We start from the raw sequence: 144,179 nt of genomic DNA, 5'->3' as shown, positions 1-144,179 counted from the left end.
CATCACTTGTTTTGCATTCATAGTGAATGTTGGTTTGTTTAGTTAATTATACAGTTAGTATTAGGATGGGGTGGCTTGATAGGGGATTAGACCTATTAATTTAGCATCAGCATTAAGAACAAACCACAGAAGGTACAGTGAAAACTCAATGTCTTACGTTGTCTGAAAAACCATAGTAACTTCAATCAATTTGTAAAAACAACATTGTCTATCTATGTGTTTTAGGTTTATTCACATGATAAAACATGTTAAGTGTTACACAAATTATTATTCCTCTTGTTTTTTTTCTCTCTTTGCTCTTACTATTCTTCAGAGATGAAAATGACACAGGATGTGTAGCAATGAATGAACCAAAATCCTGATCCCGTCAGGTTTAACCACACCAGGGGTTTGACTATTATGACTCCCGGTACTGGGTGTGTCCCACCTGTCTGCCAGTCTACCTGGGAACAGAGGTGTTCAACTGCCTCCTGGGCCTGGTCACCAACACCTGGTACCTGTGGCTGGTGGAGGACGCTCCCTCGGTCCAGGTGAACCAGGAGCTCTTCACCATTAACCAGTCTGTCATTGAGCTTCTCTGCTGCCTCTACTCACCTCTATTGGTCACCAACGTCCTCTTCATCAAAAGTTTGACCCTTTATTCTGCCAGGGGGTACATTTTTTGCTTGGTATAGATAGAAAGGCCGCTGTTCCAATGCTGCATCTGTGTGGAGCGCTACCTGGCGCTGATCTACCCTGTGGTCTTTCTCAAGTACAGATCCCTTAGGTACAGGGAGGCATGTGTGACCGTAAAATGGTTGCCTACACTATGTCTCCTTGTGTTAATGGGTGCTACCAGAGGCAGAATCAAATTCAACGCTAGGATCTTCACTGCGGTTCTGTTCATGAACGTGTTTCCCAGTGTCTTCATACTGAGGGTGCTGAGAAGAGAGCATCCAGTACCATCCTGCTGACCTTATTGCTGAACTAGTCTCCTACGATCATCGGGGAACTCCTTCAGGATCATATTTCTTTGAGATCATTCAGGTGTATTCTGACCCCTATTACTTTCTCCTTCATTGTGGTGGGTAGCTTTACTCAGCCCCTCCTCTACCTCCTTAGGGCTGGAAACTGCCCTGCATCAGGGTTAACCCTCTAGAGTCCAATCCCTGTCTATGCCGGGGAGGGAGAAATGTTTTGAGATGGTCATACTAAGGATAATTTAGCTCTTTTGATTTAGAATTTTAAGATCCCTTATTATGGTATGAATCACTGAATTTGTCATTACTGTTATTAGCCAATAGAAACACAAATAACTGACTCAGGGAACAACAGATATTTTCAATTTTTTGGGGACTACGTTTTTTCTGAAGTGTCTGTCCGATATCTGATCTATATAAGAAAGATCAGGAAACTTAAAATATATATGTATATATATATATATATATACACACACACACACACCTTATTTTAGGCACCAAAGTATCTCCATATATACTTCCATCATTTTTAATAACGGGTACCGGGACCTTCAGATGAGTCTTGTGAGGCTTCTGGACATCCTAGAGCAAAACAAGATTCATTGTCTGATGAAACCAATATTGAACTCTTTGGCCTGAATGCCAAGTATCATGTCTAGAGGAAACCAGGCACAGCTCATCACCTGGCCAATATCATCCCTACGGTGAACCATGGTGGTGGCAGCATCATGCTGTGGGGAAGTTTTTCATGGGCAGGGACTGGGAGACTAGTCAGGATTGAGGCAAAGCTGAATGAAACAATGTACAGAGAGCTCCTTGATGAAAACCTTCTCCAGAGCGCTTAAGACATAAGACTGGGGCAAAGGTTCACCTTCCAACAGGACAATGACCCTAAGCACACAGCTGAGGCAGCGCAGGAGTGGCTTCGGGAACAAGTCTCTGGATGTCCTTGAGTGGCCCATCCAAAGCCCGGACTTGAATCTGAACGAACATCTCTGGAGAGACATGAAAATAGCTGTGCAGCAACACTCCCCATCCAACTTGACAGAGAAGAAAGGGAGAAACTCTCCAAATACAGTTGTGTCAAGCTTGTAGTGTCATACCCAAGAAGACTCAAGGCTTTAATCACTGCCAAAGGTGCTTCAACAAAGTACTGAGTAAAGGGTCTGAATACATATGTAAATGTAATTTGCAAACCTTAAAAAAAAAAGTTTTGCATTGTCATTATGGGGTATTGTCTGTAGATTGATGAGGAAAAATATTTACTTAATCAATTTTAGAATATGATTGTAATGAAACAAATTGTGGAAAAAGTTAAGGGGTCTGAATACTTTCCGACTGGACTGTATAAGGTTGAATCATCAGCATACATGATTTAGGGAATGATTTAGGTACCTGTCAGTGGCAGGTCATTGGAAAAAATATAAAATATTAGAGGTTCTAGAGAGCTACCTTGTGGTACAACACACTTGACGTGTTTGACATTTTCCATTGAAGATACCTCATGAGTTCTAGTTGATAGATAGATATGAATCTACGATACGACAGAGGTTCAAAAGCCATAACAAATACATTTTCTCAACAACAGGTTATGATCAATAATATCAAAGGCTGCACTGAAATCTAACAGTACTGCTCCCACAATCTTCCTATTATGAATTTATTTCAGCCAATCATCAGTCATTTGTGTCAGTGCAGTACCTGTTGAGTGCATTTCTCTATAAGCATGCTGAAAGTCTGCTGTTAATGTGTTTAAAGAGAAATAGCAATGTATTTTTTCCAACAGTTTGCTAAGAGCTATCAGCAAGCCAGAATCAGATTCCTATTTCGCAACAAAGCCTCCTTCACTCACACCGCCAAACATACCGTCGTAAAAATGACTATCCTACCGATTCTCCACTTCGGCGATGTCTTTTACAAAGTAGCTTCCAATACTCTACTCAGCAAACTGGATGCAGTCTATCACACTGCCATCCGTTTTGTTACCAAAGCCCCTTATACCACCCACCACTGCGACCTGTATGCTCTAGTCGGCTGGCCCTCGCTACATATTCGTCGCCAGACCCACTGGCTCCAAGTCATCTATAAGTCGATGCTAGGTAAAGCTCCGCCTTACCTCAGCTCAATGGTCACGATAACAACACCCACCCGTAGCCGCCTTTCCTTCCAGTTCTCTGCTGCCAATGACTGGAACGAATTGCAAAAATCGCTGAAGCTGGAGAATTATAATTCCCTCACTAACTTTAAACATCAGCTATCTGAGCAGCTAACTGATCGCTGCAGCTGTACATAGCCCATCTGTAAATAGCCCACCCAATCTACCTACATCATCCCCATATTGTTTTTATTTACTTTTCTGCTCTTTTGCACACCAGTATTTCTACTTGCACCTGCTCATCTATCACTCCAGTGTTAATTTGCTAAATTGTAATTACTTCGCTATTATGGCCTATTTATTGCCTTACCTCCTCACACCATTTGCACACACTGTATATAGACTTTCCTTTACTTTCTATTGTGTTATTGACTATACACTTGTTTATTCCATGTGTAACTCTGTGTTGTTGTTTGTGTCGTACTGCTTTGCTTTATCTTGGCCAGGTCGCAGTTGTAAATGAGAACTTGTTCTCAACTAGCTTACCTGGTTAAATAAAGGTGAAGTAAAATACATTTTTAAAAAGCTGATCAGTCTGCTGTTAGATCCAGTAAAGGCCGCTTTACCACACTTGGGTAGTGGAATTACTTTTGCTTCCCTCCAACCCTGAGGACAAACACTTTACTATAGGCTCAGATTAAAGATATGACAGATAGGAGTGGCTATAGAGTCAGCTACCATCCTCAGTAGCATCCTCAGTAGCTTTCCATCTAAGTGGTCAATACCAAGGGCTTTTAGTCTTTTTTTCAACCTTTTATCAAATATCCAATGACATTATTGAATGTTTTTGTTGATTTCACGTTGAATACACATTAGCTGACAACACCCAACTGTAAATCAAAACTAGACATTGGACTGACATCTGTGCACAGTGGGAATGCCTAATTCTGGAGTTGATTCTGATCTTTCATATTTGTGTGTTTCAACAATAAAAGTACACACAGACACTGACACACAAAGAAAATATATTTTACTCAACATGTTACTGTTTTTGGACACCCTTGGAACTCTAAAGCAAGTGGTTGTCAGAATTTCAAACCGTATGTCTCTCTATCTAATGGCAACTCCTTATGCATGTGTATAAACATATGAAAATTATTCAATATACATTACCATGCCTGAATGACAAGCTACTACTTACTAACCTACATAGTATTACTTTATTACTGAATTGTACCACAGTACCATACTATTAAAACTAACTAAACATTTCACACATTAACACTCTATATAGTATTATCACTGCAGTATTATTACTACTACAAATATTATTTCAGATCACGATAAATGAATGTAATAAAAAACATTTAGCTTGTTTGAAAAAAATGGTGTTTAAAAATAGAATGTATATTTTTTAAATGAACATATCACATATTGTTTACCTGAAAGGGAAAATCTATACTTTATCCAAACAACAGACTAATACTGTGTATGTCTGAAGCCCATATGATTTGATTATGTAAGGTGAAAGAGTCAGCCCTTGCTGGTGGCTGGGTTAACCTGTGGCTGGGACAGACAGGTGCTGAGTGATGCAAATCCCTGAGCATGTTGACATTTCATCTGTGTTTGTGTGTGTGTGTCTGCATGTGTCTGCATGTTTCTGCGTGTGTGTGCGTGTGTGTGCGTGTGTGTGTGTGTGTGTGTGTGTGTGTGTGTGTGTGTGTGTGCGTGTGTGTGTGTGTGTGTGTGTGTGTGTGTGTGTGTGTGTGTGTGTGTGTGTGCAAGTGCGAGTAACATATGCATTTAGTTAATCTGCGTTTTGTTCATGAATGACTTGCTGTAAACTAATCATACAATGGTGCTCAATGTATCAATGCCCACAGATGTGTTTATGTAAAGAATGCAACACGTGACCTGTTAGGAAGAACAAAGGACATTGGCTAAAATCACTCATACATGTAGGTGCAGTTTCATCGGGTTGGACACAGCCTTCTGAAGGAGAGAGAACCACAAATATTGTGAATCAGGGTCTGACTTACCAAAACAATTAGGGTAGGTAATTTTACATTTTAACATCTCTGAGTATGTTATCATAGGCTAATTGTTTTACATCTCCACTTCATGTTTTCGTTCAAACTTTCTGAGACAATGCTTTGACTGACATGACAAGAGACATCAAAGTATATTTTATGTATCTTTGCTACAGTATATTGCTTCAGTATTTTGCCAACAATATATTAAAACAAGTCATTCTGATCTTCAATATTTCTGTGTTTTGCAAATAATCTACACACAGACACAAATAAACTAGATTTTACTCAACATGTTAGTGTTTTGGGGATCATTGGAACCCTAAAGCATGTGGTAGTCAGAATTACAAATCTTATGCTTGTCTCTCTATTTACTGACAACTCCTTATGCATGTAAACTGAACAGAAACCACAACTGAATGACAAGTTATTACTTACTAGCCCACATAATATTACTTTATTACTGAATTATAACATAGTACCATACTATTGAAACTAACTACACATTTAATACATCAACACTCTATATAGTATTCTCACTCTAGTATTATTAGCTCTACAGATATGTAACTATATTGTAGATCATGATTAGTACATTTAATAAAAAAATATTTAACTTGTTTGAGAAATGGTGTTTAAACATAGAATGTATGATTTTAAATGAATATATCATATATGTTTTACCTGTAAGTACAAACCTATACTGTATTCACTGTGCAATTAGAGAGAGATCCAGAATCCAAACAACAGACTAGAACTGTGTATGTCTGAGGCCCATATGATTTGTTTATGTAAGGTGAAAGAGTCAGTCCTTGCAGGTGGCTGGATTAACCTGTGGCTGGGACAGACAGGTGCAGAGTGATGATGCTTAGGACAAAATGCACATCTCTGAGCAGGTTGAAATTCCTTGTGTGTCTATGTTTGTGTGCATGTACGTGCGTGTTGAGAGTGTTGGCTGAAACATGTATATGATGTTCTACCAGGTCGGACACAGCCTTCTGCAGGTGGGACACCCACGAAAATAATAAGGAAAGGTCTGATTTACCAAAACTGTCAAGGCTCACTAAGTGATGGGGGTGAAGTTAGGCGCAGGAGACCAAAGATGCGTAGCAGGGTGTTTTATTTCCCATGTCCAACAAATCCAATCAGGCTATGAACAAGGAAAAACAAACCAGACAAAAAAAATATATGTCCACCTAAACAGGGTCGGAACACAGTCCAGAAACAAAATAACGTTCTTCCACAAAATAAATCAGGGAATCAAAACAACCCCAAAACCCCACGACAGGCAACAACGAACAATCCCGCACAAAAACCTAAACCTAGACAGCAAGACTAAATACCCCACTAATACCTAACTCAAAACAGGTGTAACACAAAACCAGACAAAACCAAACGAAAAGGAAAAGGGGATCGGTGGCAGCTAGTAGTCCGGCGACGACGACCGCCGAGCGCCGCCCGAACAGGGAGAGGAGCCACCTTTGGTAGATTTCGTGACAAAAACAAGTCGGGTAAGTTGTTTTACAATTTAACATGTTATGTTCAGCTAACTATTTTACTTCTCCTCTTTATGTTTTCATTCAGACTTTCTGAGACAATGCACAATACTTTGACTGACATAACATTAGACCTACGTATATCTAAGTATATTATGTATGTTTACATCAGTATATTGCATCAGTATTTTCAATATATTAAAACCTAAAGTGATGAATATTGTAATCTCCCCTCTCTCATATCTCAGTGGGCTCGGATATTGTTCCACAAGGATGAATGACTCTTCAGGAAATCACACTGACCTTGACAGATGGGATGTTTGCGTTGACCAGGGCTATGTTGTGCCAAAGCTGTCCGGTGCTGCCCAGGTCCTGTGCTTCCTCCTGGGGATGCCAGCCCTGGTCTTGTGCCTCTGGCTCTATCTGAGTGGAAGTCTCTCTGGAGGTGTCAAACCCACCCAGGTTTTACCTATTAACCTGTTTGCAGTGGAGCTGGTGTTCTGTGTCGAGGGTCTCCTTGAAGTGATCAGCTACTTATTCATCCCGAAGGCTATAATGTTACGGCAGGCTGTATATTTCCTCTATAGCCTCTCCTGGGCCTGCAGGCCCCTGATACAGAGCTGCATCTGTGTGGAGCACTACCTGGCGGTGGCCGAACCTGTGGCTTTCCTCAAGTACAGACTCCGGAGGTACAGGGTGGCGTGTTCAACCGTGGTCTGGGTGCTGTCACTCGCTTATGCATGTTCTCCCATCTCTTTATTTGGTTATGAAGAAGCCGCAGGTTATGTGCTCAGTGGTGTCTATTGCCTTGGGGTGGCCATCATTTCTCTCTGCTGCTTCTTCATCCTGCGTGTGTTGAAGCAGCCTGGTCCAGGAGAGGTAGAGGGAGGCAGAGCGGGAGAGAAGAAACAGGGGACAACTGACCCACATAAGAAGAGAGCTTTTGGGATCATCTTAACCAATCTTGTGGTTATCTTGGCGAGCTCCATCCCAGTTGTCGTTGGTTACTCCACCCTGTCATCCAGTCTTGACTACAACTGCAATGTCATCCCCATGTTGCAGATTGTTAACATCTTCAGTGTCATGGTCTCACCCCTGATTCTCCTCTACAGAGAGGGAAGGCTGCCATGCCGAAGAGGGCCAGAGACATGTTAGACTTACAGTTGCGGGCACTAAAAGCACAGGTTTTTGTGACAAACTAATGCTAGGACACGACAGAGCATTGTGTTAAATATGCATTGAAATATAACATTTCTGTCAATACCACTGCTCAGCCTAACTTCTTAGTACCTGCAACCGTTGGTAAAAAAAAAAAAGTAGATGCGGCAAAGACGTAGAGTAATGTCTCTTATCTCTTATTTGATAAAGTTTTTATTGTTTTAACAGCACGTTCGCGTTAGAGTTGTTGTTAACTAAAGCTGCATCACTTGTTTAGCGTTTATAGTGAATATTGGTTTTGTTTTATTAATTATACAGTTGGTATTAGGACGGGGTGGCTTGATAGGGGATTAGACCTATTCATTTAACATCAGCATTAAGTAATGACTTGTGTTCATCTTAATGTTATGTTCTACTTTGAACTGAGGGTCCTAGTCTGTCACTAAGATTACATAATGATATTTAAATGTATGGGGACTGACTGTGCATGAGACTTGGCTGATGGTGTCATTGTGATTTAACATTCTAACCCAGATAGTGTACACTCCTAGAAAGCCATTTGGGCTCCATCTACACTGGAGATAAAAAAAAGTGTGGACCCCCCTGATGTAAACATTGGCTTTTTGAATGGCAGATGCATTTCAATTTAAATGTCAATACATTACTCAAATACAGTGTAGGCTAGTCTAGATTAGTGTAATCTTGTTATGAGAACTTCATAGCATACTGTAGATGCCAAATCATAACGCCTGGACAGAAGTATTGATGTCCATTCTTCACCGATAAGAACAAGTTGCAGCAGGTACAGCGAAAACTATTGTCTTGAAATGCCTCAGTAACTTCAGTCAATAATGTAATAATGACATTGCCTTCATTCCTGTGATGATAAAAGTGGTGTGTTACACCGCTTCAGATCCACTTATAATTTCTCCTCTTGTTTTCTCGCACTCCCACTTTATCTTAGAACACAGCTCTTCCTATTATTCAGAGACTAAAGTGTCTCCTGGTTCTGGGTGTGGTCCACCTGTCTTCCAGTCTACTTGGGAACAGAGGTGTTCAACTGCCTCCTGGGCCTGGTCACCAACACCTGGTACCTGTGGCTGGTGGCCCTTCGGTCTAGGTGAACAAGGAGATCTCCACCATCAACCAGTCTGTCATAGAGCTTCTCTACTTCCACTTCATCAAACGTTTTCCCCTTTATTCTGCCAGGAGGTACATTCTGCTTGGTCGAGGTAGAACAGCCCATGTTCCAGTGCTGCATCACTACATGGTGGTCTACCCTGTCATCTTTCTCAAGTACAGACCCCTGAGGTACAGAGAGGCATGTGTTACCATATAATGATTGCAGACATTCTGCCTCCTTGTGTCAATCAGTGCTACCAGAGGAGGCACCAAATTCAACACTGGTATATTCACTGCAGTTCTATTCATTGACCTGTTTTCATACTGAGGGTACTAAGAAGGTCCACAGGATGGAGGGAAGGAACCTGAGAGCCTCCTGTAGCGTCCAGAACATCCTGCAGACCTTGATGCTGAACTACTCTCCTACAATCATCAGGCAAATCCTTCATTTTTACATTTTAGTCATTTAGCAGACACTCTTATCCAGAGCGACTTACAGTAATGAATACATACATTTCATGCAATTCTTTTTTTTTTTGCACTGGCCCCCCATGGGAATCGAACCCACAACCCTGGCATTGCACACACAATGCTAGCGTTCCAAACACCATGCTCTACCAACTGAGCCACAGGGAAGACTGTAAACAGGATTATATTTCTTTGAGATCATTCAGGTGTATTCTGACTCCATTACTTTCCATTTACTATCACCTCATGCTCACAATTCCAACCGATTCCTAACTTTTTTGCTTGGTTTGACAAATTGTAACCCCAAAAATACATACTACTATTTGAATTTTGCTAAATCATCTTTTAACTTCTATTACAGCCTGTATAGCAGTTGCTTTTCTACTATTGAGTGGTGTTCTATATTGACATATATTGCTGTTTGTTTTATAAGAAGTGTGGAATAAAGGAAATCTGATTGATTCAACAGTTCAGGTCCCTGTCTGTCTGTCACATACGATTACAGCATCTCATCAAATATGTATCCCCCGTCAGTGATGAATGCACCTGTATTGGCTAATAGCATGATTTTAGCAAAACATGTGCTGAACAAAAATATAAACGCAACATGCAACAATTGCAAAGATTTTACTGAGTTACAGTTCATAATGGGCTCCCGAGTGGTGCAGCAGTCTAAGGCACTGCATCTCAGCGTTAGAGGAGTCATTACAGACCCTGGATCGATTCCAGGCTGTATCACAGCTGGCTGTGATTAGGAGTCCCATAGAGCGGCGCACAATTGGCCCAGCGTCATCTGGATTATGTTTTGGCCGGGGTAGGCCGTCATTCAACCGCTGGTGGACATTCCTGCAGTCAGCATGCCAATTGCACGATCCCTCAAAACATGAGACATCTGTGGCATTGTGTTGTGTGACAAAACTGCACATTTTAGAGTGGCCTTTTAATGTCCCCAGCACAAAGTCTGACTGTGTAATGGTCATGCTGTTTAATTAATCAGCTTCTTGATATGCCACACCTGTCAGGTGGATGAATTATCTTGATAAAGGAGAAATGCTCACTAACAGGGATGTAAACATATCTTTGCACAAAATTTGAGCTAAATAAGCTTTTAGTGCCTATGGAACATTTCTGTGATCATTTATTTCAGCTCGTGAAACATTGGACCAACACTTTACATGTTGCATTTATATTTTTGCTCAATGTACAAACCCAGACTGGCCCACTCGAATAATCCGTTAGCTTCCATAAACATTGGGGCCTGCCTAATTTCATTGGCTATTTGCATGATAGCCAGCGTAGTATTTTAGCTGTTGTAACTGCCTCTGTAGGACTAAGGCCTAATTCTGGAGTTGATTCTGATTTTCATTAGTGTTTTGTTTTAAAGGAAACTACACACAGACACATAAAGAAAATAGATTTCAATCAACATTTTGATGTTTTTTGGATCCTTGGAACTGTGATTTTCAGAATTGTTAAACGTATGCTTGTCTATCAATCTAAAGGTAACTCCTTATGCATGTCTACAAACCACAACTGAATGAAGCTACTACTTACTAACCTACTGCTTTATTATTGAATTATAAAATAGTAACATACTATTGAAACTGACTACACATTTCACAGGTATGTGTTTTTCCTCATTAGAGTCATATTACAAATGTTTAACTAAACTGCAGCCCCCTTTGCATAAGTTCTTGCATGTGCTCACAGGTGCATTCCATGGTGAGTTCCCTGTGTAAGGCTTTGGTCATTATGAAAAGTAGTGTTCGCATTTACTCAACATCTTCACAATCTCTACGAGAGCCACACTGGTCCTTACTCAAGGGTAGATGTGTTAAGGTACATTCATAGCTACGTTGGGTTTTGTAAGAGCACTATTATTGTTTGTTGTTAACTTTACTCACTGCTGATCATTGATACATAGTTATGTTTATATTAAGTGAATGAGCGTGTTGTGATCTTGTTACTGTACATTTTACATTATCCAGAGCTTTGCATTATGACCTCCTTCAGTCATTTGTGTTCTTGCTCTGGCCCGTGCCATGATATCAAAATATCTGTTGGTATTGGATGGGTGTATTTCAAGTTTCAATTAGAAGGGATATTTTAATCTGTCTTTCCTTGTTTGTGCACCCATCTTTTTCCACAGTCACAGTCTCGTCAAAGTTTGAGCATGGCTTTCAGAAACTCCACCTCCCTCCCTCTACCTGCGACAGAGAACCAAAACTTAACCATATGCAATCCATGCACCGACATCTCAGTGACCACCTACACTACAACATACCTGGTTAACTTCCTGATGGGTTTTCCAGCCAATGGCTGGATCCTCTGGCTGTTGGTGTCCGGGTCCGGTATCCTGACAGGGAAGACTGAGGTGTTTGAGCTCAGACTGGTTCTGAATGACCTGCTGTACTGCTTCATCTCTCTTGTGGTCATACTTGGCATTCCCCTCTTCAGACAACTTCTGAGTACATCTCAGTGTTCTTCTTAGGTCTCCTCTTCATCGGTCGGCCCCTGTTCCAGTGCTGCGTCTGCGTGGAGCGCTACCTGGCGGTGGTCCACCCGATCAAGTTCAGAAAGGACCATAGCAACTCTGGTGTGGCTGGTGGCCATCGAGAACTGTTTCTGTAGTTATGCATATCCACCTCCCCTGCCCTCAATGTTGTTTTCGGCTATCTGCAATTCGCTATGTTTACAGTCAACTCCCTCTGCTGCCTGTCCATTCTCAGGGTTCTGATGAGACCCGGCTCTGGGGATGGAGGAAGGGAGAGAGGAGAGGGAGAGGAGGAGAAGGAAGGGATGAACCCAACAAAGAAGAGAGCCTTCAACACCATTGTGGTGATGGGTAATCTTCCTATCGTAAAATTGCCTTTTCTGTATACATGTGTTTCTACCAATGTCTTCTGCATCACCTACTTATTTTGTGTTGTTGTCATTGTGATCGGTGGGTTTGTGCAGCCCCTCCTCTACCTCCGCAGGGCCGGGAAACTGCAGTGGATCAGGGGTGCCTGAAAGGAGAAAACATATAGAGGGTTGTTTTGCTAGTCAAGACCTGTCAATTTAATGAATCTATATACTGTCCCAACCATATCTATGTTATAAAGCTCCTTTAGGTCAGTTTAAAAAATTGCATTTGTACAGCATACGTGTTAAGGTTTGATGAGATGTGTTTTAGAGTTCCAATGTTTTCTGTGTTGTGAGTTAAGTAGCCTACACCATAATGCAAATGTTTCTATCAATCATGAAAGCCCTACTGTAATTCAGGGATAATATTGTTTGCTCTAATAATGAAGTTATTAATCAGGTAATGTTTAACATTGATATGGTAGCGTATGTAATGCTAGAGCAGTGTATTTGATTCCGTACAGTGTGTTCTGCCAGGTACACCCCACTTTCTTTAATGTCATTGTGTTCAGTGAATGTCTGCAGCCCCTTCTCTACCTCCACAGGGCTGGGAAACTGCCATGCATTAGGCGTCCCAGAGATGGGTAACTCCATGATGGGGGAAAGGGTGGTGAAGTACCCCTTGGTTCATCATACCTATTCAGTTTAACCAATGTTACTTTTTGTTTTTTAAGTCATCGTCAACTGTGTGCTTTGAAGTAAATTTGTACACCAAAAATGTATTGTGATGGGAACAATTTCATGTGTGATCTTTAATGAAATACTGTCAGCCATTTAACTATTTGCTCTCAGTAATGAAATAATAGTTATCCTATGGGGACAGCCGAAGAACACTGTTTGGTTCTGGATAGCACCATTTTTTCTAAGAGTGTACCTATTCAGTTTAACCAATGCTACTTTTCGGGTTTCAAGTCATAGGTTATCGTTAAGTGTGTGCTTTGAAGTAGATTTTACAAAATGTTTTATTGTAATGGGAAAATGGCCACTTGTGTGGCCTTTAAGGAAATACTGTCAGCTATTTAACTATTTACTCTCAGTCCTGTAAGAATGCGTTAAAAAATGTTCCTCATATATTAAAGTTAGATTCTGTTTCCAATGTATAGGCACTATGTGCATCGTCCTGGTTTCTGAGATATGGAGATCCTTAAAATAAAGATTCATAATTTTTGTGAACTTTTGACTTTTTTTCTAATACATTTTACTTCAAACTAACAACTAAACTCAACTGTATATAACAGTTAGCTACAAACTATAAAATAAACTATGAACTGTACCTACTCCACTCTCCTCTGACTTCCCTACCAACCACACTGGCTTCACCTGGCACGACATCCTCTATGCTTACAGCTCCTCACAAGCCACCAAACTTTCTGTTGGGGGTCCCCATCAATTTCCTGTTGGGTGTCATCATCAACTTCCTGTTGGGGGTCCCCATCAATGGCTGGGTGCTTCGGCTGATCGTAATTGGGGGAGGGTAGGCCTCTAAGTTCTTCTCCCTCAACCTGGCCATGTCTGAGACCCTCTGCTGCCTTAACACACCAGTCAGTCTGATAGGGCTCTACCTCGAAGACCGCCGCCTCCTTACCTTTGTCCAGTCTTCACAGGTTTTATCTGCACCGGTCAACCCCTGTTCCAGTGTTGTGTTTGTGTGGAGCTCTGACTGGCGGTGGTCCACCCTGTGGTCTTCCTGAAGTACTAGCCCCTGAGATACAGGGTGGCATGGTCGGCCATCGCTTGGCTGGTGGCGCTTGGCTCCGATGTGGCCTGTGTTCTGTTTCCTCCAGCCCCTTTTAATGCTTTTATAGGGTCATTCCTGCTGTTGCTGGCAGAGACGCTGTACTGTTGCCTCTCTGTGCTTTGGGTTTTGAAGCGTCCCAGGCCAGGAAATAGGGAGATGGAAAAGGAGTGGGAAAATGATGATGGCTTTCAAGGTCATCCTGGTCAATCTGTTGCTGAGCTACAGTACTTCTCAATGATCACTGTGTTTGACTGGTATTGTCATTTAAAATTCCAGTAAATTTCCCCAAATCCTGTTTGGAGGATTACGGAATTCCTGCTTATTCTCTCCTTATTCCGGGAATCTTCCAATTAAGAATTCAGGAAATCCAGTGAATTGGTGGAAAGTTATTTTGCAACTCTATGCATACAGAGCACTATATTTTCTCCACTTAATCAGCAATTTTGACATTTGCTATTTTCCACCCTGTATATCGAAGCATTTCTTGAGTATTTCTTGAGTATTTCTGATCTTATTATTCCTATTGTATTCACTCTTGTGTCATGTCCTTTTGACGGTTGTTATGTTGTTGTTGCTTATTATACTGAACAAAAATATATACACAACATGAGCTGAAATAAAAGATCCCAGAAATGTTCCTGTCACGGTCTGACCTAAGAGAGCTGTTTTTTCTCTGTTTAGTTAGGTCAGGGTGTGATATGGGTGGGCATTCTATGTTTTTTGTTTCTATGTTTAGTTCTTGTTTTTCTATTTCTATGTTTGAGTTTTGGGATGATCTCCAATTAGAGGCAGCTGGTTCTCGTTGTCTCTAATTGGAGATCATATTTAAGTTGGGGTTTTCCTATTGTGTTTTGTGGATAGTTGTTTTCCGTTTTGTTGTCTGTTGCCTGACGGAACTGTTTGCTGTCGTTTTGTTTCTTTGTAGTGTTTAGTTTTCATTAAAGATTAATCATGAGCACTCAACATGCCACGCCTTGGTCCCCTCTATACGACGCACGTTACAGTTCCATATGCACAAAAAGCTTATTTCTCTCAAATGTTGTGCACAACACATCCCTGGTAGTGAGCATTTCTTCTTTGCCAAGATAATCCTTACACCTGACAGATGTGGCATATCAAGAAGCTGTAATTTCTAAGCAATATGGATGAAATTGCCCTAAAATTATAGCTGACAGTCTGCACTTTAACCATATATTCATTGTATAATTTCAAATCCAAAATTCTGAAGTACAGAGCCAAAACAACAAACAATGTGTCAACATTCCAATACTTTTGGAGCTCACTGTATTATTGAACGTGGTTACTCTCACCAAACATGTAGCTTTTTTCATAGGATTATCTATGTCGGGCCAGACCCTGTTCTAGTGCTGTATCTGTGGGGGCCGCTACCTGGCAGTGGTCTACCCTGTGGTCTTCCTGAAGTACAAACCTCTGAGGTACAGGGTGGGGGGCACGTCTGTGGTCCGGCTGGGGGTGCTGTCTTTCTGAAAAAGGTTTATATATTGTCTACTACAATAATCTGTACTATTTTTGTTCACCCCAAAAAACTTTCGGGACTTTGAATATCACTGCTCTAGCGCGTAGAGGAAAACCAGCCCAATCGACCAAGCCGTTATTCACATGTCCGAAACAGGAACCTGAACTAATAATGTGGTTGGTTTTGTGTTGTTTTAGGTACCTGTTTGGGGTTTTTTCAGGTACTTTTGGGTTGTTTTGCGTACTTATTTGTGTTTGTTTGTGGTTGTTTTTGGTACTTTTAGGTTGTTTAGGCTTGTTTTGGGTGATTAGTAGAATCCACGAAGGGTTCAAATAACAAAGCGAAAGGAATTCAGAATCATTTTGGCTCTCATGCTGTCTATGGCAGTAAACTATATCCCATTACTATTGGTTTTCCTCCTGAAAGATAATTTGCCTTCTATGGACTACCTCAGACATCAGTATGTCTGTTAGTTAGCAACAACATAACTATGATCTGTGGGTTGGTGCAGCCCGTCACCTACCTCCACAGACCTGGGAAACTACCCGGCTGCCTAAGGGGTCAAAGAGCTGCTAACTGATATAGAACACCCCCTCTCTATCCTGCTCTCCATCTCCATTCCAGTTACTAAAATCACAAATCCACATATTATCACAGAGGGATGAACAAACACATACTGTACCCTGACCCACGTGTTCAGGCTGTTGAAGGATTTGCCTAATAGACATGTAATTCCTCTCCGTCAGAAAGATTTAAAGTAAATGTGACACACCTCACAGGAGAGACAGGTTTCCACAACTTAGGTATGACACATTTTGGTCTTGTTAATATCATGATATTAGGCTATAAGTTGTATTGTGAATAGTTTATTTGTTGTACACGACTTGTGATTTAGTACACCCTGTTGAAACTCCTCTTGCGAACGTAGACTGTTTTTTGTACAATATCTACATAAACTTACTGTATGATGCCACTTTTAGAATGTTACATTTTGTGCTGATAGCGATTATATATAATAGTTTTAATATTATTATATTACTATTTTTACAAACTGCTAAAGAAGAACTATTCTCATGTGTGGATTGTGTCTACTATATGTCTTTGCAACATACAAGTGTGCAAAACATATATATTAGGAATTTGTTCCTAATTTTTGGTATTCTCAGTGTATGTACATTTTGTTTGTAGTTGAAAAGTTCTGAAACCATTACGGAAAGGAGTTCTGCTAGCGGAACCCCTCGCCAACAGCCAATGGAATAGCACGGTGCGAAATACAAAACAACAAAAATACCATCATTTAATTTTCTCAAACAATCAACCGTTTTACACCATTTTAAAGATAAGACTCTCGTTACTCCAACCACATTGTCCGATTTCAAAAAGGTTTTACGGCAAAAGCAAAACATTAGATTATGTTAGGACATCAACTTGACAAGAAAACCACACAGCCATTTTCCAAGCATGGAGAGGCATCACAAAAACTAGAAATACAGCTAAAATGAATCACTAACCTTTGACGATCTTCATCAGATGACACTCCCAGGACTCAATGTTAAACAATACATGTATGTTTTGTTCGATAAAGTTCATATTTATATCCAAAAAACCCATTTTACATTGGCACGTGATGTTCAGAAAATATATTGCCTCCCAAAACTTCCGGTGAAAGAGCACATCAATTTACAAAAATACTCATCATAAACGTTGATACATTTTACAACAGTTATTGAAAGAATTATAGATACACTTCTCCTTAATGCAACCGCTGTGTCAGATTTCAAAATAGCTTTATGGCGAAAGCACATTTTTCAATATTCTGAGTCCAGAGCTCAGCCATCAAAGCAAGCTATACAGTTACCCACCAAGTTCTGGAGTCAACTAAATTCAGAAAATGTATTATAAATCTTCCCTTGCCTTTGCTGATCTTCGTCAGAATGCACTCCCAGGACTCCCACTTCCACAAGAAATGATTGTTTTGTTCGAAATACTCCATATTTATGTCCAAATACCTCCTTTTGTTCGTGCGTTCAGATCACTATCCAAAGGCAAAATGCGCGAGCGTAAAACCAGAGACAAAAAGTCAAAATGTTCCATTACCGTTCGTAGAAACATGTCAAACGATGTTTGCAATCAAGCCTTAGGGTCTTTTTAACAAAAAACTTCGATACTATTCCAACCGGACAATAGCGTATTCATTACAGAGGAAAAAGAAGGAGCGGCGCACTAGGGTGCTCGCGCAGTAAACAACTCACTGGTCCCAGGCAGTCCACTGATTGACTGAGTTCCTATTCTTTGCCCAGTAACAGTAAAAGCATGAAACAAGTTTCTAAAGGCTGTTGACAGCCAATGGAAGCCTTAGGAAGTGCAATATGACCCCACAGACACTGTAGTTTCGATAGGGATTAGAAAGAACAACTACAAGCCTCAGATTTCCCACTTCCTGGTTGGATTTTTCTCAGGTTTTTGCCTGCCATATGAGTTCTGTTATACTCACAGACATCATTCAAACAGTTTTAGAAACTTCAGTGTGTTTTCCATCCAAATCTACAAATAAAATGCAAATATTTGACTCTGGGCCCGAGTAGCAGGCAGTTTTCTCTGGGCACGCTTTTCATCCGAACGTGAAAATACTGCCCCCTATCCCGAACAGGTTGTAATTTTATCATAATGATGTACATTTTAGAACGATTACAGATAGAGAAAGGGTTGCTGTTGACTCTTAGCAATTTGAATCAGGGATACATGGGTCATCAGCCCAGAAAGAATGGATCTCAGTCATTGAGGACAGGCATTGGTCTACATATGGTTCATAAACGAGTACATGTGAGAAACCAGAATCCCTTTGTCAGTTGCAAGGATCCTATGTAAAAAAAATATATATATATATTATCCACTATAAAAAAGGTAAAGTCATTGGGGTCAGACATTAACAGGTTTTTCTCTTTCCTCAAAACAGCTACAAACAGAATAATAAGAAAATGAACTCCACAGAGATCAGTTCTGACCATCTCCAGCCAACCAACGGCACTCAACGGTTCAGCCTGTTGAATTGTCCCAGCTTTACAGGTAGCATTGTTGTCATGATGATAGACTTCACCTTCAGTGTGCCAGCCAATGGCTGGTCTGTCTGGGTCTTTTCCAGCAGCAGGTGGAGTCTCATCGAGTCTGAAATCTTCACTCTGAATCTTGTCTCCATGGAGATGGCCAGCACTCTCTTCTTGTTGTCGATACTCAACATTTTCAAACTGCTTAGCATGTCCTTTCAATTGGCTACTGATTTCCTGTATGGTATGATCATTGCAGCCCGACCCCTTTCCAGTGCTGTGTCTGTGTAGAGCGCTACCTGGCAGTGGTCTTCCTGAAGGACAAACCTCTGAGATACAGGGTTGGGTGTTGTGGTTCAGTCTGGTTCTTAGTTCTTGGGTTCGGGGCAATCTACTATATAGAATTATCCATATTTAATAACCTGGGCATATTCCTCCCTATACTGTCAGTGGACTTTTTCTGCAGTCTCCATAATCAGGGTTCTTAAGAAGCCTGGCCCGGGAGATGGAGGGAAGGAGAAAGAGGGGGGAAATCTGCAGAAGAAGAAAGCTTTCAGGATTGTCTCCATCATACTGGTGAAGCTGCTGGTCAACTATGTGCCAATGATCATCAGGCACCAATGGTGCATCTGTTTTCATTGAACGTATACATGTGTGATGTAATACCACCTCTTGTCTCCTTCTCACTTTTTGGCAGTCCTGTCCAGGCCCTCCTCTTCCTCTGCAGGGCTGTGAAGCTGCCATGTCTCTGGCCAGGCAGGGGTAGTGGAGAGAACAAGTAGGCGTTTATAAAACACGCTTTTTCAGTTCTGCCCATAATTTTGCTTTGGGATTGAGGTCAGGGCTTTGTGATGGCCACTCCAATACCTTGACTTTGTTGCCCTTAAGCCATTTTGCCTCAACTTTGGAAGTATTCTGGGGGTCATTGTCCATTTGGAAGACCCATTTGCGACCAAGCTTTAACTTCCTGACCGATGTCTTGAGATAAAAATATCCACATAATTTTCCTTCCTCATGATGCCATCAATTTTGTGAAGTGCACCAGTCCCTCCTGCAGCAAAGCACCCCCACAACATGATGCTGCCACCCCCGTGCTTCACGGTTGGGATGGTGTTCTTCAGCATGCAAGCCTTCCCTTTTTTCCTCCAAACATAACAATGGTCATTATGGCGAAACCGTTTTATATTTGTTTCATCAGACCAAAGGACATTTCTCCAAAACGTACGATCTTTGTCCCCATGTGCAGATGCAAACTGTAGTCTGGCTTTTTTATGGCGGTTTTGGAGCAGTGGCTTCTTCCTTGCTGAGCGGCCTTTCAGGTTATGTTGATATAGGACTCGTTTTACTGTGGATATAGATACGTTGTACCTGTTTCCTCCAGCATCTTCACAAGGTCCTTTGCTGTTGTTCTGGGATGATTTACACTTTTCACACGAAAGTACGTTCATCTCTAGGAGACAGAACGCATCTCCTTCCTGAGTGTTTTGACGACTGTGTGGTCACATGGTGTTTATACTTGCGTACTATTGTTTGTACAGATGACCATGGTAACTTCAGGCGTTTGGAAATTGCTCCCAAGGATGAACCACACTTGTGGAGGTCTACAATTTTTTTCTGATATCTTGGCTGATTTCTTTTAACTTTCCCATGATGTCAAGCAAAGAGGCACTGAGTTTGAAGGTAGGCCTTCAAACACATCCACAGGTACACCTCCAATTGACTCATATTATGTCTATTTGCTTATCAGAATATTCTAAAGCCATGACATTTTCTGGAATTTTCCAAGCTGTTTAAAGGCACAGTCAAGTTAGTGTATGTAAACTTCTGACCCACTGTAATTGTGATACACTGAATTATAAGTGAAATAATCTTTCTGTAAACAATTGTTGGAAAAATTACTTGTGTCATGCACAAAGTAGATGTCCTAACCGACTTGCCAAAACTATAGTTTGTTAACAAGAAATTTGTGGACTAGTTGAAAAATGACTCCAATTTAAGTGTATGTAAACTTTCGACTTCAACTGTATATTGAAACTTCCATCTTTTAGTTTTTGTTACATTATAGCACATCATTGATTGATAAGGAGACAGTGCAGTCAAAAACTAGATTTTTCTGTCTTTTAAAAAATATATTCACACTATGAGGTTAAACTAACAATCTGAAATATAGAAATGTATGATAATGGCATTTTAGTGGAAGTTCATTTGGAATTTCAGCCTGTTCAGCCTGTTTTTGGCCAACAGCATGACATCACAATCTGATCTGATTATTCTGACCAATGACCAGTTATCTTGTATCGTCCTACTTTGAAGGGGTAGCGGGTAGGCTCTAGAGCAGGGGCATTCAATTAAACAGCGGAGGTACTGCAGGGGGTCCTCAAATATATATATATATATATATATATATATATATATATATATATATATATATATATATATATATAAGTGGATTTTCTTTTCAATGTTTTTATGAATTTTGCTTAGCAACAACAGACACCCATAATAAAAATAGGATAATATTTTCTTTCTAAAATATCAACTTTATTTATAATTTCCTAATATTGAGCAAATTACACTCAATTGAGTGTCTGACATTGGTTTTGAATAAGCACCCGTGAATTAGCTACCAGTTTGGCAAGTGCTGCTAGCTGCTGGTAAGCTTTATTGACTTGAACATTTTTGCCAGCACATGGCTAAACTTTTTTTTAACCATCTAAACAGCTGCTCTCAGCGAACATGTATTTGGAGTTAACTTTCTAGCTAAAAGGCTATGTTAGAGTTGACACTTCCTCTTCCAGTTATAATGTGGGAGGTCCAAAAAACACAACGATCTACCAAATCTATTCATTTTAATATGTTGATTACTTCTCCTTGCCATTATCATTCACCTGATGATAAGATAAGACGTGTTTTTTTTTTTTACTAACTATTGATGGGGGTTCCTGGGTCACCAGTTTGCCTGGGAGGGCAGGAAAAGTTTGAAGACCCATGGTTTAGACTCTAGACGATCCTATCTGCCAATCAGGGCTGTGTATGTAAATCTATATTTTTTTTAATTTATCAAAACGCCCACACGATCAGACTGAGAATTTCAATTGCAAGAGGAGGTTCATGGAAATAAATTATAAAAAAAACACATTTGGAGGTATTTTCATGAAACAAACACATAGTGATTTATTAGACATTCAGTGATGATTAAAACATAACATAAAAAAGACTGCTTGGGGGCTTAAAATTGACTTGATTGTTTTCCTTGGGATCTTGTGATGTTTCCCTGTGATTTTCTTGTTATTTAATTTAGTCTTACCTTTTTTGCTTTTAGATGTCTATCAAAGCGTAGTAAGGAATGTTGATATGTGCATCTCTGAAAGTGTGTCAACATCATTATTTGCTTTGGTTTTCCCTACTATGCAATGTGTTGAACTATACCATTATTTAAACTTAGTGAAGTGACAATATAGTGGCGTCATATAAAAGCCTTAGCTCTGTTGTCCAGTGCTCATGTTTTATTGCATGACATTTATGACATGTTCACACCTAAGGTACTTTAAGACAGAGTATCATGTCAAAACATCTGAACCCTGGGCTTCCCGAGTGGTGCAGTGGTCTAAGGCGGTGCCACTACAGACCCAGGTTCAATCCAGGGAGGGGCAGCTAGTATCAAGCAAAGAAATACAGAACTACTGGAGTTGAACAACAAGATAGATTGAGCCAGACAAGTCACTCCTTTCAGGTTTGTCAATAGCATTTCTTCAAATATGACATTGTTTTTGGACCTCCTTTGATTAAATGCATTTGTTGGTAAATATTGTTGTGGGATACAACAGTTGAACTAAGCTCATGAGGCATATATAAGTTATATTCTTCAAGAATCAAGGGGTAAACATCATTCATTTAAAAGTTGAATTATTCAAGAATCAAGGGGTAAACATCATTAATTTAGTCCAAAAATAGTCCAAAAATAGATTAAGTAACTGCAGATTGCCCAATAACGGTCCTTCAGACACAATCACATTAGTTTTCCTTACTACTTCAGACTGCCCAATAACGGTCCTTCAGACACCATCACATTAGTTTTCATTACCACTTCAGAATGCCCAATAAGGGTCCTTCAGACACCATCACATTAGTTTTCATTACTACTTCAGACTTGTGTTTGGGGGCAGGCGGGGTTAACACACTTACTGTATCAATTTAAATCACATTTCAGAAACTATGCAGCACAGGAGGCTGCTGGCACCTTAATTGAGGAGGACGTGCTCGTGGTAATGGCTGGAGCGGAATAGGAGGAATGCTATCAAATACATCAAATGCATGGTTTGATGCCATACCAATCACTCAGTTCCAGACATTATTATGAGCCGTCCTCCCCTCAGCAGCCTCCACTGTTGTCAACATTGAATTCAAGCCCCAGACTAGAAACTCCTGGCCACCATTTTTATTTAATTTCCACAGATACTCCCAGGACAGCCCAGGCTACAACCAAAGAGGAAAACCACTGAGAATGAACACACTGCAATCTGTAAACTATCCTATAGCAACACAACTGGATTGGAATTTCCCTGAAACAAATTATATTTATATTTGTAACGGCTGTCTTCTGTAGAAATGGACCAAGGCGCAGCAGGTATGTGAATACTCATCTTTAATTAAAATAAAGAAGTAAAGCATCCACTTAACAATGCAAACAAAGTGACAACAGCTACAGTTCTGCAGGCTAGAAACGCAGTGCAAAAACAACCACCCACAACCCCAAAGAAAAACACACACACCTATATAGGACCTCCAATCAAAGGCAACTATACACACCTGCCTTCAATTGGAAGTCCCAATCATCCACCCAACATTTAACCAACACAAACATGCCACGTCCTGACCCAACTACACCCTCTACTGGTCAGGACGTGACAATATTGTTAACCATGATGCCAACTTCGTGGTTGGCTTCCCTGTTAATGGTTGGGTAGTGTGATTGATATTGACTGGGTCGGGGGGGTCGTGGTCTGGGTTGGCTGCAGAGATCTTCATCCTCAACCTGACCATGACTGGCTATGACTGAGATCCTCTACTATCTGAATATCCCTATGATTGTGAACTTTACGTCCCTGAGGTGCCACTTGGAGAGTTTCTGGTGTCCTTTTTGGTATTCCTCTGGATTGCCGGTCCAGTGTTCCAGTGCTATATCTCTGTGGAGATCTACCTGGCGGTGGTCCAACCTCTGGTCTTCAGATCCAGGGTGTGGTGTTGTGGTTTAGCCTGGCTTGTAGTTAGTAGGTGTTGCTTCCGTGGTTGGTGGGATCTCCCCTAAACTTCTGTAGTATTGTTGTTCGCTGCCTGTCAGTTCTCAGAGCTCTGAATTGGCCCGAGACGGGGGAAGGGGACAGGGAGAGGGAGGGGACATATAACACAAAGCGAAAGGCATTCCGAATCATTTAGTCTCTCTAATTTTTATGACGTCTACGGCAGTAAACAACATCCCGTAACTATTTGTTTTCATCCTGAAAGATAATTAGCATTCTATGGACTACTTCATTAGTCTGCCCCCCTCTCCATCTCCCTTCTAGTCACTAAAATCACAAATCCACATATCATCACAGAGGGATAAAGAAACACCCACACACAGGTGTTCAGGCTGTTGATGGATTTGCCTAATAGACATGTGATTCCTCTCCGTCAGAAAGATGTAAAGTAAATGTGACACACCTCACAGGAGAGACAGGTTTCCACAACACAGGTATGACACATTTTGGTCTTGTAAATGTCATGATATTAGGCATTATGTTGTAATATGAATAGTTTATTTGTTGTACATGACTTGTGATTTAGTACACCCTGTACTCGTCTTGCGTACGTAGACTGTTTTTTGTACATAAGCTTACTGTATGATGCTACGTTTATAATGTACCATTTTGTGCTGATAGCGGTTATATACAATACTTTTAATATTATTACATTACTATTTTTACAAACTGCTAAAGATGACCTATTCTTATGTGTGTATTGTGTCTAGTATACAAAACTGTATGTCTTTGCAACATATATACAGTTTGTTCATAGTTGAAAAGTTGTAAGAATATTAATTGAAAGGAGGTGTCAAACAAAGGCAATATTTTTATATTTTGTCATAATGTTGTACATTTCAGTTGAGGTCACAGAGAATGAGCAAGATCACAGATCGAGGGGTGCTGTTGGCTCTTAGCAATTTGAATCAGGGATACTTGGGTCATTAGCCCAGTGAGAATGTATCTCAGTAAATCATCTCTAGTATGAGAAGACAGTGTTTACATGTGAATAATGTACATTACAAGTATGTGGCAGTTGTGAAGATATCCTGCCCAGCTGAAAATAATAATAATAATCATATCATCCACTTCAAAAGAGTAAACAGTAATTTTCCCTCTTCCCTCAAAACAGCTACAAACAGAATGATAAGAAAATGAACTCCACCGAGATCAGTTCTGACCATCTCCAGCCCACCAACGGCACTCAACGGTTCAGCCTGTTGAATTGTCTGGGCTCCCCCAGCTTTACAGGTAGCATTGTTGTCATGATGATAGACTTCACCTTCGGTGTGCCAGCCAATGGCTGGTCTCTCTGGCTCATCTCTAGCGGCGGGCGGAGTCTCATCGAGTCCGAAGTCTTCACTCTGAATCTGGTCTCCATGGAGATGGCCAGCACTCTCTTCTTCATGTTGTCGGTACTCAACATTTTCACACTGCGTAACCTGTCCTTGGAATTGGCTTTTAATTTCATGTATGGTGTGGTCTTTGCAGCCAGGCCCCTGTTCCAGTGCTGTATCTGTGTAGAGCGCTACCTGGCTGTGGTCCACCCTGTTGTCTTCCTGAAGTACAAACCTCTGAGATACAGGGTGGTGTGTTGTAGTGTAGTCTGGCTCTTAGTTCTGGGGTTCGGTGTAATCAACTACATAATATTATCTGTATACAATAACCTGGGCATATTCCTCCCCATACTGTCAGTGGACTTGTTCTGCAGCCTCTCCATCCTCACGGTTCTTAAGAAGCCTGGCCCGGGAGATGGAGGGAAGGAGAAAGAGGGGGGAAACCTGCAGAAGAAGAGAGCTTTCAGGATCGTCTCCATCATACTGGTGATGCTGCTGGTCAACTATGTGCCAACGATCATCATGGCACCAATGGTGCATCTGTTTTCAGAGAAGGAAAACCTGTGTGAAATAGCGCCACCCCTTGTCTTCTTCTCCATTATGGGCAGTTCTGTCCAGGCCCTCCTCTTCCTCCACAGGGCTGGGAAGGTGCCATGTCTCTGTGCAGGCAGGGGTAGCGGGGAGAACAACTAGGATTGTATAAAGGTAGACTTAGCATATTTCGCCAAATTCCACAGAATGACCCAATCGAGAGGCTAATCTTCTCAGCACTTGTTGTCACGCAACTATCACATTGAGTGAAGCAAACGTGCATGCGTTCTGAGTGGGTACTCGGTGCTGCCTCTTACATCGTGCCAACTCTGTAATATCTATGGTTCCCCCTGCTGCTCATATCACTGAGTCTACTTAACGTAAACAGCAGGAAACAGATTTAACTTTAACAGTAGCATTTTTCTGGGGATAACTACAGGGGAATAACATGATTATATGTGAAGTTATGTAATTCATCATGAATGTAGAACATTATAATAATCACTTGGTTATATGTAGTGATATTGGTGTTTGATAAGATGGCTATACTTTATTAACTGGTTTTATTATCATTGTTTTATAATTTTATGTTAAATTGTTTGACAGTTTATGTATACAACCTAAATGAATAATTTCCTCACTACATAATGTCTTCTTTATATTGTGTAGTCTCATTATTCATGTCTGAACTACTCATGTCATTATGGTGTTTGGTGTATGTTTGATAATGATTAAATTCAATTGTGAGCTAGAGAAAGATCTAGAATCTGTCTCTTTTATATTCCCTTTTTGGAGCCTTTCTTCCTCAAGTTTCTTGTATGTTATTGTTGTAATAATGTCAAGCACAGTATAATATAATAATACTGTGTTAAATATCACTGCCCTTTAGGCTACAGTATATGATTACTAACAATACTGAATGATGACACAAGTATTTCAGGGCTAATATAGCATGAATTGTTAACTAATACGCTTATTTACACACTTGTTTAAGTACTTCACTTGAATCTATTGCATGAGGATACTGTATATTTACAAACAAACACACACACAGGAGTTTTTTTCTAGCAGTGATTTGCTTACTTGGCATCAATCTTTACTCAGTCAGAGATGCAAAATCTACACCTCTCACTCAGAGGAGATGGGAAAAGTTAGTTGGCGTGTGGCTTGATTGAACAATATTAAGTGTTAAACGTGAGGTTATCGGTTGAGATTCCGAGCCCTCTTTGTACTGCGGTGATTCATTTTATGGTTTCCATGTGTTTGATACCATTCCATTGGCTCCGTTCCAGCCATTATTATGAGCCGTCTTCCCCTCAGCATCCTCCTGTGACATCATTACTATATCTGTCTATACACAACGATTCTGAATGCTGATTGGTTAAAACCGTATATATGTATGCAACATGATGGTTTTATGAATGAATGTGTGAAGACAAAGATCAGCTTCAATATCTGTCTGTATCAGTCTGGATGAGCCCCAGAACTATTCCTGCTGTTATCCTTCTCTATTCAAAGTATTGTAGTAGTAGTACTAAGAATCCCAGGTAGATGGCGCCTCACATCACTCACCAAAACAGCAAGTTGTACCGCAACACTCAAAGTAAAAACAACTGAAAACTCCTTACTGTAGGCCTATATTGTCTAATTCCATTGGGTTTGGTACACGACAAGCCCTTTTCACAGATGCAGTCGGTGAGTGATGGCAGCCCTTTAGTCACCGCACATTAGACTAATAATATCAGACTGACAGGTTGGCAGAAGGGAAAAAAAATATTTGCATGGGATCGATTACACAGTGCTCTCTGCCGAGAAGGCCAAAATGCAGAGTGTGCTTTAGTCCTTTTGCCTAATGGGGTAGTTCGTCCCTTTGCCTAATGAGTCATTCCTCTCTTTTGTCTAATGAGTCAGTCCTCCCTTTGCCTAATGAGTCAGTCCTCTCTTTGCCTAATGAGTCAGTCCTCTCTTTGCCTAATGAGTCAGTCCTCTCTTTTGTCTAATGGGTCAGTCCTCCCTTTGCCTAATGAGTCAGTCTTCTCTTTTGTCTAATGAGTCAGTCCTCTCTTTTGCCTAATGAGTCAGTCCTCTCTTTTGTCTAATGAGTCAGTCCTCCCTTTGCCTAATGAGTCAGTTCTCTCTTTTGTCTAATGAGTCAGTCCTCCTTTAGCCTAATGAGTCAGTCCTCCCGGAAAGCCATGAACAAACACACACCATTCTCTAAATGACTTCACAATTTGTTATTAAGTTCGTACAGTTTTATACTCCCAAATGACATCATATACTTGTCAGAAAGTTCATGCAGTTCTATGTTCTAAAAAATGTTTAAAGTTGCATAATGTTTCCACTTACCTGTGCTCTTGTCGATCAACCCAAACGTTTTGTAAGTGCATCTTTGGGTTATTCAGGTCTAGTTAGATTCAGCCCCCTCTAGCTATTGTCAGATTACATTAGCAGCTTAAAAACAGGTGACAGTGTAAGAGAACACACCCATGGGACATGCTGTAGGCCTACCTGCTATGTCAACCAGGTTTCTTACGTAGACAATGTGTATGAATAAAACCCACACATGTTGCCGTATTCCACATTAAAACCAATCTAGCCTACTTTCAAATAACACATTTGAAATTGTCAGTCAATGTCAGTTGATCTGCTGCACCACATTCACACACAACTCACGTCACTCACGTCACTCACATCACTCACAGCTGCTGAGCTAACAATCCTCTCCTTCTAACTGTGTCTGTATGGTGTCTGTGTGGCTACTAGAATTCTTCAAAGACTTACAAATCATTAGCTCTTTATTTGCACTCAAGGAATAGTATACAGTTAGAGCACTTAGACTTTATGTTTAATAGCATAACCTTGAGGCGGATCTTGAAGGGGTCTTGAAAAGTAGAACCAGTAGGACGGGTGGTAAGATCTGTCTACCTACATGTACATATTACCTCAATTACCTTGGCTAACCTGTGCCCCCGCACATTGACTCTGTACTGATACCCCCTGTATATAGCCCCGCTATTGTTATTTACCGCTGCTCTTTAATCATTTGTTATTCTTATCTATTACTTTTTTGGGGGTATTTTCTTAAAACTGCATTGTTGGTTAAGGGTTTGTAAGTAAGCATTTCACTGTAAGGTCTACACCTGTTGTATTCGGCGCATGTAAAAAATACAATTTGATTTGATTCGATTTTTTAAGCTCTGTGTACTTTTCCTCCAAGACAGGACACCGTTGTAGTTGAATGTGCTCGGAACCACAAAAGCCTTACCTCTCATGATAACATTTAACAGGTGTAGCCTGTGTCTGGCGTGCCTAATGATATGTTATTAAGCCTACACCACCCGGCACTCTCTCACTCAAGGGTAAACACATGTAATATGGTTGTGTGCGTCAAAGGGCCTCCATCTCTGGGAAAATGCTACCTTAGTTATGGGAGTTTAGGCTAGAGAGTAAAGAGGGGTAATGCTTGAACAGTGCCATGAGTTAATCCTTACAAATCCTTTAAAGGATGTCAGACAGGTGTGGAAAAAGAGAGAGAGAGAGGCAGAGAGAGAGAGGCAGAGAGAGAGAGGCAGAGAGAGAGAGAGAGAGAGGCAGAGAGAGAGAGAGAGAGAGAGAGAGATAATTAAATGCATACCTGAACCTGGTTGGCACACCTGTCTGACTGGTTGGATAGGCTGAGGGAGGGAGGGAGGGAGGGAGGGAGGGAGGAGGGAGGGAGGGAGGGAGGGAGGGAGGGAGGGAGGGAGGGAGGGAGGGAGGGAGGGAGGGAGGAGGGAGGGAGGGAGGGAGGAACCAACTGTAAAGTCTGCAGTTACTCCATCATGATGACAAAAACCTCAGTCTAACTCTGGATACCTGTTGAGAGCAGTGAGGAAAAGACAGAAAGTGAGAAAAGGGACAAAGTGTGTAACAAGGAACAACTATAGAGAGATAGAGGAGGGGAAGACTGACAGAAGACAGGACACTGGACATTATCCACTTGGAAGTCTCAAGGACCACAGAACAGGTACTAGGTCCATCTCAAAATGATAAAGTCCTAGCTAATAAGCAAGCGTTTTGCATATATTTTAATGTGGGCCAGTGCATTGTGTGTGTGTGTTTTTCCAATACTAGCCTATTGTACACCTGTCACATTATGGATCACGAGTGGGTTTGCCAGTGGTGCTTAGTTTGCAGAATTGTTACACTTTATCAGACTTGGTATGATAATATTATATTGGAGTATTGGAGCTCATTTCCATTCTCTAAATATACACCAGGAGGAGCCATGTGAATATGTGAAGAAAGCCTAAGCATATGTAAATGTGTGGAAAGTCTCAGGTGGAGACCCAAAACTAAGTCCTGAAAAATGTAGAAGTACTGAGACTAGGAAGGCTTAGCTACTTTGCATGTGTCTCCTTCAATATCGAACTACATTAGGCCTCAACATAGATGTCACTTAAATATCTAGCTAACAATAGCTAGCAGTAGAGTGGACTCAAAAACACTGACTATTTCCCTAGTACTATTCCACAGTAGGCCTAGCTCCTTCTAGCCAGCTAGCTATTTCTCCCGCAGGTAGCTAACTGCAGTATATAGTCAGGGCTCCGAAATGATAAAATGTCTGGAATGTCTGGGAAGATTCAAATAGACTCTGAGACAGTTCTAGGAGGATAGATCCAAATTCATACAACTACTGTACATAAAAAACATATAATAATAATAATAATACTCTGTTAAAGCTGATGCAAGAGATTAGAACGTTTAGCTTAAACCGTTGATAAGACATTATTTCTGCACATTTTAAGCGCAGCAATGCGCACTCAGCAGTAGGCTATGTGCCAATGTTCCAAAATGCAATTCATGGGAACACACCGTTCTAAAGAGCTACATTCAGGCTACACAAAATAGATTTACATACGCTAGTATCCCAATGTTTTCTTTTTAAGAGGCCATTTTTTAATGTGAATTTCTGGCTCAGCCCCATTTATCTATTTCAGTAGTAGGCTACTCTTATCAGCGAATTAAATCACTGTGAATGACCTAGGTTCTCGGGTAGACCCATGTTGGCATATCAAAACGTAAATAAAAATGTGTAGGCTATTTTAATTTGGGATTGTTCATCTTCAATTTGGGGAGATTTAAATTGCACTTCTGGGATGGTGATAAAAACGGTTAGTCTCATTGGCCAGAAAGGTGAAGTCAACCGATTTACTCCATTACTGACTGTGTAATTATAATAGGCTAGTAGTGATTGATTACTAGTAGAATAAAACTGTCTTGATATACTGGACTCATGATGGATCTCCTCTCTCTCTTTACATTTCCATCTTACAGCCTGCAGCCACACATTAAAATATTTATTCTCCCGTTGAAAATACGATTATTTTAGAGCAATGTGACTTCTATTAACACCATGTCACAATAATGTTTTCTTAAAAAAAAACAACATCTGTCTTAACCATTGACTGTCAATCAGTTCTATAGTTCAGATTAAATCATTTGGTGTGATGAACCAATAACAAAGGGAGAAATGCAGAGAACAAGGTAAATACATTTTAGCAGTTGTAGCCTATTTAGATTGTCATTAAGGAGAGACGTCTATTGGATAAATGTGTCAACTCCACTCTTGCTGCGGAAAAAAAGAGCTTGTTTTCAGACATTGTACGCGGGTTTTGAATTGTCAACGAATTCCGACTTCAGTGCTTTCAAATGAGTTCCGACATTGAGCGCGGGCTCCTGTGGTCAGATAAAAACAAATAATAATAAATAAAAAAATAACATCATTGTTATTTTTTTAAATGTGCCTCTTGGCCCCCTATAGGCTCACAATTGATCAGTCACATTGTGACAGCTCATTTGAACGTTAATAATCAGTTACCCAATCAAGGCAGGGCCAGCCCCCTACCTCCTCTCCTCCCCCATCTGATGATTAGCAGAGCGGCAGCAGGAAGCAGCAGGCTATCTACACTCATTGAGAGCGGGCTCCTGAGTCTTCCTGTGGTTGGCGGTTGCAGTAAAAAAATACTAAATATATACTACATACTGTATATATAATATATAACCCTTAAACTCAACTCTGGATCTCAGCGCCAGTTCCACTGCATTTGTTCATTGTTCCCCACTAATCAGGGACTGATTTAGACCTGGGACACCAGGTAGGCGCAATTAATTATTCATTATGTAGAACAGAAAAACAGCAGGCTCCGGACCTCGTAGGGTAAGAGCTAAGTACCCCTGGTATGTAATATTAAGATATATAATAGAAACATAATATATTTCCTTTATTATTATTTTTTGTTTTAAAAAAAAGTATATAATTTATTTTGCTTTCTCTTGGGCCAACCACGGCCTGGGCCCACCACGGGCATGGGCCCTCCAGGGGCTTCTGCCCTGGTAATCTCCTGCATTAATCTGGCCCTGGTCCCTTGTGTGTTGGACTATATTGTAGTCTACCACATTTTGAGTTCTATCAACTTTAAGTGCTGTGTGACTGTTAGTCTTGTCCCACAAAATACGTGTCTTTGATAGCCTACCTCTGTACATTATCTGCATCCAATGATGGAAATGAAAGTATTATGTCATTGATTTCACATTGTCTTGTCACCTGATAGATGATGATAAGTAATAGAAGAACTCAAGGTACAGATGCATGATAAGAGAGATGGCAAGTACCTGTGGATTTTCCTGCAAGAAAACATTAGTATGAGATAACACAATGAAGGAAGTGAACAAGTGCATTGTATTTAAACCGGGTGGGTGACCAAAGCCAATCGTGTCATGCATGTCATGCATTTTATCAACAAATTCAAATACAACTAACTTGTAAAACAAAAAAGGCTGATTTGTCCCATATTTCAATGAAATATTCCGACCTGTCACTTGCTGTCACGGTGCGCTTATGAAAATATATATAATATCGTAAGGATGTGGTAGCCTAAACCTACTGGTGATGTTAAACACGTGTTCTTCAATCATTTTTAAGATCTGATATGCTATGCAGCGCAGTGCAGTGCAAGACATGACATAGGCCAATGTTATTGGCCTATGGTTAACCAATCATATTTTTCAAATCCTTAATAAGGCAAAATTCCATCTAACCTTGGAGAGGACAGTTATGCCTTACTACTTACAAGTGTGCTTCTGAGGAAAGCTGCAAAAGTAAGGAACTAGCTGTATTAGGCGGAAATATAGAAGGTAATTTCGTCAAACTTTTGAGGCTCTTCATTCAAAATATAGATGTTTTTCTTGAGACAATATATGTGGGCATAGGCAGATGTTGGCATATTCTATAATGATATTCAATAGGCTACATCTGTCCGTACAAACGTTGAGAAATGATGACGTAATTTAAATTTGTATTACTCTCTGACACCTTAAACATGTGCACTACCCCATGAGCTCTGTGTGTGTGTGTGTGTGTGTGTGTGTGTGTGTGTGTGTGTGTGTGTGTGTGCTTGCGTGCATATGGATATTTTACATGTGGCCACCCTAGTATGGCTACTGACGTTAACCATAAACAAATGAAAGATAATTAGAAGTACTAAGACCATGACATATCCTGGGTGGTCATGACATAGGCTGGGTGGTCATGACATAGCCTGGGTGGTGGTGACATAGCCTGGGCAGTGGTGACATAAGCTGGGCGGTCATGACATAGCCTAGGTAGTAATTTGTGAAAGTAACATTGTGTGAGCCCCAAATAGCAGGTTAGGTTTACAGAGTGCAAACGAGTAAGTGAGGATTACTAGCAGTCTTATTTTGTGTTTTAAACATATTGCCTAATTATAGTGCATGTTTAAAGATGTTTCCTGCCAGGAAGAGCCTGTGGCCTAACAACAGCCTGAAAGCCTATTGATCCTTGGTTTCTCCAACCAGACCAGGTTGTTTTTACCATGTTGCAATAGGCTACAGTATCAGCGCTGGTTGAGGTCGTCTCTGTGCTGCCGGTCCTACTTCATTCCACCCCCTGTCTGATGTGACAGGTGCAGGCCTACTGTGTGTAACTAGAGTAAACATCATTCAGAGTGCACAGACCACATTCTTCTACATTATCTCACAGGCAGCCATGCTTGACTGAGACAAATGTTCCTGTGTGTGTGTGTGTGTGTGTGTGTGTGTGTGTGTGTGTGTGTGTGTGTGTGTGTGTGTGTGTGTGTGTGTGTGTGTGTGTGTGTGTGTGTGTGTGTGTGTGTGTGTGTGTGTGTGTGTGTGTGTGTGTGTGTGTGTGTGTGATGTAATACAGTGCTGACAGACATTACCTAAACTAAAGGGACATTTACACACACTCTCAATCAACCTAATACCTGGGAGCTCCTGCCCCCTAGCCGCAGAGATCCAGACAAGTAGCCCTACCAGCCAGCCCTAACGTCTCCCCAGCCCCAGCCAGGCTCCCTCTGGGCTGGGCAGATTCTTCTCAACAAACTCTTTAATGACACCTAACTCTTGTGTTCTGTTGCCCCCTAGCTGCAGAGCTCCAGACCAGTATCCCTACCAGCCAGCCCTACCGTCTCCACAGCAGAGGTCCAGACCACTAGCTCTACCGTTTTCCCCAGCATGGCTCTCTCCGGGCCGGGTGGCTTCCTCTCTGAGGATCAGTTCATCTGTTCTATCTGCCTGGATGTGTTCACCAACCCAGTCTCCACACCCTGTGGTCACAGCTACTGTCTGGACTGCATCTCCACTTACTGGGATGGTATGTATTGTGGCTTTGTATATACTGTACACTACCAGAAAACTAAATGTTTACATAGGCCTATATACTGTACACTACCTGAAATATAAATGTACATTTGTTTGTATGTTTACATAGGCCTATATACTGTACACTACCTGAAATATACATTTTTACATAGGCCTATATACTGTATACTACCTGAAATGTAAATGTTTACATAGGTCTATATACTGTATACAACTTGAAATATAAATGTTTACATAGGCCTATATACTGTACACTACCTGAAATATAAATGTACATTTGTTTGTATGTTTACATAGGCCTATATACTCTATATTACCTGAAATATAAATGTACATAGGCCTATATACTGTACACTACCTGAAATGTAAATGTTTACATAGGTCTATATACTGTATACATCTTGAAATATAAATGTTTTTATAGGCCTATATACTGTACACTACCTGAAATATAAATGTTTACATAGGCATATATACTGTAAATTACCTGAAATATAAATGTTTACATAGGCCTATATACTGTAAACTACCTGAAATATACACTACCTGTACACTACCTGAAATATAAATGTACATTGGTTTGTATGTTTACATGGAACAACTTACATCCATGCGACCTTATTGGTTGTTTTCTGTTAGTAGGCCTATTTCATCACATCCCCATTCAGAGATCAATTGATCTCTGAGTGGGAATTAATGTGCCATGTGAATGAATTAAATGAAGTGTAACTTGTTGTTGAAGGAGGAGGAGGGAAGACATGTGTTTGCCCGCTGTGTAAGGAGAGCTTCAGGAAGAGGCCGGACCTTCACATCAACCGCACCCTGAAGGAGATCACCGAGCAGTTTAAGAAGATGGCGGATGGTTTGGACAGGGGGACCATGGTGATTGAAGGAGGGATTGGGAGTCAAGGTTGGGGTGGCGGTGGTAATGAAGGGGTGTCAAACGGGGTTGAGCGTCTTACGGTCCCTCAAAGACCCCCAGGGATGGGCGTGATGCCTGGGGATTTGTTGTTGGAGATGAAGACCAGGTTCCAGCGACCTTCGAACTCCAGAACCCCTCCGCCTGTCCTCCACCCCCACCCGACCTCACCCTTCTCCTCCAACACCACCGCCCTCTCGTCCCCCGCCCCTCCTGTCGCCCCACGCAGATACACCCTGAGCGGGCCGGCGGATTCCTCCGCCGATGCGCCTCTCTGTCCTGAACACCAGAGGGGGCTGGAGTTCTTCTGCCGGACGGACCAGACGTGTGGGTGTGCCGTGTGCATGGAGGGAGAGCACCACGGACACCAGGTTATACCAGCCAAGAGAGAGTGGCTCATCAAGAAGGTAGGGAGAGGGACAGCGGGACACGTGTGTGAACTAATTCTGATGGAGATATAGGATACTCCAATTGCAATGCTACTACTGTAGATTTGATTACATTCATGAAGTGAAATGAAAACAAAACTGTATTAACCAAGCTATAGAGTCAGTTTAATCAACTCTACACAAAAGAGCCTGGGTGTTTGAAACATTGTTCAAATTGTATTAATCACATGCTTCGAGGTAGAGGTAGATATGTACATACTAGGAATAAGGAATAAGTACAATGCAGTATGTTGACTCTGTTTCTGTATGCAGTCTCAGTTGGACATCACAGAGGCGGAGCTGAGGGACATGATCACACAGAGAGAAAAGAAGGTGGAGGATATCAGGGCATCACTGAAGGACATACAGGTGGGTCTCTGGAACACACACACACAGAAACACACACACAGTACACACACACACACAGACACACACACAGTACACACACACAGTACACACACACAGAACACACACACAGAACACACACACAGAACACACACACAGACACAGTACACACACACACACACACACACACACAGAGACACAATACACACACACACACAATGACACAGTACACACAGATCACACACACAGACACAGTACACACATACAGAACACACATATAGACACAGTACACACAGACACAGAACACACACACACATTCACAGTACACACACACACAGTACACACACACACAGAACACTCACACAGAAACAGTACACACACACAGAACACAGGCACAGCACACAGAACACACAGAACACACACACAGACACAGTACACACACACAGAACACACACACCGACAAAGAACACACATGCAGACACGGAGCGGTTGTATCTTTGTCTTTTTTCCCTCTCTTCCTGCCCTCTCTCTTCTCCTTCCTCCTCTCTTTCTCTCTCTATCTCTCTCTCTCCCTCCCTCCCCTCTTTGTCTTTCCTCCCTCTCTCCCTGCCATTAATCATCCCTCTCTCCCTCTCTCCCCAGGCATGTGCGGAGCATGAGACAGAGGGCAGCATGCATGTGTTCTCTGCCCTGGTGAGCTCTGTGGAGAGGAGCCAGGCAGAGCTGCTGGAGGTGATAGAGATGTCACAGAGGGCTGCACAGAACAGAGGACAGACCCTCATCAGAGACCTAGAGCAGGTCTCTTTTTATTCATTCATTTTATTTTAGTGAATGGTTTATTTCAGAGAGAATAGTTTACAGTATTTCATTAAGAGGACAATGATATCAATAGCAGCGAAGGCTGAGTTATTTTATACAATTTACAATCCAAGAACTAGCCATCAACACAATATTATTCAAACTTAAATCTCACAAAATGAGATGCATCGTACTAGATTTGGCTAAACAGCTAATTTACATCTTCAGTAGGTGATCAATAAAATAAATTCATGCTGCTATCCTTTTTTGCTACTGATATTGGTGATTGTTGTCTTTGTGACTGTGTTGCTGCAATGGTTGACAAACCAATTTCCCTCTGGGATTATTAATAATAAAGTATTTATTCTCTTTTCTTTCCTATCATAGGAGATCTCTGAGCTGAGGAAGAGAAGCGCCACCCTCACCCAGCTAGCCCAGTCTGATGACTACGTACTTTTCTTCAAGGTTAGAGACTCTTTCTGTTCATCACATCTTTTTTTTCCTTATTGATCCTTTTCAACAACAATTTCTACCTTTTTTTAAACTGTTTTTTCCTTCAGTTACCTTAGTTACAAGGTAAGAGGTACTTTTCCTTTCCATTCTCTTCATTTAAAATTATCTTGCTACTTGTTTTTTTCTAATTAATTTATTCCTCCATTCTCTGTATTCCTCTTCTCAGACATTCTCCACCCCGCCTCAGACCAGGGATTGGTCGGATGCTGTCGTGACCTCTGACCTCACCTCAGGGGCGGTGCTTCTGACTGTCAATCAAATGGTGGAGCGGTTTCGGGAGGAGCTCAAGAGACTGCCGGAGATCTGTGAGTTATGGCTGACCGTTGTAGAACTCCTATACATTCTATCTATGAGTACTATCAGTTTCCCAGTGGGCAAAACTGGTTGAAATTACATCAAGATTTCACCACTTTTGCGCGCTGGGTTGTTGCAAGTGACACACAGAGAATATCACCAATACTGTAGTGTTGAGACAAATTAACTTTACTTTATGAGCACTACTAGGCTACAATACTGTAGTGTTGAGACTGTCTAACTTTACTTTACGAACACTACTACAATACTGTAGCGTTGTGACGGTCTAACTTTACTTTATGAACACGACTAGGCTACAATACAATATGTAGAGGATGATGTAGACCATCAATTCTCAACTGGTGGGTCGTGACCCAAATTTAGGTCGCAAGCGGTTTTGAATGTGTCGTGTGTGTGTCAGTAAAATAAATAAAAAATGTAACAAAAAAATACTCCAGTCTGAACTTAAACGACTTAAACCAGGTAGAAAGTGTGAATAAATGATAATGAACTTACATTTTTTTATAATTTAATCTCTGAACAATTAGTCTTCAATCACAGTATTTTCAATATAAAGCTATTAGCAGCACTATTTTGGTTGATTTTGTTGTCTCAAACCAGTGAGTTTATTAACAATCTTCATCAAGAACATGGGCAAAATGTATTTATTGACAATGAAAGAGGTGGGAATGTTGTTCCCTTGTTATATAATTGCTATATTTAAAATCATTACAGCATTAAAAATAGTTTTTCAGATTATATTTTGCTGATTATTTTTCCCAATGCAAATATTGTGTCGTGGCTGAGACAACCTGGTTAAATTTGGGTCCCAAGGCAAAACCAGTTGAGAACCTATAGACCCATACGCTGCATTGTCTTTTGTTGGCCAGGTCTGCGTCCTCAACCTCAAACAGACCAAACCGTGGGGAGATATATTCCAAGTAAGGTTTACACGCTCAAAGTACCATCCCATCTGTATCTTTTTATTTTAATTATGATCTAATATGGGTCTGATATTGATTAATGCATTCTCTTATGTTTGGCCAGGGTTGCGTCCTCAACCTGAACCAGACCAATCTGTGGGAAGATATAGTCCAAGTATGATTTTCATTCATGCCTTTGCCACACTCAAAGTCCCAGCTCCTCCCATTCTGTGTGTCTAATAATCTATACGGTATTGATTTGATGTATTCTCTTTTGTTTGGCCAGATTTGCTTTCTCAACCAAACCATGCTGTAGGAAGAAATAGTGCAAGTAAGTCCAACATAACATTCATGTCTCTGTCACACTCACAGACCGAACATATGTCTAATAATTCATACAGTAATTGATTTCCTGTATTCTATTTTGTTTGGCCAGATTTACCTTCTCAACCAGACCAGTCCCTGGGAAGAAGTAGTCCAAGTAAGATTTTAATTAATTCACGGCTGCTTCTGTCACACTCATCCCTTTCCATTTGTTTCTAATAATAATACTGTATTTGATTACATGATGTTGTTTTGCCAGGACGACACAGATCTAGGGTTGCTACCCAAGGCGGCTTGGTTCGGTTGCAAGAGACGCGACCCAGTCGTTCAGTTCTGTTTCTATGAATGCAATCCAGTCGTTGGTTATAAATGTTCCATTGCCATACTGGCTGGAAACTTCTTATCCCTTGCTTGCTAGCTAGCCAACTACGGCTAACTTACAGTCACGTCAAACACTGCAGCCAGAATATCAACAGTAGCTGCATTAGCGTTAGTTTAAGCTGTTTTCTAGTGACATTTATTTGGATACATCCACAACAATGAGCTAATGAGGTGCGATTTTGCTGGCATAGAACATTTTCTATCTCATCAGGACACTGTTGTTCAGAGGAGCTAGCCAACAACACAGCTAACACAATCACTTCAAACTGAAGCTGGAAAGATTGCAAACTAGCTGCACTTCGTCTCGTTTTACCTTTTTTCAATTGACATTTCTTGCTATACTGTATACCCAATGCCAGCTGATTCATGATTTCGACTGGCTGAGAAACACTCATCCCGACTCCCGACACGTTCATTACCATGGGACAGATCATTTGAATATTGAAACAATGTTGCAAATGTCAGAGAGACAGACAGCAAGGTTTATACAAATCTCAACTGTTGAAAACTAAATGTTAGTCTAAAAGAAATGTGAGATAATGTCTAGATGATTTTTATAGTAGAGATCAAGTTCATAACTGCCCTGCCTGGGCTGATGAGACAGTGGACTGCGCAGTCAGATGGAACAGAGTAAATAGGTATTTTAACGTGATAGATTTAGCCGATGGTAACTTGTGGAATAGACACTGGCTGGAATGCGATTTTAACCAATCAACATTTAGGATTAGACCCACATGTATAATTACATGTATTCTCTTTTGTTTGGCCAGATTGGCTTACTCAACCTCAACCAGACCAGTTAGTGGGAAGAAATCCAAAACCAAGTATGGCTTTTATTCATTTATTAACTCAAAGTCCCAGTCATGTGATAATACATACAGTATTTGGTTAGGGGTTAGATGGTTTAACACCTCTCTCTCTCTCTCTCTCTCTCTCTCTCTCTCTCTCTCTCTCTCTCTCTCTCTCTCTCTCTCTCTCTCTCTCTCTCTCTCTAGAGGTGAGGAGAGTGCAGGAATATGCAGGTATGTACTTCCTTCTTCCTGTATCATGTTCTCTGTGTTCATGTGTCATCATTGCTAGATATAGACACAAAACTGCTGATTGAACTCTTGATTGGTGATTGATGACTTTTTCTCCCTCTTTTTCTCTGCCTCTGTTCTCTCTTTCTCTCCCCCACTCATTCTCTCACTCTGTATGTCTCTCTCTCTGCCCCATCCCCTTCTACCTCACCCTCTCCCCTCCTCTCCCTCTCAGTGGATGTAACCCTGGACCCTCTCACCGCCCACCCCCGCCTGCTCATCTCTGACGACGGCAAGCAGGTGCGCTGCTGGGACCACTACCAGCCGGTGCCGGACGGCCCCGAGCGCTTTGACCGTGTGGTCTGCGTCCTCGGGCGCCAGGCCTTCTCTTCAGGACGCCATTACTGGGAGGTGAGATCAGAAGCAGGGCTAGTTTCATTCCAACAGCCATTGAACAGTGGGTCATAATGGGGCCCGATAGATGGCGGGACTGTATGCAAGGGATTATGTGAATATATATGTGCTCACTTTCCAGTATTGTTGTATTGCATGATGTTGTATTGTAGTGCATTGATTATGATTTTGGGCGATTTGTATTCTGACCTCACAAAATGAATGTAAATGGACAATAAAGGTATCGCATTGTATCGTAGGTGGAGGTGGGTGGGAAGACGGACTGGGACCTGGGCGTGGCTAGCCACTCCATCAACAGGAAAGGGAAGATCACAGTAAGCCCCGCCCACGGCTACTGGTTCCTGAGTCTCCGGGATAAGAACGACTACGCTTTCCGAACGGAACCGTCGACAGCGCTGGGCCTCAACCACAAACCCAACCGTATAGGGATCTACGTAGACTGTGATAAGGGACAGGTGTCGTTCTATAACGTGGATGCTAAGATGCTCATCTATACATTCACCGACAGCTTCTCGGATGCCATTCATCCCTTCTTCAGCCCTTGCACCAATAAGTCTGGCAGGAACGAGGCGCCGCTCATCATTTGTCCTGTCTCGATGCCTTTGGTGGACTGAGATGGGTTTTAGATTTTTTTGTTCATTCCTAAAGGTAGTTTCCTTCAGTCTGTCCTTGTTCAATGTTCTTCACTGAGCCAATAGGACGGGACTGGATAGGTCAAAGCAATATGGTGGAAGCTATAGCTGATGCGCCCAATATGCCCAGATGTCTCATGTCAACATAAGGAAGTGAACAAGGCCAGAGGAGAGGGAACAATTTTCTGGAATGAAATACAGTCTCTTAGAACTATTCATAATGACCTCCTGTGTTCTATGGAGCTGACCAATGGATAATCTGGATACTGAGTCTGGATTGGACTGATCATTTTGACCAATACAACTGACTACAGTCCATCAGTCTGAGAATTAAGGATTTCACCATCTGTCCTTATCACACGATGGATTAATCTGTCTATATTGGGTCATATGTATCTCAAATGGCACCCTATTCCCATATAGTCTGCTTCTTTGACCAGAGCCCTATGGGCCCTATGTATTGCATTACTATAGGGAATAGTGTGTTATTTGGCACATAACCACAGTCATACAAATAAAACATATTACTTGTATATTACAATCCAGTTTTTGAAGGATGTCCACAATAAACCAAATGTAAACTATGTGGACTGGGAGCCACCGAGTAATACCCAGAGACAAAGACAAAGAATCCTTTATGAGCCAATCAATTTAGTCATTGTATTCTACACAGAGTGGACAAAACTTATAAGAACACCTGCTCTTTCCATGACATAGACTGACCAGGGGAATCCAGGTGGAAGCTATGAGCCCTTACTGATGTTACTTGTTAAATCCACTTCAATCAGTGTAGATGAAGGGGAGGAGACAGGATAAATATGGATTTTTAAGCCTTGTGACAATTGAGACATGGATTGCGTATGTGTGCCATTCAGAGGGTGAATGCCATTCAGACGGTGAATGGGCAAGACTAAAGATTTAAGTGCCTTTGAAAGGGATATGGTAGTAGGTGCCCGGCTCACCGGTTTGTCTCAAGAACTGCAACGCTGCTGGGTTTTTCACACTAAACAGTTTCCCGTGTGTATTAAGAATGGTCCACCACTCAATGAATGGTCTGCCAACTTGACCCACCTGTGGGAAGAATTGTAGTCAACATGGGCTTGCATCCCTGCGGAATGCTTTCAACACCTTGTAGAGTCTATGCCCCAACGGATTGAGGCGGTTCTGAGGGCAAAAAGGGGTTGTGCAACTCAATATTAGGAAGGTGTTCTTAATGTTTGGTACACTCAGTGTATGTACTGTATATAACTAACACCATCTAAAAAGAAGTCCCCTTGGTTGTGTTGGCCATCACTAATGCAGAATTACTGATCTTAAACAGACAGCACAATGATCACTGACTTCTGTCCAGATTGTGTAAATGGACATCAAACATACATCTATAATTACAATTTATGGAATTTGGGGATTGAACCTACCATATTGGATAGCCTGGGGTGAATGAGACTGAAAACTTTTTGGAAAACTATATTAGTGACAGAATATATTTGAATCATGTTGTAATAGGAGTTCAATTGGAGGCAAATCTAATAAATCATTGCATGATTTTTTCTAAAATAACCCTGACCTTGAGATGTCCATCACATATCTTCTTGAACTTTCTAGTACAGTATTTTATAGGCTATTATATTATATTATATTCTGTTAGAGCCTATTAAATTAGCATATTCAATAAGGCTACAAATAAAATATTTATCCAATTGATAGCCTGCATTTCATTCAATCTGAAAGCAGGTATAGGGTTTATACCACATCTATCTAATAGGCAGAATAATTACAGTGTAAACGTGATGTTTACATGAGGGGCGTTGAAAAACTTCCCTCCCCGCGATGCCTGCATCCGCCAATGACTGCAGCTATAGGTCACCGAGAAAGCGACGCGCCATGCATGGCTGATATACACTGCGTCGGTCCGGAGGAGGAGAGCTGGAGAGGAGACTGAGCAGCGCCTCCGAGATAAGAGATCAGACAAACACAGCAAGCAGCATGCCGTTTGGGATGGTAACGCGTTCCGCTGTCAGATACCATCATCACTAAGCACTGAACAAATCTCCAAAGCGGTAAGTGTTTTCATAAACGCTTTCTTGCACCTGGGGGGAATCCAGTTCGCAGGTTCATATCGTTTTGACATCTAACTGGGCGTAGGCTAGGCTATCTGCCCATCTGCCCGTCTGTCCGTCTGTCTGTCTGTCTGTCTCTCTCGGGTTGAATATATTCGATTTGATTTATGCCACAATGACAATATAACGAATATGTTGTTGTTGGCTAAATATATTCGTTGCAGTTTTGCCCATCCGTTTAAACGACAGCAAATGCAACTCAGTGCCTATGTTCCAGTTTTGATGCGCACTCCATCCAATGGGCATGCAGTGTGTGTGATCGTCTTTCATGGACCTTGTAACATTAGAATTAAAACACACATTGAATAGGCTATATATTCAGTAAACAACCCAAGCAGCCTAAGGAACACTTCATATTCGCAAGTATTTTGTAATTAGGCTAAAAAAGGGTCAAAAATGTCCCGGACGGCGCACGTATCGATGTCCCTCCCTGTTGATGCGGTGGTGGCGGCTCGGGGCTGGGTCGTTCCCAATGCTGCATTTGCATGTAGAACCGCGACAGTGTCAAATAAGGTAGAAGCCTACCAACCGCGATGCCTTTGCACCGTGCGTCCAGGTCCCTTTGATAACTGCAGTGGTGTAAAGTAACAAAGTAAAAAATACTTTGAAGTAGACTACTACTTAATTATTTTTTAGGGGATATCTGTACTTTACTTGAAGCCTACTACAGTGCATTCTGAAAGTTTTCAGACCCCTTGACTTTTTCCACAATTTGTTAGGTTACAGCCTTATTTTAAAATTGTTATTTTTCCTCATCAATCTACACATAATACTCCATAATGACAAAGAAAAAACTGTTTTGCAAAAAAATTTAACATTACATTTACATAAGTATTCAGACCCTTTACTCCGTACTTTGTTGAAGTACCTTTGGCAGTGATTACAGCCTTGAGTCTTCTTGGGTATGATGCTACCTAGCTTGGCACACCTGTATTTGGGGAGTTTCTCCCATTCTTCACTGGTGATCCTCTCAAGCTCTGTCAGGTTGGATGGGGAGTGTCGCTGCACAGCTATTTTCAGGTCTCTCCAGAGATGTTCGATCGGGTTCAAATCCGGGCTCTGGCTGGGCCACTCAAGGACATTCAGAGACTTGTCCAGAAGCCACTCCTGCGTTGTCTTGGCTGTGTGCTTAGGGTCGTTGTCCTATTGGAGGTCTGGGGTCTGGAGCAGGTTTTCATCAAGGATCTCTCTGTACTTTGGACAGTTCATCTTTCCCTCGATCATGACATCCCCACAGCATGATGCTGCCACCACTATGCTTCACCGTAGGAATGGTATTGGCCAGGTGATGAGCGGTGCCTAGTTTCTTCCAGACGTGACTTTTGGCATTCAGGCCAAAGAGTTCAATATTGGTTTCAACAGACCAGAGAATCTTGTTTCTCATGGTCTGAGAGTTCTTTAGATGCCTTTTGGAAAACTCCAAGTGGGCTGTCATGTGCCTTTTACTGAGGATTGGCTTCCGTCTGGCCACTCTACTATACATGCCTGATTGGTGCAGAGATGGTTGTCCTTCTGGAAGGTTCTCCCATCTCCAAAGAGGATCTCTGGAGCTTTGTCATAGTGACCATTGGGTTCTTGGTCACCTCCCTGACCAAGGCCCTTCTCCCTTGATTGCTCAGTTTGGCTTGGCGGCCAGCTCCAGGAAGAGTCTTGGTGGTTCCAAACTTTTTCCATTTATGATGGAGGCAACTGTTTTCTTGGGGACCATCAATGCTGCAGAATTTTTATTGTACCTTTCCCCAGATCTGTGCCTTGACACAATCCTGTCTCGGAGCTCTACAGACAATTCCTTCGACCTCATGGCTTGGTTTTTGCTCTGATGTGCACTGTCAACTGTGGGACCTTAAATAGACAGGTGTGTGCCTTTCTAAATCATGTCCAATCATTTGAATTTACCACAGGTGGACTCCAATCAAGTTGTAGAAACATCTTAAGGATGATCAATGAAAACAGGATGCACCTGTGCTCAATTTTTTGTCTCATAGCAAATGGTCTGAATACTTATGTAAATATTTTATCCTTTTTACTTTTAATACATATGAAAACATTTCTAAAAACCTGTTTTCACTTTGTCATTATCGGGTATTGTGTGTAGATTGTTAAAAAAATTAAAATAAAAAATAATATATATATATATAAAATATTGAATAATGCTGTAACGTAACAAAATGTGGAAAAAGTGAAGGGGTCTGAATACTTTCTGAATGCACTGTACTTTTTACTAGGCCTTATTTTCCCTGACACCAACAGTAGGCTAGGCTACTCGATAACATTCAAATGCTTAGAAGGACAGGGAAAAATGGTCCAATTCATACACTTATCAAGAGAACGTCCCTGGTCATCCATACTGCCTCTGATCTGGCAAACTCACTAAACACACATGCTTTGTTTGTAAATGATGTCTGAGTGTTTGTAAATGGTCTGGTGGTCAGTGTTGGAGTGTGCCCCTGGCTATCCATAAATAAAAAGGAAATTGTGCCGTCTGGTTTGCTTAATATAAGGAATTTGGAAGGATTTATAGCTTCTACTTTTGATACTTAAAGCTACAATATGTAACTTTTTGGGTGACCCCAACAAAAATGCACATTGAAATGTGAGTGATAGATCTATCGTTCTCATTGAAAGCAAGTCTAAGAAGTGTGTATCTATTCTATGTGCTCCATTTCTATGCTTCCCATTCTTAAGTCTTGTTTTTGCATCTTTTACTTTCCGTTTTCTACACAAGCTTCAACCAGCTTAAAATAAAATATTTTTGGTTATGGAAAATATATTTCACAGCAGTTTTCATGGTACAATGATTCTCTACTTGCTTGTTTTGCCACATAAACTAAAATTAGGCAACCAATTTTAGCAACCAGGAAATGGTGGAGTGATTTCTGCATTGTGCATCTTTAAGTATATTTAAAACCAGATAGTTTTAGATTTTTACTCAAGTAGTATTTTACTGGGTGACTTTCTCTTCCACTTCAGTCATTTTCTATTAGGGTCTTTTCTTTTACTCAAGGATGACAATTGGGTACTTTTTCCATCACTGGATAACTGTCGATGGTACGTTAAATCAGTTATACATAGAGGGGAATGAGTTTGAATGAGGAATGGAATGAGCTTCTCTCTGTTCTGTGTTCTATTTTCTCCCCATTCTAGTTTCAGGTTACATAACACTCAAGGCTATTCCCACTCCAGTGTTTCCGTATTAGGGAGGATTGTGTGAATTAGGCTAGGTACCCAACTCCCCATGGTAAAACTGTAAGAAATTACTCCTTCTAGTTTCTTCCTCTAATCCCACCAGCTAAGCTTTGGGGCTGAGTTAAGCTTCTTTAGTGAGCAGGTCAGTGAGTCGTTTAGCCGTGCCTTTGTCTGCAACACTGGACTGGACTCACAGCTGGGCGCTTCTAATGATATTGATAAAGCCGCAGTAGGATTAAATTAAAGGTCAAAGGTCATTATGGACATGCATAACAGATGGCACCCTATTCCCCTATGGGACCTTGTTAAAACAAATGCACTAGGGTGCCATTTGGAACTTGGTCTAGGGCTCTATCCAGCGGATTGATACGCTACAGTACCAGAGTACTTTTGGGTAGAAGTTGCCACCTGGCACAGGGCTAAAGAAAATAAACCACTTTACCATTATGACTTTGCCAGTGACACTTTAGTTTTTTAGACTTTTACGTTAAGATATCATAGAATTATTGCCAAACACCTTGAGACAAGCAACCTCATATGTGAGTGCTTTTCCTATTTTGATTCACAGGTCTAGGATCAGCCATCGCTTATACCCAAATCATGACCGTAATTAGAGGGGAAAGTGTTTAACTGACCTTAGATTAGTGTCTAGGCCTACGGGCTACTCTGTCCTACTTCTAGTTCTAAGAGGGTGTTGAGTCTGAGGGAACTTTTGGCAGAACATGACAGAAGCCAGAAGAAACTGTTGTTGAGGAGCTGTCACCTTTACAAAGAAATTGTGACTTGGTTTCTCTTTCTCTCCCTTTCTCACCTCACTCTTCCCCTCTCTCATTCCTCATCTCGCTCCCCCTTTCTCTCTCTCCATCTCTCTTGTTCTTCCTCTCGCTCTATCTCGTTACATTGTTCCTTGTCATGTTCTCTGAAGGAGGGTAATGATGACATCACAAATTCAGACTGATACAGTGTGATCCATCATTCCTGGCCTGACGTTGACATGGCAACAGGCAGGAAGGGTGAGTCCTTGACTTCTATGTGTGTGTGTTTGTGTGTCTGTTTCTGTCTGTCTGTCTGTCTGTCTGTCTGTCTGTCCGTCTGCCCCTCTGTCTGTGTGAATGCAACTGATATCGCCCAAACTTTAATTAATTAATCTGCCAGCGATTGTCTCTAAGTGCATGGATTTTCAATTCCCTTCCCGCTGATTGTAAAGCCCTAATGCCATGTCAGACCACAGTTATACTGATGGACCAAAACACTAACTCTCTCCCTCGCTCTCTCCCTCTCTGTCTCTCTCTCTCATAAAAGCGCAATAAAAACTTGCAGTCGTATACAGCTGCTTAGCCATGCATGAATTATATGTGTGTGCGTGTGTACAGTATGTGCCTGTGTGTGTATTTCTGTCCCTGACCGAGTCACGCTCTTACTGCCTCTTCCCCAGGGTCGACCTCGAAGGGAGGAAGCGTGCGTTTCCCTGACTACGAGGATGCCATGGGCTCCCCTGTTCACCGTGAGGACAAAGCCAAGGATTCGGCCATCCCTGCTCTCCCAGAGCCTGATGGGAACTTCCTGGTTAAGGTGGGCGGGGATTGGAATACAAATGCTCGAATTGCTTGTGCCAAGTTCAGTAGGCAAACATTGCTGAACATTTCAGATTGAAATGTTATGAATAGAGCAGACATGATTCCTCATTCTACAGGTCATAGAGCCATGTTTGTACTTCATGACATATTTATACAACGTTATGACCTGCTGAATGCACCCCTGATGGGTACCTACATAAGAACTACTTAACGCATTTCATAAGAAGTGTGTGAGTATTTAATAAATGTTTATGTAATTTGTACTGTGTTCTCTCTCTCACTCCTTCTCACTCTTTTTCACTCACTCTCACTCACTCTCTCTTACTCTCTCTCACTCTCTCTCTCTCACTCTCTCTCTCTCTCTCTCTCTGTCCAGGTAGGGTTCCTGAGGAGTCTGCATCGTTATGAGATAGTCTTCACCCTCCCAGAGGTGCCTGTGCTGGGGAAAGATGTGTCTTCCCTCCCTTCCTCCTCATCACCGACGCCCAGACCCCTCCTCAAAGTCAACCGTGTCACACCCACACCAGAGGGTACGTGGGAGACCAGGCCCGTATTCATTAGGGCATGCCAAAGAAAACGTTAAACCATTTTGCAATGGAAAATGAAAATGAGTGTTTGTTATTGGAGTCCAGGTAGTCCCTTCCTGTTTCAGTCAGTTTTTATACTGTTCGAAGCCTATTGAATGCGACCCAGGATAGAAACTGAGATGATTGCTTCTGTGTTCCTTGTACAGGATCTAAATCGTCCAAATGGATATGAATTAAAATGGATACTGGTAAAGGTGGGTGCAGTGTAGACCTGAAAGTGGCAGAAAATCATTAACAAGGCATATCTAATCTCCCATGTCTCTGCCAACAAACATATTAGCACCATAACAAGACACTGTTTCTGTCATTACTGTAACCTACTATTACAGTAACCGGATTTATGTCATTACTGTAACCTACTATTACAGTAACCGGTATGTTATCAAATCTGTGAAACTTGAACGTCTGTCTGGATCACTGGCGAAGGTCTCCCTCCTTCTTCTACCTTTTCTCCCACTCCACTCTCCCCCTCCATCCTCTGTCCCCAATGAATACTTGTCTGGCGGAAAGGCAACAATTTCCCTACCTCGTCCCCTTTTATCACCTATTTTCCGTTCTTTGGATCCGCTCTCCATCCACTGTTCCCCACCAATGCAATCCTACCCATGGAGGTTGAGGCTTTGATCGGAATTACCAGAGGAATATAACCACCACCAGACAGTTATTACCAGAGGAATATAACCACCACCAGACATTCATTACCAGAGGAATAAAACCACCACCAGACAGTCATTACCAGAGGAATATAACCACCACCAGACAGTTATTACCAGAGGAATATAACCACCACCAGATATTCATCACCAGATGAATATAACCACCACCAGACAGTCATTACCAGAGTAATAACCACCACCAGACATTCATTACCAAAGGAATAACCACCACTAGACAGTCATTACCAGAGGAATATAACCACCACCACCAGACAGTCATTATCAGAGGAATATAACCACCACCAGACAGTGATTACCAAAAGAATATAACCACCACCAGACAGTTATTACCAAAGGAATATAACCACCACCAGACAGTCATTACCAAAGGAATATAACCACCACCAGACAGTTATTACCAGAGGAATATAACCACCACCAGACCGTCATTACCAGAGTAATAACCACCACCAGACATACATTACCAAAGGAATGACCACCACTAGACAGTCATTACCAAAGGAATAACCACCACTAGACAGTCATTACCAGAGGAATATAACCACCACCACCAGACAGTCATTACAAGAGGAATATAACCACCACCAGACAGTCATTACCAAAGGAATATAACCACCACCAGACAGTTATTACCAGAGGAATATAACCACCAACAGACAGTCATTACCAGAAGAACATAACCACCAGCAGACATTCATTACCAGAGGAATATAACCACCACCAGACAGTTATTACCAGAGGAATATAACCACCACCAGACAGTCATTACCAAAGGAATAACCACAACTAGACAGTCATTACCAGAGGAATATAACCACCACCACCAGACAGTCATTACCAGAGGAATAGAACCACCACCAGACAGTTATTACCAGAGGAATATAACCACCAACAGACAGTTATTACCAGAGGAATATAACCACCACCAGACCGTCATTACCAGAGTAATAACCACCACCAGACAGTCATTACCAAAGGAATAACCACCACTAGACAGTCATTACCAATGGAATAACCACCACTAGACAGTCATTACCAAAGGAATATAACCACCACCACCAGACAGTCATTACCAGAGGAATATAACCACCACCAGACAGTCATTACCAAAGGAATAACCACCACTAGACAGTCATTACCAAAGGAATAACCACCAACAGACAGTCATTACCAAAGGAATATAACCACCACCAAACAGTTATTACCATAGGAATATAACCACCAGCAGACATTCATTACCAGAGGAATATAACCACCACCAGACAGTTATTACCAGAGGAATATAACCACCACCAGACAGTCATTACCAAAGGAATATAACCACCACCAGACAGTCATTACCAGAGTAATAACAACCACCAGACAGTCATTACCAGAGGAATATAACCACCACCACCAGACAGTCATTGCCAGAGGAATATAACCACCACCAGACATTCATCACCAGAGGAATATAACCACCAACACCAGACAGTTATTACCAGAGGAATATAACCACCACCACCAGACAGTTATTACCAGAGGAATATAACCACCAACACCAGACAGTTATTACCAGAGGAATATAACCACCACCACCAGACAGTCATTACCAGAGGAATATAAGCACCACCAGACAGTCATTACCAGAAAAATACAACCACCACCAGACAGTCATTACCAGAGGAATATAACCACCACCAGACAGTTATTACGAGAGGAATATAACCACCACCAGACAGTCATTACCAAAGGAATAACCATCACTAGACAGTCATTACCAAAGGAATAACCACCACCAGACAGTCATTACCAAAGGAATATAACCACCACCAGGCAGATATTACCAGAGGAATATAACCACCACCAAACAGTTATTACCAGAGGAATATAACCACCACCAGACAGTCATTACCAGAGGAATATAACCACCACCAGACATTCATTACCAGAGGAATATAACCACCACCAGACAGTTATTACCAGAGGAATATAACCACCACCAGACAGTCATTACCAGAGGAATATAACCACCACCAGACAGTCATTACCAGAGTAATAACCACCACCAGACAGTCATTACCAGAGGAATATAACCTCCACCACCAGACAGTCATTACCAGAGGAATATAACCCCCAACAGACAGTCATTACCAGAGGAATATAACCACCAACACCAGACAGTCATTACCAGAGGAATATAACCACCACGAGACAGTCATTACCAGAAAAATACAACCACCACCAGACAGTTATTACCAGAGGAATATAACCACCACCAGACAGTTATTACCAGAGGAATATAACCACCACCACCAGACAGTCATTACCAGAGGAATATAACCACCACAAGACAGTCATTACCAGAAAAATACAACCACCACCAGACAGTCATTACCAAAGGAATAACCACCACTAGACAGTCATTACCAAAGCTATATAACCACAACCAGACAGTTATTACCAGAGGAATATATCCACCACCAGACAGTTATTACCAGTGGAATAAACCACCACCAGACATTCATTACCAGAGGAATATAACCACCACCAGACAGTTAATACCAGAGGAATATAACCACCAGCAGACAGTCATTACCAGAGGAATACAACCACCACCAGACCGTCATTACCAAAGTAATAACCACCACCAGACAGTCATTACCAGAGGAATATAACCACCACCAGACAGTCATTACCAGTGGAATATAACCACCAACACCAGACAGTTATTACCAGAGGAATATAACCACCACCAGACTGTTATTACCAGAGGAATATAACCACCAACAGACAGTCATTACCAAAGGAATATAACCACCACCAGACAGTTATTACCAGAGGAATATAACCACCAACAGACAGTCATTACCAGAAGAACATAACCACCACCAGACATTCATTACCAGAGGAATATAACCACCACCAGACAGTTATTACCAGAGGAATATAACCACCACCAGACAGTCATTACCAAAGGAATAACCACAACTAGACAGTCATTACCAGAGGAATATAACCACCACCACCAGACAGTCATTACCAGAGGAATAGAACCACCAACAGACAGTTATTACCAGAGGAATATAACCACCACCAGATAGTCATGACCAGAGGAATACAACCACCACCAGACCGTCATTACCAGAGTAATAACCACCACCAGACAGTCATTACCAAAGGAATAACCACCACTAGACAGTCATTACCAATGGAATAACCACCACTAGACAGTCATTACCAAAGGAATATAACCACCACCACCAGACAGTCATTACCAGAGGAATATAACCACCACCAGACAGTCATTACCAAAGGAATAACCACCACTAGACAATCATTACCAAAGGAATAACCACCACCAGACAGTCATTACCAAAGGAATATAACCACCAAACAGTTATTACCAGAGGAATATAACCACCAGCAGACATTCATTACCAGAGGAATATAACCACCACCAGACAGTCATTACCAGAGGAATATAACCACCACCAGACAGTCATTACCAGAGTAATAACCACCACCAGACAGTCATTACCACAGGAATATAACCACCACCACCAGACAGTCATTGCCAGAGGAATATAAATACCAACAGACAGTCATTACCAGAGGAATATAACCACCAACACCAGACAGTTAATACCAGAGGAATATAACCACCACCACCAGACAGTCATTACCAGAGGAATATAACCACCACCAGACATTCATCACCAGAGGAATATAACCACCACCAGACAGTCATTATCAGAGTAATAACCACCACCAGACATTCATTACCAAAGGAATAACCACCACTAGACAGTCATTACCAGAGGAATATATCCACCACCACCAGACAGTCATTACCAGAAAAATACAACCACCACCAGACAGTCATTACCAGAGGAATATAACCAACACCAGACAGTGATTACCAAAAGAATATAACCACCACCAGACAGTTATTACCAGACGAATATAACCACCACCAGTCAGTCATTACCAAAGGAATATAACCACCACCAGACATTTATTACCAGAGGAATATAACCACCACCAGACAGTCATTACCAAAGGAATAACCACAACTAGACAGTCATTACCAGAGGAATATAACCACCACCAGACAGTCATTACCAAAGGAATAACCACCACTAGACAGTCATTACCAAAGGAATAACCACCACCAGACAGTCATTACCAAAGGAATATAACCACCACCAAACAGTTATTACCAGAGGAATATAACCACCACCAGACAGTTATTACCAGAGGAATATAACCACCACCAGACAGTCATTACCAGAGGAATATAACCACCACCAGACAGTCATTACCAGAGTAATAACCACCACCAGACAGTCATTACCAGAGGAATATAACCACCACCACCAGACAGTCATTGCCAGAGGAATATAACTACCAACAGACAGTCATTACCAGAGGAATATAACCACCACCACCAGACAGTCATTACCAGAGGAATATAACCACCACCAGACAGTCATTACCAGAAAAATACAACCACCACCAGACAGTCATTACCAGAGGAATATAACCACCACCAGACAGTTATTACCAGAGGAATATAACCACCACCAGACAGTCATTACCAAAGGAATATAACCACCACCAGACAGATATTACCAGAGGAATATAACCACCACCAAACAGTTATTACCAGAGGAATATAACCACCACCAGACAGTCATTACCAGAGGAATATAACCACCATCAGACATTCATTACCAGAGGAATATAACCACCACCAGACAGTTATTACCAGAGGAATATAACCACCACCAGACAGTCATTACCAGAGGAATATAACCACCACCAGACAGTCATTACCAGAGTAATAACCACCACCAGACAGTCATTACCAGAGGAATATAACCACCACCACCAGACAGTCATTGCCAGAGGAATATAACTACCAACAGACAGTCATTACCAGAGGAATATAACCACCACCACCAGACAGTCATTACCAGAGGAATATAACCACCACCAGACAGTCATTACCAGAAAAATACAACCACCACCAGACAGTCATTACCAGAGGAATATAACCACCACCAGACAGTTATTACCAGAGGAATATAACCACCACCAGACAGTCATTACCAAAGGGATATAACCACCACCAGACAGATATTACCAGAGGAATATAACCACCACCAAACAGTTATTACCAGAGGAATATAACCACCACCAGACAGTCATTACCAGAGGAATATAACCACCACCAGACATTCATTACCAGAGGAATATAACCACCACCAGACAGTTATTACCAGAGGAATATAACCACCACCAGACAGTCATTACCAGAGGAATATAACCACCACCAGACAGTCATTACCAGAGTAATAACCACCACCAGACAGTTATTACCAGTGGAATATAACCACCACCAGACAGTCATTACCAGAGAAATATAACCACCACCAGACAGTCATTACCAGAGTAATAACCACCACCAGACAGTCATTACCAGAGGAATATAACCACCAACAGACAGTCATTACCAGAGGAATATAACCACCAACACCAGACAGTTATTACCAGAGGAATATAACCACCACCACCAGACAGTCATTACCAGAGGAATATAACCACCACCAGACAGTCATTACCAAAGGAATAACCACAACTAGACAGTCATTACCAGAGGAATATAACCACCACCAGACAGTCATTACCAAAGGAATAACCACCACTAGACAGTCATTACCAAAGGAATAACCACCACCAGACAGTCATTACCAAAGGAATATAACCACCACCAAACAGTTATTACCAGAGGAATATAACCACCACCAGACAGTTATTACCAGAGGAATATAACCACCACCAGACAGTCATTACCAGAGGAATATAACCACCACCAGACAGTCATTACCAGAGTAATAACCACCACCAGACAGTCATTACCAGAGGAATATAACCACCACCACCAGACAGTCATTGCCAGAGGAATATAACTACCAACAGACAGTCATTACCAGAGGAATATAACCACCACCACCAGACAGTCATTACCAGAGGAATATAACCACCACCAGACAGTCATTACCAGAAAAATACAACCACCACCAGACAGTCATTACCAGAGGAATATAACCACCACCAGACAGTTATTACCAGAGGAATATAACCACCACCAGACAGTCATTACCAAAGGAATATAACCACCACCAGACAGATATTACCAGAGGAATATAACCACCACCAAACAGTTATTACCAGAGGAATATAACCACCACCAGACAGTCATTACCAGAGGAATATAACCACCATCAGACATTCATTACCAGAGGAATATAACCACCACCAGACAGTTATTACCAGAGGAATATAACCACCACCAGACAGTCATTACCAGAGGAATATAACCACCACCAGACAGTCATTACCAGAGTAATAACCACCACCAGACAGTCATTACCAGAGGAATATAACCACCACCACCAGACAGTCATTGCCAGAGGAATATAACTACCAACAGACAGTCATTACCAGAGGAATATAACCACCACCACCAGACAGTCATTACCAGAGGAATATAACCACCACCAGACAGTCATTACCAGAAAAATACAACCACCACCAGACAGTCATTACCAGAGGAATATAACCACCACCAGACAGTTATTACCAGAGGAATATAACCACCACCAGACAGTCATTACCAAAGGGATATAACCACCACCAGACAGATATTACCAGAGGAATATAACCACCACCAAACAGTTATTACCAGAGGAATATAACCACCACCAGACAGTCATTACCAGAGGAATATAACCACCACCAGACATTCATTACCAGAGGAATATAACCACCACCAGACAGTTATTACCAGAGGAATATAACCACCACCAGACAGTCATTACCAGAGGAATATAACCACCACCAGACAGTCATTACCAGAGTAATAACCACCACCAGACAGTTATTACCAGTGGAATATAACCACCACCAGACAGTCATTACCAGAGAAATATAACCACCACCAGACAGTCATTACCAGAGTAATAACCACCACCAGACAGTCATTACCAGAGGAATATAACCACCAACAGACAGTCATTACCAGAGGAATATAACCACCAACACCAGACAGTTATTACCAGAGGAATATAACCACCACCACCAGACAGTCATTACCAGAGGAATATAACCACCACGAGACAGTCATTACCAGAAAAATACAACCACCACCAGACAGTTATTACCAGAGGAATATAACCACCACCAGACAGTTATTACCAGAGGAATATAACCACCACCACCAGACAGTCATTACCAGAGGAATATAACCACCACCAGACAGTCATTACCAGAAAAATACAACCACCACCAGACAGTCATTACCAGAGGAATATAACCACCACCAGACAGTTATTACCAGAGGAATATAACCACCACCAGACAGTCATTACCAAAGGGATATAACCACCACCAGACAGATATTACCAGAGGAATATAACCACCACCAAACAGTTATTACCAGAGGAATATAACCACCACCAGACAGTCATTACCAGAGGAATATAACCACCACCAGACATTCATTACCAGAGGAATATAACCACCACCAGACAGTTATTACCAGAGGAATATAACCACCACCAGACAGTCATTACCAGAGGAATATAACCACCACCAGACAGTCATTACCAGAGTAATAACCACCACCAGACAGTTATTACCAGTGGAATATAACCACCACCAGACAGTCATTACCAGAGAAATATAACCACCACCAGACAGTCATTACCAGAGTAATAACCACCACCAGACAGTCATTACCAGAGGAATATAACCACCAACAGACAGTCATTACCAGAGGAATATAACCACCAACACCAGACAGTTATTACCAGAGGAATATAACCACCACCACCAGACAGTCATTACCAGAGGAATATAACCACCACGAGACAGTCATTACCAGAAAAATACAACCACCACCAGACAGTTATTACCAGAGGAATATAACCACCACCAGACAGTTATTACCAGAGGAATATAACCACCACCACCAGACAGTCATTACCAGAGGAATATAACCACCACGAGACAGTCATTACCAGAAAATACAACCACCACCAGACAGTCATTACCAAAGGAATAACCACCACTAGACAGTCATTACCAAAGCTATATAACCACCACCAGACAGTTATTACCAGAGGAATATATCCACCACCAGACAGTTATTACCAGAGGAATATAACCACCACCAGACAGTCATTACCAGAGGAATACAACCACCACCAGACCGTCATTACCAAAGTAATAACCACCACCAGACAGTCATTACCAGAGGAATATAACCACCAACACCAGACAGTTATTACCAGAGGAATATAACCACCACCAGACTGTTATTACCAGAGGAATATAACCACCACCAGACAGTCATTACCAGAGGAAAGTAACCACTATCAGACAGTCATTACCAGAGGAATATAACCACCACCAGACAGTCATTACCAGAGGAATATAACCACCACCAGACAGTTATTACCAGAGGAATATAACCACCACCAGACAGTAATTACCAAAGGAATATAACCACCACCAGACAGATATTACCAGAGGAATATAACCACCACCAAACAGTTATTACCAGAGGAATATAACCACCACCAGACAGTCATTACCAGAGGAATATAACCACCACCAGACATTCATTACCAGAGGAATATAACCACCACCAGACAGTTATTACCAGAGGAATATAACCACCACCAGACAGTCATTACCAGAGGAATATAACCACCACCAGACAGTCATTACCAGAGTAATAACCACCACCAGACAGTCATTACCAGAGGAATATAACCACCACCACCAGACAGTCATTGCCAGAGGAATATAACTACCAACAGACAGTCATTACCAGAGGAATATAACCACCACCACCAGACAGTCATTACCAGAGGAATATAACCACCACCAGACAGTCATTACTAGAAAAATACAACCACCACCAGACAGTCATTGCCAGAGGAATATAACTACCAACAGACAGTCATTACCAGAGGAATATAACCACCACCACCAGACAGTCATTACCAGAAAAATACAACCACCACCAGACAGTCATTACCAGAGGAATATAACCACCACCAGACAGTTATTACCAGAGGAATATAACCACCACCAGACAGTCATTACCAAAGGAATATAACCACCACCAGACAGATATTACCAGAGGAATATAACCACCACCAAACAGTTATTACCAGAGGAATATAACCACCACCAGACAGTCATTACCAGAGGAATATAACCACCACCAGACATTCATTACCAGAGGAATATAACCACCACCAGACAGTTATTACCAGAGGAATATAACCACCACCAGACAGTCATTACCAGAGGAATATAACCACCACCAGACAGTCATTACCAGAGTAATAACCACCACCAGACAGTTATTACCAGTGGAATATAACCACCACCAGACAGTCATTACCAGAGAAATATAACCACCACCAGACAGTCATTACCAGAGTAATAACCACCACCAGACAGTCATTACCAGAGGAATATAACCACCAACAGACAGTCATTACCAGAGGAATATAACCACCAACACCAGACAGTTATTACCAGAGGAATATAACCACCACCACCAGACAGTCATTACCAGAGGAATATAACCACCACGAGACAGTCATTACCAGAAAAATACAACCACCACCAGACAGTTATTACCAGAGGAATATAACCACCACCAGACAGTTATTACCAGAGGAATATAACCACCACCACCAGACAGTCATTAGCAGAAAATACAACCACCACCAGACAGTCATTACCAAAGGAATAACCACCACTAGACAGTCATTACCAAAGCTATATAACCACCACCAGACAGTTATTACCAGAGGAATATATCCACCACCAGACAGTTATTACCAGAGGAATATAACCACCACCAGACAGTCATTACCAGAGGAATACAACCACCACCAGACCATCATTACCAAAGTAATAACCACCACCAGACAGTCATTACCAGAGGAATATAACCACCACCAGACTGTTATTACCAGAGGAATATAACCACCACCAGACAGTCATTACCAGAGGAAAGTAACCACTATCAGACAGTCATTACCAGAGGAATATAACCACCAACACCAGACAGTTATTACCAGAGGAATATAACCACCACCAGACAGTCATTACCAGAGGAATATAACCACCACCAGACAGTTATTACCAGAGGAATATAACCACTATCAGACAGTCATTACCAGAGGGGAACAAAGACCAAAGAGATCAATCCATCAGCTCCCATTTCAGCCCTGAATCGATTCAGAGAGAGGAGACCAGAAGAAGAGATGCTTTTGCATTGCCCCCGCCCCCCCCTCTTTTACACCGCTGCTATTCTCTGTTGTTATCATCTATGTATAGTCACTTTAATAATTCTACCTACATGTACATATTACCTCAATTACCTTGACTAACCGGTGCTCCCGCACATTGACTCTGTACCGGTACCCGCCTGTATATAGTCTCACTATTGTTATTTTACTGCTGCTCTTTAATTACTTGTTACTTTTATTTCTTATTCTTATTCCAACTGCATTGTTATTTATGGGCTTGTAAGTAAGCATTTCACTGTAAGGTCTACACCTGTTGTATTCGACGCATGTGACCAATAAAATTTGATTTGATTCCCTGGCTTCGTCCCAAATGTTCCCCTGCACCCTATTCCTTATACAGTGCACTGCTTTCGACCAGGGCCCATACGGCGGGCCCATAGACCTCTGGTCAAAGGTAGAACACAATGTAGAGAATAGGGCGCCATTTGAATTTTAGGGGGAAAGAATCTGAGCTCCCCTCTGGGCTTTCAGAGTGGCTTCCTGTAAGAAAACCCTGGGTTGTGTCCCGGATAGCAGCCTACTCTATTAACTTGAAACATTAAATGTTCCCTATAGGCCCTGATCAAATTAGTGTACTGTCTAGGGAATATGGTGGCATTTCGGACACAGATTTTATGGTATGTGGGCAAGCTATGGCAAATTACATTGAAGTAAATACTGGCTATAAATACTCAATAGACTACTGTCTCTCAGTCTAACGTTACTTCTGTCTGTCTGACACCTTTTTGTCTCTGTCTTCATGTCACTCTTTCCCCGACCATTCCTGTCCTTTTATTATTGACTGTCTCCATCTTTCTCTACTTTTTTATGTCTTTCTTTCTTTCTCTCCCTTTCTTTTTCTACCTCTCTGTCTCCCTCCCTCTCTCCATCCATTCCGTCTCTCTCCCTCTCTCCATCCATTCCGTCTCCCTCCCTCTCTCCATCCATTCCCTATCTCTCTCCCTCTCTCCATCCATTCCGTCTCTCTCTCTCTCTCCATCCATTCCCTGTCTCTCTCCCTCTCTCCATACATTCCCTGTCTCTCTCCCTCTCTCCATCCATTCCCTGTCTCTCTCCCTCTCTCCATCCATTCCCTATCTCTCTCCCTCTCTCCATCCATTCCCTATTTCCCTCCCTCTCTCCATCCATTCCCTATCTCTCTCCCTCTCTCCATACATTCCCTGTCTCTCTCCCTCTCTCCATCCATTCCCTATTTCCCTCCCTCTCTCCATCCATTCCCTATTTCCCTCCCTCTCTCCATCCATTCCCTGTCTCTCTCCCTCTCTCCATCCATTCCCTGTCTCTCTCCCTCTCTCCATCCATTCCCTATCTCTCTCCCTCTCTCCATCCATTCCCTATTTCCCTCCCTCTCTCCATCCATTCCCTATCTCTCTCCCTCTCTCCATCCATTCCCTATCTCTCTCCCTCTCTCCATCCGTTCCTTGTCTATCTTGGTCCATCTGCCATCTCCTGCTATCCTGCTCCCTCCCTTCCTCCCTCCCACTCTCAAGGTGGGGTGAAGGTGACGTGTGAGTACACCACCCACCAGGAGGGGGTGCTGCAGGAGGAGCTGACGCTGGTCAGCCGGGGGAAGAGGGACCAACGTCTGCAGGTCAGACTACAGGCCCGGGTCATGGGTGAGTTACTCCTGTGTGCCTGCTCATGTATGGACATAGTCATACACACAGAAACACACACAGTGACACACATACTGATTATCTGGGCAGTAACCCTGTGTTAATAGAGAAATATCTGCAGTTAGTTACCACTTACTTATGGTATTTACAGTAAGACATCCTGCGGAGTTAAATGCTATTATGCAACAGATGTGCTATGGCCTGTCAGTGTTAAAGGGTGGACAGCACCCTCTGGTGGACTAAGAGGTCTCTGCAACTTCCTCTACATCACACAGTCAATATGATCCTTTTACTCAGCAAAATAACAGTCACTCTTCTGCTCTCTTTCTCAATCTCCCTCCCTCCCTCCCTCTTTCTCTCTCTCTCCCTATCTCTTCCCCACCAACCCAATCTACCCCACCCTCTCCCTCCTTCCCTCTCTCTTTTCCCTCACTCTCCCTTTCTCTCACACCCCTCCCCACCCTCTCCCTCCTTCCCTCTCTCTTTTCCCTCACTCTCCCTTTCTCTCACATCCCTCCCCACTCTCTCCCTCCCCCTCTCTCTCTCTCTGTAGATCGTCATCATGGTACTCCTATGCTGCTGGAGGGGGTGCGGTGTCTTGGGGCGGAGAAAGAAAAAAGGAAATGAGCCGTCCGTCCCTTTATATCTTCCCCCTCCTGTAGAGACCAGCCATCGTCCGTCCCTTTATTTCTTCTCCACCCCCTCCTGTAGAGACCAGCCATCGTCCGTCCCTTTATATCTTCTCCACCCCCTCCTGTAGAGACCAGCCATCGTCCGTCCCTTTATATCTTCTCCACCCCCTCCTGTAGAGACCAGCCATCGTCCGTCCCTTTATGTCTTCCCCACCCCCTCCTGTAGAGACCAGCCATCGTCCGTCCCTTTATTTCTTCCCCACCCGCTCCTGTAGAGACCAGCCATCGTCCGTCCCTTTATATCTTCCCACCCCCTCCTGTAGAAACCAGCTGTCGTAGTGGATCAAAACTAGCACTTACCTGCACTTAGCCGCACACATGCATGCACCCGTAGTGGCACACACACACACACACCTGAGGAAGCTGATGGGAGGTGCTATAGGGATGGCTTATTGTAAAGACTGGAATGGAGCATGTGGAACGGTATCAAACATATAGAAACCACGTTTGACTCCGTTCCATGAATTCCATTCCAGCCATTACAATGAGCCCATCCTCCTATAGCTCCTCACACCAGCCTCTCTGACACACACACACACACAAATAAACACTCACAGATTTTTTGGTGATTAGCCCTGTAATGAAGACCAAGGTGTCCATGATTACTTAAAGTTCCACAAATCTTTAATGACAAATTCCTCAGTGAGGGAGACAATGTGTTTATATAACCAGGCACTGCAGCTCTTCGCTTCTCGTCCCTTCTGTCGTTCTGCAACAAGAGCCAAGCGTTAACTTGCCTTAAACGATAAGAAATATGATTTAACATTTTAATTTTGCACGTCAATATAACCTGTCATTGCGTTGTGATTTACACTGAGTGGACACAACAGTAAGAGCACCTTCCTAATATTGAGTTGCACCCCCCATTCACCCTCTGAATGGCACACATACACAATCCATGTCTCAATCCTCTCAAAGCTTAAAAATCCTTCTTTAGCCTGTCTACTCCCCTTCATCTACACCGATTTGAAGTGGATTTAACAGGTGACATCAATAAGGGATCATAGATTTCACTTGGATTCACCTGGTCAGTCTGTCATGGAAAGAGCAAGTGTTCCTAATGTGTTGTCCACTCGTTGTACAGTATGTGTTCTGTGTGAGCGCCACCTTTCACCAACTATGTAAGAGTATGCCTTTTAGTCTATGTGTCCTGCAAAACTGTCTCTGTTCTGTACTAGATTCTCCTATATCTCTATCAGTAAATAAAATATCATGTCAACTGTTAACCTGTAGATGTACACTATTGTTTTCCAGTGTCCTACAGTTCATTGTGTCCTACAGGATCCATATTATTTTCTTTGACTCATGATTGGGTATTATATATACATTGTGGTTGTTGAAGACTACCGGTGGTGTTCAAGTATAGACGACAGCCACAAAGATAATATAATGGAGATGGCAGGTCAGGACAGAAACACTGGCATTGAGCCAGCACAAAACTGGTCCACTGGCTCAATTCCCAGAATCTTTGCCTTCATAAAAAAACAAGACAGTCGAGCCGAGAGTTGAAGATGGGTAGAAAACACAAACGACCCTGCATAGAAGAAGCACCTCAAACTTTTTTTTCTTTCTTATTTTATCTTACCGGAGTCAATAGGTTTTGCATTCTACTTTCTAACGTATTTTAATCCAAGACACAAGTGTCTGAAATATATATCCAAAGGTACCTCCCATACACCCTAACTCTGCCCTTTGGTTTCCTTATATGGGGATCATGGGTAGGTCTAAAGTATGACCGGATATCATCCTCCACACCTCCTCAGACGCAGGCTAAGGATCTACTAGCTGTGAGCTACTAAATAGACCATATTTCTTCTGTATTAGTAGCTTATGGGGTTAAATTCGGCACCTAGATGCCCCCCGGAATACGTGACGAGTTAGTGTTTCATTGTCAAGAATACTGCGGGGAAACTGTTACTGATATTTCTGTGGCTGCACAGGATCTAAGAGCACACCTTTCAAACTGTGCAGATATGAGTAAAGTTAGGACTCTGAGTGGTAAGGTTCTGTTTAAAGTCTTGGATATATTCCGTTATTGTCTTTCACAAACGTTTTCTAAGCAAAAAATATTGCTGTAATTCGTCTAATTATTACAAATGAATGCAGCCTAATTACATTTAGCTATTTATAATAATAATAATCATACTGCTTATTTCTCATGCAATAACTGAGATTCTGAATGTATAAATCAGACATAATCCGTGGGTGAAGTTCCAAGTATACTCAATAGCATACTGAAATCAAATGGCTCCTGAGGGAAAATCTTATTTGACGTACCAAGTCTACAGTACAGTTACAGTACACAGTTACAGTACACTCCCTGGTATATTATGTGTCTCTGGAATACAGAAATACAAGCTTTCATTCAGTCTACTCCATGTTTGATGAAGAGATAGGCAATGAATAGGTTTGTTTTCTTTTCATAGTAATGTTTGGGAAGTAAGCCGTTGTCAAATAACCATAACACTGTTCAAATCACAAGTTCATATGAGAAGCTGAAGTTCCGGGTTAGTATGACTGTCAAATGAAATTTACTGCATGTGCAACCACTGCTGAGTCATCGAGGGGAGGTGTCTGATCTTGTATCCCTGGACCATAGGAGAGAGTAACCAGATAACCTTCATCCACTTTGGCTATTGTTTCAACTGTAGCTTTCTACTGCATGGGAATGGCACAGTCTGCCTATTGAAGGTGACACAATATGATACACCTTTTCTACAAACAACATAACTACCACGTTTGGGAAACAATACATTTTCTACAAGAGTATCCCACATGGTTTATATACAGAGGAGAGGTATTCGTTTGTTGTGGTCATATGGGAATGTGTGTTTACTATACCTGTTTCTCTATGATTTGGACAAGAAATCCGGTACATTGCTTCCGCTTGTTTCGATGCTGAGAGTTTCAGAAAGGGGATGAAGTTAGCGGGAGATTTTGATACATGGCTAAAGAACATTTTACATTTTAGTCATTTAGCAGATGCTCTTATGTAGAGCGACTTAGTTAGTTAGTGCATTCATCTTATTAAGACAGCTAGGAGAGACAACCACATATCACAGTCATAGTAAATACATTTTTCCTCAATAAAGAAGTTACTGCTAAAGAGCAGTTTTTCGGATCTTTGCTCTCACCCCTCTTGCTTCGTTTTCTTTGTCAGGGACCTGAATGCTGGTGTCGAGACAGGATGAGTGACAACACTGTATCGCCTGAGGGTGCAGAGAGTGGGAAGAATGAACATGTCCGCCACTGGCTACATAGTAGTCCCTCTGCCCCACAGGAGTATAATGAGGACGTTGCAGGGTCAAGTCTTCTCTGCCCTGGTAAACAGAGTCACCTAGCTGTCTGTCAATGAAGAGTGATCACTCAATGGGTCAGCCAATCAACTTACACCGAGGACATGGCACAAGAGACAAAAGGTTTGGGCCTGAATTCACAGTCTCAGAGTAGGAGTGCTGCTACAGGATCAGCTTTGCCTTTTAGATGATAATATTATATGGACAGAGGGGAACTGATCCTAGATCAACACTACTACTCTGAGACACTTTAGGCCTTTTTGCACTGCAATGTTCTTAGCCCTGGGCTAAGACTGACCCTGGGCTAGCTTATCCTGTGTTCACACTAACATTTGTTAATCCTGGGTGTAACGGCTGTCGTAGAGAGGGGACCAAGATGCAGCGTGGCACGTGTTCATGATTATTTATTCAAATTAGAACACTTAAACAAAATAATAAACAATGAAAATGAAAGCGCACAGTTCTGTCAGGTAAAACACAAAACAGAAAACAACTACCCACCAAACACAGGTGGGAAAAGGCTGCCTAAGTATGGTTCCCAATCAGAGACAACGATAGACAGCTGCCTCTGATTGGAAACCATACCTGGCCAAAACATAGAAATAAAATGACATAGAATGCCCACCCCACACCCTGACCTAAACAAAATAGAGGCTCCGAGCTGCAGACCGTCGCTGGAGGCTCCGGGCTGCAGACCGTCGCTGGAGGCTCCGTGCTGTAGGGCGTTGCTGGAGGCTCTGTACTGGAGAGCGTAGCTGAATGCTCCGGACTGGAGAGCGTAGCTGAATGCTCCGGACTGGAGAGCGTAGCTGAATGCTCCGGACTGGAGAGCGTCGCTGTAGGTTCCGGGCTGGGAACCATCGCTGCAGGCTCCATGCCATGGATCATCACTACAGGTTCCGCGTCATGGATCATCACTGGAGGCTCCGGGCCATGGATTATCACTGGAGGCTCCGGGCCATGGATTATCACTGGAGGCTTCGTGCCATGGATCATCTCTACAGGCTCCGGGCCATGGATCATCCCTACAGGCTTCTTGCCATGGATTATCCCTACAGGCTTCGTGCCATGGATCATCCCTACAGGCTCCGGGCCATGGATCATCTCTACAGGCTTCTTGCCATGGATTATCCCTTGAGGCTCCGGACCAAGAATTATCACAGGAGGCTTCCTACGAGGAGCTGGAACAGGTCTCCCCGGACTGGGGAGACGCACAGGAGACTGGGTGCACAGAGCAAGCACAGGGTATACTGAGCCGTGGAGGCGCACTGGAGGTCTGGAGCTTAGGGCTGGCACACCCCGTCCTGGCTGGATGTTTACTTTAGCCCAGCAAGGGTGGAGCGCTGGCACAGGATGAACTGGCTTGTGCTGGTGAACGGGGGGTACCGTGCGTAGAGCTGGCGCAGGATAACCTGGGCCGAAGAGACGCACTGGAGACCCGTAACGCTGAGCCGGCACAATTCTTCCTGGCTCACTGCCAACTCTAGCACGGCAACTGTGGGAAGCTTGCACCGAGCACACCGGGCTGTAGCTGCGCACTGGCGACACAGTGCGCATCCCCGCATAACACGGTGCTTGCTCGGTCACTCGCTCCCCACGGTAAGCATGGGGAGTTGGCTCAGGTCTCAACCCCGACTTTGCCAATCTACCCGTGTGCCCCCCCAAAAAATGTTTTTGGGATGCCTCCCTGGTTTCCGTTGTTGCCGTGCTTGTTCCTCATAGTATCGCCGTTCTGATACTCCCCAGGCCTTGTCCAGGGTCCTGCCCCATCCAGGATTTCCTCCCAGGTCCAGTCCTCCTGACCACGCTGCTTGGTCCTTTGGTGGTGGGTAGTTCTGTTATGGCTGTCGTAGAGAGGGGACCAAGATGCTGCGTGGCACGTGTTCATGATTATTTATTAAAATCAGAACACTTAAACAAAATATTAAACAATGGAAACGAAAGCGCACAGTTCTGTCAGGTAAAACACAAAACAGAAAACAACTACCCACCAAACACAGGTGGGAAAAGGCTGCATAAGTATGGTTCCCAATCAGAGACAACGATAGACAGCTGCCTCGGATTGGAAACCATACCTGGCCAAAACATAGAAATAAAATGACATAGAATGCCCACCCCACACCCTGACCTAAACAAAATAGAGAAATAAACCGTCTCTCTAGGTCAGGGCATGACACTGGGCTAAAATATCCTGGCGACAGCTGGGAGCAGACGTTAGCCTGCCTGCATAGCAACCGTTTTTTGTTTGCCACAGCAACCAATGTTCTCTCACTGATGAAAGTATTTGTTTTTTGTCAATTATTTTAAGAATTATAGATACAGAACTCCTTTATGCAATCGCGGTGTCAGATTTTAAAATAGCTTTTCGGCGAAAGCACATTTTGTAATATTCTGAGTACATAGCTCGGCCATCAAGGCTAGCTATTCAGACACCCGCCAACGTCGGGCTCACTAAACTCAGAATAATTATTAGAAAAATTTGATTACCTTTGCTGTTCTTCGTCAGAATGCACTCCCAGGACTGCTACTTCCACAACAAATTTTGTTTTTGTTCCAAATAATCCATAGTTATGTGCAAATATCTCAGTTTTCTTTGTGCGTTCAGGTTACTATCCAAAGGGTAACGTGCGAGCACATATCAACACAAACAATTTCAAAATGTTCCATTACCGTACTTGGAAGCATGTCAAACGCTGTTTAAAATCAATTTTTATGCTATTTTTCTCGTAAAATAGCGATAATATTCCAACCGGACAATGTTGTATTCATTCAAAGAGGGAAAGAAAAAATGGCGAGGTCTCGTGAACGCGCATTTCCATTCCCTTTGTCCTCAGGCAGTCCACTGACAAACTGTGGTCCTATACTTTGCCCAGAGACAGGTGACGCCCCAATCCACTTTCTGGCGGCTTTAGAGAGCCAATGGAAGCCTTAGAAAGTACAACAAAACCCCAGGGATACTGTAGTTTCGATAGACAAGCAAAAGCAGAACTACAAAATCGCAGACAGGGCACTTCCTGCTTGGAATCTTCTCAGGTTTTTGCCTGCCATATGAGTTCTGTTATACTCACAGACACCATTCAAACAGTTTTAGAAACATTAGTGTTTTCTAACCAAATCTACTAATAATATGCATATTCTCGTTTCTGGGCAAGAGTAGTAACCAGTTTAAATCGGGTACATTTTTTATCCGGCCGTGAAAATACTGCCCCCTAGCCCAGAAAGGTTAATGAATACACTTTAACAAAACAACAAAACGACTGACAACAGTTACGTCAAGTGACATACACTAAACAGAAAACAACTACCCACAAAACCCAGGAAGAAAAATCCCTACTTAAATATGATCTCTAATCAGAGGCAACGAGGATCAGCTGCCTCCAATTAGAGATCAACCCAAACAATCCCAACATAGAAATAGACAAACTAGAGCTTAAACATAGAAATAGAAAACATAGAACAACCCAAAAACACCCCCTGTCACACCCTGACCTACTCTACTATAGAAAATGACATCTTACTGGAGGCTCCGGACTGGGAGGCGTCATAATAGGTTCCGGACTAGTGACCGTTGCTGCTGGCTCCATGCCATGGATCATCTCTACAGGTTCCGCGCCAAGGATCATCACTGGAGGCTTCTTACCATGGATTATCTCTCCAAGTGCCGGGCCATGGATTATTCCTACAGGCTTCGTGCCATGGTTTATCCCTACAGGCTCCGGACCATTTATAATCCCTCCAGGCTTTTTGCCAAGGATTACTTCTTCAGCTTCCGGGCCATGGATTACCTCTTCAGGCTTCGTGCCATGGAATATCCCTACAGGCTCCGGGCCATGGATCATCACTAGAGGCTTAGTGCCATGGATTATCTCTACAGGCGTCGGACCATAGATTATCACTGGAGGCTTTGTACGAGGAGCAGGAACCGGTCTCACCGGACTGGGGAGACGCACTGAGGACCAAGTGCGAAGAACAGGCACAGGACGTACTGGATTCTGGAGGCGCGCTGGAGAGAGAGTGCGAGGAGCAGGCACAGGACGTACTGTGCTATGGAGGCGCACTGGAGAGAGAGTGCGAGAGGCAGGCACATGCTCACCACAAAAAGCATGGGGAATTGGCTCAGGTCCCAGTCCTGGCCCAGCCAAACTACCCGTGTGCCCCCCAAAAATTTTTTGGGGGGCTGCCTCTCGTTCTTCCCAGGTAGGTTCCGATATCGCTTGATTACCTGGCCCCAAGTCCAGTCTCTCCTCTCAATCCACTCCTGATGTGACCAGGTGTCCATTTCTACCCGGGCACGCTGCTTGATCCAATCATGGTGGGTAGTTCTGTAACACGGGTCGTATAAAGGGGACCAAGGCGCGGCGTGTGAAGTGCTCATATTTCCTTTTTAATGAATACACGAACAAAACAACAAAAAGACCGACAACAGATCCATCAGGTGACATACACTAAACAGAAAACAACTACCCACAAAACCCAGGAAGAAAAACCCCTACTTAAATATGATCTCTAATCAGAGGCAACGAGGATCAGCTGCCTCCAATTAGACATCAACCCAAACAATCCCAACATATAAATAGACAAACTAGAACTTAAACATAGAAATAGAAAACATAGAACAACCCAAAAACACCCCCCGTCACGCCCTGACCTACTCTACTATAGAAAAAGACATCTTACTAAAGTCAGGACGTGACAGCCCAGGGCTAGCTGGCCTTGCTCCGGAACAGTGAAATATTCGATGCATTTTTCTTGACCCCTGTTTCACACTGGCTATTTTGGCACCGGGTTTCTGGGGCTAGTCCTACAAAGTTGGACCTAACCCTGCTCTGGAGCAAGGCCAGCTAGCCCTGGGCTAAGGTTGGTGCTAGAATGTGCAAGTGTGAACACTTGCATAGCCCCAGGCTAAAATCTCCATAAACCCATGGATAAGGAGACTCGTGCAGTGTGAACACTGCATATGGGTGAATATGGGTCTTGATTTCCAACTGTCTGTACAAGCTATGTTATAGGGTTAGAGTACTGACTGTATTTTTCACAGGGAGGGTGCAGAGTCACCTACATCCAGCTGTGTGTCAATGAGGAGTGACCGCTCAATGGATCCACCGATAAACTACAGGAGAGAGTTTATTCCCAATCACAGGTCATTTATGATTTTCACAATGAGGATGTTGCAATGTGTCAATATTTCAGGCAATTGACTTCCACGAGGTCACGGCATAAAAGACAAAAGGTCTGGGCCCGTTTTCACAGTCTCAGAGTAGGAGTACTGATTAGTATCAGTTTTGATTAGCATCAGTTTTGATTAGCATCAGTAATGATTATTATCAGTTTTGATTAGCATCAGTTTTGATTAGCATCAGTACTGATTAGCATCAGTTTTGATTAGCATCAGTAATGGTTATTATCAGTTTTGATTAGCATCAGTTTTGATTAGCATCAGTACTGATTAGCATCAGTTGTGAATATTATTTTGCATATGGTCTGATGACGGTTGACTGACCAAAAGCTCAGCCACAATTAAATAAATACATTTGCATCTGACTGGAAATGTGCAGCAACTTTTTCCTGTTTCTCCAGTTTAGCATTTTCACTCCAGCATCTTCACTAAATTGGTTTGGGTGTGTGGTAGATTCTGCCTATTATCTATTAGATCATAATGATTGGACAAGGGGGACTTGATCCTAGATCAGCACTCCTACTTGGAGACACTTTGAATATGTGATTTCTAATAGACATCTTGCAGATTGGTAAAAGCGACTGTACATCATCAGCATAGGATTGATTAAAAACACACCTCAATTATTTTTTTTGCAGGGAGGGACCAGACTCACCTACACCCAGCTATCTGTCAATGAAGAGTGACCAGTCAATGGGTCCATCTTCAAGGTCATTTATGATTTTAATTTTATCTAAAGTGTGTCATGTTCGAAGTCATTACCCTAAAAAAATCAACAAAATGAAAATACACAATACCATACATGTATAAAAAAAAACACATTTGAGGTGATCCAAAATATCTAATTTGTTTAATTTCAAATGAATGTATTTCCACCTAATGTATTTCCACCTAATGTATTTCCACCTATTGTAGGATGATGACATCAGACACAACACAACTGTCCGTTGGTGGAGTGCATGCAACAATGGTATGTTTGCAGGTTTTAATATGAAACTGTATGTAGTCATTGTAAATGTATATTCAGTGGACTGTTCTTTAGTTTCAACAATAATAAACAATAGGCATTGGTGATTTGGCAAATAAAAAATATGAACTATATGTGCAGGTACAGTAACTGTTAATTGGTTTAAAAAGAAATACAACTGCCTATGTTGATGATCGTTTTTATTTCTTGGGTTCTCAGCTTACAGAACATCATGGCATGAACAGAGTCAGCGACCTCAGAGAATTACCACAGAGAATCGAAGACTGGACTAAGGAGCATGTGAAAGAGTGGCTAACTAGTAGCCTCAAACTCCCTGAGGTTGTAACAAAACTTTATGAACAGAATGTGTCAGGAGCTAGCCTGGTTTGCATTGAGAAACAGGACTTGACTGATTTAGGTGTTAAGTTTGGGCCTGCGATTCAAATCATAAAAAATGTAGAGATACTGAGAAACTACTTGGAGAGTGTAGGGAGAAGCATGAGATCCCCTGAGAGTGACCCCTTCAGAAGACAGGAGAGATTTAGATTTAGAGCCATACCAGAAGCTAGGATGGGGTCACATGAGGAAACTCTGGATTCTGACAGTGTGAAATCGGAGTCGGTGGCTCCAAGTCTAAGCTCTTCATGGACATCAGTGGAAGAATTGAGACATTCCGATTCAGATGTTGCATCCCCCATTCAACTGCCAATGGGAGAGTCAGAATCCATTCCAGCGTATGGAAATATGGAGGACAATACAAGACAAAGTGAGACTTCCATCTCATCATTTGACCACTTGAGAGAAACTGCTCCGAATCTGGAGAAGAGAATATGTCCCCCACGTCCCTTTGACAAAAACGATCTATCGTTCACATACATACAAAATGATACCCTCCCCCCTGAATCCGGTCCAAGCAATCTCATTGACCCGGTACATGAGTACAAGATCCTGCAAGCACAGAGGAAGCCAGTGAGAAAGATATCCTGGAAAAGTTTAGCAACGAAGTGTTTCGTTTTTTCCGCAGGCTGCATGAACTCTCGCACCAATGGGACCATTCACTTTGGGGTGACAGGCGGGCCCGGACACATGCATGGACAGGTGATTGGGCAAAACCTGCCATCATTCAATATGTATACAGACAAGTTTGACTTGCGTCTCAAGGAACACTTTGGAGAAGAAACAAACATCGCAAGAGCATGCATCAGGCCTCCAAAATTCTTTCAGGTTCAACATCTAGATGGCGCGACTTCAGACAAGTGGGTGATAGAAGTTGATGTTGTCCCAAGTTATTCAGACTCAAGAGAAGCTTTTCTATACCTCAATAATATCTGAACAAAATGGAGAAGAATACAAAACTGAATGTCTATTTATTCGACAAGGCCCAAAGAGCATCAACATTCTTGCAGACAATAATCCCAACAGTCTTCAGGAGAAGATGAGAGGTTTGACACAGGAAGTCAAATATTGGTGATCAGCACGCAAGTCAAAAGAGGAGAGCAACTGTCAGCAGCCCAACCAAAACTACCAAGGGCAGAGGCTAAAACAATTGATAACTCATGGGAGAGACACACTTAAACTCATTGCAAGTTACAGTTGTCACAAACAAGTGTCACCCCAGTCAACTTGAACATTTTTTTTTTTTTTTTAAGAGATTAAGTTGTTTGTAGTGCTCGAGTGCCCAGAATCTGACATGAACGGGACATGCAGTTTCTACAGAACAGATCGCATAGCTAATCTTCACTACCCTCGAATGTACAATAGTGTCTCCACTGTTATCGGAAAGCTGAACTTGTTTAAGCAGACAAGCTGGGTCTTTTGTAATGGTTGAGCAAATGAGGTCAGTGAAGCAGACAGACCTTTCACTACCAGTGAATGGCTGAAGAAATGTGCTGGAGAAATCAGCGACATGGTTTTCTCTGCAATCCAGATGTTTTGTCGAAAGACATTACTTGTGGTGTTCATGCTTTACTCAGGAGTCACTGACATCTCAAGCCCTATACTTGAGGCCTTTTGTGCGATCTATCGCACTCTTGAGGGTGAGGATAATATGCTCTGCATATGCAAAGATTAAAATGTATTCAGTCAATGGAGAGACATGATAAACACTCGCTGCAAAGTGGATATCACCAGTAAATGTATCTACGAATTGAGCCTGAATGAAATCGACTGCACCATCAGGAAAATCAAAGAACCCCAGACACGGCTCCAGTTCAGTCCTCCTGACACAAAAAGATTAAGAGCTGATGACCATACTTGATATACTGAGTGAAAATGAATGTGAGAACATTGAAATCGAAACCAAGGACACTTTTGAGGAATTCAAGACCAACACGGAGAAGGACTTTTACAAAGGCGGACAAGTGACTTGGTGGAACTTCTACTTATCCGAGAGGCCATGTTGTCTGCCATTCATCAAACGTGACAAGTATGAGGCTCTTCACAACCTGATCACACCTACAGAGGGGTACACATCGCCATGCGTAATAATACACCTCTTCCATCATCCAGGCTGTGGTGGAACAACACTGGCCATGCATGTGTTGTGGAACTTGAGATGTAAATTCAGATGTGCCATTCTGAAAAACACCACAGTACAGAACAGCGAGATCGCAGTCCAAGTCACACACCTGCTGACCTGTGGCAAAGAGAAGCAGTTGAGTTATTCTCCTGTTCTACTCTTGGTGGACAACTGGGAGGACGTTGAAGACCTACAGAGATGCATACTAAGTGCAGCCAACGAGAAGAAAAAACCTGAGACTCTGATGGTCATCATACTGAACTGTGAGAGATTACAGATTCCTGCAGTGAACTCTAGAAACAGCCGACTTGACAACGTCTTCATTATCAACAAACTCTCCACCAAAGAGCAGAGCTTCTTTGAGATGAAACTGAAAGAGCTCAAAGGTCACCATGAAAAACCTGAAACGTTCTACGCCTTCATGATCATGACAAACAATTTCAGTGAGAAGTACATAGAGAATCTGGTGCGCAACACCCTGAAAGACCTTGACACCTCCAGAAAAGAAAGACAGCTATTTTCACTCTTAGCTTTGCTAAATACATATGTGAACGGCTCCTACATGGCCCTGTCCCTCTGTGACGAGTTTGTGGGGATTAGGAATGCTCTGTGGGGAAAAGAAACACTTGAGGACAAAATGAACCCATACTCCACGCTTCTGATCCTCTTCAACATTGAAGAGCACGGCACCTATCAGGCAGTTTGGTTTCTACACCAAATGATTGCAAGTAATTGCCTCAAAGTCCTCACCGGAAAGCACAAGCTTCAACTGGGGGAAATAACAACCAATCTGTTACACTGTCTTTTTGAAGCCACGGCTGAAGGAGATGTTCAGTTTTTTTGAGAACTACTTCACATACGTGAAGCCAAGGTCAATTGAGAAGGAGACAGCAGAGGACAGAAACAAACGAAAAGTATCAGAGCACTTCAAGAAGTACATTCACATCTTCTGTTCCTCGGGAGAAGAGAGGTCCTCTGAAAGAGCCAGTTAACCAAAACCGAGTCTCCGGCAGGAGATAGAGGAGCAGCGAAACTATTTGGAGCAAAAGCGAGCAGATTCATTTGCTGGTCTTCTCCAGTATCTGAATGAGAAGAATGGGAATCAAATTGAATTAATTCTGAAGAAATGGCAGTTCATTGTTCAGAATTCTACACGGAAACTCATGGCTGACCGGATTAATTTCATCCTTGCAAACATTGTTCTTCACTGCATTAAGCCAAGCTCAACATTGCTGAAGAGGTACGACGAGCTGGTCTCCCTTCTCAATGAGGCACTGCAAGAAGAGGGAACCCATTCAAACTGCACAGAGCTGTACTACCTCTCAATGTTGCTGATGTGGCCAAGAAAGGACAACCTGCTTGAGAGCACCACAACATTCAAAAACATTGGCATGTATGGCACTTCATCGAAAAAATCTTTCCATTGTCGCTTCTCCCTCATGTTTCCGGCGAAGAGTTGCATCGCACATTTCTACCTTGGGAAATCAAGAGGACTGAGGAGAATAATTCACAAAGGCAGGCTTGATCAGTTCCTGTACAAAGAGGGACTCAAAACCTCACACAAGAACACCTCATCGAAAGATAGACCCCCAAACCCGCATCAACTTTGGCAAAGTGGAACAATATGGAGGGATCCTGAGATACAAAACTTGTTACTACGGGTCAAAGGGAAAACTGAAAACGGTGACATTTATGTTTACTACGGGGGCAATCTGAAAATCTCAGTGCGTCCAATATACCTTGGTGGAGTCCGGAGTGGATGCAGCACGGAGGAGGTCTCCTTTTACCTTGGATTCACCATGGAGGGACCCGCAGCTTATGACATAAAGTACGAAAATTACCAGTAAACAGCTTACCATCAGGTAGACTGAGGAAGGGATGCAAGCGTTCGCACTTAGGGAAAGGAAAGGCTTCCATTGAAGTTATATAGGCCTAGAGTTTTTGACTGGGGTGAATGTCTGTGAACCAGGACAGAATCACATTAAGTAAGATACCAGTGTGCTCTTGTCACTGTGTGAAGAAACCCAACCTCAACCACCTGGATATAATCAAAGCGGAGAGAACAGGTGTCGGGTGACATGCAGCAATGAATCATTCATGCTTTTAGAGGTGAAACAATGATAATCAATCTTGCATCAGAATGGATTGTAATGTCTCTAAGTCCCTCTAATTGTGTCTCTAAGTCCCTGTAATTTTGTCTCTAAATCCCTCTAATTCTGTCTCTAAGTCCCTCTAATTGTAACATACAGTACTAAACAGTAGCAGACCAATGAACAAGGATTGTAGACCTATAAAGCATTTGCAACTATTCAATGCTTAAAACATGTTTTATGGTTTTGCATTGTGTTTGTTGAAAGTATGGAATGATTATTATGTTACAAAACATATTGACTTTCTGCAAGTTACGTAGCTTCTTCAGTTGTTTGTCTAAATACATTCAATTGCGTGGTTATTTGAAATGATATGCTACATTATTTACAAGAGACAAGAAATTAGGAGAAAACTTATTGTCAATGTTTGTTAATGGAATGAAGAGGATTGCATACTATATATATATATATATTTGAGGGTATTTTTTCTCTGAATGTTCTGTAAAACAATTATGATTATATTAAAAAAAATGTTACCTGCATGTCTTGCACCCTAATGAAAATAGTTTAATATTTTAGCTTGTGACACCTTTCAAATCAAATCAAATCAAATTGTATTGGTCACATACACGTTTAGCAGATGTTATTGCGGGTGTAGCGAAATGCTTCTGCTTCTAGCTCCGGCAGCGCAGTAACATCTAACAATTTCACAACATATACCCAAAACACAGAATTCTAAGTAATGAATGGAATTAAGAATATATCCATATATGGACGAGCGATGTCAGAGTGGCATGGGCTAAGATACAGTAGAAAAATATAGAATTAAGCAATAAGGCACGAGGGGGTGTGGTATATGACCAATATACCTCGGCCAATATATACTTTTGACCCTGGTAGTATGCCAAATTAATATTCATAACCTACAGTAAAGCACTGTTTGATTATGTTGTTGTTGTGTTTAATTTACCAGAAAATGTTTCATGTGCCACTGGCTTTTCTATATCTTACCATCTGCCAATTTTCAGCTGGAAAACTATACAAAATGGCCATCCCTGGAATGTACTGAAACACAGCAGGCAGATAGAGACTATATTTTATGATTTTATTAATTTGCTAGAAAAAAATGGATTTTGCTCTGTTTTAAAGTCACTGAAATACAGTTTTTCAGAATAACTGGTCTGACAGCACCCTCTACTGGACCAACACAAATCACACACTGACAGTGTGGAGCCGATTACGCGTTAACTATGTATTCTTGTTATTATTTGTTTAAGCAATAGGGTCCCCCAAAGAAGTGTGTGAGGAGCTGATTGTGAGAATGTAGACTTTCTCTCAGTCAAGCTGTCCAATACAATAACGGTTGTTGTAGACAACATGTAGTGTCCGTATGCTTGTGTACTTACTGTATCTGTCTGTCTGCCATTTTCTCACATTACAAGGTAATAAACTTCCAAAACCAATGTCCAGTAAAGGGTTAAAAGTTCCCAAAACTATAGCCTAACAGACTTAGCTAGCTACTGCTACTCTTTATAGACAGCAAGCAAGCTATAGTAATAAACATTTATTCTAAAGAGATATAGATAGCTATAAAAAGTAGGCTATTTACCGGATATCTAAATGAACGCAAACAAACGCAAGGTTCGCAATTATGAAGGCCTTTCTTTATAAAACATAATGAATAGCAAACGTTTGGCGTGGCTTTATGCAATGGTGGCGTAACGCGTGGATAACGTTCTTCTTCATTTTTCCAATATATTATAATTTTAGTATTGTTCAAAAGACTCATGATAAAATAACATACAATGGATTATCACATTCATGTACTGGTAATTTGAAGTACTTTCTGTACGTCAGGATGGCCGAGCGGTCTAAGGCGCTGCGTTCAGGTCGCAGTCTCCCCTGGAGGCGTGGGTTCGAATCCCACTTCTGACATTATTTTTGTAATGTAGATGCAATATGCTTTTCTTTGTAACATATTTATATTCAACATGAAATTGTCAGAAAATGTTGTTCAGTGTTAAAACACTGACCCAAAAATTAAAGGTACAGATCAACCAATGCAAAGATATTTGTTTCTTTACATTGAAAGCAGTCTATGACTGTGAATGAGTCACTGCAATACACACTATGGTTTGGTAAACTAACCACTGCACTGATTTTGCAACATGTATAAATGCAAAGAGAATTGTCAAGCATGGGGTTGTGCCAATATATTATATATACACTAGAATACTGGTAGGGGGCGTTGTGTTGAAGCCACCATGCCTCCATCTTGGCACTCCCCCACAGTTACTAACAAATATTTTGGAAGCTATAGAAATGCATTTATTAATGTCTACATTTGTTTTTGCCACATGTATTCTATTACAGACACCTAAATGCATACTTTACAATTATATTATGTGCAGTAAACATACATATAAAAAATCAATATATAAAAACATTTTTCAAAAAGTATATATTTATTATATTACTAATGTTACTATCCCCAGTACAACAAAAAAATACTTAAATACTTGTAATTTCGTCCTGAAACATTTAAAGCTGCAATAGGTCACTTTTTGGCTGACCCCACCAAATTCAGACAGAAATTTGAGTTATAGATCTGTCATTATCATTGAAATCAATTCTAAGAAGCTTAGATCTATGCTATGTGCACAATTTCTATTCTTCCCATGCTTAACTTTCGTTTTTGTATCTTTTACTTTTGGTTTTGTTCACCAGCTTCAAACAGCTGAAAATACAATATTTTTGGTTATTGAAAACATATTTCACAGCTGTTTCGATGGTACAATGACTCTCTACACTATACTTGCTTGTTTTGTCACAAACTTATATTAGGCAAATCTCTTTTTACCGTTATCCTCCGGTGGCTAGCTAGCTAAAATTGTCCCTTTCTTAAATTAGCAATGGAGGGAAATAGAGATTTGGACTTGTGATTTTACTTAATTTTCCATACACAACAATGATTATAACAGCGATTCTGATCCAACCATAAATTCATACATTGTCCCCCTGGCCTGAGGGGATGGAAGTTCAATATGTAGCTAGACGTAGTAGGCTAATGTTAACTAACAAGCCTGGTGCATCGTTGCCCATGAAAGGAATTTAGGCTAGCGAGCAAGCATTTTAGCCAAATATTTACATATTCCTCTAGGGAACTCCTACTGTGAAGTGTGCATGTGCAATAACTCAATTCGTCCTTGCACTCCTTCTAAACAATAAAAAAAATGTAACTTTGGCAAAGGGCAGTCTACAAAACTTTGTGTACATCTGTTCGTAAGAGATTTTAGTTTTGGGAACAGAGAACTGAATTGAAATCCAATGTTTCATCAATGTGAAAATTTGCAGAATGTCAGCCAAAATCCATCTTGCTCCATCTTCTCCCACTGCAGGACACTGAGCTTCCTCTCATCAACATACAGTATTTGGTGGTGAGTGGAAATGCCAAATGAATGCTTGCGATTTCTACATCTGGTGAACCGTCTGGCTCATTGTTCTACCTGTGCGTGTGTAACAGTACTCTTCTTGCGTTGTGTACAATCAATCATCGACACGAACTCCAACTTGTAACACCAGTCATGGAGCTTTATTCTGATAGGAACAGCACAAAATTGCACTTCATGCAATGCACAGCTCACCATCCAACTCTGCACACACGCACTGTACAAAATATACAACCCCCCCCACCAGACACAGTAAGTTGCTAGCTAGTATTAGCTGGAATTCTCTACAACAAAATGCACAACAAATATTCACCAAAAACCGCTGCATCTTATGTGTGATGTTCGAATAACATTTACAAACAAATTGATATAAATTGTACATTTAAATCATCATTTGTAAGAAAAAAATCACTGTTGACATACAGTGCTTTGCAACCAACAACTTACCGCTGGTTTGGTGCTTGTTCACTGGGACGATTCTAACTGAAACATCCTCCCTCGTAAGCAAGCTACGCAAACCAGCCAATAAGATGCCATGTTGAGTAGGTGAAGGCAAGACAAAAATAAAACCAAACACACATTGGCTAAACATTAAAGTGGCAATACCAGGTTCAGGCCTGACACATCCATACCCCTAGAGCTGCATGCATTCCCCATAACATTGTCCGCAACATGTCCAACAATTGCCTTTGACTCCAAACAGGAGGCAATGTTCTCCCCAATGGAATGACCAATCTGCTGTACTATGTCTGTTATGAAATCCATGGAGACCTCCCCACTCCCTGTATTTGGCAAAACTCTTTCATACACATCCTTGGGCATTTCCATAGGTAAACTATCATCAAAACTCCCAAAACCCTCCAGTTTAGGCATAGGTGTAGAAGCAACTGGAATTTTGGCTGAACCCCTACCAACAGATGGTGACAGATGAAATGTCAGGAAACCCCTACCTCTCCCAACACCTTCCATGTTAATAATGGGAAATCAACAGACTAATAAAAATGTCAATGGCAAAATATATATTTTTTTACCTCAAGTCAAAATCTAACCTATATCTAGTACACTGGTAAAACTCACCCTACTTATATCAGATATACGTTAGAATTGCAAATAAACAAGTAGAGAAAGTCTCAACCAGAGAAATCATCCATTTCGATAGTAAAACGTCGCAGTAGGGCCCTCTTCTGGCGAAATGCGATATTGCCTTCTTATCTTATTCTTCAACGGCAACCACGGCGAAGTTCTGAGATGGAAATCCAGCGAAGGAAGATCTGATCCAGAAGAACGGTCACGGCACCACTGTAACAGTACTCTTCTTGCGTTGTGTACAATCAATAACCGACACAAACTCCAACTTGTAACACCAGTCGTGGAGCTTTATTCTGATAGGAACAGCACAAAATTGCACGTCATGCAATGCACGGCTCACCATCCAACTCTGCACTCACGCACGCTAGTTTGGTGCTTGTTCAATGGGCAATGTAGTTAGCAAAATAATACAATTACAATATACAATATAATATCTTTAACAATGTACCTGATAGGAACAGCACAAAATTGCACGTCATGCAATGCACGACTCACGATCCAACTCTGCACTCACGCACTGTACAAAATATACAAACCCCCCCACCAGACACAGTAAGTTGCTAGCTAGTATTAGCTGGAAATCTCTACAACAAAATACACAACAAATATTTAAATCATCACTTGGGAGAATAAAAATCACTTTTGACGTACAGTGCTTTGCAACAAATAACTTACCGCTGGTTCGGTGCTTGTTCACTGGGACGATTCTAAATGAAACATCCTCCCTCGTAAGCAAGCTACGCAAACCAGCCAATAAGATGCCATGTTGAGTAGGTGAAGGCAAGACAAAAATAAAACCAAACACCCATTGGCTTAACAATAAAGTGGCAATGGGAATTACCAATATAACCCTGTTACACGTGTGCTGTATGAGATTCATAGACCGCTTCAACAACTTGAAAGACAGGAGGATGTCTTTGGCGTTTCTCTTCAAGTAGGGTGAGTCAACATATTTTTCTACTTGCTCGCACACACACACAAATCAGTGCCATGCACAGCCACATCATATTTAGCTTACGGGAATGCCGCAGGTACTTCATGTTTTTGATGGAAGACCAGATGTGTTGAATTTAGGCAATCACTGAACTGATCAATTAGCTCAGTTGGTCTGGTATGGTGCCTAGTTGGAACAAATCCTGCAGTACCTGAGACACTCCAGGAACAGGGTTGCCTACCCCTGGCCTACAAGAAGGGGCTAGTTAGGGCTTGGTTTTGAAAGGGCCTCTATTTTTTTCTACGAGAACCATTCTTCAGCATGCAAGGCACTTCTGATTAGCATTGTTACTGTAAGTATCATAATTTGGGAATTACCAGCTTTAATAAACTGTGTCATGATAATTGTGTTATTTAAAGAAAAATGTCCTCACTGAATAAAAACAAAACATTGAGTGTAATATCTGCTCTTTGTCTTGAAATATGATCACATGATAATCTATGGTTCTAGTCAATTCAGTTTAATTTAATTCAACTGACACTGCATCTGTTCCTCCAAACGAGGCTCCTGCTGCATGAAACACCCAATCCTGTTATTTTCTGTTTTTTAAAATGTTTTGTGTGTTGGTCATGTAATGAACACAGAAGAGAATCCACATGGATCTCATTAAGCTTTATTGATCAGAAAAGTTAGCTAGTTAAACTTTCAGTAGTGACAGTGGCTTGGGAAATTATTCACCCACGTTGGCATTTTTCCTATTTTGTTGCCTTACAACCTGGGATAAAAAATATATTTTGGGGGGGGGTTTTATCATTTGATTTACACGATGCCGACCACTTTGAAGATGCAAAATATTATTTGTGAAACAAACAAGAAATAAGACAAAACAGAACTTGAGCGTGCATAACTATTCACCCCCCAAAAGTCAATACTTTGTAGAGCCACCTTTTGCAGCAATTATAGTGCAAGTCTCTTGGGGTATGTCTCTATAAGCTTGGCACATCTAGCCACTGGGATTTTTACCCATTCTTCAAAGCAAAACTGCTCCAGCTCCTCCAAGTTGGATGGGTTCCGCTGGTGTACAGCAATCTTTAAGTCATACCACAGATTCTCAATTGGATTGAGGTCTGGGCTTTGACTAGGCCATTCCAAGACATTTAAATGTTTCCCATTAAATCACTTGAGTGTTGCTTAGGGTCATTGTCCTGCTGGAAGATGAACCCCAGTCTCAAATCTCTGGAAGACTGAAACAGATTTCCCTCAAGAATTTCCCTGTATTTAGCTCCATCCATCATTCATTCAATTCTGACCAGTATCCCAGTCCCTGCTGATGAAAAACATCGTGTTCTCGGGGTGATGAGAGGTGTTGGGTTTGCGTCAGACATAGCGTTTTCCTTGATGGCTAAAAAGCTCAATTTTAGTCTCATCTGACCAGAGTACCTTCTTCCATATGTTTGGAGTCTCCCGCATGCCTTTTGGCGAACACCAAACACAGATTTTTTCGGGCCACTCTTCCATAAAGCCAAGCTCTGTGGAGTGTATGGCTTAAAGTGGTCCTATGGACAGATACTACAATCTCCGCTGAGGAGCTTTGCAGCTCCTTCAGGGTTATCTTTGGTCTCTTTGTTGCCTCTCTAATTAATGCCCTCCTTGCCTGGTCTGTGAGTTTTGGTGGGCAGCCCTCTCTTGGCAGGTTTGTTGTGGTGCCATATTCTTCACATTTTTTAATAATGGAGTTTATGGTGCGCTGTAGGATGTTCAAAGTTTCTGATATTTTTTTTTTATAACCAAACCCTGATCTGTACTTCTCCACAACTTTGTCCCTGACTTGTTTGGAGAGTTCCTTGGTCTTCATGGTGCCGCTTGCTTGGTGGTGTTGCAGACTCTGCGGCCTTTCAGAACAGGTGTGTGTATATATACTGAGATCATGTGACAGATCATGTGACACTTAGATTGGTGGACTTTATTTAACTAATTATGTGATTTCTGAAGGTAATTGGTTGCACCAGATCTTATTTAGGGGCTTCATAGTAAAGGGGGTGAATACATACATTTGAAGTCAGAAGTCTACATACACCTTAGCCAAATACATTTAAACTCAGTTTTTCACAATTCCTGACAAATTCCCTGTCTTAGGTCAGTTTGGATCACCACTGTATTGATTTGCACTTTTCGCACCAAAGTACGTTCATCTCTAGGAGACAGAAGGCGTCTCCTCCCTGAGCGGTATGACGGCTGCGTGGCCCATGGTGTTTATACTTGCGTACTATTTTTTGTACAGATGAACATGATACCTTCAGCCGTAAGGAAATTTCTCCCAAGGAGGAACCAGACTTGTGGAGGTCTTCAATTGTGTTTCTGAGGTCTTGGCTGAATTCTTTTGATTTCCCCATGATGTCAAGCAAAGAGCCACTGAGTTTGAAGGAAGACCTTGAAATACATCCACAGGTACACCTCCAATTGACTCAAATTATGTCAATTAGCCTATCAGAAGCTTCTAAAGCCATGACATCATTTTCAAGCTGTTTAAAGGCACAGTCAACTTAATGCTTGTAAACTTCTGGCCCACTAGAATTGTGATACAGAGAATTATAACTGAACTAATCTGTCTGTAAACAATTGTTGGAATAATTACTTGTGTCATGCACAAAGTAGATGTCCTAACCGACTTGCCAAAACTATAGTTTGTTAACAAGACATTTGTGGAGTGGTTGAAAAACGAGTTTTCATGACTCCAACCTAAGTGTATGTAAACTTCTGACTTCAACTGTATCTACGCACCACTTTTCCGTTTGTAATTTGTTTTTATGTATTTTTTTTCATTTCACTTCACCAATTTTGACAATTTTGTGTATGTCCATTACATGAAGTCCAAATAAAAATCCATTGACATTACAGGTTGTAATGCAACAAAATAGGAAAAATGCCAAGGGGATGAATACTTTTGCAAGGCACTCTAGGTTCTATGTTCCGGTACAAATTTCAGCCGGACTCTGACTGTTCTTTTATGCCACTTTGCCAGCTCACAATAGCATCTCTGAGTTCCTTATTAGATCAGATTTTTTGTTGTTGTTGTTGACCATATTCGAGATGAAATTGGTAGATTGCTCGTGCGCCTCTTTCAGCTCCTCTATGACTTTGATAAATGTGTCTTTCTCTAGTCCACCTTTTACAGGAGTGTAGGGACCCCAGGACGACATTTCAATAGTTATTATTCATGCTCCTCTCCAAATGGTGTATAGGGTTTTTAGATATCCTCACCCAGGGCACTATTACTCTCTATTAAAATGTTTCCAGGTAGGGATACCCACTTCCCTGGATTGTAGTTACAGTATGGGTCCCTAATCATTTGGTCACGGGACCTGATACCTTGTGTTGAGAACCATACTGAAGCGTCTGCCAATTTACTACTGGAGATTATGGGAGACTTAATGTCTTATTCCAGTGTCACTCCTCAAGTATCACTGTTGTTGACAACACACATTACCGGTATTGACAACTAATGTTTTTTTATTGCTACACAATCGGTCTCTAATACTTAGCCCCTCTAGGGCACAAACCAATCTCTTTACTTATCGCCTCAGCCAGTCCACAGCCATATATACACACACATATCGATTTCAAATAAGTTCTTAATACTTCTGTTCTTCTCCACCCACGGAGGTGAGCCCCCTTTAGAACTCACAGGCAACAGTCGATCATCATTCACATTACCAGATAGTGACAATGTCTCCTCCTTGACAGCCACTACTGCCGGAAAACGCCTATAACCTTATCTACATACTACACAAACAATACAGAAACTTAAACCGTCTACATTTCTGGTGGCTAAACCCTAACCTTCTGGTGGCCAAACCCCTAAACTTCGGATGGCAAAACCCTAACCTTCTGGTTGCTGAACCCCTTAGGGGCTCCAACCAGTTGCATATTGTCACGTCCTGACCAGCAGAGGGAGGGATTGTATTAGTTTTGGTCAGGATGTGGAAGGTTTTTTGTGTGTTAAGTGTTGTGTTGGTGATTGGACTCCCAATTGAAGGCAGGTGTGTTGAGTTGCCTTTGATTGGGAGTCCTATATAGTAGTGTGTGTTTTTCTTTGGGGTTGTGGGTAGTTGTTCTTGCATTGCGTTTTGTGTGCCTGCAAGACTGTTCCTGTCGTGTATATTGTTTTTGTCCGGTGGATGCTTTACTCCTTTTTTGAATTAAAATATGAGTATCCACATACCTGCTGCAGTTTGGTCTATTCAACACGGCTTTAACTTATGTGACACATATATACAATGGGCTTACTGAATAAATCCAGGCTTTCTAGGTCAGTTTCCCATCATTTATATTCAGCCTACAACCCTCATCTCCCAAACATGTCAGAATGAGTGGAAACAGCTATGTGAACTCTGCCTATCTCGTTTTTGTGTACCGGCTCCTGTTCCACTGATTCGGACTGTAAGTTGTGGTAAATCCTGCCGACAATGCCAATTGTTCTGATACAAATTCCAGCCGGACTCCAAAGAAAGCTCAAGCTAGATTTATTTGCCACACTGGGTCATACAGCTGCAAAGACAAGATATGAAGTCACAAGCACAGACCCCCCCTTCTGTGTTTAGGATGAACAATCAATCTCTGTTGCTGGGCAGGTGGTGTTTGTTCCGGTAGTCCGCCAAACATCTCACAGGTCTTGTTATCAGTCACGAGAGGCCTTGAGGTCAGGGAGTCAGTCACATAATTGCTCTTCTTATATGCAGAGAGAACACTTATTTTTATTCTAATAAATTATGATATTCATCTTAAGAGAATATAATGACAAACACATTGAGAAAATATTATATAAGAGAGTTAATGATGATCTATCAGCTGGCTCCTATCCCACCCTTATGGACAGACGTTTGTTTACTTCCCTCTAGCCAATACCACTTCACATAGATCATTCTGTCTAACCCATAACACGATCATCGCTATTGCTAGGATACTAATATGTTAATAAACATACTAAAACAGTTATATGGTTAAATTACTTAGCAGTCAAGTCAAATAAATATTTTTATTGTATACAGCAAACATATTCTTCAAACAACACCTCAATTACTCCAGTGATAGCTCCTGCTAACGCACCCACTGCTGCACCAGGTGGTCCTGCAATAATACCTCCAATAGTAGCTCCACTTGCAGCAACAGAACCTGCAACACCTAGATAATGCACAGCTGTGTTCATTTTTTCAGCTTTCTCTCGAGCCTCTCGTTCATGTTTTTCCCTCAGCTCCATTCTTGCTTTCTCCAGAGCCTCTCCTTCAAGTATTTTCTTCAGTTTCTCCTCCTCTTTGTTTCTCTTCTCTTCATTCTCTCTCAAGATCCTGTTCTTCTCCTCTTCAATCTTTCTCTCAGCCTCCTGGAACATCTCAGTGGTGTAATGGCTTCCTCCATTCATCATGACCATGTTGTTTATCTTCTCAAGCAGCTCAGTGACCTGGGAGGGATTCTTATCTTTGTTGTTGAAGACGTGATATCCCCCCTTGCATTGGTCAACTAAGTTTACTAAATTTGGACTTCCAGACAGAAATTCTTCAATTGTTCTATCCTGAAGTTTCTCTCCATGTGTGAAGAGGACCATGGTGTATTTTGATGCTTCGTCACCGAAGAGTTTCTGAATCAACTCCACTGTTTCCTGCTCCTCTTTAGTGAATCTTCCCAGCTTGATCACAATCAGGAACACATGAGGACCCGGAGAAGAGAAGTTGATGCACAGAGCGATCTTTTCTTTTGCTTCCTCCTGTGTAAACTTTGTGTCAAACAACCCCGGGGTGTCAATAACAGCCAGACTCTGCCCACACACTATTTCTCTTTTCTTCTCACAATCTTTAGTCACAGAGTTGGAACGTAATTGTGATTTGAACAATCTCGTCCCCAGGATTGTGTTTCCTGCTGCACTCTTCCCAGCACCAGTCTTCCCCAACAGCACAATCCGTTTCTCTGTTGGATAACAAGGAAAAGATGTTACTGTTTTAAAAGCAGCTGTTGATTCTGAGAACTCCTGGGAGGCCTATGACCAGGGTGGAACATCACAAGAGTTGCATATTAGCCTTTTTTCTATTATGACATACAATCAACACTGCAGAGGACATAGCTTACTTGAAAATGCATAGCTTTATCACATGTTTTGAAAGACACAACTAGGCATATCAGACTTATGGTCATTGCACCGGCAATACAGGGAAGTGATGAAATAGAAGAAGTATGGAGATTAAAAGTAGTGTTCTGACAAGCATACAAATGACCCTATATTTTAGCCCATTCCTTGCAAGGCATGATTTTTTTTTGTAATGAATAAAAGGTAGAACAGTCCAAATCAGTTTCCATCACCATCTTGTGAAGTGAAGACTAAGTACTCACCAGTCATGTTTTGGAGCATTGTCAAGCTCTTACCAGGTCTAGTGTTCCCAACCAGAGCAATCCGGGTCTCTATTGGATAAAACATGTAATGTTGTTACTGTAGAGATAAGTCTGATGCTGATGTTCTTTCTGTTTGGCCATCTTGTGGAGCATCTACTAAAACTACATTTTCAGTCTCACATTGCTTCTTAGACTTACATTTTTGGTCTATAAATTACAAACTCTAAGCAAATTAACAATGACAATATCTACAGGTAACTGCCAAAATAAAGGAAACACCATTGACAGAGCTGTCATTGTCCATTCCTTGCCTACCCACCAAGTTTCCACATTAGGAAAATATGGCAGCAGTGTCTTACTGCATTGGGTAGAACACCAGTTGAAACGTGGAATAGAATCCATTTTGTGTGGGACATATAGAAAGAATATATATATAAAGAATGAGATATATATATATATATATATATATATATATATATATACATACATCAATTACATTTGTATCTAATAATATTTCCCTCTCTATGAAGCAATTCAGAAGGAAAGTAGAGAGGTTTGTCAAAAGGAGGCATTTAAGAGAAAAGATGTACAGTATGTTAAGCTTAGTATGCTAAGTATAATTTCACCAATCTGAAATGGCGTCAGCATCTCTCTATGCAATAGGAGCTCCACTTCAAATTCTAAGCACAATGCACAACATGGCCTGATGGCAGCCTACAGGGCGATTTTGATTGTTTACACTCGAGCCCCTGCCTTCCTTCTCTACCTACATTTTGTGTACGATAGCTAAAAAGACATGGGAGAAGTTAAAGGCCATTATCGTAACGCTGTTGACCCTCATACTGTGAGCAAGGGCGCCTTGGCCGCCTTATATGATGTCCTGATGACAAGGATTCAAGTAATTGTATGGGTATGCTGTGGCTTGTGGCAAATGCATGGATAAAATTACTATTACATATATTTTAGACATGACTAGTTCTTTGTCCAATTTTGTTGTTGTTGATAATGTAAAACAAAACAAAAAATATATGAATATATGATTTGATGTGTGCAAAAAAAGTTTAACATTCACCTTTTGCTACCATTTCTGTCAAGCCGTCAACGCATACAGTTTGACACGTTCGATAAATCCAACATATGCACCACACAGAACGCACTGCAACTGCCTCTGCAACGCTGCAAGTTTTACTCCAATGTTTGGAAACAATGTAAATGTGAACAAACATTTACAACTATGCATTTGATATCAGTCCATCCATAGCTCTGCCTATGAATGAGAACGGTTATGTTTTTCCAGCCCCAGCCCTTAGTTTTTTAGGGGATGGGTGGGAAGAATGCTTTGTTATTGTTCCAATGAAGGATTATTGTTTTAAAAAGGTAAGATGGCTTTTATAGTACAGGCAACAAAACTAAGTGCAGAATGTGTATTAAATATTTAAGTCCCTATTAGTCCTGTTTTAGGAATGTGCATAACTCCTACATCATAATGCCTATATTTACAAATGACATGTATCCAGTAGATATTTATTACAATAAACATATTATAGAAGGCTTTGTATAAAATATATTGAATACGTATTCTTTCCAAAAGATTCACAGATATTAAACTTCTTTATACTTCATCTTTGAAAATCTCTTTGGAAAGAACACCCATTTGTAATATCAAAACATGCAACAAGAATGTGGTTCAGGCTTGTGCCTTTTAATTGTAACTTTATAGACATCCTTACCTTTGCCTGTCTGCTGAGTTGTGTAGTCCTATGTCTACAAGTGGAGATGCAACTGACCTTTTATAGCAATGTGAGCTTATGCCTTGTTGTACTTCATGATGTGATTGGTCACCCTTTTAAGGTTTTAGTTTTTTAGTCAGTCAGGTGATTTCTTGTAAATCCTAGGTTGAGATATGCACTACATTGCAGACTCACACCAGATCTTATGACGCCTGGATGGGTATTTAATATATCAGCTAACTACATAATGTGATAGTGCGAGCTGGATGATGTTGCTCACAACCATTGGTTAATAAAATGCAACGCCTGCACATCTTTACGGACAGGACCTCGACCATGCGCTCCTCTGCATGATAAAACCTAGGTCATTGAGTCCCTCTTTATTCAATCAGGGTATTTCTTGTAAATCATGCTCTCAGATAGCTACAGTGCATTCGGAAAGTATTCATACCCCTTCACTTTTTCCACATTTTGTTACATTACAGCCTTATTCTAAAATTGATTAAATATTTTTTGTCCCACATTAATCTACACACAATAGCCAATAATGACAAAGCAACAACAGGTTTTTAGAAATGTTTGCAAATGTATTATACATAAAAACCTGAAATATCACATTTACATAAGTATTCAGACCCTTTACTCACTACTTTGTTATAGCCCTTTTGGCAGTGATTACAGCCTCGAGTCTTCTTGGGTATGACGGTACAAGCTTGGCACACCTGTATTTGGGGAGTTTCTCCCATTCTTCACTGCAGATCCTCTTAAGCTCTGTCAGGTTGGTTGGGGAGCGTCGCTGCCCAGCTATTTTCAGGTCTCTCCAGAGATGTTCAAGTCCGGGCTCTGGCTGGGCCCCTCAAGGACATTCAGAGACTTGTCCCGAAGCCACTCTTGCATTATCTTGGCTGTGTGCTTAGGGTCGTTGTCCTGTTGGAAGGAGAATCTTCACATCAGTCTGAGGTCCTGAGCACTCTAGAGCAGGTTTTCATCAAGAATCTCTCTGTATTTTGCTCCGTTCATCCTTCGCTCGATCCTGACCAGTCTCCCAGTCCCTGCTACTGAACAACATCCCCACAGCATGATGCCGCCACCACCATGCTTCATCGTAGGGATGGTGCCAGGTTTCCTCCAGACAGGACATTTGGCATTCAGGCCAAAGAGTTCAATCTTGATTTCATCAGACCAGAGAGTCTTCAGGTGCCTTTTGGCAAACTCCAAGCGGGCTATATTTGTATGTTGAAGGAACATGATTGAATAGCAGGAAGTAGCAAGGACAATGAGTACAATGACCGGATAGAGAGCTAGGGGGCTACTAGGGGCAGCTGATATGCTGAGCCACTAATGAAAACAATGATTGAATAGCAGGAAGTAGCAAGGACAATGAGTACATTGGCCGGATAGCGAGGTGGGGGCATGCAGTGCAAATGCTGTCTCTGAGTAGGATGTCATGACAGAGATTGCATTAGCTGAGAACATAGATACAATTGTACCAATGTCAGGAGGAAGCAGGAGGAAGGATGGTGGCAAATTGACTGACGTGAACAATATACAATACATTTATTTTTGTTGTGTAAGCTAGGGGGTTCTGCCACCATTGTAATCCAAACCGGAACAGTGTGTGCGTTAACAAGCAAGAACTGATATGGAGAGATAATGGTGAAGAACGGTCTAGGGAAGCTATTATCATATAGAGGGAGGGGACTCTACACATTAAGCAAAGATCGAATCCTATAAAGATAGGACTCTGTAATATGAGAATTTAGTCTTTTTCATGGAGGGGCTCGGCTCTGTGGCGTGTGTGGTAGGGTCCTTCCATGGAAGGGCTCGGCTTTGCTACTTTGTATTAAAGCCTATATTGAATTCAAAAGTTCTTGTAAGAGTTTTTTATATTTTTGAAGCAATATTCCACGACACCGTCTGGCAACTCTACCAACAGCGCCTCTTCAACCTCAGGAGGCTGAAGAAATTTGTCTTGGCACCTAAAATCCTCAAACTTTTACAGATGCACAATCGAGAGCATCCTGTCAGGCTGTATCACCGCCTGGTATGGCAACTGCACCACCCGCAACCGCAGGGCTCTCCAGAGGGTGGTGTGGTCTGCCCAATGTATTACTGGGGGCAAACTACCTGCCCTCCAGGACACCTACACCACCCGATGTCACAGGAAGGCCAAAAAGATCATCAAGGACAACAACCACCTGAACCACTGCCTGTTCACCCCGCTATCATCCAGAAGGCAAGGTCAGTACAGGTTCATCAAAACTGGGAGACAGAAGCTGTTTTTCAATATCATGGCCATCAGACTGTTAAATAGCAATCACTAGCACTTTAGAGGCTGCTGCCCTATATACATAGACTTGAAATCACTGGCCTTGTCACGCCCTGACCTGGGAGATCCTTTATTCTCTATTTTGGTTAGGTCGGGGTGTGACTAGGGTGGGCATTCTAGTTTCTTTGTTTCTATGTTGGCCTAGTATGGTTCCCAATCAGAGGCAGCTGTTTATCGTTGTCTCTGATTTGGGATCATATTTAGGCAGCCATTTCCCCACTATGTTTTGTGGGATTTTATTTTGAGTTAGTGCATGTTGCACCTTTGTCGTCACGGTTTGTTGGTTGTTTATTTATTTTGGTTGTTTGTAAAATTTCACTAAATAAATTGTGGCACTCTGAGCACGCTGCGCCTTGGTCCGTCTCTCTACACAATCGTGACAGGCCACTTTAATAATGGAATACTAGTCACTTTAATAATGTTTACATATTTTACATTACTCATCTCATATGTGTGTGTATATATTGTATTCTACTGTATTTTAGTCTATGCCGCTCCGACATTGCTCGTCCAAATATTTACACTACCGTTCAAAAGTTTGGGGTCACTTAGAAATGTCCTTGTTTTTGAAAGAAAAGCACTTTTTTTTTGTCCATTAAAATAACATCAAATTTATCAGAAATGCAGTGTTGACATGGTTAATGTTGTAAATTACTATTGTAGCTGGACACGTCTGATTTATTTTATGGAATATCTACATAGGCGTACAGAGGGCAATTATCAGCAACCATCACTCCTGTGTTCCAATGGCACGTTGTGGTAGCTAATCCAAGTTTATAGTTTTACAATTTAGCATTTTTTTTGCAATTATGTTAGCACAGCTGAAAACTGTTCTGATTTAAAGAAGCAATAAAACTGGCCTTCTTTAGACTAGTTTAGCATCTGGAGCATCAGCATTTGTGGGTTTGATTACAGGCTGAAAATAGCTAGAAACTAAGAACTTTCTTCGGAAACGTGTCAGTCTATTCTTGCTCTGAGAAATGAAAGCTATTCCATGTGAGAAATTGCCAAGAAACTGAAGATCACGTACAACACTGTACTACTCCCTTCACAGAACAGCGCAAACTGTCTCTAACCAGAATAGAAAGAGGAGTGGGAGGCCCCGGTGCACAACTGAGTAAGAGGACAAGTACATTAGAATGTCTAGTTTGAGAAACATATGCCTCACAAGTCCTCAACTGGCAGATTCATTAAATGGTACCCGCAAAACACCAGTCTCAACATCAACAGTGAAGAGGCGACTCCGGGATGCTGGTCTTCTATGCAGAGTTGCAAAGAAAAAGACATATATCTCAGCCTGGCCAATAAAAAGTAAAGATTAAGATTGGCAAAAGAACACAGACACTGGACAGAGGAACTCTACCTGGAAGGCAGCATCCCGGAGTCGATTGTTTGGCACAAACCCACCGTCGCTGGACCAGACAGGACTGGCAAAAAGTGCTCTTCACTGACGAGTCACGGTTTGGTCTCACCAGGGGTGAGATTTCGAGATGCAGGGTCCATCATGGTCTGGGGCGGTGTGTCACACCAACATCGGACTGAGCTTGTTGTCATTGCAGGCAATCTCAACTTTGTGCGTTACAGGGAAGACATCCTCCTCCCTCATGTGGTACCCTTCTTGCAGGCTCATCCTGACATGACCTTCCAGCATGACAATGCCACCAGGCATACTGCTCGTTCTGTACATGATTTCCTGCAAGACAGAAATGTCAGTGTTCTGCCATGGCCAGCGACGAGCCCGGATCTCAATCCCATTGAGCATATCTGGGACCTGTTGGATCAGAGGGTGAGGGCTAGGGCCATTTCCCCAGAAAAGTCTGGGAAATTGCAAGTTCCTTGGTGGAAGAGTGGGGTAAAATCTCACAGCAAGAACTGGCAAATCTGGTTCAGTCCATGAGGAGGAGATGTACTGCAGTACTTAATGCAGCTGGTGGCCACACCAGATACTGACTGTTACTTTTGATTTTGACCCCCCCCCTTTGTTCAGGGACACATTTTTCCATTTCTGTTAGTCGTTAGTCAAATGTCTGTGGAACTTGTTCAGTTTGTCTCAGTTGTTGAATCTTGTTATGTTCATACAAATATTTACACATGTTAAGTTTGCTGAAAATTAATGTGGTTAACAGTGAGGACGTTTCTTTTTAGTTTAGTTACATTAGAAGTGCCCATCCAAGAAGGCTCAAGGTCAGTGGCCACAGATAAATAACATGAAATTACATATCTACAGTAGCTTTGATTGGACTGTCAACATCATACTTTCAAAATCTTAGCTAGCAGTCATCATCACGTCTCTTTTCCTAGTTTAAAAGTATAAACATTCAACATCAGCCATGCTGTCAATGAAGCATGCTTTGTTGCAGCACACAAAACAACTTAACTCAGAACAGCAAAACCTGACTTTAGTGAGTTCAAGACAACTGGGAACTTTGGAAAAATGAGCTACGACTGGGAAAATATGTTTTGAACTTTCATCCAACTCGGAATTGTAAATTCGGAACTCGGGTCTCTTTGTAGAGATATGACCTGAAGATCACTGACGTCATCATGATTCAACTTTTTTTCTTCTGAGTTCCCAGTTCTCTTGAAAGCACCATGAATCCCAAGAATGCCAGACTCTGACGACACAGTTTGATGAAAAAAATTGCCCATGACGGACCGCAACACACAAAGGTGAATGCAAAAATGTCTTGTATGCTGCTGCATAAATGATGTAATATGCCAGGGAGAAAGAGTTGAAGTCAAAAGTTTACATACACCTTTACATACATTTAAGCTCAGTTGTTCACAATTCCTGACATTTAATTCTAGTAAAAATGCCCTGTCTTAGGTCAGTTATGATCACCACTTTATTTTAAGAATGTGAAATGTCAGAATAATAGTAGAGTGATTTATTTCAGCTTGTATTTCTTTCATCACATTCCCAGTGGGTCAGAAGTTTACATACACTCAATTAGTATTTGGTAGCATTGCCATTAAATTGTTTAACTTGGGTCAAACATTTCGGGTAGCCTTCCTCAAGCTTCCCACAATAAGTTGGGTGAATTTTGGCCGATTCCTCCTGACAGAGCTGGTGTAACTGAGTCAGGGTTGTAGGCCTCCTTGCTCGCACACACTTTTTCAGTCCTGCCCACATATTTTCTATGGGATTGACGTCAGGGCTTTGTGATGGCCAATCAAATACCTTGACTTTGTTGTCCTTAAGCCATTTTGCCACAATTTTGGAAGTATGCTTGGGGTCATTGTTCATTTGGAAGACCCATTTGCGACCATTCTTTAACTTCTTCAATGATGTCTTGATGTTGCTTCAATAGATCCACGTAATTTTCCTTCCTCATGTTGCCATCTATTTTGTGAAGTGCACCAGTCCCTCCTGCAGCAAAGCACCCCCAGAGCATGATGCTGCCACCAATATGCTTCACGGTTGGGATGGTGTTCTTCGGCTTGCAAGTCTCCCCCTTTTCCCTCAAACATAACGATCGCCATTTTTGCCAAACAGTTATATTTTGTTTCAACAGACCAGAGGACATTTCTCCAAGTACAATATTTGTCCACATGTGCAGTTGCAAACCGTAGTACGGCTTTTTTATGGCGTTTTAGTGCAGTGGCTTCTTCCTTGCTGAGCGGCCTTTCAGGTTATGTCAATATAGGACTCATTTTACTGTGGCTATAGATACTTTTGTACCTGTTTCCTCCAGCGTCTTCACAAGGTCCTTTGTTGTTGTTCTGGGATTGATTTGCACTTTTCGCACCACTGTACGTTCATCTCTAGGAGACAGAACGTGACTCCTTCCTGAGAGGTATGACGGCTGCGTGCTCCCATGGTGTTTATACTTGCGTACTATTGTTTGCACAGATGAACGTGGTACCTTCAGGCGTTTGGAAATTTCTCTCAAGGATGAACCAGACTTGTGGAGGTCTACGATTTTTTTTTTCTGAGGTCTTGGCTGATTTCTTTTGATTTTATCATGATGTCAAGCAAAGAGGCACTGAGTTTAAATCAAATCAAAATCAAATCTATTTGTCACATACACATGGTTAATAGATGTTAATGCGAGTGTAGAGAAATGCTTGTGCTTCTAGTTCCGACCATGCAGTAATATCTAACAAGTAATCTAACCTAACATTTCCACAACAACTACCTTATATACACACAAGGGTAAAGGAATGAATACGAATATTTACAAAAATATATGAATGAGTGACAGCCGAACGGCATAGGCAAGATTCAGTAGATGGTATAGAGTACAGTATATACATATGAGATGAGTAATGTATGTAAACATTTATATAAAGTGGCATAGTTTAAAGTGGCTAGTGATACATTTAATTACATCAAGATGGCAAGATGCAGTATATGGTATAGCGTACAGTATATACATATGAGATGAGTAATGTAGGTTATTTTTAGGGTTTGACCAACTATTTGTTTGCATAACCTATATAATATAACAAAGAAGCTATGCTATAATAAGTTTATACTCTATATGATAAGAGCATACTGCTGTGTGAGTGGAAGGGGCTCATGGGATGTTGAGTCATATGGAAAGAATGCAGATGCTGTAAATCAGGGATATGGAAGAGCTTGTTAAAAGATAAGGGCAGGATATGGGTGAAATGTATATGCAGAGGGGTGTTGGGGTTTTAGAGAACTGTGCATTGTGCAGTCTCAAGATAAATCGACTGCCAAAGATAATAACTACGCCCGGCAACAGGAGGCGTCTCGAGGTTGGGACCAACCTGCACGCCAACGATAGGATGAGTAAGTTTAAACCACGCTCATCCTCCCTCTGACAGGCCAGCAGTGAGCGGGAACTATCTCTGTCAGAGTATTTAATGAAAAGCAAAGGATGTGTAACTCAGTTCTCTGTCTGCCCTGCGAGGTGTTACAGAGAGCCCGTATATACGAGCCACATATTTACCATTCAAGTGTTTGCATTAATTAAAGTACAAAGAAATCATAAGTTACTATGTGCTGACTATTTTGTTCTGATACCAGATTCGAATTGACGCAACTTGACATTATGTAAACATTTATATAAAGTGGCATAGTTTAAAGTGGCTAGTGATAAGTTTATCAATTTTTCCATTTATTAAAGTGGCTAGAGTTGAGTCTGTATGTTGGCAGCAGCCACTCAATGTTAGTGATGGCTGTTTAACAGTCTGATGGCCTTGAGATAAAAGCTGTTTTTCAGTCTCTCGGTCCCCACTTTGATGCACCTGTACTGACCTTGCCTTCTGGATGATAGCGGGGTGAACAGGCAGTGGTTCGGGTGGTTGTTGTCCTTGATGATCTTGTTGGCCTTCCTGTGACATCGGGAGGTGTAGGTGTCCAGGAGGGCAGGTAGTTTGCACCCGGTGATGCGTTGTGCAGACCTCACTACCCTCTGGAGAGCCTTACGGTTATGGGCGGAGCAGCTGCCGTACCAGATGGTGATACAGCCCGACAGGATGCTCTCGATTGTGCATCTGTAATAGTTTGTGTGTGTTTGGTGACAAGCCAAATTTCTTAAGCCTCCTGTGTTTGAAGAGGCGCTGCTGCGCCTTCTTCACCACACTGTCTGTGTGGGTGGACCATTTCAGTTTGTCCGTGATGTGTACGCCGAGGAACTTAACTTTCCACCCTCTCCACTACCGTCCCGTAGATGTGGATAGGGGGCTGCTCCCTCTGCTGTTTACTGAAGTCCACGATCATCTCCTTTGTTTTGTTGACATTGAGTGTGAGGTTATTTTCCTGACACCACACTCCGAGCGCCCTCACCTCCTCCCTGTAGGCCGTCTCGTCGTTGTTGGTAATCAAGCCTACCACTGTAGTGTCGTCTGCAAACTTGATGATTGAGTTGGAGGCGTGTATGACCACGCAGTCGTGGGTGAACAGGGAGTACAGGAGAGGGCTGAGAACGCACCCTTGTGGGGACCCAGTGTTGAGGATCAGCGGGGCGGAGATGTTGTTGCCTACCCTCACCACCTGGTGGTGGCCCGTCAGGAAGTCCAGGACCCAGTTGCACAGGGCGGGGTCGAGACCCAGGGTCTCGAGCTTAATGACGAGTTTGGAGGGTACTATGGTGTTAAATGCTGAGCTGTAATCGATGAACAGCATTCTTACATAGGTATTCCTCTTGTCCAGATGGGTTAGGGCAGTGTGCAGTGTGATGGTGATTGCGTCGTCTGTGGACCTATTTGGGTGGTAAGCAAATTGGAGTGTGTCTAGGGTGTCAGGTAGGGTGGAGGTGATATGGTCCTTGACTAGTCTTTCAAAGCACTTCATGATGACGGAAGTGAGTGCTACAGGGCGGTAGTCATTTAGCTCAGTTACCTTAGCTTTCTTGGGAACAGGAACAATGGTGGCCCTCTTGAAGCATGTGGGAACAGCAGACTGGGATAAGGATTGATTGAATATGTCCGTAAACACACCAGCCAGCTGGTCTGCGCATGCTCTGAGGACGCGGCAGGGGTTACCGTCTGGGCCTGCAGCCTTGCGAGGGTTAACACGTTTAAATGTTTTACTCTCGTTGCTACAGTGAAGGAGAGTCTGTCTGGGAGCAAGGCATCGAGGTTCGCGACGGGGTTGCCAAGAAGAGGAGTAACAAAAGTCAGAAATATCGATAAAATGTATCACTTACCTTTGATGATCATCATATGGTTGCACTCCGAAGACTACGTGTTATGCAATAAATGTTTGTTTTGTTCGATAATGTCCCTCTTTATGTCCAAAAACCTCAGTTTATTTGGTGCGTTTTGTTCAGTAATCCATTGGAACAAAGCGCGGTCACAACAGACAGACGAAAAATCAAAAAAGTACCATAAAAGTTTGTAGAAACATGTCAAACGATGTTTATAATCAATCCTCAGGTTGTTTTTGTCATAAATAATCGATCATATTTCAACCGGACAATAGCTTTGTCAATAGAAAAGGAGAAACAAGAAAGGTGCTCCCGGTCATGAGCTGGACTTATGTCTGGAAATTTCCATTGTCATCTCATTGAAAGTGGTGTTCCTCCCTCCATTTTTCAGAGTAAAAGCCTGAAACGATGCCTAAAGACTGGTGTTGTGGAAATTCAGTACTGAGAGAGACTTGGTCTTGGTCATTTCTTCAAAAAAATCATTTTTATTTAATATCGATTAATTATTGCAGTAATGAGACCATCGGCCCACCAGTCTTGACTGACTGTTAGGCTGAGAGTTTAGCCTGTACAGACGATGCACCGTTTTTATATAGCTGATACCAAGATTGCTTAGTCAGTCACTTCTAACCTTCCCATAAGCGACCTTGGTTATCTGGTCAGGCTGGTCTTTAACTTAGTTTCCCAGATGCCAGGAAGATGAGACAATGAGGCATTGTTCTTAACCCTTCCAGGCTCTCTCTATCTTGAGTCACACACACCAAATCTTGTCTATAGAATGCTAGCTTTTAGGTTTTTATCACCAACACAAATCAATTGTCAGCTTCAAGCTATCTCTAGTAGAACCCATGTCCTCAACACCAAGACTAGGTGCTAGAGTGGAGACCATAAAACACAGCTTTAGCAGGACACAAATCTTATTGTTTGTTAAGTAGATAATTGTTACATATCCAACAAATAAGGTGAATAAAGAATTTTTCACACACTGGCCACATGTAGTGGAAGCCATAGGGATCGTGAACTGGGTCATAAGTCTTTGTATGGTGGATAGGCTTTCAATGGAAAAACAGGCATTTCATAATAAATGCATTTCCTGGATGGATTTCTCAGGTTTTTGCCTGCCATATCAGTTCTGTTATACTCACAGACATTACTTTAACAGTTTTGGAAACTTTAGATTGTTTCTATCCGCATCTACCAATTATATGCATATCCTAGCTTTTGGGCCTGAGTAGCAGGCAGTTTACTTTGGGCACGCTTATCATCCAAAAATCCGAATGCTGCCCCCTACCCTAGTGAGGTTAAGGAAATAAATTCTACAAATTAACTTTTAACAAGGCACACCTGTTAATTGAAATGCATTCCAGGTGACTACCTCATGAAGCTGGTTGAGAGAATGACAAGAGTGCGCAAAGCTGTCATCAAAGCAAAGGGTGGCACCTTTGAAGAATCTCAAATATAAAATATATATAGATTTGTTTAACACTTTTTTTGGTTACTACATGATTCCATATGGTTATTTCATAGTTGTGTGATGTCTTCACTATTATTCTACAATGTATAAAATAGTAATAATAAAGAAAAACACCTCAATGAGTAAGTGTGTCCAAACTTTGACTGGTACTGGAAGTATTCAGACCCTTTGCTACGAGACTCAAAATTGAGCTCGGGTGCATCCTGTTTACATTGATCATCCGTGAGATGATTCTACAACTTGATTGAAGTCCACCTGTGGTAAATTCAATTGATTAGACAAGAGCTCTGAGACAGGATTGTGTCGAGGCACAGATCTCTGGGGACAGGTAACAAAAATGTCTGCAGCATTGAAGGTTCCCAAGAACACATTGGCCTCCATCATTCTTAAATGGAAGATTTTTGGAACTACCAAGACTCTTCCTAAAGCTGGCCACCTGGCCAAACTACAATAACAAATAACCCCTTTACTGGTCAAAACGTGACAATTAGCTGATATATTAAATACCCATCCAGGCGTTGCAAGATCTGGTGTGAGTCAGCAATGTAGTCTGTGCAGGAACTCAACCCAGGATTTACAAGAAATCACCTGACTGTTCACCCTTTAAGGTTTTAGTTTTAGTCAATCACATCAAAGGGTGACCAATCACATCATGAAGTACAACGAGGCATGCCCCACATCTCTATAAAACATCAGCCGCATCTCCGCTTGTAGACAGAAGACTCTAGACTCTACTCTCACAACAGGCAGGCAAAGGTAAGGACGTCTATAAATTACTATTACAAGGCACAAGCATGAACCACATTCTTGTTGCATGTTTTGATATTCCAAATGGGTGTTTTTTCCAAATTTGATTTTCAAAAATGAAATATAAAGAAGTGTAATATCTGAATCTTTTGGAAAGACTACGTATTCAATATTTTGTACAACACCTTCTACAATATGTTTATTGTAATGAGTATCTAATGGATACATGTCATTTGTAAATATAGGCATAATGATGTAGGAGTTATATGGATTTAAATATTTAGTACACATTCTGCACTACATTTTTTGCCTGCACTATTAAAGCTCTCGTACCCTTTTAAAACTATAATCTTTCATTGAAACAATAACAAAGCATCCTTCCCACCCGATCCCCTAAAAAAAATCATTCATAGTCAGAGCTATGGGTAGACTGATATCAAATGCGTAGTTGTAACAATTTTTTGAGGCTATACAGTGTTTGTTCACATTTACATTGTTTACAAACCTTAGAGTAAAACAAGCCTAGGCCTAAATTCAATCATATCAAGCATTAAACTGCGATAGCCAACACTACACCTGCATAGATTATATTTTGGCAGTGTCAGAGGTTTAACTGAGATGGCGCTGTAAAATGGTGAGCAGCTGCTCTTTTGGTCGTTGTCAGGAAGCCACACCCATCCCACTGGTGTTACGCCTTGGTACACTAGAAGTGCATTCATTTCCAATGAACGCTGCGTTTGGTTTGCAGCATAAAACAATAAAAAAATTAAAAAGTTACAGTGCGTTCTGTGTGGTGCATATTTTGGATTAATCGAACATATGTGTCAAACTGTGTAGCAGAAGGTGAATGTTGAACTTTTTTTTGCACACATGCAAATGATGCTGCGTGCCATTTTGCGCAATATGCTTTCGTTGTGATCAAGAATGTAGAAGTTCAGAACGAGAACGTGTAGGCTATATACAAATAATGATAGTCAAATTGAAAATCATTCAACGAAATAATGATTTCAATCAGCCTAATCGAGATGTTGATTACATATCACATTTCAGTGTTCAAACATGTAAACCTGGCGGGCAACTCCACGCAGCCAATGGCAAGGTCAGTTTTAGTACAATGCGATGTTGTACTGGTAGTTTCTCGACACAGATTATTTGTACCAATGCGCTTTGAGGAAGAACAACAGAGATACTCTCATCAGAAAACGCAGAGATGTGTAAATATTTCTGTGTTCTCCTGTTAATCGGTTTTACTATTTCTCCGATTGTAATGAAGCAAAGACTAATTCAATTTGTGCTCTGCATGTTACCCACCTTACTTTTAGTTGATACATCAACACCAAAGCTATATTGTAATGAATCAGGCAGGGAGCAGGTCTCGAACCTACGTTTTACAGGAACGCGCTCACCAGCCAAGCACACGCACTGTCGTGGATGTAAGGTCCGATCACTTCTGACACCAATGTAATGAAACAGGCAGGGAGCAGGTCTCGAACCCTCAACCTTCTAGCCCGAAGTCCAGCGCGCTATCGACTTTGCCGCAAAATCATGCTCAAGTGGCAGAGTCGATATCTTATAAACCCATGGTCGTTACACTATTAACTATAGGAATGAAACCTCTAGCCATTGTTTAAAATATCAGGCATCAAAAAAACTATGTACTTTGCTCTATTTTTCAATTTTCATATTTTCACATACATTTTCTTATAATAGATATTTTAGACCAAAGCCTTGTCGTAACTAAAAGTACATTATTATGCACATACAGACAAGTGTCCATTTTCAACAGCAAGTGATGCTACACTACAATAAATGGTGATGGGGTCGGGGACTACTTCCAGAGTGGTTGTAAACTGGTAATTTCTGCTGTACTGTGAAAGCTGTGTAGGTCAAGTGCTTCACCAGCAGGGGGTGCTATTTTGCATCATTGTGGCTAGGAATAAGCATCACCAATAAATCACAGTTCAAACTTGTAGTATTTACCTGTCTGTAGAATGCCATCCATTTTCAAGAAACCGCCAACATATGACCTTCATCTGCAATTGGGTTAAAAGATATTCACAAGTTGATCATGACATGAAGCAATATAGGCCTATTTCAGCACAGGATGGGTAGAGGAACATCAGTCTGTCCAGCAGATCAACGTGGTTTTGGGTGTAAACAAAATTTGGAGATGGGACAAGTGTGTTGTCAGAATCTCTATTCTTGTCTTATTAGTTCAACCCTTGGTCCCAGATACACTATATACATACAAGTATGTGGAAACCTCTTCAAATTAGTGGATTCAGCTATTTAAGCCACACACATTGCTGACAGGTGTATTAAATTGAGCACACAGCCATGCAATCTCCATTGACAAACATTGGCAACATAATGGCCCAACTAAAGTGCTTAGTGGCTCTAAACGTGGCTCCGTCATAGGATGCCACCTTTCCAACAAGTCAGTTTGTCACATTTCTGCCCCGCTCCAGCTTCCCCGGTCAACTGTTAGTGCTGTTATTGTGAAGCGTAAACGTCTAGGTACAACAATGGCTCAGCCACCAAGTGATAGGCCACACAAGCTCACAGAACAGGACTGAAGCGCGTAGCACGTGAAGCACGTAGCACGTAAAAATCGTCTCTGCTCGGTTGCAACACTCACTACAGAATTCCAAACTGCCTCTGGAAGCATCGTCAGCACAATAACTATTAGTCGGGAGCTTCATGAAATGGGTTTCCATGGCCGAACAGCCATACACAAGGCTAAAATCACCATGCACAATGCCAAGCGTCGGCTGGCATGGTGCAAAGTTCGCCACCATTGGATTCTGGAGCAGTGGAAACGTGTTCTCTGGAGTGATGAATCACACTTCACCATCTGGCAGCCAACAGACTAATCTGGGTTTGGCAGATGCCAGGAGAACGCTACCTGCCCGAATGCATAGTGACAACTGTAAAGTTTGGTGGATGAGGAATAATGGTCTGGAGGCTGTTTTTCGTGGTTCGGGCTAGGCCCCTTAGATCCAGTCAAGGGAAAGCTTAACAATACAGGGTACAATGACATTCTAGCAGATTCTGTGCTTCCAACTTTGTAGCAACAGTATGGGGAAGACCCTTTCCTGTTTCAGCATGACAATGCCCCTGTGCACAAAGCAAGGTCCATACAGAAATATTTTGTCTAGATCAGTGTGGAAGAACTTGACTGGCCTGCACAGAGCCCTGACCTCAACTCCATCAAACACCTTAGGGATGAATTGGAACGCCGACTGTGAGTCAGGACTAATCCTAAAATCATGGGCATTAATGTGGAATTGGTCCCCCCCTTTGCTGCTATAACAGATGCCACTCTTCTGGGAAGGCTTTCCATTAGATGTTGGAACATTGCTGGTTGGGCACTGATGTTGGGGTTGGGCACTGATGTTGGGCGATTAGGCCTGGCATACTGTTTCCACGAAGTTTGAAGCACAGAATCGTCTAGAATGCAATTGTATGCTGTAGCGTTTTCCCTTCACTGGAACAAAGGGACATGAACCATAAAACAGTCCCAGAAATGTGAAATGGTGTCCACATACTTTTGTATGTATAGTGTAGATGCATACATAAATCCACAGGATCTTACTCAGGCATACATTATTTGTAGTGTTTTCAATATATGATTTGTTAAACTTTGATTTCAATGGTTTTTGTTTGGCATACAAGTGAGAACTGAGTCAAAGCGTAGGTCTGTTACCGTAGAAATGACTTCATGCACTCCAAGCTTTCATTATGCCCTTTCCATGAAACTATGATATTGTATCACAACCTGTGAATGTGTGGAAGCCTGACAAAGCCAAACTCTTGTGCATTCCAAGCTTCTCGTAGATGGTGATGATACAAATCTCCAAGTAACTTTTCCCCCATACCAAAAACAACCCACAGCTTTATGGTTGGATAATCCTTGGTAAGATAGTAGAACAGACCAGCAAGGAGGACAATGATGTCTGTATCCACTTTTGAAATTATAATGGTCTGTGCACCTGTTTGAAGGGCATCTTTAAGATGAAGGCATACTCATGTCTGCCTCTTCCTTGTCTCATTCCAGCATTGATGTCAGAGAGCCCTTTTGAGACCACAGACTCATCAGTTGTAGCATAGATCTCCTTTCATCTTCAGATTCATCTTCACACCTTCTGTGTCGACATTTTGAAAAACTCCTGTTATTAGGATTTCTGAGAAAGTCCAAAAACATACATGGAAAATTGGTTGTATCCCCAACTTTCTTTCAGACGCATTTTACTCGCTTCTATTGCGGCTGTTAAACTGGTGTTCTATCCAAGGCAGTAAGACACTGCTGCCATATTCGCCAAATGTGAAAACTTGGTGGGTAGGCAAGAAATGGACAATGACAGCTCTGTCAGTGGTGTTTCCTTTATTTTTGGCTGTTACCTGTAGATAATGTCATTGTACATTTTCTTAGAGTTTGTATTTTATAGACCAAAAATGCAAGTTTAAGAAGCAATGTGAGACAGAAAAAGTAGCTTTAGTAGCTGTTCTGTAAGATAACATTTCTCTCTACAGATCAACATCACACTTCTCTCTCTACAGATCAACATCACACTTCTCTCTCTACAGATCAACATCACACTTCTCTCTCTACAGATCAACATCAGACCTCTCCCTACAGATAAACATCAGACCTCTCTCTAACTTCTCTCTACAGATCAACATCACACTTCTCTCTACAGATCAACATCACACTTCTCTTTACAGATCAACATCACATTTCTCTCTACAGATCAACAGCACACTTCTCTCTCTACAGATCAACAGCACACTTCTCTCTCTACAGATCAACAGCACACTTCTCTCTCTACAGATCAACAGCACACTTCTCTCTCTACAGATCAACAGCACACTTCTCTCTCTACAGATCAACAGCACACTTCTCTCTCTACAGATCAACAGCACACTTCTCTCTCTACAGATCAACAGCACACTTCTCTCTCTACAGATCAACAGCACACTTCTCTCTCTACAGATCAACAGCACACTTCTCTCTCTACAGATCAACAGCACACTTCTCTCTCTACAGATCAACAGCACACTTCTCTCTCTACAGATCAACAGCACACTTCTCTCTCTACAGATCAACAGCACACTTCTCTCTCTACAGATCAACAGCACACTTCTCTCTCTACAGATCAACAGCACACTTCTCTCTCTACAGATCAACAGCACACTTCTCTCTCTACAGATCAACAGCACACTTCTCTCTCTACAGATCAACAGCACACTTCTCTCTCTACAGATCAACAGCACACTTCTCTCTCTACAGATCAACAGCACACTTCTCTCTCTACAGATCAACAGCACACTTCTCTCTCTACAGATCAACAGCACACGTCTCTCTCTACAGTAACAACATTTTATTTTTCATCCAACAGAGACCCTGGTTGCTCTGGTTGGGAACACTAGACCTGAGAAGAGCTTGACAGCATTCCAAAACCCAAACATGACTGGTGAGTTCTTACTCTTCACTTCACTGTATGTAGGCTACAAGACAGAGATGGAAACTTTTTGTTGTTGTGGGTTTTCACAAAATAATTGTTTTTTTTATTACATTTTTAATACATTTTAATAAAATGAATGGAGGATTACATGTAGCTTCATTTATAGATAATGTCATTGTTAATTTGCTTACAGTTAATATTCTATAGACCGTCAATGTCTAAGAAGTAATGTGAGACTGAACATGTTTAGTAGGTGTTCCATAAGATGACCAAACAGAAAGAACATCAACATTAGAATTCTTTCTAAAGTCACAATCTTTCCTTCTTTTCCAACAGAACAAAATGAGGACGTCCGGATTGTTCTGCTGGGGAAGACGGGAGCTGGGAAGAGTGCATCAGGAAACACCATCCTGGGGACAGAACATTTTGTGTCAAAAATGTCATCTAATTCTGTGACATCAACATGTGAAAAGAAAAGAGGAGAGGTGGGTGGGCAAAGTGTAGCTGTTATCGACACACCTGGCTTGTTTGACACCGAGTTAACACGGGAGGAGGCATTGAAAAAGATCTCACAGTGCCTGCTATTCTCCGCTCCTGGTCCCCATGTGTTCCTGGTTGTGATCGCGCTGGGAAGATTCACTGAAGAGGAGAAGGAAACAGTGGAGATAATTCAGGATTTTTTTGGTGTTGAAGCATCGAAATACACCATGGTTCTCTTCACAAATGGAGACCTTCTTGATGATGATGATGATGATGAAACAATTGAAGACTTCCTGAATGGAAATACAGATCTGGATACTTTATTTGCCAAATGTAATGGTGGATATCATGTTTTCAAAAACTATGATCAGAATCCATCTCAGGTCACTGAGCTTCTTGACAAGATAAACAAGATGGTGAAGTTGAATGGAGGAAGCCACTACACCACTGAGATGTACCAACATGCAGAGAAGTTGATTGAAGAAGAGAAGAAGAGGCTCCTGAAAGAGAGCGAAGAGCAGAGACTCAGAGAGATGGAAGAACTTAAGGCAAGGTTTGAAGGAGTGTGTCTAAGGGAAGAAGAAGAGAAGCTGAGGAGAAAACAGGAAAGTGAAGCTAGAGAGAAAGCTGAAATATTAAGGAAAGGTGCCATAATCGGATCAGTTGTGGGAATAGTTGGGGGTCCAGTTGGTATGGGAGTTGGTGCAGCAGTGGGAGCTGGAGTGGCAGCTATAGTAAATAGATGCACAACACAATGAGAGTCCATAGCTAACAGTGCTGTACATTCTACAAGTTGTTTGACTTCATTACTTGATATTTAAATCTTCCTCTATATACACAGAGTAAACCAAACATTTGGAACAACTAATATTGAGACCTGTTAGAGTATAAGAGAGAAAGTTTGCATTGCCTTTCCTATCAACCTGGAAAAGGGCCTAAAGACATTAACTGGAACAATTCAAGGCAGCCACCCTCTTCAGCCAATCCAGAGAACACTACACATTAACTCATATCTCTTCTCAGAATCTACAGGATAAAATCCTTGGAAATATATTTTAGTCATCACTACTTACAGAATGAACATAAAGATAGATCTGGGTATCGCATATTTGAGAGCACAGAATTGTACATTTCCCTGAGTAAAGATGGAAGTTAAAAGTGTATTTCTGCCTGTCAGGCTAAAAAGCTACTGAAATAAATAGTAATGGTTTGTCATTACTATTTATTTCATAGTTATTTCATGGCACTATAAAATAAAGGGCCACTGAATATACCTCCCAGTTGTTTTACCCGTTGTTTTTATTGCCAATTCCTAAATGAAAAACCAAAGGACTATCTCCTTAAGTGCTTCCTTTCTGTGCTATCTTCTAACTAGTACAGGGCATAGTGAGATGGAGATATAAGGTATACAAAGGGAACATTGGACAATAGATTGTATTTTGCTGGATAGAAATAATGTATGTGTGCCTTGTTGCATGAGAAAATGTAACAGACCTTGAGGGGTTACTTCCTAGTAACAGATTTGATAACAGAAAAGCAGGAATGTACCTATGGGTCTGTCTGGGTCTGGGCATCACAATGAACTGACATATAAAGGTTCTCTCATACAGTAAGAATATTCAAACACCTAAAATGGCAACAACAAAAAAACGTGAATAAAAACTGCTAGATCTACACTTCAAAACCTCTCACATGAACAGGAAAGTAGCTCTGCCCCGAAAATAACCTAATCACAGACTATACATCACTGGACTATCTAGACTGAACACTTGGAGAAAGACATCTATATGGATGTCTTACTGTAGAAACAAGTCAGGAGATATGAAATATTGAGGTCACCACCAGTGGTGAAAAAAGTACCCAATTGTCATACTTTCAAGTTAAAGTAAAAATACCTTAATAGAAAATGACTCAAGTGAAAGTCACCCAGAAATACAGTTTTATTAAAATATCATTAAGTATCAAAAGTGAAACTATAAATTCACATTCCTTATATTAGGCAAACCAGACAGCATCCTTTAACTTCTTATTTTTTTTACAGAGAGTCAGACACTCAGACATAATTTACAAACACACCATTTGTTTTTGTGAGTCCGCCAGATCAGAGGCAGTAGGGATGACCAGGGATGTTTTCTTGATAAGTGTGCGAATTCTACAATTTTCCTGTCCTGCTAATCATTCAAAATGTAACGAGTACTTTTGGGTGTCAGTGAAAATATATGGAGGAGAAAGGACATTATTTTCTTTAGGAATGTAGTGAAGTAAAAGTTTCCAAAATACACTTTAGTAGTTTACACATCTGGTTACCACAAGTTACATTCACAGGATTAGCTAAATCTGCTGCAATGTAGCACTTATTTGTTGTAGAATGTCCAACAACCTTAATAAATGCAAATAAATATATTCTGCTGTTATTGTAGCCTACAATAAGATTGACACTTGGGATCGGGGGGGGTGATTAGCTGGTTTCTTATTGGTGTTATGTTTGAGTGATCACTGGAAAAGGTTGTTGTACTGAGTTACATTTTATCAGGAGTAACAGACACCTGAAAAAGACAAGAGGCACTCACTAATAAAGTATTAGTTAGATGTATTATTAAATCCTCTCTAGCGTCCCACCTGGCCAACATCCGGTGAAATTGCAGAGTGCCAAATTCAAAAACAGAAATTCTCATAAAAATTCATAAAACATACAAGTGTTATACATCGGCTTAAAGATTAACTTCTTGTTAATCCAACCGTTGTGTCAGATTTCCAAAAGTCTTTACGGCGAAAGCATACCATGCGATTATCTAGGTCAGCGCCCAGCACACAAAACATTACAAACAGTTACCAGCCAAGTAGAGGAGTAACAAAATTCAGAAATAGCGATAAAATGAAACACTTACCTTTGATAATCTTCACATGGTTGCACTCACAAGACTCCCAGTTACCCAATACATGTTTGTTTTGTTCGATACAGTCCCTCTTTATATCCAAAAAACTCAGTTTTTTGGATATAAAGGCGGTCACAACAGGCAGACGAAACATCCAAAAAGTGTCAGTAAGGTTCGTAGAAACATGTCAAACGATGTTTATAATCAATCCTCAGGTTGTTTTTAGTCATAATAATCAATAATATTTAAACCGGACAATAGCTTGGTCAATATAAAAGAAGAACAAGAGAGGAGCACACTCAGTCGCACGCAGTAAACAGGTCTGGGGACTTTCCACTGACTCAGTGTTCTTACTCTCTCATTTTTCAGAATTCAAGCCTGAAACAATTTCTAAAGACTGTTGAGATCTAGTGGAAGCCATAGAAAGTGCAATCTGAGTCCTAAGTCATTGGATACTGTAAAGGCAGTCAATGGAAAACTACAAACATAAAAAATCCCACTTCCTGGATGGATTTCTCTCAGGTTTTTGCCTGCCATATCAGTTCTGTTATACTCACAGACATTATTCTAACAGTTTTGGAAACTTTAGAGTATTTTCCATCCAAATCTACCAATTACATGCATATCTTAGCTTCTGGGCCTGAGTAACAGGCAGTTTACTTTGGGCATGCTTTTCATCCGGAGGTGAAAATGGTGCCCCCTTACCCTAGTGAGGTTATTAACACTCACTAATAAAGTATTGCTTAGATGTATTATTAACACTCACTAATAAAGTATTTCTTAGATGTATTATTAACATTCACTAATAAAATATTACTTAGATGTATTATTAACACTCAAATGGACACATTTCAGCCATCAAGCATGTGTCAAGCAAATTTCCTTAAGGGACATAATGTAATTAATTACTTCATCCATGTGATAATTCTGTATTGTGGTGTTCTTAGGACCTCACAGAACCATGGTTCTCATAATTGAAAGAAAGCCTCATTATCTACTATGTACCACAGTCAATTTATTCCCTCATGTTGTATCAACTTAGAAACATGATGCATTAGTGACACTTTCAAGTCAACACAAAAGTGTCTAGATGGCAGGTGGAATTTTGAATCCCAATGATAATTCAATAAGCTTTGACTAATCCCCAAGGTTTGTAAGACACTGGGTTAAGAATAATTAGGCAAGGACTCGGCTTTCTGCAAAAGGTCTGTACAGTTTATTCAGAGACCGTTCTAAAGTCAAAAATTAGGACTCAGTCCTTTTATAATACACAAATACATTCCTATCTTTAGACCACTCCCTTCTCAAACAACCAGTACTTTTCCACTAACCACAAAGAACCATAAAAGTTGCCACATTCTTCAAGGCTTTCACCTCCCCTCCCCCTTTATGACCCTCTTGGATTGAAACCCTCCAATGATTTTCTATTACCTACTCTACATCTTCACTCTGTTTACATCCCTACTAAAGGATATAACCTCAAAGTTTTACAATGCTAACCGATCTACCCCCATCCTGGTTTTATCTTCTCATAATTATCAAACTTTTCCCCCTATCCTACAATTTCAGAGTGGAACACTTAAGTCATTATCCTAACCCATGCAAATTATTCTAACAGGAGTTCAAATGCAAAGTCCTATTTTCTATGAAATCGTGTGACTTAGGCTGCTAAATCACACTCAAAGAGATGGTAGCATAACAGGAGGGATAGACCTAAAGGGGAAGTAACATTTCTGCAGAAGAGGTGGGGATGTGGTGTATAAATGGTCTTCTTCAAATCTCTGTGCTTTGAGTATACGTTTTTTTCACCACCCCTAACGGTAGCAATTGTGGTGGTGACAGGAGCAAGAAGTTGAAATGTAAAATCATGTGACTTAAGCTGCACTTATGGTGGTACGTTGAAGTAGGAAGTTTACATACTTAGGTTGGAGTCATTAAAACTAGTTTTTCAAACACTCCACAAATGTCTTGTTAACAAACTGTTGTTTTGGCAAGTCAGTTAGGACATCTACTTTCTGCATGACACAAGTAATTGTTCTAACAATTGTTAACAGACAGATTATTTCCCTTATAATTCACTGTATCACAATTCCAGTGGGTCAGAAGATTACATACACTAAGTTGACTGTGCCTATAAACAGATTGGAAAATTTCAGAAAATTATGTCATGGCTTTAGAAGCTTCTGATAGGCTAATTTACATCATTTGAGTCAATTGGAGGTGTACATGTGGATGTATTTCAAGGCCTACCTTCAAACTTAGTGCCTCTTTACTTGACATCATGAGAAAATCAAAAGAAATCAGCCAAGACTTCAGAAAAAAAATTGTGGACCTCCACAAGTCTGGTTCATCCTTGGGAGAAATTTCCAAAAGCCTGAAGGTACCACGTTCATCTGTACAAACAATATAGTACGCAAGTATAATCACCATTGGACCATGCAGATGTCATACAAGAAGGAGACGTGTTCTGTCTCCTGGAGATGAACGTACTTTGGTGCGAAAAGTGCAAATCAATCCCAGAACAACAGCAAAGGACCTTGTGAAGATGCTGGAGGAAACAGGTACAAAAGTATCTACAGTAAGGGAAAATAGCATTTGATCCCCTGCTGATTTTGTACGTTTGCCCACTGACAAAGAAATGATCAGTCGATCAATTTAATGGTAGGTTTATTTCAACAGTGAGAGAGAGAATAACAACAAAAGAATCCAGAAAAATGCATGTCAAAAATATTATAAATTGATTTGCATTTTAAATGAGGGAAATAAGTATTTGACCTTCTCTCAATCAGAAAGATTTCTGGCTCCCAGGTGTCTTTTATACAGGTAACGAGCTGAGACTAGGAGCGCACTCTTAAAGGGAGTGCTCCTAATCTCAGCTGGTTACCTGTATAAAAGACACCTGTCCACAGAAGCAATCAATCAGATTCCAAACTCTCCACCATGGCCAAGACCAAAGAGATCTCCAAGGATGTCAGCGACAAGATTGTAGACCTACACAAGGCTGGAATGGGCTACAAGACCATCACCAAGCAGCTTGGTGACAAGGTGACAACAGATGGTGTGATTATTCGCAAATGGAAGAAACACAAAAGAACTGTCAATCTCCCTCGGCCTGGGGCTCCATGCAAGATCTCACCTCGTGGAGTTGCAATGATCATGAGAACAGTGAGGAATCAGCCCAGAACTACACGGGAGGATCTTGTCTATGATCTCAAGGCAGCTGGGACCATAGTCACCAAGAAAACAATTGGTAACACACTACGCCGTGAAGGATTGAAATCCTGCAGCGCCCGCAAGGTCCCCCTGCTCAAGAAAAAAATACTTAAATACATGTAATTTTCTCCTGAAACATTTAAAGCTGCGATAGGTCCCTTTTTGGGTGACCCCACCAAATTCAGACAGATATTTGAGTTATAGATCTGTCACTATCATTGAAATCAATTCTAAGAAGCTTAGATCTATGCTATGTGCACAATTTCTATTCTTCCCATTCTTAACTTTCGTTTTTGCATCTTTTACTTTTGGTTTTGTTCACCGGCTTCAAATAGCTGAAAATACAATATTTTTGGTTATTGAAAACATATTTCACAGCTGTTTAGATTGTACAATGACTCTCTACACGATACTTGCTTGTTTTGTCACAAACTTATATTAGGCAAACTATTCGAATTTTAGCAACCAGGAAATGGCAGAGAGATTTCTGCATAACGTACTTTTAATTGAAGTACTGCAGAATTCCATTCATTCCTATGGAGCACTGCTCCTACTGGTGAGTGCCAATATGACCGACCGGTGGCTTCAAAGCCTCTCAATAGACTATTGAAAGCATCAGAAATCCAGGGTTTACTGGTTGGACCTGGGGCTGAGTTTGTGACAGACACCACATAGCCTGACAGTATAAAGGCAACTGAGGTAGGTGTTCTCTGGGCAGACTCTCATTAACCTCTTATTAAGTACCTGACAGATCTACACTCCAAAACCTAGAATTGAACAGCAAACTGTAAGTAACCTGCATAGCCTACTTTTTTATTATTTGCAAGTCCAATTGTGTATCTGGTACACGTTGTTTCCTTATATATTTTGCATAGTTCTGCAATGCATAGATTTAACTTTTTGTTTTTGAAAATAATGCTGTTAGAGTTTTGGGAATATTTTAAAATATACTTCAATTCATTGGTGACAGGTGTGGTTAGAATATAAAGGACAAAATATTATGTCAGCACTGAGCTCAATGTCTGCAATTGCCCAAGCTGCAACATTCCAAACTTTACAAATTGTGAGTAGCCTGGTGGAACCAGCCTGATCGCTGCAGTCAGTATTCTGCTACGTGAAAGTGAAATAGAATGTTGAACGCAGCAATCAGGCTGGTTCCACAAGGCTATAGCGTGAGGGCTATTTAGGGGAAACTTTGGTCATTGTGAGGGCTGTTTTTGGACAGAAAATGTCACCCAAGTATTTTTTTAATGCTTTATTTTACAATTACATTTTTATTTTTAGAATGTTCATAGTGTCAGGAAATCGATTGTGATTCTTCAGGGTAAGAGCGTTTTCTCCTGAGTGGTGAAGCAGTCTAAGGCACTGCATCTCAGTGCTAGAGGTGTCACTACAGACCCTGGTTTGATCCCAGGCTGTATAGCGTGATTGGGAGTCCCATAGGGTGGTGCACATTTGGCTCAGCATCATCCGGGTTAGGGGAGGGTTTGGCTGGGGTAGGCCATCATTGTAAAGTAAGTATTTGTTCTTTAACTGACTTGCCTAGTTAAATAAAATGATCTAGGCTATTCTGATGTTTTGAAGCCATGCATACACTTTTCACGTTGCATTTACAGTACACATACCTAGGTAGTTCAATTGATAAATTAAATTAAAAGTCAAGGTAACTTAGCACACAGTTTAGATTCTACCATCGGTGTGTATTCATGGATGCAAAGGGAAGCCAGGCTTCCCCAGCAATAAACATAAAATGATTTATCCTTGTCTCTCTGTTTTTCATACTTTTCCTTCAATTTGCAAGAGGCTGAATGTATCTCACCGGAGAAAGCATCAGAGCGAGCGAAACAAAGACCATCTTTTTTAGTATTGTAGCCCTGCTATCTGATGCTGTCTTGACAAAAAGATTATGACATTGTTGCCACCCGTAGCATTGAATGCAAGGGAAGCCAGCAAGCATTTGGCCTCTCATGATAAAAAAAATAAAAATAAGAATAAACAATCAGCATTGAGCTAAACTGAGTGAGCTCAACTGTGAATAGCTCTGGCACACAAAAATAAAATGTCAAAGGAAGCCAGTTGGATTTGGCTTCATCTCTTTTTACCGTTGTCCTCCGGTGGCTAGCTAGCTAAAATGGTCCCTTTTCTTAAATTAGCAATGGATGGAAATAGAGATTTGGACTTGTGATTTTATTAAATTTTCCATACACAACAATGATTATAACAGCGATTCTGATCCAACCATAAATTCATACAGTGTCCCCCTGGCCTGAGGGGATGGAAGTTCAATATGTAGATAGACGTAGTAGGCTAATGTTAACTAACAAGCCTGATGCATCGTTGCCCATGAAAGGAATTTAGGCTAGCGAGCAAGCATTTTAGCCAAATATTTACATATTCAATTAGGGAAATCCTACTGTGAAGTGTGCATGTGCAATAACTCAATTCGTCCTTGCACTCCTTCTAAACAATAAAAAAAAATTAACTTTGGTAAAGGGCAGTCTACAAAACTTTGTGTACTCTGTTCGAAAGAGATTTTAGTTTTGGAAACAGAGAACTGAATTGAGATCAAATGTTTCATCAATGAGAAAATTAGCAGAATGTCAGCCAAAATCCATCTTGCTCCATCTTCTCCCACTGCCGGACACTGGGCTTCCTCTCATCAACATACAGTATTTGGTGGTGGTGGAAATGCCAAATGAATGCTTCAGATTTCTACATCTGTTGAACCGTCTGGCTCATTGTTCTACCTGTGCGTGTGTAACAGTACTCTTCTTGCGTTGTGTACAATCAATCATTGACACGAACTCCAACTGGTAACACCAGTCATGGAGCTTTATTCTGATAGGAACAGCACAAAATTGCACGTCATGCAATGCACGGCTCACCATCCAAATCTGCACTCACGCACTGTACAAAATATACAACCCCCCCCACCAGACACAGTAAGTTGCTAGCTAGTATTAGCTGGAATTCTCTACAACAAAATGCACAACAAATATTCACCAAAAACCGTTGCATCTTGTGTGATGTTCGAATAACATTTACAAACAAATTGATATAAATTGTACATTTAAATCATCACTTGGGAGAATAAAAATCACTTTTGATGTACAGTGCTTTGCAACCAACAACTTACCGCTGGTTTGGTGTTTGTTCACTGGGACGATTCTAACTGAAACATCCTCCCTCGTAAGCAAGCTACGCAAACCAGCCAATAAGATGCCATGTTGAGTAGGTGAAGGCAAGACAAAAATAAAACCAAACACACATTGGCTAAACAATAAAGTGGCAAGGGGAATCACCAATATAACCCTGTTACACTCCCCCCTACTGAATTCCACTTGCAAAGAAAAATTATAAAAATACAAAACCACACTGTGCAAACATACCAGGTACAGAGACACTCAACATATGTACAGAATAATGTACAGTGAAAAAAACAATGCTATATTTTTATACTACCTAATAGAGAAAACTAAAAGGTAAAGCTGTGTATATCGAGGATGCAGACCCTGCTTTTAAACAGTCACTAAATATTCCAGTCATTAGACTATTCTCCTTGAGAATTAGAGTGAAAGGTGGTTGATCAATCCCCTTAACCCTCATAGGCAAACATGCCTGTTACATGTTAAGTACACTCAGTGACTAAAACATCCAAGTAATAAAATAAACTACCATAAGAGACTTTATCATATCCGTCACATTACCATCCTGCAACCTCTAATCATGGTCACAATGATGTAAAAACAAAACAAATAAAACATGTCAATACCATTGACCCTCTCTATTCACATATTAACCTTCAAGAGCCAACTTTCTGCTGATTCATAATCTCAATCAGTCTTGACACTGGTTTAAATAGTCTTCCTGCCCTTGACCTAATACGACCCCGAGTACCTTCAACTGCATAAGGAGTGACAGTGTTGTGTACTATTGCAATAGTGGGACTGTCAACACAGTCAGTGCATAACCGATCAGTTAAGGAATGGTCCGAGTTTGGTAGGTCAGTCACCTGTTCCTTTAGAAGGCAACTCTGACACCCACACTCTTGTTCTGTACTCAGCATCATCATCCACTGCAGTGTCCATGGCAGCTGAGACCACAAGGCTGTCATTCATTTCCTCAGATTCTGTTAACCCAGACATGTCTGTTCCCTCGTCAATGGCAGCATGGGGAAGAGGAAGAAAGTTGACTGGCATTATCAGGTTGCGATGTACCGATTCCCTTTTTGGAACTTACGGTCAGACTGTTGTGGCCTCTGCTCCAGCACAAGCTCCAGCATTGCAAGGACACGTTCCATCGGCTCAGCTGAGCCCTGAATACTCTGGGCTGGTGAAGGCACCACATTAGGTACTTCCATTTGGGGCCTCACAGCAGGCATGGTGATAGGCATGACAGCACCAACTTCCTGCTTCATTGTTGCGATGGCTGGGGTCACCTTAGATAAGTGAGAGTACCTCTGCTCCCTCCTGTATTCATCCAACCTCTCATGAACATCTGCAGCGGTCCACTGCTGTAATGGCTTGCACTTAAAGGTAAGCGACAGTTCAGCGTTAGGGCAATGTCTGATGAACATGACTGTGACCTCACGAGATGGGTCTTCAACACTTTTTTTCTGTCTCTTTAGACAATCTTCAGCAACCTCCATAGCCCTGTTCAGTCTGAGCCAATAGTCGAATGGTTGTTCATCAATCAGAGGTAATGTGGCATAAAAGTCAGCGAGGGGCATGCTTGAAAAAGCAGGGTCACTAAAATGTTGTTTCAGTATGTCAAAGATGGGACTCGGGCCTTTAGATAAATCAACGGAGGGATTGCTGCGTATGCCCACTTTAACAACATCGCGGGCCCTTCCCATAAGCCTACCCATAACCTCATCTGCTTGGTCCATCACAGATACGCCCCTCTTACACATGTAAACCATGACCATATCCTCCCACTCATGCACTGTGCACTTTTCAGAGCCATCCCCCCGAAAGTACACCGGTTCCCTGATATCAGACTTCAATACCAGGTTCAGGCCTGACACATCCATACCCCTAGAGCTGCATGCATTCCCCATAACATTGTCCGCAACATGTCCAACAATTGCCTTTGACTCCAAACAGGAGTCAATGTTCTCCCCAATGGAATGACCAATCTGCTGTACTATGTCTGCTATGAAATCCATGGAGACCTCCCCACTCCCTGTATTTGGCAAAACTCTTTCATACACATCCTTGGGCATTTCCATAGGTAAACTATCATCAAAACTCCCAAAACCCTCCAGTTTAGGCATAGGTGTAGAAGCAACTGGAATTTTGGCTGAACCCCTACCAACAGATGGTGACAGATGAAATGTCAGGAAACCCCTACCTCTCCCAACACCTTCCATGTTAATAATGGGAAATCAACAGACTAATAAAAATGTCAATGGCAAAATATTTATTTTTTACCTCAAGTCAAAATCTAACCTATATCTAGTACACTGGTAAAACTCACCCTACTTATATCAGATATACGTTAGAATTGCAAATAAACAAGTAGAGAAAGTCTCAACCAGAGAAATCATCCATTTCGATAGTAAAACGTCGCAGTAGGGCCCTCTTCTGGCGAAATGCGATATTGCCTTCTTATCTGATTCTTCAACGGCAACCACGGCGAAGTTCTGAGATGGAAATCCAGCGAAGGAAGATCTGATCCAGAAGAACGGTCACGGCACCACTGTAACAGTACTCTTCTTGCGTTGTGTACAATCAATAACCGACACAAACTCCAACTTGTAACACCAGTCGTGGAGCTTTATTCTGATAGGAACAGCACAAAATTGCACGTCATGCAATGCACGGCTCACCATCCAACTCTGCACTCACGCACGCTAGTTTGGTGCTTGTTCAATGGGCAATGTAGTTAGCAAAATAATACAATTACAATATACAATATAATATCTTTAACAATGTACCTGATAGGAACAGCACAAAATTGCACGTCATGCAATGCACGACTCACGATCCAACTCTGCACTCACGCACTGTACAAAATATACAAACCCCCCACCAGACACAGTAAGTTGCTAGCTAGTATTAGCTGGAAATCTCTACAACAAAATACACAACAAATATTTAAATCATCACTTGGGAGAATAAAAATCACTTTTGACGTACAGTGCTTTGCAACAAACAACTTACCGCTGGTTCGGTGCTTGTTCACTGGGACGATTCTAAATGAAACATCCTCCCTCGTAAGCAAGCTACGCAAACCAGCCAATAAGATGCCATGTTGAGTAGGTGAAGGCAAGACAAAAATAAAACCAAACACCCATTGGCTTAACAATAAAGTGGCAATGGGAATTACCAATATAACCCTGTTACACGTGTGCTGTATGAGATTCATAGACCGCTTCAACAACTTGAAAGACAGGAGGATGTCTTTGGCGTTTCTCTTCAAGTAGGGTGAGTCAACATATTTTTCTACTTGCTCGCACACACACACAAATCAGTGCCATGCACAGCCACATCATATTTAGCTTACGGGAATGCCGCAGGTACTTCATGTTTTTGATGGAAGACCAGATGTGTTGAATTTAGGCAATCACTGAACTGATCAACTAGCTCAGTTGGTCTGGTATGGTGCCTAGTTGGAACAAATCCTGCAGTACCTGAGACACTCCAGGAACAGGGTTGCCTACCCCTGGCCTACAAGAAGGGGCTAGTTAGGGGTTGGTTTTGAAAGGGCCTCTATTTTTTTCTACGAGAACCATTCTTCAGCATGCAAGGCACTTCTGATTAGCATTGTTACTGTAAGTATCATAATTTGGGAATTACCAGCTTTAATAAACTGTGTCATGATAATTGTGTTATTTAAAGAAAAATGTCCTCACTGAATAAAAACAAAACATTGAGTGTAATATCTGCTCTTTGTCTTGAAATATGATCACATGATAATCTATGGTTCTAGTCAATTCAGTTTAATTTAATTCAACTGACACTGCATCTGTTCCTCCAAACGAGGCTCCTGCTGCATGAAACACCCAATCCTGTTATTTTCTGTTTTTTAAAATGTTTTGTGTGTTGGTCATGTAATGAACACAGAAGAGAATCCACATGGATCTCATTAAGCTTTATTGATCAGAAAAGTTAGCTAGTTAAACTTTCAGTAGTGACACAGTGGCTTGGGAAAGTATTCACCCACGTTGGCATTTTTCCTATTTTGTTGCCTTACAACCTGGGATAAAAATATATTTTGGGGGGGGGTTTTATCATTTGATTTACACGATGCCGACCACTTTGAAGATGCAAAATATTATTTGTGAAACAAACAAGAAATAAGACAAAACAGAACTAGAGCGCGCATAACTATTCACCCCCCAAAAGTCAATACTTTGTAGAGCCACCTTTTGCAGCAATTATAGTGCAAGTCTCTTGGGGTATGTCTCTATAAGCTTGGCACATCTAGCCACTGGGATTTTTACCCATTCCTCAAAGCAAAACTGCTCCAGCTCCTCCAAGTTGGATGGGTTCCGCTGGTGTACAGCAATCTTTAAGTCATACCACAGATTCTCAATTGGATTGAGGTCTGGGCTTTGACTAGGCCATTCCAAGACATTTAAATGTTTCCCATTAAATCACTTGAGTGTTGCTTAGGGTCATTGTCCTGCTGGAAGATGAACCCCAGTCTCAAATCTCTGGAAGACTGAAACAGATTTCCCTCAAGAATTTCCCTGTATTTAGCTCCATCCATCATTCATTCAATTCTGACCAGTATCCCAGTCCCTGCTGATGAAAAACATCGTGTTCTCGGGGTGATGAGAGGTGTTGGGTTTGCGTCAGACATAGCGTTTTCCTTGATGGCTAAAAAGCTCAATTTTAGTCTCATCTGACCAGAGTACCTTCTTCCATATGTTTGGAGTCTCCCGCATGCCTTTTGGCGAACACCAAACACAGATTTTTTTCGGGCCACTCTTCCATAAAGCCAAGCTCTGTGGAGTGTATGGCTTAAAGTGGTCCTATGGACAGATACTACAATCTCCGCTGAGGAGCTTTGCAGCTCCTTCAGGGTTATCTTTGGTCTCTTTGTTGCCTCTCTAATTAATGCCCTCCTTGCCTGGTCTGTGAGTTTTGGTGGGCAGCCCTCTCTTGGCAGGTTTGTTGTGGTGCCATATTCTTCACATTTTTTAATAATGGAGTTTATGGTGCGCTGTAGGATGTTCAAAGTTTCTGATATTTTTTTTTTATAACCAAACCCTGATCTGTACTTCTCCACAACTTTGTCCCTGACTTGTTTGGAGAGTTCCTTGGTCTTCATGGTGCCGCTTGCTTGGTGGTGTTGCAGACTCTGCGGCCTTTCAGAACAGGTGTGTGTATATATACTTAGATCATGTGACAGATCATGTGACACTTAGATTGGTGGACTTTATTTAACTAATTATGTGATTTTTGAAGGTAAGTGGTTGCACCAGATCTTATTTAGGGGCTTAATAGTAAAGGGGGTGAATACATACAGTTGAAGACAGAAGTTTACATACACCTTAGCCAAATACATTTAAACTCAGTTTTTCAGAGTTCCTGACATTTAATTCTTATAAAAATTCCCCGTCTTAGGTTGGTTAGGATCACCACTTTATTTTAAGAATGTGAAATGCCAGAATAATAGTAGAGAATGATTTATTTCAGGTTTAATTTCTTTCATCACATTCCCAGTGGGTCAGAAGTTTACATACACTCAATTAGTATTTGGTAGCATTGCCTTTAAATTGTTTAATTGGGTCAAACGTTTCTGGTAGCCTTCCACAAGCTACCCACAATAAGCTTGGTGAATTTTGGCCGATTCCTCCCGATAGAGCTGGTGTAACTTTTTCAGTTCTGCCCACACATTTTCTTTGGGATTGAGGTCAGGGCTTTGTGATGGCCACTCAATACCTTGACTTTGTTGTCCTTAACTTTGGAAGTATGCTTGGGGTCATTGTCCATTTGGAAGACCCATTTGCGACCAAAGTTTAACTTCCTGACTGATGTCTTGAGATGTTGCTTCAATATATCCACATCATTTTCCTACCTCATGATGCCATCAATTTTGTGAAGCGCACCAGTCTCTCCTGCAGCCAAGCACACCCGCAACATGATGCTGCCATCCCTGTGCTTCACGGTTGGGATGGTGTTCTTTGGCATGCAAGCATACTCCTATTTCCTCCAAACATAATGATGGTCATTATAGCCAAACAGTTCTATTATTGTTTCATCAGACCAGAGGACATTTCTCCAAAAAGTAGGATCTTCGTCCCCATGTGCAGTTGCAAACCGTAGTATGGCTTTTTTTATGGCTGTTTTTGAGCAGTGCCTTCCTTATTGAGCGACCTTTCAGGTTATGTCAATATAGGACTCGTTTTACTGTGGATATAGATACTTTTGTACCTGTTTCCTCCAGGATATTCACAAGGTCCTTTGCTTTTGTTCTGGGATTGATTTGCACAGTACGTTCATCTCTAGGAGACAGAACGCGTCTCCTTCCTGAGCGGTATGACGTCTGCGTGCTCCCATGGTGTTTATACTTGCGTACTATTGTTTGTACAGATGAACGTGGTACCTTCAGCCGTACCTTGAACCGAAATTTCCCCCAAGGATGAACCAGACATGTGGAGGTCTACAATGTGTTTCTGAGGTCTTGGCTGATTTCTTTTGCTTTCCCCATGATGTCAAGCAAAGAGGCACTGAGTTTGAAGGAAGGCATTGAAATACATCCACAGGTACACCTCCAATTGACTCAAATGATGTCAATTAGCCTATCAGAAGCTTCTAAAGCCATGACATAATTTTCTGAAATTTTCCAAGCTGTCAACTTAGTGTTTGTAAACTTCTGGCCCACTAGAATTGTGATACAGTGAATTATAAGTTAACTAATCTGTCTCTAAACAATTGTTGGAAAAATTACTTGTGTCATGCACAAAGTAGATGTCCTAAGCGACTTGCCAAAACTATAGTTTGCTAACAAGACATTTGTGGAGTGGTTGAAAAACAAGTTTCAATGACTCCAACCTAAGTGTATGTAAACTTCCGACTTCAACTGTATCTACGCACCACTTTTCCGTTTGTAATTTGTTTTTATGTATTTATTTTTTTCAGTTCACTTCACCAATTTTGACTATTTTGTGTATGTCCATTACATGAAGTCCAAATAAAAATCCATTGAAATTACAGGTTGTAATGCAACAAAATAGGAAAAATGCCAAGGGGGATGAATACTTTTGCAAGGCACTCTAGGTTCTATGTTCCGGTACAAATTTCAGCCGGACTCTGACTGTTTTTTTATGCCACTTTGCCAGCTCACAATAGCATCTCCAAGTTCCTTATTAGATCTGATTTTTTTGTTGTTGTTGACCGTATTCGAGACGAAATTGGTAGATTGCTCGTGCGCCTCTTTCCCCGCTTCTATGACTTTGATAAATGTATCTTTCTCTAGTCCACATTTTAAGGGAGTGTCGGGACCCCAGGACGCCATTTCAATAGTTATTATTCATGCTCCTCTCCCAATGGTGTATAGGGTTTTTAGATATCCTCACCCAGGGCACTATTACTCTCTATTAAAATGTTTCCAGGTAGGGATACCCACTTCCCTGGATTGTTTTTACAGTATGGGTCCCTAATCATTTAGTCAAGGGACCTGATACCTTGTGTTGAGAACCATACTGAAGCGTCTGCCAATTTACTACTGGAGATTATGGGAGACATAATGTCTTATTCCAGTGTCACTCCTCAAGTATCACTGTTGACAACACACATTACCTGTATTGACAACTAATGTTTTTTTATTGCTACACAATCGGTCTCTAATACTTAGCCCCTCTAGGGCACAAACCAATCTCTTTACTTATCGCCTCAGCCAGTCCACAGCCATATATACACACACATCGATTTCAAATAACTTCTTAATACTTATGTTCTTCTCCACCCACGGAGGTGAGCCCCCTTTAGAACTCACAGGCAACAGTCGATCACCATTCACATTACCAGATAGTGACAATGTCTCCTCCTTGACAGCCACTACTGCCGGAAAACGCCGAAAACTTATCTGCATACTACACAAACAATACAGACACTTAAATAGTCTACATTTCTGGTGGCTAAACCCTAACCTTCTGGTGGCCAATCCCCTGAACTTCAGATGGCAAAACCCTAACCTTCTGGTTGCTGAACCCCTTAGGGGCTCCAACCAGTCGCATATATACAATGGGCTTACTGAATAAATCCAGGCTTTCTAGGTCAGTTTCCCATCATTTATATTCAGCCTACAACCCTCATCTCCCAAAGATGTCAGAATGAGTGGAAACAGCTATGTGAACTCTGCCTATCTCGTTTTTGTGTACCGGCTCCTGTTCCACTGATTTGGACTGTAAATTGTGGTAAATCCTGCCGACAATGCCAATTGTTCTAGTACAAATTCAAGCCGGACTTCAAATAAAGCTCAAGCTAGATGTATTTGCCACACTGGGTCATACAACTGCAAAGACAAGATATGAAGTCACAAGCACAGACCCCCCCCCTTCTGTGCCTTGAGGTCAGGGAGTCAGTCACATAATTGCTCTTCTTATATGCAGAGAGAACACTTATTTTTATTCTAATAAATTCTGATATACAACATCTTAATAAGAGAATATAATGACAAACACATTGAGAAAATATTATGTAAGAGTAAATGATGATCTATCAGCTGGCTCCTATCCCACCCTTATGGACAGATGTTTGTTTACTTCCCTCTAGCCAATACCACTTCACATAGAATGATCTACCTAACCCATAACACGATCATCACTATTGCTAGGATACTAATATGATTATAAACATACTAAAACAGTTATATTGTTGAATTACTTAGCAGTCAAGTCAAATAAATATTTTTTTATTGTATACAGCAAACATATTCTTCAAACAACACCTCAATTACTCCTGCTACCGCACCCACTGCTGCACCAGGTGGTCCTGCAATAAGACCTCCAATAGTAGCTCCGCTTGCAGCAACAGAACCTGCAACACCTACATAATGCCCAGCTGTGTTCATTCTTTCAGCTTTCTCTCGAGCCTCTCTTTCATGTTTTTCCCTCAGCTCCATTCTTGCTTTCTCCAGAGCCTCTCCTTCAAATATTTTCTTCAGTTTCTCCTCTTTGTTTCTCGTCTCCTCATTCTCTCTCAGGATCCTTTTCTTCTCCTCTTCAATCTCTCTCTCAGCCTCCTGGAACATCTCAGTGGTGTAATGGCTTCCTCCATTCATCATGACCATGTTGTTTATCTTCTCAAGCAGCTCAGTGACCTGGGAGGGATTCTTATCTTTGTTGTTGAAGACGTGATATCCCCCCTTGCATTGGTCAACTAAGTTTACTAGATTTGGATTTCCAGACAAATTCTTCAATTGTTCCATCCCGAAGTTTGTCTCCATGTGTGAAGGGAACCATGTTGTATTTTGATGCTTCGTCACCGAAGAGTTTCTGAATCATCTTCACTGTTTTCTGCTCCTCTTCAGTGAATCTTCCCAGCTTGATCACAATCAGGAACACATAAGGACCCGGAGAAGAGAGGTTGATGCACATTGATCTTTTCTATTGCTTCCTCCTGTGTAAACTTTGTCAAACAACCCCGGGGTGTCAATAACAGCCATACTCTGCCCACACCATTTCTCATTTTTTTTATCACAATCTTTAGTCACAGAGTTGGAATTTTAATTTTGATTTGAACAATCTCGTCCCCAGGATTGTGTTTCCTGCTGCACTCTTCCCAGCACCAGTCTTCCCCAACAGCACAATCTGTTTCTCTGTTGGATAACAAGGAAAAGTTGTTACTGTTGGTAAAGCAGCTGTTAACTGTTGATTCTGAGAACTCCTGGGAGGCCTATGACCAGGGTGGAACATCACAAGTCAGTTGCATATTAGCCTTTTTTCTATTATGACTAACAATCAATCAACACTGCAGAGGACATAGCTTACATGAAAATGCATAGCTTTATCACATGCGTTTTCAAAGACACAACTAGGCATATCAGACTTATGGTCATTGCACCGGCAATACTGGGAAGTGATGGAATAGAAGAAGTATGGAGATTAAAAGTAGTGTTCTGACAAGCACACAAATGACCCTATATTTTAGCCCATTCCTTGCAAGGCATGATTTGTTTTGTAATGAATAAAAGGTAGAACAGTCCAAATCAGTTTCCATCACCATCTTGTACAGTGAAGTGAAGACTAAGTACTCACCAGTCATGTTTTGGAGCATTGTCAGGCTCTTACCAGGTCTAGTGTTCCCAACCAGAGCAATCCGGGTCTCTATTGGATAAAAAATAAAATGTTACTGTATAGAAAAGTCTGATATTGATGTTCTTTCTGTTTGGCCATCTAATTGAACATCTATTAAAGCTACATTTTCAGTCTCACGTTGCTTCTTAGACTTACATTTTTGGTCTATAAAATTACAAACTGTAATCAACTTAACAATGACATTATATACAGGTAACTGCCAAAATAAAGGAAACACCATTGACAGCGCTGTCATTGTCCATTCCTTGCCTACCCACTAAGTTTCCACATTAGGAAAATATGGCAGCAGTGTCTTACTGTCTTGGGTAGAGCACCAGTTGAAAAAGTGCAATAGAATGGATATTGTGTGGGACACATAGAAAGATGAAGTCTAAAACACTCAACGAGAGAGAAGCCAGGAAAAGGCATCTGGATGAATGTTGACAAAATGTCGACACAAGGTGTGAAGATGAATCTGAAGATGGAAAAGAGCTATGCTACAATTGATGAGTCTGTGGCCTCAAAAGGCTCTCTGACATCAATGCTGGAATGAGACTGTCTGTGAACCATCAGATCCTCCTCTCCACCCTCTCCGAGTTGGGCATCTCCGGCGCAGCCCACGCTTGGTTTGCGTCCTACCTGACAGGTCGCTCCTACCAGGTGGCGTGGCGAGAATCTGTCTCCGCACCATGCGCTCTTACCACTGGTGTCCCCCAGGGCTCTGTTCTAGGCCCTCTCCTATTCTCGCTGTACACCAAGTCACTTGGCTCTGTCATATCCTCACATGGTCTCTCCTATCATTGCTATGCAGACGACACACAATTAATCTTCTCCTTTCCCCCTTCTGATAACCAGGCGGCGAATCGCATCTCTGCATGTCTGTCAGACATATCAGTGTGGATGACGGATCACCACCTCAAGCTGAACCTCGGCAAGACGGAGCTGCTCTTCCTCCCGGGGAAGGACTGCCCGTTCCATGATCTCGCCATCACGGTTGACAACTCCCTTGTGTCCTCCTCCCAGAGTGCTAAGAACCTTGGCGTGATCCTGGACAACACCCTGTCGTTCTCCACTAACATCAAGGCGGTGACCCGATCCTGTAGGTTCATGCTCTACAACATTCGCAGAGTACGACCCTGCCTCACACAGGAAGCGGCGCAGGTCCTAATCCAGGCACTTGTCATCTCCCGTCTGGATTACTGCAACTCGCTGTTGGCTGGGCTCCCTGCCTGTGCCATTAAACCCCTACAACTCATCCAGAACGCCGCAGCCCGTCTGGTGTTCAACCTTCCCAAGTTCTCTCACGTCACCCCGCTCCTCCGCTCTCTCCACTGGCTTCGTTGGAGCTCGCATCCGCTACAAGACCATGGTGATTGCCTACGGAGCTGTGAAGGGAACGGCACCTCCATACCTTCAGGCTCTGATCAGGCCCTACACCCAAACAAGGGCACTGCGTTCATCCACCTCTGGCCTGCTGGCCCCCCTACCTCTGAGGAAGCACAGTTCCCGCTCAGCCCAGTCAAAACTGTTCGCTGCTCTGGCACCCCAATGGTGGAACAAGCTCCCTCACGACGCCAGGACAGCGGAGTCAATCACCACCTTCCGGAGACACCTGAAACCCCACCTCTTTAAGGAATACCTAGGATAGGATAAAGTAATCCTTCTAACCCCCCCCCCCTTAAAATATTTAGATGCCCTATTGTAAAGTGGTTGTTCCACTGGATATCATAAGGTGAATGCACCAATTTGTAAGTCGCTCTGGATAAGAGCGTCTGCTAAATGACTTAAATGTAATGTAAATGAGACCAGGAAGAGGCAGACACATGAGTATGCCTTCATCTGAAAGATGCCCTTCAAAGGGTGCACAGAACATTATCATTCCAACACTGGATACAGCTATCATCGTCCTCCTTGCTGATCTGTTCTTCTATCTTACCAAAGACTATCCAACCATAAAGCTGTGGGTTGCTTTTGGTATGGGGGAAAAACTAGCAGGAGATTTGCATCAACACCATCTACGAGAAGCTTGGAATGCGAGTTTGGCTTTGTCAGGTTGTATCACAACCTGTAAATGCATGGAAGCCTAACAGTTTCATGGAAAAGGCAAAAAGACAGCTTGGAGTGGATGGAATAAATTACATTTTATGAATGAAATTGTATTTGTGTCAAATTGGCAACCCATCCCTTATGGGATTAATTGATACATAAACAAACATTACAACTGTGGTAATTCAGTGACAATTCTTCTCTTCCATACGTTTTTCCAACCTACACGGTTAATGTTTTTAATTATGTATTTTTCTTGTCGATATTGAATAGAATTTGTCATTAGTTTAAGCACACTGTGTCTATTGTTGTGACTTAGATGAAGATCAGATCAAATTTTATGACCAATTTATGCAGAAATCCAGGTTATTCCAAAGGGTTCACATACTTTTTCTTGCCACTGTAAGTACTCAGACCCTTTACTCAGTACTTTGTTGAAGCAACTTTGGCAGTGATTACAGGTTACTTCAAATGCCTTTTAAGGGATCTGTGTAACACCTCCTCACGGGGGCCAACATGTCTTTCTCTGGAGACAAAGAGATCATCAATTCCATCCGGAGGGATATAGCTAAGTGGTTAGTGAATGTATTATTCTTTTTTAAATAAATTGCCTATATTATTAATTTCAGAAATAAACTACTTCAACTGTAATTCAAGCCTTGAACATGACCCTGTGCATTAAATGCTTCCAGTACGCATAATTACCTGACAATATGCATTTGAGTAACCAGGAAATGATTCAGGCACAATCATGTAGAATAGAGCAGACTACTGGTAAATGTTAAGTGTTTGGAGCAGAAATGACCAGCCCTGAACAGGTGGTGTGTGCAATCCTGATACCAATCTGGGACAAAGGATTTAATTTATTGTATCATATCTGGGACCAAGGTACAAACTAAGACAATATTCAGAATAGAGATTCTGACAACACACTGATCCCATCTCCAAATTTTGTTTACATCTAAAACCACGATCTGCTGGACAGACTGATGTTCCTCTACCCATCCTGTGCTGAAATAGGCCTATATTGCTTCATGTCATGATCAACTTGTGAATATCTTTTAGCCTAATTGCAGATGAAGGTCATATGTTGGTGGTTTCTTGAAAATGCATGGCATTCTACAGCCAGGTAGAAACTACTATAACAAACAATACAAGTTTGAACTGTGATTTATTGGTGATGCTTATTCCAAGGCACAATGATGTAAAATAGCGCCACCTACTGATGAAACACTGGACCTACACTATACAGCAGAGACACTGTACAGCTCACAAACCACTCTCGAACAAGTAGATTCTCTAAGTCCCCGACCCCATCACCATTTATTGGCAATATGCAGATGCAAATTGTATTAATCTTAGCTTTCATTACAATCAAAGAAACTCAGGTAAAAACCAGCTACAACTGGGAAAACAAGTTCTGAACTTTTATCCAACTCGGAATTGTAATTTCGCAACTCTGGCCTCTTTCTAGAGCTAATAGCTGAAGATCACTGACGTCATCATGATTTAACAATTTTTTCAGAGTTCCCAGTTGTCTTGAAAGCACCATAAATCCAGCAAATGCAAGACTTTAATGGCAAAGTTTGATTACAAAATTTGCATACAACATTTTCAACTGAGCGCAGCACAACAAGGGGAGTCCAAAAATGTCTTGAATGCTGCTGCATAAGTTATATAATATGCCAGGGAGATAAGTATACTGTAGCTAAGAATTTAATTCTAAGTCTATGTTGTGTAGTAAGCTGCTAGTAGCCCATGTGCCTCACCCTAATAGTTTGGTATATTTTCACCTCTTAATTTCATCTACTGTTCTGACTTGGTCTGACCCGTTTTTGAGAAATGTAATCATCGAATATTGTAAGAGCTTTCATAGTCTGCTTATATGCCCCCTTTATTTATCCTAAGGTTCTGACTTGGTGTACAGGGAGAACACTGTAAAAACGTCCCATGTTCTGAATTCTGTCGCTGTACTGAACAAATAGTTATATTGACTACGTCCATCCTAGCTCGCTCATTAACCTCTTATCTGCTTGTCGTCCCCTTATGCCGTAGTTTGTAAATCTCAATTGTCAGTAGAAACCCCATATGTTTAAGCAAGTCAGCCATATGAGCCTTTTTTATTTTTTTAAAGGCAGTAAATGAGGTTGAATGAACTGTTTTGCTGCCAGACAAGGCTCCGCTGATAGCCAGGTGTAGCAGTGGTAAGGTGTTGGGACTCTGCTGTTGGGACAGCTTTATGTAGGCCCTAACAGTTTGTGGGCACTGTTTGTCACCGTTATACTGCAATTGATGTATTTGTTTAGTGTTGTGGCTTTTCTGGCATGCATCCCACATAGAATTATTTTTTTTGCCCCACCAAGATCTACATGCTAAAATCCTCACTGCTCTGAGCCCAGGTCCAGATCAATTGGTGTTTTGAGTAGTTTTGTAACGCTTGTCGTTAGAATGAGAAGGGGACCAAACACAGCGTGGTAAGTGTTCATGATATTTATTTTCAAGAAACACTCATACAAAATAACAAAAGGGAAAAGCGAAAACGCACAGTTCCGTCAGGCACATACGCTAAACAGAAATAATCTCCCACAAAACTCAGGTGGAAAACAGGCTGCCTAAGTATGATTCCCAATCAGAGACAACGATAGACAGCTGCCTCTGATTGGGAACCACACTCGGCTCAAAAACAAAAATAGAAAACATAGACTCCCACCCGAGTCACACCCTGACCTAACCAAACAGAGAATAAATAAGATCTCTAAGGTCAGGGCGTGACAAGTTTTAAGGCCAACACCACAATAACAAGAGACTCTCTTCTAAGTATAGTAAGCCTGCTTATAATATGGTTAGTAGGGATGAGGAATTCCTGACCTGTCATGGCATGTAGGGCATCGGTCAGCAACCCTGTTCCTGGAGAGCCACCGGGTGTGCAGGCTGTTGTCCAAGCTAACACTATGAGGACTAACACACTGGAATGGGGTTGACCTCAAGCCTGCTTTCCCTACGGCTCTAAAAGATCATGGTTGAATAGTGTGTACCGTCCTACATATATGCTGAGAGATGTTGCTAGTAGGCAATATACCACATAGCTACAGGTATAAGGCTACTTATTATAGGCAGGGTTGGCTGGTGACCACAGGTCATACGTTACCTTGGCTTTAACGGAAGGGCATTATATGCACTTGTAATGTCATCGTAAGGTAAGACTAAATCCTCAGTGTGTATTATACCATTAATAACTGTTCAAATCTGAATTGTTAAAGTGTATGTATGTATCATCAATTACATTTGTATCTAATAATATTTCCCTCTCTATGAAGCAATTCAGAAGCCAAGTAGAGAGGAGGTTTGTCAAGAGGAGGCATTTAAGAGAAAAGATGTACAGTATGTTAAGCTTAGTATGCTAAGTACAATTTCACCAATCTGAAATGGCGTCAGCATCTCTCTATGCAATAGGAGCTCCACTTCAAATTCTAAGAACAATGCACAACATGGCCTGATGGCAGCCTACAGGGCAATTTTGATTGTTTACACTCGAGCCCCTGCCTTCCTTCTCTACCTACATTTTGTGTACGATAGCTAAAAAGACATGGGAGAAGTTAAAGGCCATTATCGTAACGCTGTTGACCCTCATACTGTGCGCAAGGGCGCCTTGACCGCCTTATATGATGTCCTGATGACAAGGATTCAAGTAATTGTATGGGTATGCTGTGGCTTGTGGCAAATGCATGGCTAAAATTACAATTACATATTTTAATTCACATTTTAATTAACACGGCAGAATACAATTGAACTCTGAATTGCCTGATAAAAAATATATGATTTGATGTGTGCAAAAAAAGTTTAATTAACATTCACCTTTTGCTACCATTTATGTCAAGCCATCAACGCATACAGTTTGACACATGTTTGATAAATCCAACATATGCACCACACAGAACGCACTGCAACAGCCTCTGCAACGCAATGCTGCAAGTTTTACTCCAATGTTTGGAAACAATGTAAATGTGAACAAACACTGTATAGCCTCAAAACATGGTTACAACTATGCATTTGATATCAGTCCAGCCATAGCTCTGCCTATGAATGAGAATGGTTGTTTTTCCAGCCCTAAGTTTTTTTTAGGGGATGGGTGGGAAGAATGCTTTATTGTTCCAATTAAGGATTATTGTTTTAAAAGGGTGAGAGTTTTGTTGCCTGTACTATAAAAGCTAAGTGCAGAATGTGTATTAAATATTTAAGTCCCTTTTAGTCCTGTTTAAGGAATGTGCATAACTCCTACATAATAATGCCTATATTTACAAATGACATGTATCCATTAGATATTTATTACAATAAACATATTATAGAAGGCTTTGTATAAAATATATTGAATATGTAGTCTTTCCAAAAGATTCACAGATATTAAACTTCTTTATACTTCATTTTTGAAAATCTCTTTGGAAAGAACACCCATTTGTAATATCAAAACATGCAACAAGAATGTGGTTCAGGCTTGTGCCTTTTAATAGTAACTTTATAGACGTCCTTACCTTTGCCTGTCTGCTGAGTTGTGTAGTCCTATGTCTACAAGTGGAGATGCAGCTGACCTTTTATAGCAATGTGAGCTTATGCCTGGTTGTACTTCATGATGTGATTGGTCACCCTTTTAAGGTTTTTGTTTTTTAGTCAGGTGATTTCTTGTAAATCTTGGGTTGAGTTCCTGCACTACATTGCTGACTCACACCAGATCTTATGACGCCTGGATGGGTATTTAATATATCAGCTAACTACATAATGTGATAGTGCGAGCTGGATGATGTGGCTCACAACCATTGGTTAATAAAATGCAACGCCTGCACATCTTTACGGACAGGACCTCGACCATGCGCTCCTCTGCATGATAAAACCTTGGTCATTCCTCTGCATGATAAAACCTAGGTCATTGAGTCCCTCTTTATTCAGTCAGGGTATTTCTTGTAAATCATGCTCTCAGATTGCTACAGTGCATTCGGAAAGTATTCATACCCCTTCACTTTTTCCACATTTTGTTACGTTACAGCCTTATCCTGAAATTGATTAAATATTTTTTGTCCCACATTAATCTACACACAATAGCCAATAATGACAAAGCAACAACAGGTTTTTAGAAATGTTTGCAAATGTATTATACATAACCTGAAATATGACATTTACATAAGTATTCAGACCCTTTACTCACTACTTTGTTAAAGCCCTTTTGGCAGTGATTACAGCCTTGAGTCTTCTTGGGTATGACGGTACAAGCTTGGCACACCTGTATTTGGGGAGTTTCTCCCATTCTTCACTGCAGATCCTCTTAAGCTCTGTCAGGTTGGTTGGGGAGCGTCGCTGCCCAGCTATTTTCAGGTCTCTCCAGAGACGTTCGATTGGGTTCAAGTCCGGGCTCTGGCTGGGCCCCTCAAGGACATTCAGAGACTTGTCCCGAAGCCACTCTTGCATTATCTTGGCTGTGTGCTTAGGGTCGTTGTCCTGTTGGAAGGAGAATCTTCACATCAGTCTGAGGTCCTGAGCACTCTAGAGCAGGTTTTCATCAAGAATCTCTCTGTATTTTGCTCCGTTCATCCTTCGCTCGATCCTGACCAGTCTCCCAGTCCCTGCTACTGAACAACATCCCCACAGCATGATGTCGCCACCACCATGCTTCATCGTAGGGATGGTGCCAGGTTTCCTCCAGACAGGACACTTGGCATTCAGGCCAAAGAGTTCAATCTTGATTTCATCAGACCAGAGAGTCTTTAGGTGCCTTTTGGCAAACTCCAAGAGGGCTGTATTTGTATTTATTAGGGATCCCCATTAGCTGTTGCTAACGCATCAGCTACTCTTCCTGGGGTCCAAACATATTAAAGCACTTACATTAAATATAAAACAAAAGATAAAACAGTAGTTCATATAATATTATTACACCACTACATATCTACATTGAAAAATGTTTAATACCCACATATCACAATGTCTGCAAATGCATGTGTCTGTACCTTTGTTTGTGACTCTTCACAGTCCCTGTTGTTCCATAAGGTGTATTTTTACTGTCATGTGCCTTTAACTAAGTAGTGGCTTCCGTCTGGCAACTCTACCAACAGCGCCTCTTCAACCTCAGGAGGCTGAAGAAATTTGGCTTGGCACCTAAAACCCTCACAAACTTTTACAGATGCACAATCGAGAGCATCCTGTCAGGCTGTATCACCGCCATGTATGGCAACTGCACCACCCGCAACTGCAGGGCTCTCCAGAGGGTGGTGTGGTCTGCCCAATGTATTACTGGGGGCAAACTACCTGCCCCCCAGAACACCTACACCATCCGATGTCACAGGAAGGCCAAAAAGATCAAGGACAACAACCACCTGAACCACTGCCTGTTCACCCCGCTATCATCCAGAAGGCGAGGTCAGTACAGTTTCATCAAAACTGGAACTGGGAGACAGAAGCTGTTTTTCAATCTTATGGCCATCAGACTGTTAAATTGCAATCACTAGCACCTTAGAGGCTGCTGCCCTATATACATAGACTTGAAATCACTGGCCTTGTCACGCTCTGACCTGGGAGATACTTTATTCTCTATTTTGGTTAGGTCGGGGTGTGACTAGGGTGGGCATTCTAGTTTCTTTGTTTCTATGTTGGCCTAGTATGGTTCCCAATCAGAGGCAGCTGTTTATCGTGGTCTCTGATTGGGGATCATATTTAGGCAGCCATTTCCCCACTATGTTTTGTGGGATCTTATTTTGAGTTAGTGCATGTTGCACCTCTGTCGTCACGGTTTGTTGGTTGTTTATTTATTTTGGTTGTTTGTAAAATTTCACTAAATAAATTATGTGGAACTCTGAGCACGCTGCGCCTTGGTCCGTCTCTCTACACAATCGTGACAGGCCACTTTAATAATGGAATACTAGTCACTTAAATAATGTTTACATATTTTGCATTACTCATCTCATATGTATATATTGTATTCTACTGTATTTTAGTCTATGCCGCTCCGACATTGATCGTCCAAATATTTACACAACCGTTCAAAAGTTTGGGGTCACTTAGAAATGTCCTTGTTTTTGAAAGAAAAGCACTTTTTTTTTGTCCATTAAAATAACATCAAATTTATCAGAAATACAGTGTTGACATGGTTAATGTTGTAAATTACTATTGTAGCTGGAAACATCTGATTTATTTTATGGAATATCTACATAGGCGTACAGAGGGCAATTATCAGCAACCATCACTCCTGTGTTCCAATGGCACGTTGTGGTAGCTAATCCAAGTTTATATTTTTACAATTTTGCAATTTTTTGCAATTATGTTAGCACAGCTGAAAACTGTTCTGATTTAAAGAAGCAATAAAACTGGCCTTCTTTAGACTAGTTGAGTATCTGGAGCATTAGCATTTGTGGGTTTGATTACAGGCTCAAAATGGCTAGAAAATAAGAACTTTCTTCTGAAACGAGTCAGTCTATTCTTTTTCTGAGAAATGAAAGCTATTCCATGTGAGAAATTGCCAAGAAACTGAAGATCACGTACAACACTGTACTACTCCCTTCACAGAACAGCGCAAACTGTCTCTAACCAGAATAGAAAGAGGAGTGGGAGGCCCCGGTGCACAACTGAGCAAGAGGACAAGTACATTAGAATGTCTAGTTTGAGAAACATACGCCTCACAAGTCCTCAACTGGCAGATTCATTAAATAGTACCCGCAAAACACCAGTCTCAACATCAACAGTGAAGAGGCGACTCCGGGATGCTGGACTTCTATGCAGAGTTGCAAAGAAAAAGACATATCTCAGACTGGCCAATAAAAAGTCAAGATTAAGATGGGCAAAAGAACACAGACACTGGACAGAGGAACTCTACCTGGAAGGCCAGCATCCCGGAGTCGATTGTGGGCACAAACCCACCGTCGCTGGACCAGACAGGACTGGCAAAAAGTGCTCTTCACTGACGAGTCGCGGTTTGGTCTCACCAGGGGTGAGATTTGGAGGTGCAGGGTCCATCATGGTCTGGGGCGGTGTGTCACACCAACATCGGACTGAGCTTGTTGTCATTGCAGGCAATCTCAACTTTGTGCGTTACAGGGAAGACATGCTCCTCCCTCATGTGGTACCCTTCCTGTAGTCTCATCCTGACATGACCTTCCAGCATGACAATGCCACCAGACATACTGCTCGTTCTGTACATGATTTCCTGCAAGACAGGAATGTCAGTGTTCTGCCATGGCCAGCGAAGAGCCCGGGATCTCAATCCCATTGAGCATATCTGGGACCTGTTGGATCAGAGGGTGAGGGCTAGGGCCATTCCCCCAGAAAAGTCTGGGAAATTGTAGGTTCCTTGGTGGAAGAGTGGGGTAACATCTCACAGCAAGAACTGGCAAATCTGGTTCAGTCCATGAGGAGGAGATGTACTGCAGTACTTAATGCAGCTGGTGGCCACACCAGATACTGACTGTTACTTTTGATTTTGACCCCCCCTTTGTTCAGGGACACAGTATTCAATTTCTGTTAGTCAAATGTCTGTGGAACTTGTTCAGTTTGTCTCAGTTGTTGAATCTTGTTATGTTCATACAACTATTTACACATGTTAAGTTTGCTGAAAATGTGGTTAACAGTGAGGACGTTTCTTTTTTTTGCTGAGTTTAGTTACATTAGAAGTGCCCATCCAAGAAGGCTCAAGGTCATTGGCCACAGCTAAATAACATCACATTACATATCTACAGTAGCATTGATTGGACTGTCAACATCATACTTTCAAAATCTTAGCTAGCAGTCATCATCACGTCTCTTTTCCTAGTTTAAAAGTATAAACATTCAACATTGGCCATGCTGTCAAAGAAGCATGCTTTGTTGCAGCACACAAAACAACTTAACTCGGAACAGCAAAACCTGACTTTAGTGAGTTCAAGACAACTGGGAACTTTGGAAAAATGAGCTACGACTGGGAAAATATGTTTTGAACTTTCATCCAACTCGGAATTGTAAATTCGGAACTCGGGTCTCTTTCTAGAGATATGACCTGAAGATCACTGACGTCATCATGATTCAACTTTTTTTTTTTTTTCTTCTCAGAGTTCCCAGTTCTCTTGAAAGCACCATGAATCCCAAGAATGCCAGACTCTGATGACACAGTTTGATGAAAAAAATGCCCATGAAGGACCGCCGCACACAAAGGTGACTGCAAAAATGTCTTGTATGCTACTGCATAAATGATGTAATATGCCAGGGAGAAAGAGTTGAAGTCAGAAGTTTACATACACCTTAGCCAAATACATTTAAACTCAGTTTTTCACAATTCCTGACATTTAATCCTAGTAAAAATGCCCTGTCTTAGGTCAGTTATGATCACCACTTTATTTTAAGAATGTGAAATGTCAGAATAATAGTAGTGATTTATTTCAGCTTGTATTTCTTTCATCACATTCCCAGTGGGTCAGAAGTTTACATGCACTCAATTAGTATTTGGTAGCATTGCCATTAAATTGTATAACTTGGGTCAAACATTTCGGGTAGCCTTCCTCAAGCTTCCCACAATAAGTTGGGTGAATTTTGGCCGATTCCTCCTGACAGAGCTGGTGTAACTGAGTCAGGGTTGTAGGCCTCCTTGCTCGCACACACTTTTTCAGTCCTGCCCACATATTTTTTATGGGATTGAGGTCAGGGCTTTGATGGCCAATCAAATACCTTGCTTTGTTGTCCTTAAGCCATTTTGCCACAATTTTGGAAGCATGCTTCGGGTCATTGTCCATTTCGAAGACCCATTTGCGACCATTCTTTAACTTCTTGAATGATGTCTTGAGATGTTGCTTCAATATATCCACATAATTTTCCTGCCTCATGTTGCCATCTATTTTGAAGTGCACCAGTCCCTCCTGCAACAAAGCACCCCCAGAGCATGATGCTGCCACAAATGCTTCACGGTTGGGATGAGGTTCTTCGGCTTGCAAGCCTCCCCCTTTTTCCTCCAAACATAACGATGGCCATTTTGGCCAAACAGTTATATTTTGTTTCAACAGACCAGAGGACATTTCTCCAAGTACGATATTTGTCCACATGTGCAGTTGCAAACCGTAGTATGGCTTTTTTATGGCGTTTTAGTGCAGTGGCTTCTTCCTTGCTGAGTGGCCTTTCAGGTTATGTCGATATAGGACTCGTTTTACTGTGGCTATAGATACTTTTGTACCTGTTTCCTCCAGTGTCTTCACAAGGTCCTTTGTTGTTGTTCTGGGATTGATTTGCACTTTTCGCACCACAGTACGTTCATCTCTAGGAGACAGAACGCGACTCCTTCCTGAGAGGTTTGATGGCTGCGTGGTCCCATGGTGTTTATACTTGCGTACTATTGTTTGCACAGATGAACGTGGTACCTTCAGGCGTTTGGAAATTTTTCTCAAGGATGAACCAGACTTGTGGAGGTCTACAATTTTTTTTCTGAGGTCTTGGCTGATTTCTTTTGATTTTCTCATGATGTCAAGCAAAGAGGCACTGAGTTTAAATCAAATCAAAATCAAATCTATTTGTCACATACACATGGTTAATAGATGTTAATGCGAGTGTAGCGAAATGCTTGTGCTTCTAGTTCCGACCATGCAGTAATATCTAACAAGTCATCTAACCTAACATTTCCACAACAACTACCTCATACACACAAGTGTAAAGGAATGAATACGAATATGTACGAAAATATATGAATGAGTGACAGCCGAACGGCATAGGCACGATTCAGTAGATGGTATAGAGTACAGTGTATGAGATGAGTAATGTAGGGTATGCAAACATTATATAAAGTGGCATAGTTTAAAGTGGCTAGTCATACATTTAATTACATCAAAATGCCACGATGCAGCATATGGTATAGTGTACAGTATATACATATGAGATGAGTAATGTAGGTTATGTAAACATTATATAAAGTGGCTAGTGATAAGTTGATCAATTTTTCCATTTATTAAAGTGGCTAGAGTTGAGTCTGTATGTTGGCAGCAGCCACTCAATGTTAGTGATGGCTGTTTAACGGTCTGATGGCCTTGAGATAAAAGCTGTTTTTCAGTCTCTCAGTCCCCGCTTTGATGCACCTGTACTGACCTCGCCTTCTGGATGATAGCGGGGTGAACAGGCAGTGGTTCGGGTGGTTGTTGTCTTTGATCTTGTTGGCCTTCCTGTGACATTGGGTGGTGTAGGTGTCCTGGAGGGCAGCATCTGTAAAAGTTTGTGTTTGGTGACAAGCCGAATTTCTTCAGCCTCCTGAGGTTGAAGAGGCGCTGCTGGGCCTTCTTCACCACACTGTCTGTGTGGGTGGACCATTTCAGTTTGTCCGTGATGTGTACGCCGAGGAACTTAACTTTCCACCCTCTCCACTACCGTCCCGTAGATGTGGATAGGGGGCTGCTCCCTCTGCTGTTTACTGAAGTCCACGATCATCTCCTTTGTTTTGTTGACATTGAGTGTGAGGTTATTTTCCTGACACCACACTCCGAGCGCCCTCACCTCCTCCCTGTAGGCCGTCTCGTCGTTGTTGGTAATCAAGCCTACCACTGTAGTGTCGTCTGCAAACTTGATGATTGAGTTGGAGGCGTGTATGACCACGCAGTCGTGGGTGAACAGGGAGTACAGGAGAGGGCTGAGAACGCACCCTTGTGGGGACCCAGTGAGGCTCAGCGGGGCAGAGATGTTGTTACCTACCCTCACCACCTGGGGGTGGCCCGTCAGGAAGTCCAGGACCCAGTTCCACAGGGCGGGGTCGAGACCCAGGGTCTCGAGCTTAATGACGAGTTTGGAGGGTACTATGGTGTTAAGTGCTGCGCTGTAATCGATGAGAAGCATTCTTACATAGGTATTCCTCTTGTCCAAATGGGTTAGGGCAGTGTGCAGTGTGATGGCGATTGCGTCGTCTGTGGACCTATTTGGGTGGTAAGCAAATTGGAGTGCGTCTAGGGTGTCAGGTAGGGTGGAGGTGATATGGTCCTTGACTAGTCTCTCAAAGCACTTCATGATGACGGAAGTGAGTGCTACAGGGCGGTAGTCATTTAGCTCAGTTACCTTAGCCTCTTAGGGCTAGGGGGCAGTATTGACACGGCTGGATAAAAAACGTACCCGATTTAATCTGGTTACTACTCCTGCCCAGTAACTAGAATATGCATATAATTATTGGCTTTGGATAGAAAACACCCTAAAGTTTCTAAAACTGTTTGAATGGTGTCTGTGAGTATAACAGAACTCATATGGCAGGCAAAAACCTGAGAAGATTTCATGCAGGAAGTGGCCTGTCTGACAAGGTGTCGTTCTTCTTGTCTCTGTTTATTGAAGAGTGAGGATCTTAGCTGTAACGTGACACTTCCTACGGCTCCCATAGGCTCTCAGAGCCCGGGAAAAAGCTGAATCGTGGCTTTGCAGGCTCTGGCTGAAAAAAAGTAGCGCATTTGGGTAGTGGCTGGTTACAGTACTGTGAGACTCAGGCGCGTGCCCGCGTCGACCGAATGCTTTGTTTTCTTTCCTCTGTTTACCTAAACGCAGATTCCCGGTCGGAATATTATCGCTTTTTTACGAGAAAAATGGAATCAAAATGGATTTTAAATAGCGGTTGACATGCTTCGAAGTACGGTAATGGAATATTTTGAAATTTTTTGTCACGAATTGCGCCATGCTCGTGACCCTTATTTACACTTCGGATAGTGTCTTGAACGCACGAACAAAGCGCCGCTATTTGGATATAACGATGGATTATTTTGGACCAAACCAACATTTGTTATTGAAGTAGCAGTCCTGGGAGTGTATTCTGACGAAGAACATCAAAGGTAATCAAACTTTTGTAATAGTAAATCGGAGTTTGGTCAGGGCTAAACTTGGTGGGTGTCTAAATGGCTAGCCGTGATGGCTGGGCTATCTACTCAGAATATTGCAAAATGTGCTTTCACCGAAAAGCTATTTTAAAATCGGACACCTCGATTGCACAAAGGAGTTCTGTATCTATAATTCTTAAAATAATTGTTATGTTTTTTGTGAACGTTTATCGTGAGTAATTTAGTAAATTCACCGGAGGTTTGCGGGGGTATGCTAGTTCTGAACGTCACATGCTAATGTAAAAAGCTGGTTTTTGATATAAATATGAACTTGATTGAACAAAACATGCATGTATTGTATAACATAATGTCCTAGGTGTGTCATCTGATGAAGATCATCAAAGGTTAGTGCTGCATTTAGCTGTCTTCTGTGTTTTTGTGACATTATATGCTAGCTTGAAAAATGGGTGTCTGATTATTTCTGGCTGGGTACTCAGATTATGTCAGCAAATGTTTTGCTTTCGTTGTAAAGCCTTTTTGAAATCGGACAGTGTGGTTAAATTAACGAGAGTCATGTCTTTAAAATGGTGTAAAATAGTCATATGTTTGAGAAATTGAAGTAATAGCATTTCTAAGGTATTTGAAAATCGCGCCACGGGATTACACTGGCTGTTGCGTAGGTGGGACGATTTCGTCCCGCCTAGCCCAGAGAGGTTAGCTTTCTTGGGAACAGGAACAATGGTGGCCCTCTTGAAGCATGTGGGAACAGCAGACTGGGATAAGGAATGATTGAATATGTCCGTAAACACACCAGCGAGCTTGGCTGCGCATGCTCTGAGCCTGCAGCCTTGCGAGGGTTAACACGTTTAAATGTTTTACTCACGTTGGCTACAGTGAAGGAGAGCCCGCAGGTTTTGGTAGCGGGCCGTGTCAGTGGCACTGTATTGTCCTCAAAGCGAGCAAAGAATTTGTTTAGTCTGTCTGGGAGCAAGGCATCGTGGTTTGCGACGGGGTTGCCAAGAAGAGGATTAACAAAAGTCAGAAATGGGGATAAAATGTATCACTTATCTTTGATGATCTTCATATGGTTGCACTCCGAAGACTCCGTGTTACGCAATAAATGTTTGTTTTGTTCAATAATGTCCCTCTTTATGTCCAAAAACCTCAGTTAATTTGGTGCGTTTTGTTCAGTAATCCATTGGAACAAAGCGCGGTCACAACAGACAGACGATAAATCAAAAAAGTACCATAAATGTTCGTAGAAACATGTCAAACGATGTTTATAATCAATCCTCAGGTTGTTTTTGTCATAAATAATTGATCATATTTCAACCGGACAATAGCTTTGCCAATAGAAAAGGAGAAAGAAGAAAGGCGCTCCCGGTCATGCCCTGGACTTATGTCTGGAAATTTCCATTGTCCTCTCATTGAAAGTGGTGTTCCTCCCTCATTTTTCAGAGTAAAAGCCTGAAACAATGCCTAAAGACTGCTGTCGTGGAAATTCAGTACTGAGAGAGACTTGGTCTTGGTCATTTCTTCAAACAATCATCTTTATTTAATATCGATTAATTATTGCAATAATGAGACCATCAGCCCACCAGTCTTGACTGACTGTTAGGCTGAGAGTTTAGCCTGTACAGACGATGCAGTTTTTATATAGCTGATACCAAGATTGCTTAGTCAGTCACTTCTAACCTTCCCATAACCCACCTTGGTTATCTAAACAGGCTGGTCTTTAACTTAGTTTCCCAGATGCCAGGAAGATGAGACAATGAGGCATTGTTCTTAACCCTTCCAGGCTCTCTCTATCTTGAGTCACACACACCAATCTTGTCTATAGAATGCTAGCTTTTAGGTTTTTATCACCAACACAAATCAATTGTCAGCTTTAAGCTATCTCTAGTAGAACCCATGTCCTCAACACCCAGACTAGCTGCAGGGTGCTAGAGTGGAGACCATAAAACACAGCATTAGCAGGACAGAAATATCTTACTGTTTGTTAAGTAAATAATTGTTACATATCCAACAAATAAGGTGAATACAGAATTTTTCCCTCACACTGGCCACATGTAATGGAAGCCATAGGAATCGTGAACTGGGTCATAAGTATTTGTATGGTGGATAGGCTTTCAATGGAAAAACAGGCATTTCAAAATAAAAGCATTTCCTGGATGGATTTTCCTCAGGTTTTTGCCTGCCATATCAGTTCTGTTATACTCAGACATTACTTTAACAGTTTTGGAAACTTTGTTTCTATCCACATCTACCAATTATATGCATATCCTAGATTTTGGGCCTGAGTAGCAGGCAGTTTACTTTGGGCCCGCTTATCATCCAAAATTCCGAATGCTGCCCCCTACCCTAGTGAGGTTAAGGAAATAAATTCTACAAATTAACATTTAACAAGGCACACCTGTTAATTGAAATGCATTCCAGGTGACTACCTCATGAAGCTGGTTGAGAGAATGACAAGAGTGCGCAAAGCTGTCATCAAGGCAAAGGGTGGCACCTTTGAAGAATCTCAAATATAAAATATATATTGATTTGTTTAACACTTTTGGTTACTACATGATTCCATATGTGTTATTTCATAGTTGTGATGTCTTCACTATTATTCTACAATGTAGAAATAGTAATAATAAAGAAAAACACCTCAATGAGTAAGTGTGTCCAAACTTTGACTGGTACTGGAGGTATTCAGACCCTTTGCTGTGAGACTCAGTATTGTTTTAATTTTTTTTATTTCACCTTTATTTAACCAGGTAGGCAAGTTGAGAACAAGTTCTCATTTACAATTGCGACCTGGCCAAGATAAAAGCAAAGCAGTTCGACAACATACAAAAACACAGAGTTACACATGGAGTAAAACAAACATGCAGTCAATAATACAGTAGAAAAATAAGTCTATATACAATGTGAGCAAATGAGGTAAGATTAGGGTGGTAAAGGCAAAAAAGACCATGGTGGCAAAGTAAATACAATATAGCAAGTAAAACACTGGAATGGTAGATTTGTAGTAGAAGAAAGTGCAAAGTAGAAATAGAAATAATAAGGTGCAAAGGAGCTCAATAAAATAAATACAGTAGGGGAAGAGGTAGTTGTTTGGGCTAAATTATAGATGGGCTAT

The 144,179-nt window shown here is 41.6% G+C and overlaps 5 protein-coding genes, 2 long non-coding RNA genes, 1 other non-coding gene and 1 pseudogene across 12 annotated transcripts; 5 read left to right on the top strand and 4 right to left on the bottom strand.

The window, feature by feature from the left end:
• Positions 1–29,440: 29,440 nt before the first annotated feature.
• Positions 29,441–41,849, top strand: LOC106610437 (zinc finger protein RFP). Of its 2 annotated transcripts, none has more exons than XM_014209809.2 (15): positions 29,441–29,650; positions 34,090–34,318; positions 35,069–35,652; positions 35,947–36,042; positions 36,661–36,816; positions 37,204–37,281; positions 37,496–37,634; positions 38,514–38,564; positions 38,671–38,721; positions 38,833–38,877; positions 38,983–39,027; positions 40,022–40,075; positions 40,247–40,273; positions 40,506–40,681; positions 40,924–41,849. In XM_014209809.2, the coding sequence occupies exons 2-15, from the start codon at positions 34,180–34,182 to the stop codon at positions 41,296–41,298; spliced, it is 2,016 nt and encodes a 671-aa protein (XP_014065284.1). In that variant the 5' UTR covers positions 29,441–29,650; positions 34,090–34,179; the 3' UTR covers positions 41,299–41,849. The 2 variants fall into 2 exon arrangements, with proteins under 2 accessions (XP_014065284.1, XP_014065285.1); XM_014209810.2 differs by lacking the exon at positions 29,441–29,650 and adding an exon at positions 31,600–31,781.
• Positions 41,850–43,273: 1,424 nt separating this feature from the next.
• Positions 43,274–63,379, top strand: ct027 (CT027 protein). Its single transcript, NM_001140258.1, is given in 6 exon segments — positions 43,274–43,376; positions 47,548–47,635; positions 48,058–48,194; positions 48,576–48,729; positions 61,336–61,461; positions 62,015–63,379. Coding segments are annotated over 5 exon segments (510 nt in total). The 5' UTR covers positions 43,274–43,376; positions 47,548–47,616; the 3' UTR covers positions 62,089–63,379.
• Positions 63,380–63,488: 109 nt separating this feature from the next.
• On the top strand, positions 63,489–76,648 carry LOC106610438 (sterile alpha motif domain-containing protein 9). Of its 2 annotated transcripts, none has more exons than XM_014209812.2 (6): positions 63,489–64,151; positions 65,314–65,572; positions 70,488–70,589; positions 71,264–71,335; positions 71,541–71,595; positions 71,812–76,648. In XM_014209812.2, exons 2-6 carry the CDS (start codon positions 65,505–65,507, stop codon positions 72,922–72,924), a joined length of 1,410 nt encoding a protein of 469 aa, XP_014065287.1. In that variant the 5' UTR covers positions 63,489–64,151; positions 65,314–65,504; the 3' UTR covers positions 72,925–76,648. Both variants share the same exon structure in this region, with proteins under 2 accessions (XP_014065287.1, XP_045578928.1).
• Positions 76,649–78,052: 1,404 nt separating this feature from the next.
• Positions 78,053–78,135, top strand: trnal-cag (transfer RNA leucine (anticodon CAG)). The gene has a single exon. It is a non-coding gene; the product is annotated as a tRNA-Leu (tRNA).
• Positions 78,136–79,770: 1,635 nt separating this feature from the next.
• On the bottom strand, positions 79,771–81,456 carry LOC123744288 (uncharacterized). Its single transcript, XR_006770872.1, has 3 exons — positions 81,414–81,456; positions 81,187–81,255; positions 79,771–81,031 (listed from the first exon to the last, which is right to left on the bottom strand). It is a non-coding gene; the product is annotated as an uncharacterized lncRNA (long non-coding RNA).
• A 119-nt stretch (positions 81,457–81,575) lies between these two features.
• On the top strand, positions 81,576–108,178 carry LOC123744212 (GTPase IMAP family member 9). 3 transcript variants are annotated; one of them, XM_045722971.1, is made up of 4 exons: positions 81,602–81,677; positions 94,689–94,782; positions 106,353–106,427; positions 106,755–108,178. In XM_045722971.1, exons 3-4 carry the CDS (start codon positions 106,421–106,423, stop codon positions 107,654–107,656), a joined length of 909 nt encoding a protein of 302 aa, XP_045578927.1. In that variant the 5' UTR covers positions 81,602–81,677; positions 94,689–94,782; positions 106,353–106,420; the 3' UTR covers positions 107,657–108,178. The 3 variants fall into 3 exon arrangements, with proteins under 3 accessions (XP_045578925.1, XP_045578927.1, XP_045578926.1); XM_045722969.1 differs by lacking the exon at positions 94,689–94,782 and having other exon boundaries at positions 81,576–81,677; XM_045722970.1 differs by lacking the exons at positions 81,602–81,677; positions 94,689–94,782 and adding an exon at positions 100,785–100,962.
• LOC106610439 (GTPase IMAP family member 9) lies at positions 86,180–90,001 on the bottom strand. The gene is made up of 3 exons (XM_045722968.1): positions 89,784–90,001; positions 88,054–88,122; positions 86,180–87,633 (listed from the first exon to the last, which is right to left on the bottom strand). Exons 2-3 carry the CDS (start codon positions 88,070–88,072, stop codon positions 86,708–86,710), a joined length of 945 nt encoding a protein of 314 aa, XP_045578924.1. The 5' UTR covers positions 88,073–88,122; positions 89,784–90,001; the 3' UTR covers positions 86,180–86,707.
• Positions 108,179–118,398: 10,220 nt separating the features above from the next.
• LOC106610454 (uncharacterized) lies at positions 118,399–119,194 on the bottom strand. Its single transcript, XR_001329914.2, has 3 exons — positions 119,152–119,194; positions 118,926–118,994; positions 118,399–118,770 (listed from the first exon to the last, which is right to left on the bottom strand). It is a non-coding gene; the product is annotated as an uncharacterized lncRNA (long non-coding RNA).
• Positions 119,195–124,855: 5,661 nt separating this feature from the next.
• Positions 124,856–126,260, bottom strand: LOC123744287 (GTPase IMAP family member 9-like; annotated as a pseudogene).
• Between the last annotated feature and the right edge of the window lie 17,919 nt (positions 126,261–144,179).

The sequence above is a fragment of the Salmo salar genome, chromosome ssa08 (genome assembly GCF_905237065.1).
Source record: "Salmo salar chromosome ssa08, Ssal_v3.1, whole genome shotgun sequence".
Taxonomy (NCBI): Eukaryota; Metazoa; Chordata; class Actinopteri; order Salmoniformes; family Salmonidae; genus Salmo; species Salmo salar.
Note: the sequence above shows the minus strand (reverse complement) of the source record. Positions and strands in the feature narration are given on the sequence as shown.

Bases quoted from the DNA above. Each gene is read 5' to 3' on its own strand.
- LOC106610437 (XM_014209809.2), top strand. From the start codon at position 34,180: ATGGCTCTCTCCGGGCCGGGTGGCTTCCTCTCTGAGGATCAGTTCATC. The intron at 38,878-38,982 runs GTAAGTCCAACA...TTGTTTGGCCAG, and splicing joins TGTAGGAAGAAATAGTGCAA to ATTTACCTTCTCAACCAGAC. The intron at 39,028-40,021 runs GTAAGATTTTAA...TTGTTTGGCCAG, and splicing joins CCTGGGAAGAAGTAGTCCAA to ATTGGCTTACTCAACCTCAA.
- LOC106610438 (XM_014209812.2), top strand. From the start codon at position 65,505: ATGAAGAGTGATCACTCAATGGGTCAGCCAATCAACTTACACCGAGGA. The intron at 70,590-71,263 runs GTCATTTATGAT...TTTTTTTTGCAG, and splicing joins GAGTTTATTCCCAATCACAG to GGAGGGACCAGACTCACCTA. The intron at 71,336-71,540 runs GTCATTTATGAT...CACCTATTGTAG, and splicing joins TCAATGGGTCCATCTTCAAG to GATGATGACATCAGACACAA.